The 103,037-nt window shown below is 40.4% G+C and overlaps 1 protein-coding gene and 3 pseudogenes across 1 annotated transcript; 2 read left to right on the forward strand and 2 right to left on the reverse strand.

The window, feature by feature from the left end:
• Positions 1-471: 471 nt before the first annotated feature.
• Positions 472-63,329, reverse strand: LOC138414068 (collagen alpha-4(VI) chain-like). Its single transcript, XM_069540655.1, is given in 20 exon segments — positions 472-710; positions 2,468-3,130; positions 4,467-4,557; positions 21,612-22,105; positions 22,194-22,202; positions 25,182-25,218; positions 26,355-26,390; positions 28,294-28,356; positions 29,667-29,729; positions 29,827-29,862; positions 43,469-43,519; positions 45,925-45,987; positions 47,012-47,074; positions 48,044-48,106; positions 49,881-49,946; positions 53,992-54,027; positions 54,145-54,198; positions 61,372-61,437; positions 61,786-61,848; positions 63,312-63,329. Coding segments are annotated over 20 exon segments (2,136 nt in total). The 3' UTR covers positions 472-609.
• Positions 63,330-67,601: 4,272 nt separating this feature from the next.
• LOC132424325 (serine/threonine-protein kinase PAK 2-like) lies at positions 67,602-69,173 on the forward strand (annotated as a pseudogene).
• Positions 69,174-71,085: 1,912 nt separating this feature from the next.
• LOC132424327 (large ribosomal subunit protein eL15-like) lies at positions 71,086-72,635 on the reverse strand (annotated as a pseudogene).
• A 16,775-nt stretch (positions 72,636-89,410) lies between these two features.
• Positions 89,411-90,590, forward strand: LOC132424471 (F-box only protein 28 pseudogene; annotated as a pseudogene).
• The last annotated feature ends 12,447 nt before the right edge of the window (positions 90,591-103,037 follow it).

Here is a 103,037-nt window from a genome sequence, read left to right on the forward strand (position 1 = left end):
TCGTAGCCACTCTTTTCATAGTTTTTGAGTGCTTCTTGCTGAGTGAAAGATGTCATCGTGGCTTTTCTATTCTCCTCTAGAAAAGAGCCGGTTGCTTCGAGTGTTTCCAAATCATCAGCAAGGACACATTTGCCAAACTGGCACTTGGGCAACCTGCATGGAAACAAAAAACATGAGAATGAGGGGGCGCGTCCCACCTGGTGTCACTGGGCACGGGAGCTTCAGGCTTGGGTATTTCCTGATGACTTCGTTACCACATCACCTAGCTGTTGTCCTAGGTTTGCAGACGTGTTGGGACAGGTATCAGAATAATATGTTTAGCATTATCAACTTTACTGCTGGGATATGGGTTTAGAGGATAGGTAATGCAGTGGAATCGAAAATAGTTACTGTTTGCTCTTATACACTTACGTGATCTTTGAATTTTTTTATTGGCCCTGTATTACTCTTAATATTGAAAAATAAGAAAAGAAAAACAAAACCTTATCAGAGTTGTCGAACACAGGAGCATCTGGGTCCCAATGGTTGGAGTCAAGTCAAGGATTGGCTTGCCTGTGACCTAAGGGAGACAGTTCCCTGCAGGAGACAGAGCCCAGCCCTGCCCTCAGCCTACCTCTTGACAGACAGGATGGGTTGCAGCAAGGTGTCCCCTCGGCTCGGGCCTCCACACTCTTCAATGAGCTCTGGGGGTGGATACTGGTTTGCTCCACCTAAAAATAAAATAAAATATCAAATCAAATCAAATAAAGTGTAAAATAATATGAAACTCAACAGTAAAATGAAGTGAAAAAATGAAGTAAAGCATAAAGACCATTAAGACGTAAAACTTAAGACACAAAATAAAATCAAGTAAAGCATAAAATAAAGTAAAATACACAATAAAACAAAATAAAGAGTAACAAGATAAAATACAAAATCAAAAAGAATCCATTGACATAAAATCAAAAAGATGTAACATCAAACAAAGCATAAAATAAATACAAAAATAAAAGCAAATAAAATACAAGCAAAATAAGAGAATAAAATGCATCCTATTGTATAAGCAATATAAAATAAAATAACATAAAAGACTAGAACAATATGAAATACAACCTAATGTCATAAAACATAAAGTGAAATTAAAACAGACTAAAAAACTAATCCTTTAGCCACCATCTCCCTCAAAGAAGCACTAGGCCGTCAGCCATCTATTACAATTCTCCCCTCCATCTTTTGCAAAGGTAAGGAATCTAAAGTTCAGGGTGGTCCACTGACCTTTCTAGATTCACACAGCTCATTCGTGGCAAAGCTCGGACTAGAACCAATTCATTAACGTCCATACCCCTCAAATTACAGAAGCACAAATGCTATGTCTCTACTTCTAAGATGTCCATCAGACTCCCTTTATTCCTTCACTGACAAATGGACAGATGTTCCTCAAGGATCCCAACAGGGTTGTCACACCCGCTTACAAACTGAGAAACTAATGTCTCCCAGCAAGGAGGGCAAGAAGGCCTCCCACGTCACAAGGAGGCACCCCGCACATGAGTTGCTGTGGACTATGCACAGCTGGACAAAGCCCAAGACAAACTCCTGTAAATATGACCAGGATAATACCCACCCCCAATCCTAACCATCTCCATCATCATGCTAGGGATACAGATTTGGCACCAGTTGCCCATGAACTTGGTTCAACTGGAAGTGAGGCTACTAGAACAGGATGCAGGGAAGAATTTTGGCCAAGCTTCACTGTCACCGTGCCCTTCACTGGTGGCTTCATCTAGCCAACCTGAGGTGGGAGACCCCGGACTTCTGTCCTGTCTCCCTCACTTCCTGGCAAGTCCCTGAAGACCCTTCCTACCCAAGTGTGGTAATCAGCATCAACCAGGAGCCTGTTAAAAATGCAGACTCACCACTTTGCTGCAGCAGAAATTAAACACAACATTGTAAATCAACTGCACTTCAATAAAATTTTTTTAAATGCAGACTCTCAGGCCCCAGCTCAAACCCATTGAGTCAGAATCCAAATTTTAACTAGATCCCCAGGAAATGCATGTGCATGTTAAAATCTGAGAAACACTGTTCTATAGCACTAGATTCTGAATCACTGGATACAGCAATAACAGTAACAATGTCTTATGTGTATACAGCAGTGGTGCTTTCATGCAGGTATTTGAACGTAGGCTTCACAAATAGAGAAGAGACTGTAATCCTCATTCTGGTAAATGAGAAAATCAAAAGGTTCGGTGGAAACCTGAGGCCTCCCAGCCACCAGACAAGAAACCAACGCTAGGCTTGGCACAGTGTCAGGGCAACATAGCTCAGGGTTTTCAGGAAGTGGTGTGCTCCCTGGGGGCTCCCTCAGAGAATTCGGGGCTGCCTACACCTCAGCAAGATTGAAGGTGCAATGGGCACCCATTCACCCATATGCCAGGCTCTGTATGTTCCTCTCCCCACCCAGCATCCCCAGGGCTCCCCAACTGCTCACCTTTTAGGAGGTTCAGGAAGGCCTGCGTGAAGCCCCGAGCATAGGCCACCTCCGCGTCCGAGAGCCCCTCAACGTGCAGCAGGTGCTGTTTGGAGGGGCTGCTGGCCACGCGGGTCCCCACGCCCAGGCCCAAGGCCAGCACAAACAGCGTGATGCCCTTGCACTTGGCCTCCAGGGACAGAGTCCTTAACTTCTCCCGGTCCCAGCTGCTGGTCTCACTGGCCACGATGTTAAAGAGGACCTGCACTTTCCTGGGCAGCAGGGCCACCAGGAGCAGCTTCTCCAGCGTCCACTCCAAGGCGTGGCCCAGGGCCGGGGCTCCCCGCAGGGGGTGGTCCATGGCCTCGCGGACATGCCTCTGCATCTGCATCCGGCGGCCATACGAGGTCAGGTGGAAGCCCTCGCGCACAGGTGGCCGCCCCGTGCCCGGCCAGAAGTGGGGGGTCGTGTGTGTCACCAGGGCTGTGGGGGCCCCACGTGGGGACATGCTCGGCTGCGCAGCCACCTCGAGGTTGTCGAGCATGGTGTCCACCAGAGTCAAGGCTGTGCGGTAGAGGTCGGTGCCCATACCGACGGAGCTGTCCACCACGAAGGCCACGTCCGCGTCCACCGCCAGCGGCCTGGGCACGCCCAGCCCGCACTTCGGGGCCGGGATGCACTGATCTGCAGAGGAGAGGCGGGGAGAGGCGGGGTTACCACGAGTCCCTTCCCTTCCCATGGACACACAATTCCAGGTGCTCAGTAGGGAAAGCTGCTGCTGAGGGCTGCCTGCATGGGGTTGACTCTGCTAGTAGATGGGCACTGTCAATAAATGTGCCTGTTTCCCAGAAGGAAAAGTTGAGAGTATCTGATTCCTTGGTTAATGTTTCTAACCACTAGGCCATACGGCTTCCTAATCACTAGATTCACAGATTCCTGCCTGGTTCAATCAGGCCCGACCTCTTATGGGGGTGTGTGACCTGGGGCAGATTACTCAGCTTTCCCACAGCCTCAGTTTCCTCATGTCAGATGGCGATAATGATAATAATAATAATAGTACCTCCCTTATGAGGTTGTTTGTGATGTGTAACTTTAAAATGAGTTAATATATGTAAGGGCTCAGAACAACTCCTGGTGTGTAGCAAAAGCTCAGGCTCAATAAACACCAGCTAGATTTTTGCTTCTGCAGGAGGGGGTTGGAGGCCCAGAGAAACCACATGTCAAATAAGACGATGGATGGGAAAGCAGTTCATCGGCTGTAATATACTCTACAAATGGCAGTTCCTGTATTTGACCCAACCAAGTTTTCAGAGCCAAATCTCTCCTGGCAGTGTTAGGACTTAGTGTGGATCCGGTAAAGGGAACTATTAAGTCCCCTTTTGCTTTCACCTACAGGACTCACTCTGGCCCCGGGTGACGTGGGTGTGGATGAGAGCTCTTCACACGTGGGCATGTGTGGGTTTCAGCATCATGTTCTTTCTGGCCCAGGCCAGTGTGGGATACAGTGATGGAAGCGGGGACTCTGAGACAGGGAACAACTTGCCAATACCCTGATGATGGCCAAAGGCAGTTCCAGGCCAAAAACCAGGACTCTTGACCTTAGCTCAGTGGTCTTCCCTTTACACTAAGGTGCCACTGAGGAAGGAACACAAGTCCAGCCATCCACAGGAACTTGACAGTACAGGTAAGTTAGCAGAGCAGGCCAGGGCTGAGAAGATAGGGAAGGGGCAGGGAGGGGAGGGTGGGGCACTAGCAGACACCCGCCCCTCCAAAGAGGGCTGGCACCACTCATCTCTGGCTGACTGTGGCCACAAGGGAATGCAGTGTCTGGGATTCTCCAGATTATTCTGACTTCCTAAGAAAAACTAGAAATTCAGACTTAATAGGAAATTCCCCAGTTCTAAAGTTCTTCACATACCAAGCAAATACACATCTGAGCAGCAGAAATGGCCTGTGGTCACCAGTTAATTCATCCTGTTCTGAAGACATCAGTCTGATCAGCAATGCCATCCAGGCTTACCATAGCAGAGAGTGCAGTGGGCCATGTTCTCCACGTCCTGCTGGTTCTCTGTCTCCCAGATATACAGATGAAATTTGTTGGTTCCATCCATCTAGTGCCAACACATACACAAAGTTATTGTTAGCTGAACTAAATCTCAGGCCATGTTTTTCATGCATCTCCCAATTCAGATGAGAAAAATATTAATACGCTATTTTTAAAGAACACATATAATTCTCTATGTCTAAATAATTTGGGACTTCTATTCCAGTTATTATAGTCACTTAGTTCTCTAGTCCTAACCTGGTGGCTGGACTACCACTGGTGTGGGCACAGGAGCTGTGGGTCTTCAGACTCCCAATGTGTGTAAAACTCAACAAACATCAGGTTGTGTTGGAATGAGGGTAAAGGAGTTGAGGCTTCAGTCATTTATAAATTCTGTAAATCTTTAGTGATTGTCCATGGTACGTGATGCCATGTGATGGGAGTTATTAACCATGAACATGCAGACCCTTCAAGAACACAGTCATAGATCTAGGCCCTAAATCATGAGGATGGAGAGAGGCAGAGACCACCAGGGAGGCCTCTCTAGAGTATTCCTGGTGGTCAGAGCTGGGAAGAGTGAGGGGGAATCAGGGAAGGCTTTGTAGGGATGGCAAATCTGTTTATCTCCTTCACCAAACCTTTCCAATTATGATTAATTTAATAACTGATATCAGGTTTAAAAGACAAATAATATTAACAGTAATAAATCCAACAAGATCCATGCGATAACTGGCTAGATAATCAACAAACCCATTCTCTCTTCTTCTGAGGGTCACAACTAGACTACAGTTCCCACCATCCCTTGCAGTTAGTTGGACCATATGACCAGGATCTAGCCAACAGCGTGTAGGTGGAAGTGATGAATGCCATTTCCAGGGCATGCACTAAGCTCCACTGCCTCCTCTGCCAGCCAGATGTAGAGGATCCAGAAAAGGTCTTGAGGCCCTCAGTCATGTTGGGGCCATTGACAGAAGGAGCTCAGGTCCTAAATGCAGCAAAGCACCCCTTTCCTTCACCCACACACCCAAGGACCCACATCGCTGGTGACAGATGCAGAAATAACACTTTCTGGTGTTAAGCCCCTGAGACATGGGCATGAATGGTTTCACAGTCAACCTGCCCTGGCTAATGCAGACTACTTGCAAGGTTTCCACCTCATAATGAAATTAGGAAAGTTTTCAGATGATTTCTCTCAGGAGTTGAGGTGTGGTTTGCAAAGAGCTGGATATCTAAGCTTAGTCATGGCCATCTCGTTGTCCACTCTATCAAAGCATGTAGGACAGCGCCTCCCTGAGGGTCAGCCCCACCTCCTGCATTGCTGTGGCCAGGGCCAAGCCGACCTGGACCCTCCTCTGGTAGCAAGGTGCTCAAGATATGCAGATGTCGTGCCCACCCTTGGAAATAGAGAACGGGCAGGGTCTACTCTGGAAAAGAACATTCTGTAACATACACTCCTTACAGATCACTCATGCTTCCTGTTTAGGATTGCGGCACATCCCAAACATGGTCCCTCACCTGAGCCTCCTTGATGGAAAAACACGTGTGGGGAAAGATATATAAAGAGTGGAACTTTCACTTATGCTAATGTAACACGAAACAAACATGGGAACGTTCCTAATCCTTCCATGCTAAAAGCCATCTAAATTTAGGTTTTTTTCTGACTTAGAAATTCAAATCAAAAAAGACTGATGAAATGACTACTAGGTAAAATTCTTAAGCCATTTGGAGATGCAAAAATGACACAGCCACACCTTCAAAGAGCTTAAAAACCTAAGTGGAAGGATAGACAAATAATGTTCAAGAAAGAAAGAGACCAGTAATATATTTTGGGAACACAGGAAGAGGAGATTCATTTCAAAAGGAATGAATAAAAGCAACCTGATGAAGATAATGGCATCTGGCACTTTTGAGAGAATGAGTAGGATCCTTACCTGGCAAAGAAGCAGGGGAAAGCATTATGGTGTGGAGGAACAGCAAGATAAATGCCCAGAGGTAGGCAGTGGTTATTTATGAATTCTTCTCAACACCCCTACCCGCCAGACACTTGAGAAAACGCATCTGAAACCCTGGAACTCCCTGACAGAGGGAGGAGGCTGACAAGAACGGTGAGTGGAGAGTTGCCAACATCCAACATTCAGATCCACTTCACATGGTCATAGACCAAACAAAATGGACCTAACAAATCGCCGAGGATTAGAGAGAACAATGTTAGCATGGATATGACACATTAAGAGCTTTACTGGAAATCACATGAGGCAATCTGGAAGGCTTCTGAAACCAGGATCCACAGCAGTGCTCCAGGAGACTGGAGAAGACTGGAGTAACACAGGAACATCGACTTAACTCCAAGAGTTGTGGGGAGACGCTAAGCTGGTGTACATTATTTTTAAACCACAGGAAGCATGGCTGAGGTGTGTTATCTAAAGAAGAATTGATGAGAATTTTAAAGGTAATATGAAAGACTTCAAATAAATTCAAACATACCCTCAAGTTTGTACAAAGAATTGGTTCACACGAAAAATTCTATGCAGCACTAATAGACTAGGTGTCGGGAACTCGGGTCCTAGTCCTTGGCCTGCCAGAATTGGCTGTGTGGCCTTGGACAAGCCTCTGGCCTATTTCCTCAACAACAGAGTTTAGGGTAGGAGTCAATGCTGCTGAGCTTTCTTCCTATTTCAACACAGCCTGGTCCCCCATTACTGTCCTCTGTATTTGCCTCATGTTCAGGACACTATGTTGACTTTTCTACTCAGCTCAGCTCTTCAATCTGCTGTTCGGCTGGTTGGAAAACAACCTAATTCAACTGAATTGAAATAGCTACAAAACTGGCATCTACTTTTTAACATCTTTATTGGAGTATAATTGCTTTACATTATTGTGTTAGTTTCTGCTATATAACAAAGTGAATCAGATATACGGATACATATATCCCCATATCTCCTCCCTCTTGTGTCTCCCTCCATTCTCCATATCCCACCCCTCTATGTGGTCACAGAGCACCAAGCTGATCTCCCTGTGTTATGCAGCTGCTTCCCACTGGCTATTATTTTACATTTGGTAATGTATACATGTCCATGCAACTCTCACTTTGCCCCAGCTTACCCTTCCCCCTCCGCATGTCCTCAAGTCCATTCTCTACGTTTGTGTCTTTATTCCTATCCTGTGCCTAGGCTCTTCAGAACCACTATTTCTATTTTTTTGATTATATATATATATATATATATATATATATATTAGCATACGGTATTTGTTTTTCTGACTTACTTCACTCTGTATGACAGTCTCTAGGTCCATCCACCTCACTACAAATAACTCAATTTTGTTTCTTTTTATGCCTGAGTAATATTCCATTGTATATATGTGCCACATCTTCTTTATCCATTCATCTGTCGTTGGACACTTAGGTTGCTTCCATGTCCTGGCTATTGTAAATAGAGCTGCAGTGAACATTGTGGTACATGACTCTTTTTGAATTATGGTTTTCTCAGGGTATATGCCCAGTAGTGGGATTGCTGGGTCATATGGTAGTTCTATTTCCAGTTTTTTAAGGAACTTCCATACTGTTCTACATAGTGGCTGTATCAATTTACATTCCCACCAACAGTGCAAGAGGGTTCCCTTTTCCCCTCACTCTCTCCAGCATTTACTGTTTGTAGATTTTTTGATGATGGCTATTCTGACTGGTGTGAGGTGATACCTCATTGTAGTTTTGACTTGCATTTCTCTAATAATTAGTCATGTTGAGCATCCTTTCATATGTTTGTTGACAATCTGCATATCTTCTTTGGAGAAATGTTTATTTAGGTCTTCTGCCCATTTTTGGATTGTGTTGTTTGTTTATTTGATATTGAGCTGCATGAGCTCCATGTATAAATTGGAGATTAATCCTTTGTCAGTTGCTTCATTTGCAAACATTTTCTCCCATTCTGAGGGTTGTCTTTTTTTGTCTGGTTTATGGTTTCCTTTGTTATGCAAGGCTTTTAAGTTTCATTAGGTCCCATTTGTATATTTTTGTTTTTATTTACATTCCTCTAGAAGGTGGGTACAAAACGACCTTGCTGTGATTTATGTCATAGAGTGTTCTGCCTATGTTTTCCTCTTAGAGTTTGATAGTGTTTGGCCTTATATTTAGGTCTTTAATTCACTTTGAGTTTATTTTTGTGTATGGTGTTAAGGAGTGTTCTACTTTCATTCTTTTACATGCAGCTGTCCAGTTTTCCCAGCACCACTTATGAAGAGGCTGTCTTTTCTCCACTGTATGTTCTTGCCACCTTTATCAAAGATAAGGTGACCATATGTGTGTGGGTTTATCTCTGAGCTTTCTATCCTGTTCCATCGATATATATTTCTGTTTTTATACCAGTACCATACTGTCTTGATTACTGTAGCTTTGTAGTATAGTCTGAAGTCTGAGAGCCTGATTCTTCCACCTCCATTTTTCATTCTCAAGATTGCTTTGGTTATTTGGGGTCTTTTGTGATTCCATACAAATTGTGCAATATTTTGTTCTAGTTCTGTGAAAAATGCCATTGGTAGTTGGATAGGGATTGCACTGAATTTGTAGAGTGCTTTGGGTAGTATAGTCATTTTCACAATGTTGATTTTTCCAGTCCAAGAACATGGTATATCTCTCCCTCTGTTTGTATCATCTTTAATTTCTTTCATTATGGTCTTATAGTTTTCTGCCCACAGGTCTTTTGTCTACTTAGGTAGGTTTATTCCTAGGTATTTTATTCTTTTTGTTGCAATGGTAAATGGGAGTGTTTCCTTAATTTCTCTTTCGGATTGTTCATCATCAGTGTATGGGAATTCAAGAGATTTCTGTGCATTAATTTTGTATCCTGCTACTTTACCAAATACATTGATTACCTCTAGTAGTTTTCTGGTAGCATCTTTAGGAATCTCTATATATAGTATCATGTCATCTGCCAAGAGAAACAGTTTTACTTCTTCTTTTCTGATTTGGATTCCTTTTTCTTCTCTGATTGATGTGGTTAAAACTTCCAAAACTATGTTGAATAATAGTCGTGAGAGTGGGCAAACTTGTCTTCTTCCTCATCTTAGTGGAAATGTTTTTCAGTTTTTCACCACTGAGAATCACATTGGCTTTGGGATTGTCATATATGGCCTTTATTATGTTGAGGTAATTACCTCTATGCCTATTTTCTGGAGAGTTTTTATCATAAAGGGTGTTGAATTTTGTCAAAAGCTTTTTCTGCATTTATTGAGATTATCATATGGTTTTTAACCTTCAATTTGTTAATATGGTGTATCACATTGATTGTTTTGCCTATATTGAAGAATACTTGCATCCCTGCCATAAACCCCACTTGATCGTGGTGCATGATCCTTTTACTGTGCTGTTGGATTCTGTTTGCTAGTATTTTGTTGAGGATTTTTGCATCTATGTTCATCAGTGATATTGACCTGTAGTTTTCTTTTTTTGTGACGTCTTTGTCTGGTTTTGGTATCAGGGTGATGGTGGCCTCATAGAATGAGATTGGGAGTGTTCTTCCCTCTGCTGTATTTTGGGAGAGTTTGAGAAGGATAGGTGTTAGATCTTCTGTAATTGTTTGGTAGAATTCACCTGTGAAGCCATCTGGTCCTGGGCTTTTGTTGGTTGGAAGATTTTTAATCACAATTTCAATTTCAGTGCTTGTGATTGGTCTGTTCATGTTTTCTATTTCTTCCTGGTTCAGTCTTGGAGGGTTGTGCTTTTCTAAGAATTTTTCCATTTCTTCCAGGTTGTCCATTTTATTGGCATATAGTTGCTTGTAGTAATCTCTCATGATCCTTTGTATTTCTACAGTGTCAGTTGTTACTTCTCCTTTTTCATTTCTAATTCTGTTGAATTGAGTCTTCTCCCTTTTTTTCTTGATGAGTCTGGCTAACAGTTTATCAATTTTGTTTATCTTCTCAAAGAACCAGTTTTTAGTTCTATTGATCTTTGCTATCACTTGCTTCATTTCTTTCTTATGTATTTCTGATCTGATCTTTATGATATCTTTACTTCTGCTAACTTTGGGTTTTTTTTATCCTTCTTTCTCTAATTGCTAAAGTTTGGTTGTTTATTTCAGATTTTTCTTGTTTCTTGAGGTAGCATTGTATTGAGATAAACTTCCATCTTAGAACTGCTTTTGCTGCATCCCTAGGTTTTGCGTCATTGTGTTTTCATTGTCCTTAGTCTCTAGGTATTTTTTGATATCCTCTCTGATTTCTTAAGTGATCTCTTGGCTATTTAGTAGCGTATTGTTTAGCCTCCATGTGTTCGTATTTTTTACAGTTTTTTTTTCCTGTAATTGATATCTAGTCTCATAACACGGTAGTCAGAAAAGATACTTGATACAAATTCAATTTTCTTAAATTTACCAAGGCTTGATTTGTGACCCAAGATATGATCTATCCTGGAGAATGTTCCATGAGTACTTGAGAAGAAAGTGTATTTTGTTGTTTTTGGATGGAATGTCCTATAAATATCAATTAAATACATCTTGTTTAATGTATCATTTAAAGCCTGTGTTTCCTGTCTTTTTTTCATTTTGGATGATCTGTCCATTGGTGTAAGTGGGGTGTTAAAGTCCCTTACTATTATTGTGTTACCGTCAATTTCCACTTTTATGGCTACTAGCATTTGCCTTATGTATTGAGGTGCTCCTATGTTGGGTGCATAAATATTTGCAACTGTTAGATCTTCTTCTTGGATTGATCCCTTGATCATTATGTAGTGTTCTTCTTTGTCTCTTGTAATAGTCTTTGTTTTAAAGTGTATTTTGTCTGATATGAGAATTGCTACTCCAGCTTTCTTTTGGTTTCCATTTGCATGGAATATCTTTTTCCATCCTCTCACTTTTCAGTCTGTATGTGTCCCTAGGTCTAAATTGGGTCTCTTGTAGACAGCATATATACAGGTCTTGATTTGGTATCCATTCAATGTCTTTTTTTAAAAGAAAACTTTTTTTTTTAATGATGACTTATTTTTTTTGCGGTACGCAGGCCTCTCACTGTTGTGGCATCTCCCATTGCGGAGCACAGGCTCTGGACGCGCAAGCTCAGCAGCCATGGCTCATGGGTCCAGCCACTCCGCAGCATGTGGGATCTTCCTGGACCAGGGCACGAACCCGTGTCCCCTGCATCGGCAGGTGGACTCTCAACCACTGTGCCACCAGGGAAGCCCAGTCTATGTCTTTTGGTTGGATCATTTAATCCATTTACTTTTAAGGTAGTTATCGATATGTATATTCCTATTACCATTTTCTTAATTGTTTTGGATTTGTTATTGTAGGTCTTTTCCTTCTCTTGTGTTTCCTGCCTAGGAAGTTCCTTTAACATTTGTTGTAAAGCTGGTTTGATGGTGCTGAATTCTCTTAGTTTTGCTTGTATGTAAAGGTTTTAAAATCTGTGTTGAATCTGAATGAGATCCTTCCTGGGTAGAGTAATCTTGGTTGTAGGTTTTTCCCTTTCATCACTTTAAATATGTCCTGCCACTCCCTTCTGCCTTGCAGAGTTTCTACTGAAATATCAGGTTTAACCTTATGGGGATTCCCTTGTATTATGTTATTTGTTGTTTTTCCGTTGATGCTTTTAATATATTTTCTTTGTATTTAATTTTTGATAGTTTGTTTAATATGTGTCTTGGCGTGTTTCTCCTTGGATTTATACTGTTTGGGACTCTCTGTGCTCCTGGATTTTATTGACTATTTCCTTTCCCATATTAGGGAAGTTTTCCACTATAATCTCTTCAAATATTTTCTCAGTCCCTTTCTTTTTCTCTTCTTCTTTTGGGACTCCTATAGTTTCCATGTTGGTGCATTTATTGTTGTTCCAGAGGTCTCTGAGACTGTCCTCAATTCTTTTCATTCTTTTTTCTTTATTCTGTTCTGAGGAAATGTTTTCCACTCTTTTATCTTCCAGGTCACTTATCTGTTCTTCTGGCTCAGTTATTCTGCTATTGATTCCTTCTAGAGAAATTTTAATTTCATTTATTGTGTCATTCATCATTGTCTGTTTGCTCTTTAGTTCTTCTAGGTCGTTGTTAAAAGTTTCTTGTATTTTCTCCATTCTATTTACAAGATTTTGGATCATCTCTACTATCATTACTCTGACCTCTTTTTCAGGCTGACTGCCTATTGCCTCTTCATTTGTTTGGTCTTGTGGGTTTTTACCTTGTTCCTTCATGTTCTGCATATTTCTCTGTCTTCTCATTTTGCTTAACTTACTGTGTTTGGGGTCTCCTTTTCGCAGGCTGCAGGTTCATAATTCCAGTTGTTTTTGGTGATTGCCTCCAGTAGGTAAGGTTGTTGCAGTGGGTTGTGTAGTCTTCCTGGTGGAGGGGACTTGTGCCTGTGTTCTGGTGTATGAGGCTGGATTTTGTCTTTCTGGTGGGCAGGACCATATCTGGTGGTGTGTTTTGGGGTGTCTGTGACCTTATTATTATTTTAGGCAGCCTCTATGCTAATGCGTGGGTTTGTGTTCATGTCTTGCTAGTTGTTTGGCATGGGGTGTCCAACAGTGGAGCCTGGTGGTTGTTGAGTAGAGCTGGGTCTTATTGTTGAGCCACAGATATCTGGGAGAGCTCTCACTAATTTATATTACTTGGGGCTTGGAGGTCTCTGGTGGTCCAATGTTCTGAACTCAGCTCTCCCACCTCAGAGGCTCAGGCCTGACAGCCGGCTGGAGCACCAAGACCCTGTGAGCCACACAGCTCAGAAGAAAAGGGAGAGAAAAAGAAAGAAATAAAGAAAGTAAAATAAAATGAAATAATGTTATAAAAATAAAAATAATTTTTAATTATTAAAAGTAAAAAAATAAAAGAAGAGGAAAAAAAAGGAAGAGAGCAACCAAACCAATAAACAAATCCACCGATGATAACAAGTGCTAAAAATTAAAGTAAGATAAACATAAAAATCAGAACTTGTCAATCACATACAGCAAACCCCAAGTCTATAGTGCTCCCAAAGTCCACTGCTTCAATTTTGGGATGATTAATTGTCTCTTCAGGTACTCCACAGAGGCAGGGTACATCAAGTTGATTGTGGAGATTTAATCCACTGCTCCTGAGGCTGCAGTAGAAATTTCCCTTTCTCTTCTTTGTTTGCACAGCTCCTGGGGTTCAGCTTTGGATTTGACCCCGCCTCTGTGTGTAGGTCATCCTGTGGCATCTGTTCTTTGCCCAGACAGGAGGGAGTTAAAGGAGCAGCTGATTAGGGGGCTCTGGCTCACTGAGGCCGCGGGGAGGGAGGGGTATGGAAGGTGGGGTTAGCCTCTAGCTGCAGAGGCTAGCATGATGTTGCAACTGCCTGAGGTGTACCATGTGTTCTCCTGGGGAAGTTGTCCCTGGATCATGGGACCCTGGCAGTGACGGGCTGCACAGTGTCCCAGCAGGGGAGGTGTGGATAGTGACTTGTGCTCGCACACAGGATTCTTGGTGGAGGCAGCAGCAGCCTTAGCGTTTCATGCCCGTCTCTGGTGTCTGTGCTGGTAGTCGCGGCTCTTACCCATCTCTGGGGCTCATTTAGATGGTGCTTTAAAACCCCTCTCCTCACGCTCCCTGAAACAATGGTCTCTTGCCTCTTCGGCAGCTCCAGACTTTTTCCCGGACTCCCTCTTGGCTAGCTGTGGTGCACTAGCCCCCTTCAGGCTGTGTTCACGCAGCCAACCCCAGTCCTCTCCCTAGGATCTGACCGCTGAAGCCCGAGTCTCAGCTCCCAGCCCCTGCCCGCCCCAGCAGGTGAGCAGACAAGCCTCTCAGGCTGGTGAGTGCTGGTCGGCACCGATCCTCTGTGAGGGAATCTCTCCGCTTTGCCCTCCGCACCCCTGTTGCTGCGCTGTCCTCTGTGGCTCTGAAGCTTCCCCCCTCTGCCACCCGCAGTCTCTGCCCGCGAAGGGGCTTCCTAGTGTGTGGAAACTTTTCCTCCTTCACAGCTCCCTCCCACTGATGCAGGTCCCGTCCCTATTGTTTTGTCTCTGTTTTTTCTTTTTTCTTTTGTCCTACCCAGGTACGTGGGGAGTTTCTTGCCTTTTGGGAAGTCTCAGGTCTTCTGCCAGCATTCAGTAGGTGTTCTGTAGGAGTTGTTCCACATGTAGAAGTATTTTTGATGTAATTGTGGGGAGGAAGGTGATCTCCATGTCTTACTCCACCGCCATCTTGAAAGTCCTCTCTTGCATCTTTTTTTAAACTCTTCTGAGGAAGAATACTTTTATGATAATGCTTAAATTTTTTACCACTCTTGCAAAAATAAAACTGTGAGAACCAGTACACAAAGACACAATGGAAGTCCATGGGGAACTGTGATTCAGTTTAAACTTATCTGTACCGAGCTGTTATTAATTAACATTTCATTACTTTGACTTTGGACTTGCCAGCACAGTCCTAGTCACTGATAAAGTTGCCAAAATGATTCTGGAGAAGGCTTTAGTTGAGAGTTCATGTGGTAAGGGACCCCAGCATGAGAAGAATAAGCTGGCTCTATGATCCCTACTGCACCAGAGAAGGAAATCTCACAGAGTACCTGAAACACAAGCCAAGTGATCTGCTTGAGGCTCAAAGCTTTATTATAGTTTGAATGAGCATTTTTCATGATTCCCTCAACCAACTTTGCTTCTGAATATCCAGTTGTGCTCTGATGAGACTAGTTGGGCACTAAGGACAAGAGTGTATGGGGAAGGGGTGGGAGAGGATACAGCACAGGGATTTGCATGAACATCCTCTTTTGTTTAATAGAAAGGTATGTTCTCAAAGGATACAGACAACACTCAAACCACAGCCCCCAATATTAAAGAACGCCCTGTGGGCCCTGAGCTGAAGAAGCCCACAGGGTTCAAGTCAATGCTTGACTGCTTCTGGGCTGAGCTGCCAGAGGCCAGGGAACAATGCTCATTCCTAGGACTGCACTGAGGAGGCTCTTGGCTCAGGCAAATGGGGGAGAGGGGAAGGAAGCAAGTGCTGAGAAGGAGGATTTGCCTTGGACCGAGGAAGGGCTGACCGGACCCTAAAGAGGGAGAGTTAGATACCATCTGGTGTCCAGTTTCGGCTCCTGCCAGGTGGCATGGCCCCATCAGGAACTCCATGAAGCTGCTGACTCTTCCTGGACTCCCCAGTGAACACTGGGGGTCGACATTGAAGGGACCAGGGAACCAGACACACGGGAGTGCTGATTCAGGACTGTGTCATTTATAACAAGTCACTTCACCTCAGAGCTTCCCTCACTTTCTCTGGGAAATGTATTATTGTTGTTAACTTGTAGGATTAGTATGAGGATCAGCCCCAAATTCCTCAGACTTTAACATTCATGGAAACCTTCTGGGGATCTTATTAAAAATGCAGAGCCTGATAGATTAGATCAGGGAGAAAGCTTCAGATTTGGCATTTCTCACAAACCTGGGTGAGGCTGATATGCTGCTGGTCCCAGGACCACATTTTGAGGAGTGAGAGGTGAAGATGACAAGGCATGAAAAGGACATAGCATGGTGGCAGGAACTTCATAGGTGCTGTAAATAAATGGAAGCTTTCTGATTTAATATACAGTTACTGGGAAAATGCACATTCCTGATGACCTTGAGGAGATGGCAATAATCATGGCCTGCATCGCGTATACACAGAAAGTGTCAGACGTCCCTGTGGACACTACTTCCTACAGCTCTCACAGCAAACCTGTGAGTTTATCCCCATTTTACAGGTGACTAAATTGAGGCACCAGTGCCAAATGACATGTCCAGATTACACAATGGACAAAGCCAGAGTTTGAAGTCTCATTGCCTAATTCCTTCCCTCAGCTACTAATCCTCACTCCAGGGTGGTAACAATCTAATCGAAAACAGCAGCCCACAAGGCCTCAGCAGCGAGGCATCCATGGCCTCTGAAAGGGGTGTCTGGACAACCCAACACTTCCTTCAAAAAAAAAAAATGAATGTCCTCCTGCAACTTTTCTGAATTCTAAAATTATGCCAAATTTTTAAAAATTACTCCTCCCCAAGTCCCTTTGGCCTTCCTCTTAATATTTCATCTGCTAAAGCTAATTGTTTTTTTCTGCATGATAGCCAGTATTCCATTCTTGGGATTTTTTTTTTTTTAAGAGCAGTACACGGAAATAGAAATAGGGCCAGTTCATAAATCTCTCTCATAGTGTTCTTGTATAGATAAAATTAATTAATACGTGGAAAAAACTTAGAACTTCTCAACTATCTTCTTTTCCTGTTTTTGACTTTGAATTAAAATCTCATTGTGAATGGGGATTCCAGACCTTGAGCAAGTTATTTAACTTCTCTGGGTCTCAGTTTCATCATCTGAAAAATGGGCCCATAATAATAGTTATCTGTTTGAGTTGTTGTAAGGATTAAATGAATCAATAATTGGGAAGATCTCAGAATAGCACCTGGATCAATAAATGTGAGCTATTTTCCTAGCTATTGTTTCAAAGGAAAAAGTGCTAGATTTTTTATAAAGAAAAATGAAATTCAAAATGAGGCAAACAAATTGCATTTTCCCTGTAATCCTCCACTTTTTGACTTTAAAAAAGAGGGGCACATTAAGTCTTATGTTTTGAGACATAAGGCAATTAGACAGTTCTTAATGGGATTAGGCAAGAATCGTCCAAATGCTATAATATTGCTTTATTTAGGACTGAGGTTGATTCAATGGATGGTTTAAGAAATCTTTCCAATATGCCCCATAACTTCCAAGCATGTTTAAATGGACGAGAAATTAGGCATCTCTTTATACAATCATTTCAAATTGAACAACCATCATTTTTCTAGAAGTATGGGGGTGTTGTTCTGAAAAATAAAATAACATAGAGGTGAAAGACAAAAGCCCCACAGGTTGTCAAAGGGAGCCCTCAAGCAGATAATTCAGAAAGAAAATTACAGGACATTCCCACTCTCCTAACTGGATTCCACTAAGGATAAAGCACAGAGAAGGGAAGGTTATGAGATGCAGTACGCCCAGTTGTGAAGAAATGAGGATTTGTTGAAAGTCTCTGAGGATGGGGTTGTCATTTTTATGGTTTCTCTCCTTGCCAATGTCACCAGAACTGAGGTCATTCATTACATCTGAGCTGGCAAGTACCATATAACAACTTTCTAAATTGTTAAATTGAAGGAACAGACTCATCCCCCAGCATCCCGGGGCAAGAATATGTATAAGAAATTAAGAGAAGAGCAGACAGAAAGGACAGAACTGAGATGCAAGTACCTTTAAGCTGGCAGTTTCTTCTCACACACTATGTCATTCTTTCACTCGCACCTAAAGCAGCTGAGAGGGCCAGAACATCTTGACAAAGGACCATCCAGATGCTGTCTACCCAGGATCCCCTCTCAGAGAGCAGCACTGATGAACAATGGGGTGGGGTTAATCGTAATTGTACCCTGAGTATCACTCTCCAAATGTTAGGGAAATGCCTTTTAAAAAGTAGATAATTACACCTGGATAGGAGCCTTAAATAACATCAAGTTGCGACACTCTCTCCATTTTAGAGCTGAGCAAAATGAAACTCAGAAAGACAAAGAGACTTTTTCTACAGCACCTTGTTATTGAGGAAAGAGCCAAAGACAAAAGTTCCATCTCTAATTTAAACTGTTATGTATTTGAAACAAAAGCAAAAATAAACAAATGGGACTACATTAAACTAAAAAGGTTTGCACAGTGAAGGAAAGAAACCATCAACAAAAAGAAAAGGCAGCCTACTGAATGGGAGAAGATATTTGCAAACCGTATATCCAGTAACTATAGAAAGAACTCATACAACTCAACATCAAAAAGCAAACAAACAACCCAATTACAAAATGGGCAGAGGAGCTGAATATTTTTCCAAAGACATACAGATGACATTGTATACATGAAAAGATGCTCAACATCACTAACCATCAAGGAAATCAAAACCACAATGAGATATGACCTCATACCTCATATAACCTCATATAACCTTTGATGATAGACATCCTGAGACATACTCAGAATGTCTATCATCAAAAAGAGAACAAATAGATATGGGAACATATGTATATGTATAACCGATTCACTTTGTTATAAAGCAGAAACTAACACACCATTGTAAAGCAATTATACTCCAATAAAGATGTAAAAAAAAAACCCACAACATTGTAAATCAACTACCCTTGAAAATATTTTTTAAATGCAAAACATTTTTTAAATTAATTTCATTGTGTGTGTGTACCACAGGTTCAATATATAAATTATGTCAAATTGTTTTTCAAAATAAAGAATTTTTGATATTTAAAAAAAAAGAGAGAGAACAAATAACAAGTGTTTGTGAGAATGTGGAGAAAAGGGAACCCTCATGCACTGTTGGTGGGAGTGTAAATTGGTGCAGCCACTGTGGAAAACTGTATAGCAGTTCCTCAAAAATTATAGAACTACCATATAATCCAGCAATTTCACTTCTGGGTATTTACCCAAAGAAAGCAAAACACAGATTCAAAAAGATATATGCACACTTATGTTCATGGCAGGATTATTTACAACAGCTACAAAATGGAAGCAACCTAAGTGTCCTTCAATAGATCAATGGATAAAGAAGATTATATATATATATATATATATATATATATATATATATATATACACACACATATAAATATATACATATATAGAGATGTGTATACACACACACACAATGGAATATTACTTAGCCACAAAGAGAATGAAGTCTTGCCATTTGTGACAACATGGGTGGACCTAAAGGGTATTATGCTAAGTGAAATAAGTCAGAATGGAGAAAGAAAACTACCATATGATTTCACTCATGTGTGGAATCTAAGAAACAAAAAAAAATGAACAAACATAAAACAGAAACAGACTCATAGATAAAGAGAACAAACTGGTGGTTGCCAGAGGGAGGAGGGTGGGTGGATGAGAGAAATAGGTGAGGGAGGTTAAGAGGTACAAAATTGCGGACTTCGCTGGTGGTGCAGTGGTTAAGGATCCGCCAGCCAATACAGGGTACACGGGTTCGAGGTGTGGTCCGGGAAGATCCCACATGCTGCAGAGCAACTAAGTTCCTGCGCCACAACTACTGAGCCTGTGCTCTAGAGCCTGCAAGCCACAACTACTGAAGTCCGCAAGCCTAGAGCCCATGCTCCACAACAAGAGAAGCCACTGCAATGAGAAGCCCGTGCACCACAATGAAGAGTAGCCCCCGCTCACCACTACTAGAGAAAGTCCATGCACAACAAAGAAGACCCAATGCAGCCAAAAATAAATAAATAAAATAAATAAATTTATAAAAATAAAAATAGAGGTACAAAATTCCTGTTACAAAATATGAGTCACAGCTATAAAATGTACAGTGTGGGGAATATAGTCAATAACTATGTAATATCTTTGTACAGTGACATAGCATAACTAGACTTATTATGGTGACCATTTTGTATGTATAAAAATATCAAATCACTATGTTGTACACACCTGAAACTAATAAAATATTATAAGTCAATTATACTTCAATAAAAATAAAAAAAAATAAAATGTGACTTGTTTCACCCTGCCTTTACTAATCCACTGAGAGTTGCCACCATCCCCCAACCCGTCCCTGTCCAGACACCCTGGGAGGCAAGAGGGATTAACAGGGAACAAGGGGCTCACCCTCTGCATCTTAACTTTATTTCTGAAAACTCAAGATATTTTGTCCATCCTTCCCAACAGTTCGCAAGCTGTCATGATCTTACCTATTGATCTTAGAAGCATATTCACAGCTGTGTCAACAAAATCTCTCACCTAACACTCGAACTACACACCCAACCTTCAGAGAAAATTAAATGGTCTAACACAGCTGAATTCCTTAGCTCTTAGGTTGAACCATATGACACTTCCGTTTTCGCAGATCAGAAACGGTTGAATATTGGCAATGGAATGTAGCTCAGTCTGATATTCATCAGCATCCTGAAATCACTTAAAAAGGAAATCGCCTTTCATTCTGATAAATCATCCCATATGTTCCATGAGAATGTGTTACATGGGTTTCAGTTAGAAAAGTAAAGTCTAGAGAATAAATCAATAAATACATTGTGATACACATAGAAAACAAACTTATGGTTACCAAAGGGAAAAGGAGAGAGGGATAAATTAGGAGTTTGGGATTAACAGATACATACTGCTATATATAAAATAGGTAACCAACAAAGATCTACTGTATAACACAGGGAACTATATTCAATATCTTGTAATAACCTATAATGGAAAAGAATCTGAAAAAGAGTATATATATATATATATATATATATATGAATCACTGTGCTGTATACCTGAAACTAACACAAAATTGTAAATCAACTATACTTCAATTTTAAAAAATAAAAATAAATTATGGTATATACACACACTAGAATACTTCAGAAAAGCAGTTAAAAAATTTACTCATATAAACAACATGGATGAACAAAAGAACAGACATTGAGTGAAAGAAGCCAGATATAAAGAGTACATTCTGTAGGATTCACATTGCACCAAGGCTCAGAACAGGTGACAGAAGCCGGAAAGGTCGTACTAGAAAACTTATAGAATGCCAAAAGTATTCAATATCTCGAACCATGTCTAGGTCACAGCACTTTAAACATATACAAAAATCCATCTAGCTGTATCCTTAAAATCAGTTCCTCTTACCCACTTTGTATATGGATGTGGATTTTATACCCCAAATAAAAAAGAGGAGAGAAAATTACAGTCTGTGGACCCCCATGATACAGGTTAGCCTAGAGTGGTTAAGCACAGGCTGTGAAGGCAGATAAAATTGGTCTGCCCCCAACAGATATTTGATCTTTGATGATATACTTAACCTCTCTCTAAGCCTCAGTATTCTTATCTCTGAAATGGAGATCACAATGACATTTACCTTATACAGTTTGGGGGATAATTCAATAAGACAGTGTTTAAAAGGCACATGGCACAGAGGCTCAAGGATGGCCAGTAGGTACCAGCAGTAGCACTGGTAGCAGAGTCTGTAATGAGACATCCCCCCAACCCCGCACCTGCCCCCTCCCACGCATATACTTCAGTTTCTGGAGAATTCTTCCCCTGACCAGCTCTCACTCCTCATGTGCTCCTTGGTGGAGGAGCAGGAACCAGGCACTAACCCCCAGAACCCGGCGCAGCCGCGGTCCCCCACTTACCAGTAGGGCGTCTGGGAGGTTGTGGTCCTCTGTGAAGGTGATGACCGCAGAGGTGATGTCCAGCGCACTGAGCTCCGGCGTGGCTGTGCTGATGGAACCTGCATCCTGGATCCAGCCCGCCTGGAAGAACACGGCCACCTTCCTCAGGAGGCGGCCCGCGCGCACGCGCTTGAATACATGTCTCACCACAAACCTCATGGAGTCCCCAAGGTTCCTGCTGCTAAAGGACCCTGCCAGGGCGAGTCCCCTGACCTCCTGCAGGAGCGCGGGCCTCCCCTTATGGTCGGAGAAGCGAACCACGTAATCTGTTTTGCTGTCGTAGGAGACGATGGCCACCCGGGCACCCGTGGGGCAGTTACTCCCACTGATTTCCGTCTTCATCAACAGAGATAGTAAAATGCCTCTCATCCTCTCGAAATCCAACTGGGAGACGTCATTTGACACTTCCAAGGCGAAGACCACCTCGGTCGGTAACACTGGGCATTCGGAAACACCTAGACACGTGGATACACAGATTTAGGATTGCCTGTAATGTCTGTAAACGGATGAAGGTTGGAGTGAATAAGAAGAAATGTTACTTACCTGAACAGGCTAGAAGGGAAACGATTTTGGAGAGAAAAGACGTTGTTAGTTGACATAGGCGAAGCCACGTTTGCCAGCTTCAGTATGAAAACCATCTCCTCTGAGAAATTCAAGCCTCTCCGAGTTCTGCCTGAGTGTGGCAGAGAGACCTCACCTTGCTCCCCAATATCTGCTCTCCCTTTTTTCCATGGTAACAGAAACCCAGTCTCTGGCTGGGTATATGGCTGCCTGGAACAAAGGGTACATTTCTCAGTGGGGTGACATCTTACTAAGCTCTGGATAACAGAATTAGAACCATGGGAGGTACAACCTTGAAAAAGTATCCTCCTTTCCTTTACCTGCTGGCTGAAGCTTGATAGACATCTTGGACCATGAGGTGATTTCGGAAACAGCATCCCCACCCCAGTGGCAGTGCAGGAAAATATAAAGAGGCTGCATCCCTGGGCACCCATCCCTAGGCACCATGGCGCTCCATCATCCCGGGACTGGCTACCTCCAGGCTGATTTGAGGACTATGTTGGTGTTCCTGCGTTTGAGCACTGAGTCACACTGTACTGAACTTAAATCTAATACACTTAGCTACTCAGAGACTATATATACACACACATATGCATACACACATATCTTAAATTCTATATAATAAAATATAGTAATATTAGTAATTATTAATATTAATTATTGTATTGTTGGTTATTAATATATTGTTTATTAATGTTAGTAATAATATTAATTGTATATTGCATATATTATGTATAAGCATGTATACACAAGCAATATATTTTCATGGAAAATACTAGAAAACAATATATTAAAATTACCCTTAATTTATCATATATATGTGTATATATGTATATCTATCACTTGTTTTATTTCATTTTATAAGACTTGGAGCTTAGGCTATGCTCTGTTCTGAATCCTTTTTCACTTTATGGTATTCCTTCCATCAATAAATTTAGAGCAGTATCATCTGGTCTCCTATGATGTCTCATGATTTCTTCTGTCAACATCCCTTTGTGATGAGAATACTTGAACTTGTATCTGTTCATTTCTGTCCAATTACAGCTCCAAATAGGTCTACAATTATGGCTTTTGATATGCATTGTCCAATGGCTCTTCAGAAAAATTGTGCCAATTGACATACCTACATTTCTCAACTCTGGATAGGGATTTTTTTCCTCATCTTAAAAAAATTTCCAATTTGAAACAAAAAAAAATCTTATTTTACTTTGTATTCTTTGACTTCTTGTAAGGTCAAACATTTTTACAGGTTTATTGTATTTTTTTCTTTTCTGAATCCTCCATTCATGTTTTTGGCCCGTTTTCAATCTAAAAGAGTTTTTTACACTTAGGTTTAGCAAATATGAAATATCTGTGTTTGTAGATGAAAATGATTGAGTAGCAGTGATTTTATATATTTCAACATGATAGAGTAAAGAAGTTAGGGCCTTTCCCTGGGTTCACTGCTTATATTGCATATATTTTCCCCATTTTTCTGTTTGTTTTTGACTTTACAGTGCTCCTGAATGTAAAAGAGTTTTAACCTTTAACTCTGAAACTTTTCCTTTGTGGTCAAGGTGATGGTATTATTCTTTATGATTTTTAGGAAAAAAAATTCCAGAATCTCCCTGAACAGCAACTGGATGGGAATGGACAGAATATGGGAGAGTCAGCATAATAGGGGTGGGATGATTGTGGAGAAAACCCAAACTAAGCAATTTGCCAAGTCAATGTTCACTGCCTATTGCCAGTAAGTGGAGAAATGTATATATTATAGGATGCAAATATCCTGGAGTACATTGAAGACAAAGAATTACAATCTGGGAATGTGACAAAGCATTACTTAAGATTTGATGATTCACAGTTCCATTTTTAAAACACAAATGTTAATTTAAAAAGACCCATTTCTTACTGAAGGCTCACTGTTGATCCCTCTTGCTTAAATGGATGAAATAAAAGAACAGAGCTTCTCTTTGCCTGTTTTGTGATAAGAAGCACCAAGATGTGCAGGTGTGCAATTATCATTGCATTGCATGAGGTGCCAATTGTAGAGGAATTTTTCTTCACTGGTGAGATGACATGCCTTTCATCCACTTCATTACTTTTAATTTAATTTTATTTTACTGAAGTACGGTTGATTTATAATATCATATTAGTTTCACGTGTACAGCAAACTGATTAGTTATACACATATATGTATTATATATTCTTTTACAGATTTTTTTCCCTTATAGGTTATTACAAAATATTGAGTATAGTTCCCTGTGCTATACAGTAGTTCCTTGTTGGTTATCTATTTTATGTATAGTAGTGTGTATATGTTAATCCCAAACTCCTAATTTGTTCCTCCCCCCTTTCCCCTTTGGTAACCATAAGTTTGTCTTCTATGTCTGTGGGTCTATTTCTATTTTGTAAATGAGTTCATTTGTAACTTTTTTTAGATTCCACATACAAGTGATATCATATGAGATTTGTCTTTCTCTATCTGACTTACTTAGTATGATAATCTCTAGGTCCATCCATGTTGCTTCAAATGGCATTATTTCATTTTTTTTTAATGGCTGACTAGTATCCTATTGTGTATATGTACCACATCTTTGTCCATTCATCTGTCGATGGACACTTAGTTTGCTTCCAGATCTTGGCTATTGTAAATAGTGCTGCAATGAACATTGTGGTGCATGTATCTTTTTAAATTATGGTTTTCTCCAGATGTATGCCCAGGAGACGGATTGCAGGATTATATGGTAGCTCTGTTTTTAGTTTTTTGAGGAACCTCCATACTGTTCTCCATATCATCCACTTCACTTCTGAGACCACGTTGGGGAAGATTACTTATCCAAGTGGGGACTGAGCCGTATATGTTAAATTATAAGAGCTTCCCATGATGGATCATGGCACCTCCCAACCCCAGGTGACTTATGTTCTCAGTGCATGATCCATTCCCACTTCACACCCCTGGCTCCTTTCTAGCCTTTCCCAACAACTTACGGCAATTTTCGCGACCAAAATTGATGATTTCACAAGGCTGTTAGAAAGATGGAGAAAGAAAGGAAAGAGTACTTAATTTGAAGCATATTCCTCCTCACCGTCATGACTTAGAAATGTCGTATGGATGTTATCCCAGCCTATCTGAAGCTTTTTAATCCGCAACAGAAAACCCCAAAGTTGTTACAACAGATGGAACTTTCCAGAAGTTATATTTCTGGATCCAGTGGATATTTTTAAACTATTTTATATACAATATACTGCCCATACTATTAGAGATAGATAGATAAGGGGAGCCCTTCTTTTTTTAAAAAAATCTGCCTCACAAAGGAATGGAATCAAATCTGATTTTGAAGAAGTTTAATTCCAGGAATGTCAACACAGAAGGAAGAAAAATGCCTAAAATTCTTGGATCTCTACCTTAGCGATTTCTGTAACATTTCTTTAGAATGACAGGCAAGATATTCTACCCTCAACACCTCCCCTAGAATTGTTTCATTCCTTTGATCCCTTCCTCTCTGTTCTGTTCTCCCCTTGACCCCATCACTTCCTGCTCCTCAGTTGCCCCACGTCCTTCCCTCCCCTCCCCTCAATAGTATTTTTGTACTTGGGTGACGAAAAATCATCATAAGACTGAGATCATTTTCAGGTGTGCCATAAGACACAGTGGCCTGTATTATACTATGTTTTGGCTTATGAATACTTTACAAGCAATTTTTGAACATTACAAAAAGCCTTTCCCCCCCACCCCCACTGGGGTAGTAACCTCAAAGTCTTTCCTTTCATGCCAACTGGTATTTCTCAAAAATATCCAGATTTAAAATATTATTCTACTCTTGAAAATATTTAAAATATTGTTTAAATATTTAAAATATTATTCTACTCCTTTTATTTGATTTGGTTACAACCTACCAGAGTAAAGTCTATAAACTTAAAGTACTAAGAGAACTTACAAGAGGAGAAACTAAAGAATCTTTACAGATTTCTATTTTGTGAAAGTGGAAAGTTTTGTGTTTTAAAATTTACAATTAAAATCTTCACACCAGCAGAAACAACAAATTCTGTAACTATTTCAGATATTGGAATAATCAGATAGAAAATATAAAATAACTACATTTTGTATGTCTGAAGAAATAAAAGATATCCTTGAAAATATTAAAAAAAATCTTCACCTACCATCATATCTATCACACCTTTGGGGCCCTTGATGCCCTGGAAAGAATAGAAATGGGTTTCAAATGCAAGATTCTGGAAGTCCAACACATTATTCTGAAGAGTTGGCAAGAGAGTTTGAGAAAGCTCACCACGCTACAGAGACCTCCTTCTGCCTTGCTCCTGGGCCTGAAGTTCTGTCTGACTCCTTAAGGAAGGAGGTCAGAGTGTCTAGGAGATGTATCCCAGACCCCAGAGTCCAGGGTGCCCAGGGAGATGCTACAGAAAGACTCTTAGGAGACCAGGTTATTTTGAGACTAAGCCACAGATATTTTTGGTTTTTTGTTTTTTGGGTTTTTTGGGGTTTTTTTAATTAATTTATTTTTTTATTTTATTTTTGGCTGTATTGGGTCTTCGTTGCTGCACACAGGCTTTCTCTAGTTGCAGCGAGCGGGAGATAATCTTCATTGCACTGCGCAGGCTTCTCATTGCGGTGGCTTCTCTTGTTGCGGAGCACAGACTCTAGGTGCATGGACTTCAGTAGTTGTGGCTTGCAGGCTCTAGAGCGCAAGCTCAGTAGTTGTGGCACATGGGCTTAGTTGCTCTGCGGCATGTGGGATCTTCCTGGACCAGGACTCAAACCAGTGTCCCCTGCATTGGCAGGCGAATTCTTTTTATTTTTTTTATAGTTGTGTGTGAACTTTTTTAAAAAATTTATTTATCTTATTTATTTTTTATTTTTGGCTGCATTGGGTCTTCATTGCTGCACACAGGCTTTCTCTAGTTGCAACGAGAGGGGGCTACTCTTCGCTGTGGTGCCGGGGTTTCTCATTGTGGTGGCTTCTCTTGTTGTGGAGCACAGACTCTAGGTGCACAGGCTTCAGTAGTTGTGGCTCGTGAGCTCTAGAGTGCAGGCTCAGTAGTTGTGGCACACGGGCTTAGTTGCTCCACAGCATGTGAGATCTTCCTGGACCAGGGCTCGAATCCATGTACCCTGAATTGGCAGGCGGATTCTCAACCACTGCGCCACCAGGGAAGCCCCAATCCACAGTTTAGGATCAAATTCAGGAAAAGGCCATTCAAGATCCCAGGACCACTTATAGGCAGTTCTAAAGTGGACCCCTGTCCTCCCCTACCTCTTCTCCTCAGGCCACCCACCACCACCCTATCTATTCCCTAGCATTACACAAGTCTTCCCTGGAGCCCTTCACAACAGATCCGCCTGACTCCAGCCACTCTGGGAGTCTGGAGATCTTTGTGCTTATTTGTACTCTACGAGGTAGTCATTTGTGACTTCCTGCAGCTCACTATAATCTCCTCAGCCTTTGTTTCTTTATCTGTAAAATGGGCATGGTGGTCCTTCTTCTTTTAAGATTCTTGTGCACCTCTCCAGCAAACCCTAAACTGCAGTGAAACTACCTGGTTCAACCCGCAGCCAACTCACTGTACCTTCCTTCACGGATGATGGCCTTGTCTCTTAGGACAGGCATAGGGCAAAACGACAACCACCTCTAGTCTTTCCTTTCATACCAAATGACCTTCCAGGGAATTTTACAAATATCTGTGGGCTTGCAACATTGTCAGTGAGGATAAGATTATATAAATGTCATATTTTGTTAGGATTTCTTTCTGGTTTTTGCATAAATGTTGCCGCTCATCTTGTTTACACTGATAAACGCACTCTCCAGTGAGCTTTGTGTATTGTTTTATGTACTTAGACAGATCCATGAATCTCCAGCCACTCCACATCTTTCCCATGTTCAAGTCAAAATATCTATATTTAATAAATACTATACTGTGTAAGAACTTGAAGCTAATGCCCTCTAAAGTAAATTTGGCACATTCCCTATTTAGCTCATCCTGTGCATTTTAAATGTTTATTTCTTCTTAGAGATGTCTCATCAAATCCTTATTCAATTTTACACAAAGGTTGAAAATAAAAGAAAGGAGAAATCCATGTTACCACTGGTCCTGGAGGGCCTGGGTCACCTGGAGTTCCAACGAATCCAGGAAGTCCAGCATTACCCTAAAAATGACCAAACCAAAGGGATAAGCTTCCCCCTTGAACACGACTTGATTAAAACCAATAGACCCACCTTGAGATTCCAAGTTGTCATTATATCTGAGTCTAATGAGTCTGCTATGGACCAGTTAGTTCATGAACCGTCTTCAGCAGAGTGAGACATGGAGACTGGGTGGTGGGGGGGGATGGGGAGGTCTTTGTGGGAACCATCTAAGTCCCCCCCATACATACCTAACCCCAGCCAACATGTGTAAATTCACACAAACACTTCCAAACAGAGCCTTAAAGTATGTCTCGATATTCAGCTGAGGCTCCAGGTCATATAATTAAATGAATGCAGGAAATGTGTATTGAAGGCCAGGCATCAGGAGAAAGGAAAAGTTCCTATTATCTTCTGGTCTTCAGTGTCTCAGAAAAGGTCTATGCTGACCATGGACTCACTGCTTATCTGACAGGGATTTGAACTGACACAGCATTATCTGCATATAATTGATGCTTTATCTTTTTTAATTTTAAAACAAGAGAGAGAAGTTTAGCTGAGCAGGGTAATATTAGCCAGTAGCAAGCCAAGTTAGGCATAGTTCAAATTTTCCTTTATGTCCTTGCCAGTTTATGAAAATACCAGTTATTGGGTGCCCAGACAATATACATTCTCTTTCTGTTCCTCTCTCCTACGTTGAACACTAGTCCATGTTCTTTTCCCAGAAGGCCTTGCTCTCTAATGTATATTAGCTAAACACTACCAAGTTGTTAGGTATCCACAGGGTTACTCTTTCCAAAAAGAGATGGTAGTGATTGTGGCTCTTCAATACTGAATCTTCCGAACCTGAAGGAATGGCTTTTATTGGTAGACTCTATAAAGCACAGAGAAAAACATGACTCCAAGTCCACCAGGATGGAAGCCACATTCTTGAGAGTTTAGTCTCAGAATAGCTAAGAGAAAGTAAAGGCTTGGAAGAATCTTAAAGAAACAGTAATATTTGCCCTGCAGCTAAACCAATATTTTTTCAAATGATGTCTAGATTTATCAAAGACAGAGGTGTCTCCAAACTTGTTCTTTGAAAGGTTGATACTACATAACTGAAACTCCCAACTTGAATTTTCTGTTGTTATGGTTTGGTGAGTTGCATTTGCATTCAGAAGATAAATGATAATGGGACTAAGTGGGGAGTGACCAGGAAGGTGTAGAATATTCTGACGAGGACATGGGCTTCCTGCTGAGAAGTCCATTAACCCAGTGGAAGTATAGTCCTTTGAGTAGACTGTCATGATATGGGCCTCTATAGATCTGGGGAAATTCCTTTGGTTCTTACCCTCTTCCCTCTGATTCCCTTTGCCCCCTTCTCTCCTTGGTGGCCCAGGTCACCATCTTCTCCCTTAATAGAATCAAAAGTAGAACCATGAGTATAAAGAAAAATAAGTACAAATAAATGACACATGCTGCATACCAGATGTCAGGCCCCAAAATATTACTTGTGTACCAGGGTAGCCAGGAAATCCGGGTTCCCTCTAGTGTCAGAAATGAGATAAGGTCTTGTTTAGTGTCATGTGATTAAGTCTTTCTTTGGCATTCCTTGGAGGAAAAAGAAGATACTATAATTTTGAGAAAACAAACTCAAAACAGGTGCCAGAAAAAACAACTATCGCAAAGGCTGTTATCTTAAGCTACTCCCAAGTGGCCGTATTTTATTTCTATAATTCAATGCAAAGCAACATGCAAGTGATTTTTACAAATTCTTCCTCCTTTCTTGATATATTGTGTAATAAAACTTTCTTCTTGTACATTTTTATTTATCTATCAGTTTAAATAACCAGAGATATGATCCAATTGAAACCAAGGGAAGGGCCACCAAATTGACTGCTGGGAAGCAGATGATCATTGCCAGACCAAAGACATACTACCAAGCAAGTATTCATTCAAGAAGTATTTATTTAGCACCTACTGTGTGCCAGGCATGTCTCTAGGTGTTGGGAATTCCATGGTGAACAGAACAAAGACCCTGCCATCAAGGAACTTACCTGCTAGTGAGAAAGAGACGTAAAACCTGCCAGGGTGAGATCAATGTTATGCCAGAAAAAGGATTAAGAAATAAAGAATGTAAGGGTGAGGGGTTAGCTATTTTATATAAGGGGGTCAGGCAAAACCGTTTTGTAAAGGTAGCATTTGGGTAAAGACCAGCATGAATTCAGGAAGCAAGGCAAGCAGATGTGTGGAAGTAGAGCATCCCAGGCAGAGGAAAGAGTATGTGAAAACCATAAACAAGGGTATGAATGTGTGCTGTGTTTGACCAACAATGAAGCAGAATAATGGGATGGAGAGGGGCAGATTATGTAAAATCTTGTGGGCCACATAACAGTGGGGTTAACTCTGAATGCCATCGGGAGCCATGGCTGGGTTTTGAGTAAAGAAGTGACATGACCTGCCTCTGTATTTACAAGATGGCTCTGGTTCCTTCAAAGAAAGCTAACTAGAAGGACAGAAGCAGGGGGAACAGTTTGGTGGCTCTGACACTAATCCAGGTGCTAAATCATGTTGGCTTGCCCAGAGTGCAGCAGTGGTGGTGGTGAGACAGAATGACATGCTGGATATATTCTGAAGATAGACTCACCCTTAAGTGTTGATGGATTAAATGTACGGGGTGAGAGAAAAAGACTTATTAAAGATGAAACAAGCATCTGTTTTAAGTAACTGGTGGGATGGAGTCTCCGATTCCCAAAATGGGGAAGGCAGGAGGAAGGGCAGGTGAATCAGTTTGGGCTGACTGGATGTTTGATGATATTAAAGGATCATTGCTCATTCTTAGGTGTGATGATGGTATTGTGGTTATATTTTTAAAGAATCTTTTAGAGGGGCTTCCCCGGTGGCGCAGTGGTTGAGAGTCCGTCTGCCAGTGCAGGGGACACGGGTTCGTGCCCCTGTCCGGGAAGATCCCACATGCCGCGGAGCGGCTGGGCCCGTGAGCCATGGCCGCTGAGCCTGTGCGTCCGGAGCCTGCGCTCCACAACGGAAGAGACCACAACAGTGAGCGGCCCGCATACCGCAAAAAAGAAAAAAAAAATCTTTATTTTAAGGGCTTCCCCGGTGGCGCAGTGGTTGAGAGCCCGCCTGCTGATGCATGGGACACGGGTTCGTGCCCCGGTCTGGGAAGATCCTATATGCCGCGGAGCGGCTGGGCCCGTGAGCCATGGCCGCTGCGCCTGCGCGTCCGGAGCCTGTGCTCCGCAGCAGGAGAGGCCGCAACAGTGAGAGGCCCGCGTACCGCCAAAAAAAAAGAATCTTTTAGAGATGCAAGCTGAAATATTTATGCATGAAATATATGATATCTGGCATTTGCTTCAAAATAATTTGTGGAGGGAGTGGGAAAACGTGAGTGGGACTATAAATAAAACAAAACTAAATTGGCCAAGCGTTTTTCATTGTTTGAGCTAGGATATGTACACAGGAGGAGGTATCATATTAGTCTCTCCACTTGTATATATGTTTGAATTTTTCCATAATAAAAGATTAGAAAACAAAAGAAGAAGAAAAAAGTTGCTTGGGGACATGCCAACTTTCAGGTGCCTATGAGATAAGCAAGTAGAAACATATTTGGAGCTTAAGAGATTGGTACAAGCTAGAGAAGTAAACTGAGATCAGAGGACAGATGGCACTTGATGCCATGAGACTGGATAAGGTCACCTGAGGAGTGAGTAATGAGGGAGAGAAATATGAGGATAGAGTCTTGAGTCCTCAACATTTAGAGCTCAAGAACATTCAGAAGATCCAGCCAAGAGCAGCCAGGGAAAACCAGGGAAGTGGTATGTGCTGGAAGTTGAGTGAGCAAAGGTTTAAACAACAAGCCCATTATCATCTCTGTCAAATGCTGCTGAGACACGGAACACAATGAGGGCAGAGAACTGACCACTGGACTTAGCACAATGGGTTTTTCTGTTTTTTGTTTTTTTAAAAAATATTTTGATCTAATTTATTGTATGTTTTTATTTATTTATTTTCAGCTGTGTTGTGTCTTCATTGCTGCACACGGGCTTTCTCTAGTTGCAGTGAGCGGGGGCTACTCTTCGTTGTGGTGCACGGGCTTCCCATTGCGTTGGCTTCTCTTGTTGTGGAGCATGGGCTCTATCTAGGTGCACGGGCTTCAGTAGCTGTGGCACGAGGGCTCAGTAGTTGTGGCTCATGGGCTCTAGAGCGCAGGCTTAGTAGTTGTGGTGCACGGGCTTAGTTGCTATGTGGCATGTGGGGTCTTCCCAGACCAAAGCTCGAACCCCTGTACCCTGCCTTGGCACACAGATTCTTAACCACTGTGCCACCAGGGAAGCCCCTGGGTTTTTTTCTTCTAATTTTTATTTTATATTGGAGCATAGTTGATTAGCAGTGTTGTGTTCGTTTCAGGTGTACAGCAAAGTGATTCATTTATATATATACATGTATGTATTCTTTTTCAAATTATTTGTCCATTTAGGTTATTACAGAATATTGAGCAGAGTTCCCTGTGCTATACAGTAGGTCCTTGTTGGTTACCTATTTTAAATATTGTAGGGTGTACATGTCAATCCCAACTTCCCAATCAATCCCTCCCCCCCCTTTCCCGCCCTCCACACCAGGAAACGTAAGTTTCTTCTCTAAGTCTGAGTATGTTTCTGTTTTGTAAATAAGTTCATTTGTATCTTTTTTTTTTTTTCGGTACGCGGGCCTCTCACTGTTGTGGCCTCTCCCGTTGCGGAGCACAGGCTCCGGACGTGCAGGCTCAGCGGCCATGGCTCACGGGCCCAGCCGCTCCACGGCATGTGGGATCTTCCCAGACCGGGGCACGAACCCATGTCCCCTGCATCGGCAGGCGGACTCTCAACCATTGCGCCACCAGGGAAGCCCTGTATCATTTTTTTGATTCTTCATATAAGCAATAAATGATATTTGTCTTTCTCTGTCTTACTTACTTCACTTAGTATGATAATCTCCAGGTCCATCCATGACATACAGATGGCCAAGAGGCACATGAAAAGATGCTCAACACCACTAATTTTTAGAAAAATACAAATCAAAACTACAATGAGATATCACCTCACACCAGTCAGAATGGCCATCATCAAAAATCTACAAACAATAAATGCTGGAGAGGTTACGGAGAAAAGGGAACCCACCTACACTGTTGGTGGGAATGTAAATCGCTACAGCCACTACGGAGGACAGTATGGAGGTTCCTTAAAAAACTAAAAATAGAGCTACCATATAATCCTGCAATCCTACTGCTGGGCATATATCTGGAGAAAAACATGGTTCGAAAGGATACAGGCACCCTAGTATTCACTGCAGCACTGTTTACAATAGCCGAGACATGGAAGCAACCTAATGTGCATTGACAGATGAATGGATAAGAAGCTGTGGTTCATATATACAATGGAACCTTACTCAGACTTTAAAAATAATGAAACGATGTCATTTGCGGCAACATGGAGCACTTTTACCTCGACTAAAGCAGATATGGTTGAGCAGGGAGGGTCAAAGGGTGAAGGCTCAACAATCATCAGTTACAGAGAACAAGAGGAAAGAAAGTGGTGTTTCTAAACCTTGACATTACTGACATTTTGGACCTCATGGTTCTTTGCTGTGAAGGGCTATCCTGTGTATCACAGGATGAAAACACCTCTGATCTCTACATACTAGATGCCAGTAGCATCTCTTGCCACAGTTCTTTTTTTTTTTTTTACAACTTTATTGGAGTATAATTGCTTTACAATGGTGTGTTAATTTCTCCTTTATAACAAAGTGAATCAGCTACACATATACATATATCCCCATATCTCCTCCCTGTTGCATCTCCCTGCCATCCTCCTCATCCCACCCCTCTAGGTGGTCACAAGCACCGAGCTGATCTCCCTGTGCTATGGGGCTGCTTCCCACTAGCTATCTATTTTACATTTGGCAGTATATATAAGTCCATGTCACTCTCTCACTTCATCTCAGTTTACCTTCCCCCTCCCCCTGTCCTCAAGTCCATGCTCGACATCTGCATCTCTATTCCTGTCCTGCCCCTAGGTTCTTCATAACTTTTTTTTTTTTAGATTCCATATATATATGTTAGCATATGGTATTTGTTTTCCTCTTTCTGACTTACTTCACTCTGTATGACAGACTCTAAGTCCATCCACCACACTACAAATAACTCAATTTCACTTCTTTCTATGGCTGAGTAATATTCCATTCTATATATGTGCCACATGTTCTTTATCCATAATCTGTCGATGGACACTTAGGTTGCTTCCATGTCCTGGCTATTGTAAATAGAGCTGCAATGAACATTGTGGTACATGACTTTTTTTGAATTATGGTTTTCTCAGGATATATGCCCAGGAGTCAGATTGCTGGGTCATATGGTAGTTCTATTTTTAATTTTTTAAGGAACCTCCATAATGTTCTCCATAGCGGCTCTATCAATTTACATTCCCACCAACAGTGCAAGAGCGTTCCATTTTCCCCACACCCTCTTCAGCATTTATGGTTTTTAGATGTTTTATCATGGCCATTCTGACTGGTGTGAGTTGACCTCACCAGTGAGGTCACTGGTGCATTGACCTCAATGCACTTTTGATTTGCATTTCTCTAATGATTAGCGATGTTGAGCATTCTTTCATGTTTGTTGGCAATCTGTATATCTTCTTAGTAGAAATGTCTATTTATGTCTTCTGCCCATTTTTGCACTGGGTGGTCTGTTTTTTTGATATTGAGCTGCATGAGTTGCTTGTAAATTTTGGAAATTAATTCTTTGTCAGTTGCTTCATTTGCAAATATTTTCTACCATTCTGAGGGTTGTCTTTTCATCTTGTTTATGGTTTCCTTTGCTGTGCAAAAGCTTTTAAGTTTCATTAGGTCCCATTTGTTTATTTTTGTTATTATTTCCATTTCTCTAGGAGGTAGGTCAAAAAGGAGCTTTCTGTGATTTATGTCATAGAGTGTTCTGCCTATCATTTCCTCTAAGAGTTTTACAGTGTCCAGCTTTACATTTAGGTCTTTAATCCATTTTGAGTTTGTGTATGGTGTTTGGGAGTGTTCTAATTTTATTCTTTTGTATGTAGCTGTCCAGTTTTCCCAGCACCACTTATTTAAGAGGCTATCTTTTCTCCATTGTATATTCTTACCTCCTTTATCAATAATGTGACCATATGTGCATGGGTTTATCTCTGGGCTTTCTATCCTGCTCCACTGATCTATATTTCTGCTTTTGTGCCAGTACCATACTGTCTTGTTTATGTAGCTTTGCAGTAGAGTCTGAAGATAGGGAGCTTGATTCCTTCAGCTCCATTTTTCTTTCTCAAGGTTGCTTTGGCTATTTGGGGTCTTTTGTGTTTCCGTACAAATTGTGAAATTTTTTGTTCTAATTCTGTGAAAAATGCCATTGGTACTTTGATAGGGATTGCACTGAATCTGTAGATTGCTTTTGGTAGTATAGTCATTTTCACAATGTTGATTCTTCCAATCCAAGAACATGGTATATCTCTCCATCTATTTGTATCATCTTTAATTTCTTTTATCAGTGTCTTATAGTTTTCTGCATACAGGTCTTTTGTCTCCTAGGTAGGTTTATTCCTAGGTATTTTATTCTTTTTGTTGCAATGGTAAATGGGAGTGTTTCCTTAATTTCTCTTTCAGATTTTTCAGCATTAATGTATACGAATGCAAGAGATTTCTGTGCATTAATTTTGTGTCCTGCTACATTACCAAATTCATTGATTGGCTCTAGTACTTTTCTGGTAGAGTCTTGAGGATTTTCTATGTATAGTATGTCATCTGCAAAGAGTAACAGCTTTACTTCTTCTTTTCCGATTTGGATTCCTTTTATTTCCCTTTCTTCTCTGATTGCTGTGGCTAAAACTTCCATAACTACATTGAATAATAGTGGTGAGAGGGCAACCTTGTCTTGTTCCTGATCTTAGAAGAAATGTTTTCACTTTTTCACCATTGAGAACCATGTTGGCTGTGGGTTTGCCATATAAGACCTTTATTATGTTGAGGCAAGTTCCCTCTATGCATAATTTCTAGAGGGTTTTTATCATAAATGTGTTTAAATTTTGAGAAAATCTTTTTCTGCATCTATTGAGATGATCACATGGTTTTTATACTTCAAATTGTTAATATGGTGTATCACATTGATTGATTTGCATATATTGAAGAATCCTTGCATTCCTGGGATAAATCCCACTTGATCATGGTGTATGATCCTTTTAATGTGCTGTTGGATTCTATTTGCTAGTATTTTGTTGAAGGATTTTTGCATCTATGTTCATCAGTGATATTGGCCTGTAGTTTTTTTTCTTTGTGACATCTTTGTGTGGTTTTGTTATTAGGGTGATGGTGGCCTCGTAGAATGAGTTTGGGAGTGTTCCTCCCTCTGCTCTATTTTGGAAGAATTCGAGAAGGATAGGTCTTAGCTCCCTCTAAATATTGATAGAATTTGCCTGTGAAGCCATCTGGTCCTGGGCTGTTGTTTGTTGGAAGATTTTTAATCACAGTTTAAATTTCAGTGCTTGTGATTTGTCTGTTTATATTTTCTATTTCTTCCTGGTTCAGTCTGGGAAGGTTGTGCTTTTCTAAGCATTTGTCCATTTCTTCCAGGGCATCCACTTTATTGGCATAGAGTTGCTTGTAGTAATCTCTCATGATCCTTTGGATTTCTGCAGGTCCGTTGTTACTTCTTTTTTCATTTCTAATTCTATTGATTTGAGTCTTGTCTCTTTGTTTCTTGTTGAGTCTGGCTAACGGTTTGTCAATTTTATTTATCTCTCAAAGAATCAGCTTTTAGCTTTATTGATCTTTGCTATTGTTTCCTTCATTTCTTTTTCATTTATTTCTGCTTTGATCTTTATGATTTCTTTCCTTCTGCTAACTTTGGGGGTTTTTTGTCCTTCTTTCTCTAATTGCTTTAGGTAAGGTTAGGTTGTTTATTTTAGATGTTTCTTGTTTCTTGAGGTAGGATTGTATTGCTATATACTTCCCCTTAGAACTGTTTTTGCTGCATCCCATAGGTTTTGGGTGGTCGTGTTTTCAGTGTCATTTGTTTCTAGGTATTTTTTTATTTCCTCTTTGATTTCTTCAGTGATCTCTTCGTTATTTAGGAGCATATTGTTTAGTCTCCATGTGTTTGTATTTTTTACAGATTTTTTCCTGTAATTGATATCTAGTCTCCTAGCATTGATATCTAGTCTCCTAATCTCCTAGATATGATTTCAATTTTCTTAAATTTATCAGGGTTTGATTTGTGACACAAGATATGATCTGCCCTGGAGAATGTTCCATGAGCACTTGAAAAAAAGGGTATTCTGTTGTTTGGGGATGGAATGTCCTATAAATATCAATTAAGTCCATCTTATTTAACATATCATTTAAAGCTTGTGTTTCTTATTTATTTTCGATTTGGACGATCTGTCCGTTGGTGAAAGTGGGTTGTTAAAGTCCCCTACTATGATTATGTTACTGTCGATTTCCCCTTTTATGGCTGTTAGCATTTGCCTTATGTATTGAGGTGCTCCTATGTTGGGTGCATAAATATTTACAATTGTTAGATCTTCTTCTTGCATTGATCCCTTGATCATTATGTAGTGTCCTTCTTTGTCTCTGGTAATAGTCTTTATTTTAAAGTCTATTTTGTTTGATATGAGAATAGCTACTCCAGCTTTCTTCTGATTTACATTTGTATGGAATATCTTTTTCCATCCGCTCACTTGCAGTGTGTACATGTCTGTAGGTCTGAAGTGGATCTCTTGTAGACAGCATATATATGGGTCTTGTTATGGTGTCCATTCAGCCAGTGTATGTCTTTTGGTTGGAGCATTAATCCATTTATATTTAAGGTAATTATCAATATGTATGTTCCTATTACCATTTTCTTAATTGTTTTGGGTTTGTTATTGTAGGTGTTTTCCTTCTCTTGTGTTTCCTGCCTAGAGAAGTTCCTTTAGCATTTGTTGTAAAGCTGGTTTGATAGTTCTGAATTCTCTTAGCTTTTGCTTTTCTGTTAAGGTTTTAATTTCTCCACCGAATCTGAATGAGCGCCTTGCTGTGTAGAGTAATCTTCATTGTAGGTTTTTCCCTTTCATCACTTTAAATATGTCCTGCCAGTCCCTTCTGGCTTGCAGAGTTTCTGCTGAAAGATCAGCTGTTAACCTTATGGGGATTCCCTTGTATGTTATTTGTTGTTTTTCCCTTGATGGTTTTAATATTTTTTATTTGTATTTAATTTTTGATAGTTTGATGAATATGTGTCTTGGTGTGTGTCTCCTTGGATTTATCCTGTATGGGGCTCTCTGTGCTTCCTGGACTTGATTAACTATTTCCTTTCCCATATTAGGGAAGTTTCCCACTATAATCTCTTAAAATATTTTCTCAGTCCCTTTATTTTTCTCTTCTTCTTTTGGGACTCCTGTAATTCCAATGTTGGTGTGTTTAATGTTGTCCCAGAGGTCTCTAAGACTGTCCTCAATTCTTTTCATTCTTTTTTCTTTATTCTGCTCTGTTATTGTTATTTCCATATTTTATCTTCCAGATCACTTATCCATTCTTCTGACTCAGTTATTCTGCTATTGATTCCTTCTAGAGAATTTTAAATTTCATTTATTTTGTTGTTCATCATTGTTTGTTTGCTCTTTATTTCTTCTAGTTTCTTGTTAAACATATCTTGTATTTTCTCCATTCTAAGAATTTGGATCACCTTTACTATCATTACTCTGAATTGTTTTTCAGGTAGACTGCCTATTTCCTCTTCATTTGCTTGACCTAGTGTGTTTTTACCTTGCTCCTTCATTCGCTGTGTGTTTCCCGGTCTTCTCATTTTGCTTAACTTACTGTGTTTGTGGTCTCCTTTTCTCAGGCTGCAGGTTCATAGTTCCCATTGCTTTTGGTGATTGCCTCCAGTGGGTAAGGTTGTTGCAGTGGGTTGTGTTGTCTTCCTGGTGGAGGGGACTGGTGCCTGTGTTCTGGTGGATGAGGCTGGATCTTGTCTTTCTGGTGGGCAGGACCACATCCTGTGGTGTGTTTTGGGGTGTCTGTGACCTTAGTATGATTTTAGGCATCCTCTCTGCTAATCGTTGTGGTTGTGTTCCTGTCTTCCTCGTTGTTTGGCATAGGGTGTCCAGCACTGTAGCTTGCTGGTTTTTGAGTGGAGCTGGGTCTTAGCATTGAGATGGAGATCTTTGGGAGAACTTTCACTATTTGATATTATGTGGAGCCTGGAGGTCTCTGGTGGACCAATACCCTTTACTCAGCTCTTCCACCTCAGAGGCACAGGCCTGACAGCCAGCTGGAGCCCCAAGACCCTGTGAGCCACACAGCTCAGAAGAAAAGGGAGGAAAAAAGAAAGTCTCAGAAAAATAAAATAAAATAAAATAAAATAAAAAGGGTATTCAAATAAAAAATAATTTTTAAAAATAAAAAACTTAAAAAGTAATAAAAAAGAAAGAAAGAAGAGAGCAACCAAACCAAAATATAAATCCACCAATGATAAGTGCTAAAAAATATACTAAAAAAAAAATGGACAGGCAGAACCCTAGGACAAATGGTAAAAAAAGCTGTACAGACAAAACCACACAAAGAAGCATACACATACACACTCACAAAAAGAGAAAAGGAAAAAATATATTGTTGCTCCCAAAGTCCACCGCCTCAAGTTTGGGATGATTCGTTGTCTCTTCAGGTATTCTACAGATGCAGGGTACATCAAGTTGATTGTGGAGATTTAATCCACTGCTCCTGAGGCTGCTGGGAGAGATTTCTCTTTCTCTTCTTTGTTCCCACAGATCCTGGGGTTCAGCTTTGGATTTGTCTCTGCCTCTTTGTTTAGGTTGCCTGAGGGCATCTGTTCTTCGCTCAGACAGTAAGGGGTTAAAGGAGCAGCTGATTAGGGGGTCTGGCTCTCTCAGGTCAGGGGGAGGGAGGGGTACGGAATGCGGGGGGAGCCTGCAGTGGCAGAGGCCGGCATGACGTTGCAACAGCCTGAGGCACACCATGTGTTCTCTTGGGGAAGTTGTCCCTGGATCTCGGGACCCTGGCAGTGGCGGGCTGCACAGGTTCCTGGGAGAGGAGGTGTGGATAGTGACCTGTGCTTGCACACAGGCTTCTTGACCTTAGCATTTCATGCCCGTCTCTGTGGTCCACGCTGATAGCTGCGGCTCACCCCTGTCTGTGGAGCTTGTTTAGGTGGTTCTCTGAATCCCCTCTCCTCATTCACCCTGAAACAATGGTCTCTTGCCTCTTCAGCAGTTCCAGACTTTTTTCCGGACTCCCTCCCAGCTTGCTGTGGCGCACTAGCCCCCTTCAGGGTGTGTCCGCACAGCCAACCCCAGTCCTCTCCCTCGGTTCTGATCTCTCAAGCCCGAGCCTCAGCTCCCAGCCCCCGCCCGCCCCGACGGGTGAGCAGACAAGCCTCTCCGGTTGGTGAGTGCTGGTCAGAACCGATCCTCTGTGCGGGAATCTCTCTGCTTTGCCCTCTGCACCCCTGTTGCTGTGCTCTCTTCTGTGGCTCCAAAGCTTCCCCTCGCCACCCCCCGTCTCTGCCAGTGAAAGGGCATCTTAGTGTGTGGAAACATTTCCTCCTTCACAGCTCCCTCCCGGAGGTGTAGGTCCCATCCCTATCCTTTTGTCTCTATTTTTTCTTTTTTCTTTTGCCCTACCCAGGTACGTGGGGAGTTTATTGCCTTTTGGGAAGTCTCAGGTCTTCTGCCAGCATTCAGTAGGTGTTCTGTAGGAGTTGTTCCACATGTATATGTATTTCTGTTGTATTTGTGGGGAGGAAGGTGATCTCCACGTCTTACTCTTCTGCCATCTTGAAGGTCTCTCTCCTCTTGCCCCAGTTGTGACAAACAGCACATCTCTAGATACTGCCAAATGTCCCCTGGAGGGTAAAATCATCCCTTATTGAGAACCACTGGTACAGTCTACTCCTTCAAAGAGTTTTATCAGAGAGAAATGGGGTGATGGGAGTATGTAATTAAATGAGGGGTGTTTTGTTTTGTTTTCAGATGGAAGATATTCCCACCTCTTTGTATACTGCTGGGAATGGTCTATGGTGAGGGAAGAAAATTTGATGATACAGAAGAAAAAGGCGACCCTTGCAAGAGCTAGAGCTTTAAGGAAGCAAAAAGAGAATGGAATCCAGTCCACAAGAGGAGAGATGAGGCATACAGACACATAAGGGCACTGACTCTCATCCAGTGCAGTGGAAGGAAGGCAGGACATGTAATCACAGAGGCAAGCAGGTGGCCTCCATTGTGGTGGATGTATGTAGCAGTTTTCTTCTCAATGATTCTATTTAATTAATGAAATAGGAAGCACAGTCGTCTGCTGAAAATGTAGAAGAGAAAGCAAGTCTTGGAGGTTTGAGGGGAGAGGAGAGGGTATAAAATAGTCAACTTGGAGGGAAGAAGAGTGAACTGACTAGGAAAACGTTGTCGGCTAAGCAGCAGTAGGGCCATGAGGGAGACCATGATGTGTTGCCAGGAAAAAAATCATGCAAATGTAGACTGACTCTCTGTGTTCCACAGTGTTAACTCTATCACAGTGAGCACAGACTGCCCTTGTGCTTAGCTCACAGCTGGTATGTGGCTCAAAATGTGCCCGTTTGAATTCTACCCAGAATTCCCTGCCATACAAACTCTCTCCTAAAGAAGAAAGACTTAATTTGCCAGGATGGGGCTCCAGTGGCTAGATTCTACACTCAGCTCTGTCTCTAGCTGTGTGACCATAGGCAGGTTACTTCACTTCTCTGAGTCTCCATGTTCTTATCTGTAAATAGACAAGGCTAAGCTAGATGATCACTGATCTAGATGATCACCCCATTGTCCCATCATTCCACAGATATTTACCAAGAGCTTACTGTGTTTGGGGTCCTTTCCTGCTTGATAAAATGACAGTGGTGCCATCCTGCAGCCATAAGGGAAACAAGAGAATTGAGACAAGTCAGCCCAGAGTCCTGTTCAGTAGCTGAGCATCACTACACATTCCAGTGATCTCCTAGTTTGTGAGGCAATAAATGTAACTTGTAGACTGAAGAATAACTGTAGCTAATGACATTTGATTCATTCAGCAAGCTTCACGTGGCTTCCATGCTTCAGAACCTCTGTCAGTGACCCATGAACTACATGTTAAAATACCAGCTTCTTATAGGAATGGAAATATTCAAATATACTTATTGAACACCTACTCTCTGCCAGGTTTTATTCCAGCAATACAAAAATGAATAAAATGTCTTGAAAAATGATACAAATGAACTTATTTACAGAAATAGACTCACAGACATAGAAAACAAACTTACCAAAAGGGAAAGTTTGGGAGGGATAAATTAGGAGTTTGGGAGTAACCTATGCACACTACTTTATATAAAATAGATAACTAAAAAAGACCTACTGTATAGCACAGTGTACTGTACTCCAAAACTTGTAATAACCTATAATGGAAAAGAATCTGAAAAAGATTTATATATATATCTCATTTTGCTATATACCTGAAACTAACACAATGGCAATTTTTAAAAATAAATTAATTTAAATAAATTAATTAATTAAATACTTAAGAAATATTTAAATGAATAATATGCAAGCCTGCTGTCAAGTTCACAAACTGGAAGTAGACACAGGGATAAATTATAATACAACCTAGATGGGAAAGGCTACTGTAGAAATATGAACAATGGGCTTTAGGAACACAGAGCATAGCACAACAATTTCTGTCTGGGGAAGCCCAATAGGGCATCCACAAGGAGAAGCTGATATTTGACTTGGTTTAAGAAAAGGAGTAAAAATCGTCCAAAAGAGGGAGATGGGGAAGAACATCCCAAATAGAGGCAAGAGCGTTCGCAAAGGCAAGGAGTTGGGACAGGGTCTGGCATGCCTAGAGCTGGGGTGGGGCCATCTGGCACAGGTGGATGATGAGGTAAGGAATTTGGTTTTTCAATAAGGGAGTAACAAACCCAGCTTTTATTTTTTAAAGCTGGAACTCTGGTAGCTACAATATGTCATAAACAACATGTAGAAATCATTCCTGGCATACCACTTGGGTAATAACACTTATTCTAGTGAAATAAAATAAAAACTACAGTCTTTAGTTGAGAAAAATCTGTAAGGTAACCCTCACCTTTGTTCCTTTTCTTCCTGGACGTCCCTATCCATCTGGCCTAGAAAGACCCTAAGAAAATGATACACAATGAATTGTAGAGTCATCCACATCAACACTCGGTCAATAATATTATCCAAACTAGGGCTTGCCTGGTGGCGCAGTGGTTGAGAGTCCGCCTGCCGATTCAGGGGACGCAGGTTCATGCCCCGGTCCGGGAAGATCCCACATGCCGCAGAGCGGCTGGGCCCGTGAGCCATGGCCGCTGAGCCTGTGCGTCCGGAGCCTGTGCTCCACAACGGAAGAGGCCACAACAGTGAGACGCCCGCATACCGCAAAAAAAAAAAAAAAATATATATTATCCGAACTCTTGGACAAATCAGCAGGTGCAAGGAGGTAGAGAAAGCAGAAGGAGCTTGGTGGAGGGTTGCAGGGGTTTGGTGGAGGTTTACCCTACCTTTACAGGATAAACACTAGACTACCTTCATAGGCTAAGGAGCGGATAAGGGTTTAAAATTTTAAAAGACTATGAGATAAAACTTTATAAGACTATGAGATAAGTTTGTGTGTGTGTGTGTGTGTGTGTGTGTGTATGTTAATTTTTAACCCTCTTTTCAGCAAGATTCTGACCTCAGCAAGATGCTACCTTGGTTGTAGGAAGCCAAGTCACTGTACAAAGTTCCCCCTGGGCTAACCTTGCTTTCTTTGTAGGATAAAATAACAATGGAAGAAGTTCCAGAATTGCTAAATCTCTAAGGATAAAGAGAAATCTGGGGGGTGGGGGGAAAGACTGGGATAGAGACAATGTCGTGCATATGATATAAACCCAGACAGACTTGAATTTTTATGCCACTTCCACTGGTTCTATGAGTGACCTTGGCCAAGTTACTCAGCCTCTATAAGATTCAGCCTCCTCATCTTTTAAATGGGGATAATAATATCATCTACAAAGCATGGTTTTTGGAAAGATTAAGTGGAATTGTGCATGGAAAGCACTTAGCATGATGCCAGGCACAGAGAAAATACTTGATAAGTGGCCATTATTCTGCTGCTGGTGGTGGCTGGAGTATTGGTGATGTTGGCAGAGGAGTGTAATGGTGGTGGTGACGGTAGTGGTAGAGGGGTGGTGATTCATGGTAGTAGTGGTCATGGTGATGGTGATGTTGTTGGAGGTGGTGGTGGTGGAATTTGACATGGTGTTGATGATGATGGTCGCTATGAAAATGTGGACGATGCTACTGGGATCTTAGCATCTGTACATGTAGACAGTGAGCATCCTGTAATAAAGAGTGAATTCAGAACCTTTTAGTTGTTCTTTGCTGAATGGACAAAGACTGTGCCTAAATCAAGTAGATCAGCTGAGGAAAAGTTTTTTTTTTTTTTTTAATTTTAAGCCACAAGAATCATGGCTATGACCTAAGGAGGAAAGTTTGAAATATTAGAAAATAAAAAGGAAGGTAAAAAAAAATTGCCAGAAATAAATTACTAAGGGGGAAAAAGGATGCAAATGAGGTTCAATTGCTGTTACACCAGCTTCTCTCTGCTTAAGGACATGCAGGGCCTCCAGCATCTTCAACTCCAGAGGCCCAAACTGTATATTTTGGAGATTCCCCCTCTGATGTGATACCTTCAAGAAAGGCATTGCTCCCCAGCTTTTTCTGTCCCAGAGAGAGGTCAGCAGGCACAAGCTTTGTGTTATTTTAAGTCAAGATATTTTAAAGCTAAACAGTGTTAACTTCATCATCTGATTTGAGTGTAGATGCATTTGATAGTAATCCTATTTTTTTTCCTTTCCACATTTAAGCTTCTTAGTCCTGTTTTTGTTTCCTCTCCTTGCTAATAACTGCAAGTTCAGTGCGGAGTGCAAAACAGCTGCAGGTCCTTCCTGCTGTTGATGAAAGAAATCTCAGAAACATGAGTTGGAAAGACAGCATTACTCTGTATTATAAAGCTAATTCCAGTGAGGTAATGAATTGAAAATAGTCATGAAATAACTAACTTGCTCTCATGTTCAGAGTGATGACTAAGGTAAAAATGCACAGCCCTGCAGATCATCCCTGGTCTCCAAAGATTATTGTTGTGCTCTGAATAATCAAACACAGACCCTTAAATGTTTGCAACTCTGATTGGCTGTCTTACTTGTTTTTTTGGGAAAAAAAAAGTGTCATTGAACATCTCTGTATTCCTAAAGACTCAAATGCTTGTAAAATATCTTTGTCAAACAGAAGAGTCTCTTTGGAACTTCCCTCTTCAACAACATGTCAGAAGGCAAAATAAATCCTGAGACACCTTTGGATTCTTTATTGATATAAGGAGTTTGGGAGTCTTTGAACTATGTAGATTCACAACAGCTCTACTGATGATCATGTCATATTTGTGACCCCAAATATTCATCAAGAATGTTAGAATTTTGTGTGGAACAACAACAAATAACAAGAAATTTGATCAGGAGTCCAAAACAGAGAAACTAGACTTACAAGTTTCCCCCTTGGTCCTTGTAGACCCGGCGGTCCTCTTTCTCCTGCATCACCAAGCTCTCCCTTTTAAAATAAAAAGTAAAAATTAAATTAATTTTCTGCTATGAGTTCATGCAATTTTATGTCATTTTCCTTAGAGGTTTTATACTCCTTTCAAGTCCTCTTGGCATCATCCTACAGTCTAAGGTCAATATCTTCCTCTAGACTTTGTTAAATACAGGTAACTAACAAATATAGTGAAGATTTTGGTACTGAAAATTAACAAACCAGGTATGCAGCACGAGTTAAAGAATTTTATATTACTATGGCTTTTTCTAGGTGTAAGTGTATGAAACTATATTTGTGCTGAGTCTATATGTTTATCTATCTATTGATGTATCTTTGTCTACTAATATATGTGTCCATCTAACCATCCATCTTTCTATATGTCTGTCTAAATATCTTTCCTTCTCTGTATACATCTATCCAGCTACAAGATAATGGACAGTCAATATCACCACCAAGGGACTTCCCTGCTGGCACAGTGGTTAAGAATCCACCTGCCAGTGTGGGGGACACGGGTTGGATCCCTGGTCCTAGAAGGCCCCACATGCCGTGGAACAACTAAGCTCATGTGCCACAACTACCGAGCCTGCACTCTAGAGCTCCCAGCCACGAATACTGAGCCCACGCACCGCAAATACTGAGCCCGCATGCTGCAACTACTGAAGCCCGTGCGCCTACAGCCCGTGCTCCACAACAAGAGAAGCCACTGCAACGAGAAGCCCGCACAGGCTAGAGAAAGCCCGTGGGCAGCAACAAAGACCCAATGCAGCCCCCCCCAAAAAAAAATCCAAAGCCATGTCAAGTCTCTATTATCACAGAGTACTTATAAAAAAAAAATCCAAAGCCATGTCAAGTCTCTATTATCTCAGAGTACTTATAAATATATATATATTTATATACATATTTATATATTTTTTATATATATATATATATCATTACCCAGCACATCAGACACTCATGTTGGAAATGATCATATAAGGAGATATTCATATAAAAGATTCCAAGTTGCAATCTAGGAAGTGTGTTTTTTTCTGACATTTACCTTCATTCCTCTTGGTCCATCTTTTCCTTTTGAACCATTTGGCCCTGGAGGCCCAGGATTCTCCTGTAATAAGACCATGACCCAAATCATCTCTAATGTTTGATACAATTAATTTTATCCTCCAAAGTGCATAATAGACACATTTAACCTCTGAGTTGGGGTTTGAGGTAGGGCAGTAAGGTGTTCTGTGCAAGAGGCCACATCCTCCACATACCAAGAATTGGAGGAATTACCTGTCTACTAGAGGGAAAAATACCATCTGATTAAGACACTGGGAAGACAAAAGCCTGGACTTTTATCCACTCCAAATAGAAAATATGATCGAATGAGAGTGAAAATGATACGGTCAGTTATGGGGCTTGACTTTTCCCAACCAAGAGAGAGATGGCTTAGGCCATTCTGAATCTCCAGATACACTAATCCCTGGCTTAAATTATGCTGCTTGGGTTTTTAAAGCTATCTCAAATGCTCCTTCTGTAGGAAGCCACTCCTGATTGCCTGATCTGACCTGATTGCCTCAGCCTGATCTGACCCTTCTATGAACCACGGGATAGCGAGTGAGGGAGGCACTAAACAGGCACTAGAAAGACCCAAGCCAGTTCAGCCACCTACTATCCAGATGAAAAGTTATTTGATCCCTTTGAGCCTCAGTTTTCTCCTCTACAAAACTGGGATAATTTTAAGCAATGCTTCCTTATATGTTTGTAAGGAATAAATCAGTCATTTATGGCCCTTTGATACTACTATTTTTTTCTTTCACTATAAGTAAGTATGAGCATGTGTTACACACCCCTGTGGCTCAAACCAATCTCATTCATCACTATATTCCAACAATATACTTAGAGAAGAAGGGGTACATAGCTGGTGATCAATGTCTACTGCCTCGAATTAGCTATTTCTAGAAATTCCTGATACCCACAGATTCTAGAACAAACAGTGTAGCTTTACGTTATTTGTCCAGGGACATGCAGGACTATGAACTGACCATTGGTAATGAGCAGCTGTATTGAGCTGTTACTTTGTCAAACCTACCTGAGCACCCAGTAAGCCTTTTTCTCAAGAAATTCCTGGTGGTCCTCGCCTTCCTCTTGGTCTCTGGTCCACAGATGAAATTAAAATTCAACCAATTTTTATAGAGCTATTTATTTTCCACAGAACCACAAAATTATCTTGGATGCTAATGGAAGTACAAATTAAGGTACTCTGGCCCATCACTATCCCATGTATCACACTTGAATCAAGCAGCCTCTGCCCTCCGAAGCACCCCAACTCACTCGCTCCAAACTCCCTCCATCTGAAGCAGGATGTATCTATATTTTTAAGCACCTCTCCAGTTGAAGCTGATGGACACTAAAGTTTGAAACTTGCTTTTATATTTTAATTCACCCAACTAATTTTACATCCTAAAAGGGAAATGAGAGGAGCTGCTGGGATACTGATCTCCTTTGAAAAATCAACCTTTCCCTTATCCACACAAGGACTAAGGACAAGCGTTTGCATTCTGATATTACCAAGAACCCAAACACATCTAAGTGGCCTAATCTCACTGGGTACATTGCTGAGGAGCTGTTCATTTTCTCCCCAATCTATTTGACTTTATCGATTTTTGACACTTTAATTTTTCTCCAGCTTTTCTGAGAAATTCTTTCTATTAGAAGCATTGATCCTGGCTTCTATACTCCTGGGTGAGGTATTGTAATTATCTGTTTAAACAGACCATCATACCCACACCCCAGTGGGAAGGTGAGAATCAAGAGGAGTTTTTATGGATTATCTTACTCATGGTTGCTCCCCTTACATTGAGCTGTATAATAAAGTGAACTTAAAGAAGTTCAGGACATAACAACGGTGAGGGGCAGGGGGGGTGCCCACATTTGAATTAAGCCAGTGATCAAAAGGAAAGCCAAAAATATCTCTCAGTTGTTTCCCCCTAGATTCAGATACTATCTTCTATCATAAAATAAGTACAATTTCTAATAACACTTGATAACCCACTTCATTCTTTAGTACTTTTGTCAAGTAGAAAAAACAGCAGAAACCTTCTCAATGACAATCTGACACTCATAGGAATTTCAAAATTGTGGAGAATGATTCAATGTGTTAGTAAAATCTTTTGTTTTAAAGTTCTCCTTTGAGGATCCTTGGAAACAATTTGGCTTTCAAAATAAAGATGCAGAAATTGTTCCAGAAGGGTTTACAGAATGACATATTTGGGTTATGCTTAGAAGATTACAGAAGAACTGGTTGGAGGTTTAATTTCTGGTTATTATCAATAGCTTGCAATGCCCCACTGGACTGAACTCCTTCAGGGCAAGACCCTTGCCTTAATGGTATGTATGACCCAGGCATATTTGCAAAGTGCCCTCTGTATACCTGACACTCAATAAACACTTTGCTGATTTTTCCTGCCAAATTGAATACAATTTTAATGAATTAAACACTATTTGAGTAATTTGCATACACAGCTTCAGAGGCAGTAGTTAAGAGCATAGATTTTATAACTAGACTGCCTGAGTTTGAATCCCATGTCTATCACCTACAAAGCTATGTGAGCTTGGCCAATTTACCTAACTTCTCCATCCCCACTCCATTTCTCCCCTGTAAAATGGGGATGATAAAACCTCCCCATTGAAGGATTGAATGAGCTAATACAAGTGCTAAGGGTCATACATAGGACATAGTAATTGCTCAAAAAATATTAGCTACCAGGGTTTAACCTGCCCAGAAGAGAGGCTATACAATTTTCTTTGGGATGCCCTGGGAGGGAGGCATCCTAGACCATTCTGATACATGTTAAATCCCTATCAAATAATTTAAGTTAAAAATTCAAACAAGTAGTCTTCAGCACTAAAAATAAGTTCCCTGATACAATCTGTGAGCCTGGATACCCAAGTTCTCCTTTGTAACCCCGTTCACCAGATTCTCCACGCACACCCTGTCAAAACGAATAAAACTTAGTGAGTTCGCTAGGCACCTTCAGTGTCCCTATTGAAGGCAACTTTCCCTGCAAGATGTCACTTGAAAGCCATAAGAGAAAGGCAAAAAAGATCTGCGTGTCTGCGTTCAGTCCCCTTAGGATCAGAGTTGGAAAGGAAATTGCGGGGGTTGGGGTGTGGTTCCCACTTATTTGGTTAGGAAAATGCAAAACCACATTTTTACTGTCTTTCCCAGTCTCCTTCCAATATCTAAGCTAGTGGTGGAAGCAAAAATACTTTGTTTAAACAACCCAAACTCCCATTTTACATAATAACTGGTTCCTAAAAGCGCATCCACTCCTTTTAAGGGACATGGGCTAAATGCTTGCTGGTGTTAAGGATGCTTATTCCATGTGAGGAAACTCAGAATGTTGAGCACAGCGACAACTGTGACATTTTGGAACAAAAGCACAAAAAGCACACAAAGAAATAGCAGAAAGCTGGCTTTAAAACCCTACAGATTCTTACAGCATTAAGCTAGTTTTCTAGGCAAGGGGTGAGCTGTTAAACTGATTCATCCGGTAACTGATTTAATTTCTCCCTCAAATATCTTCATTTCTACAGAGGAGATGTGTTTTCTAAAATTGAGGGTAATACCCACTCTGTGAATGATGCTGCCTTCTTTCTCATGTTGCTCACATGTTGACTAGGTTACTGATTATTCATAGATTTGCAAGGAGAAGAAATCCTAAACTAAGTATTAGTCAATTTGTGGATCAAATACTAGTGCTTCTTAAGTTTTTTAGACCATTCAGATAAATAAGAAGCACTTCTATTAATCATTATGGTTAAATCATTCTGTTCTTCAAGAGTTGATATCTAGATTTATAAATGTGAATCAAGTCTTAAAATGCATGTAGCTAGAAATTTTGAAACAGGTTGTGAAATGTTGTTTAATGTGCACATCACATTAGTGACATTCATGGTGCAACACTTCGGAAAACAATATGGCTCTATACAGCAAAGGTCAGACTCTTTTATTGTAACTCCATGCCTATATTTTTTTTAACTTTTTAAAAATTGAAGTATAGTTAATTTACAATCTTGTGTTAGTTTCAGGTGTATATACATTTATATTTATATATATATATACACACACACATATTTATATTCTTTTTCATGTTCTTTTCCTTTATAGGTTATTACAAGATATCAAATATAGTTCTCTGTGCTATACAGTAGGTCCTTGTTGGTTATCTATTTTGTATATAGTAGTGTGTATATGTTAATCCCAAACTCCTAATTTATCCATGCCTGTACTTTTATATTAAGGAAATTGTCAGCGAAGCAAAAGCAAGAACAAAACAAAAACCTTGTAATACAGCTTTTCTTTACATCACTGACCATGACATCTAAAAAAATAGAAATACCTAAATGTTCAACATAAAAGTAGTTTAGTAAGTCATTTTTCTTCAGCAGAGTAAGATATAATGTTTTAAAGTGATAATAGGAAGATTTGGAAACACAGAAAATCAGATATAAAATACTGTATTCATTATAATAACCCCTTATTATCTATGCAAGTAAAGGAAACACACAAACATAAAAATAATTGCAGGACAGTGGTGAGTTAGTGGACATTTTAAAAGGTAATGATATTCTTAACTTTATCATAATTAACAAATTAAAATTTTCCCTTATTGACAAAACAATCTATGCATTGATTTATTTGCCATAGTACAATCTTTTCCATAAATAAAATATTAGTTAGAATTTCATTTTATTATGCATCTTGCAAAAGCCAACATATCTAATTTTATAGACAATAACAAGCCATATTTTCCCAAGGTCAAAGGAATGTTGTAGTTTGGAGTTCAGCACCTCTGTAAGCTATATTCTTCCAACAGTATTGGCTGCTCTTTAGCAAGTTATAGCCTCAAAACATAAATCAGTCTATATGATCACTGCTCCAACACTGGGTTAACTAGCAAACCATTGGCTTGTTATATAAACCCAGTTCACCCTGGAGTCTGCAAATAGTTATGAATTTTATCTCTTACTAAAAAATCAAAGCTTGAATAGATAAAAGAGTAAAGAACTATAGGGATTGTTGAAAAAGAGCCAAAACTATAGGGATTCATCAAGATGACAAGGTATTAATGGGAGAGGTTTTCTATTAAAGATGGCAGTGTGCACACACTTTGCTCCCAAAATGAGAGGTTGCTGTTCCCAAAGCTGTCCCCAGAAGACAACAGTGCAGAGGCCCAAAGAGACATCAGCCTGGATGAGAGGAGGAGGACAGATGGCCCAGGAAGGAGGAATCTAAGAAAAATAAACCTCACATGTTTGAGTATATTGGGAGGTTATCAGTTGTGTCAAAGAGCTTTATGATTAACTAGTAATAGGCACACAGAACACAAAACAAATGGGGAGAGAGGGTGACTCAAGGAATATCACAGTTAGATAGCTGTAACTGCTATTTATCAGTCAACATCTGAATAATGAATTGATTTGAACAAAAGTGGAGAAAATAAGAGTTGGGGGGAAGCATATGGAGGAGATGGACAGGTTAAGAAAAATCTTTATCTCCCACTGGAAGAAATCAATAGAAAAACATCTAAAACTGAAAACCAAGAAATAGCCAAGTAAGTATGTTCTTTAGAAAAATGGCAATAATACCAGAAGGAACAGCCCCAAGAGATGAAAATAAGTGCGCCTGAAGACCTGGGAAAAAATGGGCAGGGAAACGTTTTTCATTATACGCTTGCAAGTGCAATTTGACTTTAAATTTACCACAGGTTCAGCTCTGGTTTCAATTAAATAAAAAGGAAAAACACAGGAGATGGAGTTCAGTTTAGGGAACCAAAAGTAACCAAGACCCAGGTGAGCAGAGGACCCACTGTCAATGGCTATTTAGATAAACTGCACATAGCATTGCAAAAGTATTAAATAATTTAAAAGTAGGAAATTCCTTCCACTGCGTAGAGTCACTGAATTTCCCTAAAACTTAGCCTAGTCAACTCGTAGACTATTTCTTTCTGCCTTTTGGGGGGCTAAAAACAATAGGCTAAAATGATAGTTCAAGACATTATTTATGTCACAAGTGCTATAAAACTGAATTCAAAGCACAAGAAATGGTCTATTTAAGAATTTATTTCAATCTTAACATTTTATGAGACAGATTAAGATTTTACTTGGTGTCAACAGAATTTGTTTGGATTTGTGAGACTTGGGATTTCTCAATAGCTATGCTTTCCAACATGTTTGGTTTGAAGCCACATACACACGCACTCATTCCCAGGCTCAGAAATGACATAAATCAGTCTCTGACTTTTCCTCCATCTCTAAATCATGAGAATGCTAGAAAAAAATACCAGCAGAGCACGACCAGAATATGTTAGAAAGGAATCTACATAACAAATTTAACTCTCATTTTGTACAAAAATTTTGAAGAGTTTCCTAATCTTTGGATTTGAATCCAAAGCTATGTAGCCTCTAACAACTAACTTCACTTTGCTAAACCTCTATTTCCTCTCTTAGCCCTAAAAATTAACTAATGATGCTCATAACTCCTGGGGTTGCAGAAAGGTTTACATGAGGTCATATAAATAAAGGTCTAGTGCAGTGACTGGTGCTAGGTAAATGCTCAGTAAAATATGATTCCCCCACAGAGATATCCCATTCTACCCTGAAATCACACCATTCCTTCTTTGGAAATAGTAAAAGTTCAATTTTTTACCTTTATTTAGTGACTATGAGATCCCGTTATGCATCCACAGGAAGTCCCACTTCTTTAAATGGAAAAATCATTATTTCAGAGGTAAAAGCAATTCTTTAAGATGTTAGCTTATTTTCCATCTAAATGAAATATTATAGCAGGTTGGAGAGGGAGCAGAGAAGAACCATACAGACTTCTCCTTCTTCATGGAAAAGGTCTCCATAGAAATTTCCCAGGGATCATGCAGCCTCCAACAACCCAACCAACACTCCCCTTTATATGAGAGAACTTATATAAAGTAGCCATATATGTGGAACAAGAAGCCACTCTTCTCAGAAAGCACTGACCTTTAGCCCTGGCAGACCTCATCTTCCTCTTGAACCCTAAGGAGAGAAGGGAAGCAGAGACCTTACAGAAGGAAACAAGCCAGTTTTCACCCCATCATACCTCTATCCTCCACAAAAGCAGATGAAATACATCCCACAAATGGCTATACCTACCTGAGGGCCAACATTTCCCGTTTCTCCCTGAGGTCCATCGATACTAGAAATTCCCTGGAAAGAAAGAGGTAAGGGAAAGACCAGTTTAGATGTCTACACACTTCTGAGTTGACTCTCTAGTCATGGGCTGCCCCATACAAAAGCCACTAACTAACCCCATGTGACTACTATGTTTAAATTAATCTAAAGTAAATTAAATTTAAAATTTTAGTTTCCTCAGTTACAGTAGGTACATTTCAAGTGTTCAATAACCACATGTGGCTTGTGGCTACCATATTGGGCAGCACGGATATAGAAAATTTCCATGATCTCAGAAACTTCTATTGGTCAGCACTCCTCTAGAAGCAAATGGATTTAATTCTGGTGTTTTAAAATATCCATGTCATAAGCATTCTTTACCCAAAGATTGTTTGACAACACCTCAGGGTTCCCCATGCTGGGACAGTAGTCATAGGTGTTCTCCAACAAGCCATGCTTAATGCTTGAACAATGCTGGCACTTCCCTCTCTATCTGCTTCATGTAGGGTACAGCTGGAAAATGGAAACAGGAGGCAAAAGAGTGTGTCTCTGCACACATGGAGTAATGGGTACACAGGGGATGCTATACACCGTCAGATGAGGGAACTCTCTAGAGCTCTCACTTACTTAGGGTCAGAAAACGAGTGGTGTCCAGAGAAAAAATGAGTCCAAGTTTCAGGAGAAATGGAAAACCCCCTTGGATGACAAGTAGGAATATTTTAGATAACTATTCAGTGAAGTCACATGTTAACTCAATAAGAATACATAAATTGGGAAAGAATATGAAATACAGAAACAAAAAAATTTTGGACAAAGCTGTTCTTCCAACTGTTATTTATAATAGATAAAATTCTGAAGCAATTTGAATATTCCACAATACTAGGGAAGTGTTATTTAATTATGGTAGAAACACTTATTGAAATTATTTTTACCAAAACTTTATATGGTAGAAAAAAAATTGTGTTATCATGTCTTTCTTTTCAAGTATGCTAGATTTTGTGAAAAAATAAGTTATCCCAAACAAGGAGAAAAACAAAATGATGATTCCTCACATTTCTATATTGTTTTTTGTATTGTTTTCTATATTGGACATTTTTTAATAAGCTCATGAGATCCTCATCTGACTTTCTCAGGGAGAAGAACTTTGACATCAACAAGTTAGAAGCAGAGATTGGTTCAAGATGGCTGAGTAGAAGGATGTGTTCTCACTCCCTCTTGTGAGAGCACCAGAATCACAATTAACTGCTGAACAATCATTGACAGGAACACACTGGAACTCACCAAAAAACAGACCCCACATCAAAAGACAAAGGAGAGGTCACAATGAGATGGTAAGACGGGCACAATCACAATAAAATCAAATCCCATAACTGCTGGGTGGATGAATCACAAACTGAAGAACACTTATACCACAGATGTCCACCCACTGCAGTGAAGGTTCTGAGCATCACATCAGGCTTCCCAACCAGGGGGTCCGGCAACGGGAGGAGGAATTTCTAGAGAATCACACTTTGAAGGCTAGCAGAATTTGATTGCAGGACTTCAACAGGACTGTGGGAAACACAGACTCCACTCTTGGAGGGCACACACAAAGGAGTGTGCACATCAGGACCTAGGAGAAGGAGCAGTGACCCCTTGGGGACTGAACCATACTGACCTGCTAGTGTTGGAGGGTCTCCTGCAGAGACATGGGGTGGCTGTGTCTCACCCTGAGGACAAGGACACTGACAGCAAAAGTCCTGGGAAGTACTCCTTGGCATGAGCCCTCCCAGAATCAGCCATTAGCCCCACTAAAGAGCCCAGGTAGGCTCCAGTGTTGGGTCACCTCAGGCCAAACAGCCAAAACGGAGGGAACCCAGCCCCACCCAGCAGCAGGCAAGCGGGTTAAAGTTTTACTGAGCTCTCCCCACCAGAGAAACAACCAGCTCTACCCACCACCAGTCCCTCCCATCAGGAAACTTGCACAAGCATCTTAGATAGACTCATCCACCAGAGGGCAGACAGCAGAAGCAAGAAGAACTAAAATCCTGCAGCCTGTGGAACAAAAAAAACACATTCACAAAAAGGTAGACAAGATGAAAAGGCAGAAGGCTATGTACCAGATAAAGGAACAAGATAAAACCCCAAAAAACAAATAAATGAAGTGGAGATAGGCAACCTTCCAGAAAAAGAATTGAGAATAATGATAGTAAAGATGATCCAGGACCTCAGAAAAAGAATGGAGGCAAAGATTGAGAAGAAGCAAGACATGTTTAACAAAGACCTAGAAGAATTAAAGAACAAACAGAGATGAACAATACAATAAGGAATTATTGTAGGAGGAATCAATAGCAGAATAACTGAGGCAGAAGAAAAAATAAGTGACCTGGAAGACAGAATGGTGGAATTCACTGGTGTGGAACAGAATAAACAAAAAAGAATGAAAAGAAATGAAGACAGACTAAGAGACCTCTGGGACAACATTAAACGCAACAACATTCGCATTATAGGAATCCCAGAAGGAGAAGAGAGAGGGAAAGGACCCAAGAAAATATTTGAAGAGATTATAGTTCAAAACTTCCCTAAAATGGGAAAGGAAATAGCCACCTAAGTCCAGGAAGCACAGAGAGTCCCAAACAGGATAAACCCAAGGAGAAACACACTGAGACACAGAGTAATCAAACGGGCAAAAATTAAAGACAAACAAAAATTATTGAAAGCAACAAGGGAAAAACGACACATAACATTCAAGGGAACTTCCATAAGGTTAACAGCTGATTTCTTAGCAGAAACTCTACAAGCCAGAAGGGAGTGGCATGACATATTTAAAGGGATGAAAGGGGAAAACCTACAACCAAGATTACTCTACCCAGCAAGGATCTCATTCACATTCGATGGAGAAATTAAAAACTTTACAGACAAGCAAAAGCTACGAGAGTACAGAACCACCAAACCAGCTCTGCAACAAATGCTAAAGGAACTTCTCTAGGCAGGAAACACAAAAGAAGTAAAAGACCTACCAAAAAAAAAGAAAACAATTAAGAAAATGGTAAATGGAACATACATATCAATAACTATCTTAAATATAAATGGATTAAATGATCCAACCAAAAGACACATGCTCGCTACATGGATACAAAAACAAGACTCGTATATATGCTGTCTACCAGAGACCCTTCTCAGATCTAGGGAAACATACAGACTGAAAGTGAGGGGATGGAAAAAGATATTCCATGCAAATGGAAATCAAAAGAAAGCTGGAGTAGCAATTCTCATATCAGACAAAATAGACTTTAAAATAAAGAATGTTACAAGAGACAAGGAAGGACACTACATAATGATCAAGGGATCAACCAAGAAAGATATAACAATTGTAAATATTTATGCACCCAACACAGGAGCAACTCAATACATAAGGCAAATGCTAATAGCCATAAAAGGGGAAATCAACAGTAACACAATCATAGTAGGGGACTTTAACACCCCACTTTCACCAACGGACAGATCATCAAATATGAAAATAAATAAGGAAACACAAGCTTTAAATGACACATTAAATGAGATGGATTTAATTGATATTTATAGGACATTCCATCCCCAAACAACAGAATACACTTTCTTCTCAAGTGCTCATGGAACTTTCTCCAGGATAGATCATATGTTCGGTCACAAATCAAGCCCTGGTAAATTTAAGAAAATTGAAATCATATCAAGTATCTTTTCCGACCACAATGCTAGGAGACTAGATATCAATTACAGGAAAATATCTGTAAAAAATACAAACACATGGAGGCTAAACAATACGCTACTAAATAACAAAGAGATCACTGAAGAAATTAAAGAGGAAATCAAAAAACACCTAGAAACAAATGACAATGAGAACACGAGGAATCCAAACCTATGGGATGCAGCAAAAGCAGTTCTAAGAGTGAAGTTTATAGCAATACAATCCTACCTCAAGAAACAAGAAACATCTCAAATAAGCAACCTAACATTACATCTAAAGCAATTAGATGAAGAAGACCAAAAAACCCCAAAGTTAAAAGAAGGAAAGAAATCATAAAGATCAGATAAGGAATAAATGAAAAAGAAATGAAGGAAACAATAGCAAAGATCAATAAAACTAAAAGCTGGTTCTTTGAGAAGATAAACAAAATTGATAAACCATTAGTCAGACTCATCAAGAAAAAAAGGGAGAAGATGAAAATCAATAGAATTAGAAATGAAAAGGGAAAAGTAACAACTGACACTGCAGAAATCCAAAGGATCATGAGAGAATCCTACAAGCAACTGTATGCCACTAAAATGGACAACCTGGAAGAAATGGACAAATTCGTAGAAAAGCTCAACCTTCCCACACTGAACCAGGAAGAAATAGAAAATATAAACAGACCAATCACAAGCACTGAAATTGAGATGGTGATTAAAAATCTTCCAGCAAAAAAAAGCCCAGGACCAGATGGCTTCACAGGCAATTCTATCAAACATTTAGAGAAGAGACAACACTTATCCTGCTCAAACTCTTCCAAAATATACAAGAGGGAAGAACACTCCCAAACTCATTCTATGATGCCACCATCACTCTGATACCAGAACCAGACAAAGATGTCACAAAAAAGAAAACTACAGGTCAATATCACTGATGAACAGAGATGCAAAAATCCTCAACAATATACTAGCAAACAGAGTCCAACAGCACATTAAAAGGATCATACACCACGATCAAGTGGGTTTTGACCCAGGAATGCAAGGATTCTTCAATATATGCGAATCAATCAATGTGATACACCATATTAACAAACAGAAGGAGAAAAACCATATGATCATCTCCGTAGATGCAGAAAAAGTTTTTGACAAAATTCAACACCCATGTATGATAAAAACCCTCCAGAAAGTAGGCATGGAGGGAAGTTGTCTCAACATAATAAAGGCCATATATGACAAACCCACAGCCAACATCATTCTCAATGGTGAAAACCTGAAACCACTTCCCTTAAGATCAGGAACAAGACAAGGTTGTCCACTCTCATGACTATTATTCAACATACTTTTGGAAGTCTTAGCCACAGCAATCACAGAAGATAAAGATATCCAAATTGGAAAAGAAGGAGTAAAACTATTACTCTTTGCAGATGACATGATACTATATAGAGAATCCTAAAGATGTCACCAGAAAACTACTAGAACTAATCAATGAATTTGGTAAAGTAGCAGGATACAAAGTTAATGCACAGAAATCTCTTGCATTCGTGTACACTAATGCTGAAAAATCTAAAAGAGAAATTAAGGAAACACTTGCATTTACCACTGCAACAAAAAGAATAAAATACCTAGGAATAAACCTACCTAGGAGACAAAAGACCTGTATGCAGAAAACTATAAGACACTGATGAAAGAAATTGAAGATGATACAGACAGATGGAGAGATTTACCATGTTCTTGGATTGGAAGAATCAACATTGTGAAAATGACTATACTACCAAAGACACTCTACAAATTCAATGCAATCCCTATCAAAGTACCAATGGCATTTTTCACAGAACTAAAACAAAAATTTTCACAATTTGTATGGAATCACAAATGACCCTGAACAGCCAAAGCAATCTTGAGAAAGAAAAACGGAGCTGGAGAAATCAGGCTCCCTGTCTTCTAACTATATTACAAAGCTACAGTAATCAAGACAGTATGGTACTGGCACAAAAACAGAAATATAGATCAATGGAACAGGATAGGAAACTAGGATAGTATAAAGCAATCCCACTACTGGGCATATAAACCCATGCACACATGGTCACCTTATTTTTGATAAAGGAGGCAGAACATACAATGGAGAAAAGACAGCCTCTTCAATAAGTGGTGCTGGAAAAACTGGACAGCTACATGTAAAAGAATGAAATTAGAACATTCCCTAACACCATACACAAAAATAAACTCAAAATGGATTAAAGACCTAAATGTATGGCCTATAAAACTTTTAGAGGAAAACATAGGCAGAAAACTCTATGACATAAATTACAGCAAGATCGTTTTGACCCACTGCCTAGAGAAATGGAAATAAAAACAGACAAACAACAACAAAAAAAACAAATGGGACCTAATGAAACTTCAAAGCTTTTGCACAGCAAAGGAAAACATAAACAAGTCGCAAAGACAACCCTCAGAATGGGAGAAAATATTTGCAAACGAAGCAACTGACAAATGATTAATCTCCAAAATACACAAGCAGCTCATGCAGCTCAGTACCAAAAACACAAACAACCGAATTCCAAAATGGACAGAAGAACTAAAGAGACATTTCTCCAAAGAAGATATACAGGTTGCCAACAAACACATGAAAGGATGCTCAACATCACTAATCATTAGAGAAAAAGAAACAAAATTGAGTTACTTGTAGTGAGTGGACCCAGATGGACCTAGAGTCTGTTATACAGAGTGAAGTAAGTCAGAAAGAGAAAAACAAATACCGTATGCTAACACATATATATGGAATCTAAAAAATAAGAAGGTTCTGAAGAACCTAGGGGCAGGACAGGAATAAAGATGCAGACGTAGAGAATGAACCTGAGGACATGGGAAGGGGAAGGGTAAGCTGGGAAGAAGTGAGAGAGTGGCATGGACATATATATACTACCAAATGTAAAATAGATAGCTAGTGAGAAGCAGCCACATAGCACAGGAAGGTCAGCTCTGTGCTTTGTGACCACCTAGAGGGGTGGGATAGGGAAGGTGGGAGGGAGAGAGATGCAAGAGGGAAGAGATATGGGGATATATGTATATGTATAGCTGATTCACTTTGTTATAAAGCAGAAACTAACACACAATTGTAAAGCAATTATACTTCAATAAAGTTGTTAAAAATAAATAAAATAAAATAAAAGTGGAGACTTTTAATACTGGAAAGATCTTAGGCATCATTGAGTCTGAAAATTTCATTCTGGAGGTGAAGAAACCAAGGACAAACAAGGTAAAGTAACTTATATTACTAATGTTGTGGGAAATAAGATTTGTACAAAAAAAAAAACAAAAAGAAATACTAAGAGACATGGATGCTAGGCAAGGATACAAGTGGGGATTAGCATTCAGAGTTCCTGTTTCCATAGATATCGGAGTCCCACAGGTTTGCTTTCTGTTTTTCTATGTTGATCCAACTGGAATACCCAAGTCTCCTCCACCAGCTAGCATCTGCTCCCGTGGGTACCAGTATCCCCAAGCAAACAGAGACCATCTTACCTGGTGTCCATGCCTTCCTTTTTCTCCCTTAGGGCCTTGGATGAAAGTATCAATTCCAGGATCCCCCTGAGAAAGTAAAAGTTTTCTTAGCTCAAATGGACAGGAAAGACAGGAAAAGAAAATATAGGAAGTCAGATTTTTTTAAAAAAGAAAGGTATCAAAGTCGTGACTTTTCATTTTCTGGATCTGCTCAGTAATCCCAGATAACCAATGCAATTAAAATTCCAAACTCTTTGAGAGCCCAATTGTTCTATAAGATGGGTTTCCTCTCAAATCTCTTATTTGTAGCAATACTTAGATAGGCTGAACAGATGACTCATTAATGAATAATTCGTTGTTCTCTGCCATTGTGCCCATGCAAACAGTTCACAATCCTTGTATTAAAGCAGCAGAAATCCCTCAACCGCCACTCACAGAATCTCCCCTCAGCCCCGGCTCTCCATGCTCTCCAGGTTTTCTGGATGGTCCCGTCAGGCCCTTAAATCACATTAAAAAAAAAAAGTGTCACTTTTTAAAATCACCTATTGCCTAAAGGGAGAGGGGAAGTGAGACTCAAATTAAAAGAGCAATTTAGTACTTGAACTTTAAAGCATTCGCTGTCAAAGAGGTGAGAATGAGACACGGAAAAATACATACTTTTATTGGAAATCTGTGATATGCTTGGCTCTAGATGTGCCTTACCTCATTTAACACTCACAACTCAAGAATTAACCCATTTGTGTATGAGGAAGTTGGACCTCGTCTCCCTACCTCCAAACCCCTGGATCTTTCCACAACTTCCTGATGCTCCCACACAAAAACACATGTAAGAAAATGAAGAAGGCTTTCTTCATCACAGATGTGCACAGCATTAGCAGAGCAAGATCTCATGAAAAAAGAGAAGAAAAAAGAGAAAAATACTTGCAGGGCTCCTGACTGCTGTAGACAGGGAACCAGAGAGGTGGAACAACTTGCCATGAGACTATGACATGATAAGCAAATGGTTGCTTCTCTCACAATCTGCTGTTAATTGTACCATCTTTGTGTCCTAGATCCTACAGAGCCACAGAGTTGGAGAGAGCCCCCCACCAGAGGAACCTTCCTCAGAGGATGTTATGTACATGGTTCTGGTGGTTACACAGCATACTCTGAAAACAGTGAAGTAGGGACCACCTCTGAGATCTGGGTCTCAGACACACAGGGAATGGGAAAATCTCTGGACTCCACAAGAAGCCACTTCCAAATGTTACTGAAGACCCCTCCTCACCTCTTCCCTGGCCTGATATAGTGGTAAGAGGAAGTTCATTAATTCCAAATTCCCATCCTGCTGCTTAATTTACCAGCAAGGCAAATTTATTTGACTTCTTTAAGACAATTTTCTCATTTGTGAAACTGATATATTTATCTTATAGGGCTGTCATAGGGAGTCAATGGAATAATAAATTAAAATGCTGAGTACAAAGCCTGGCATATGGTTCTTATTATGTTTTGTTCAACATCTAGTCCCTCCTTTTTCTGATCCAGACACTGGCTTCCACAGTAATCTTCCAAACCTGTAGCTTTAACATGTTCTTCCTTGCCTAGAAACTTTCAGTAGTTTCTAGGCAAACTGATTACTCAGTAGGAAAAAACAAGACCCTTAAACTTGGCATTAAGTTGGCTCCAACTTGCCCATCCAGACTTTACTCCCATTCTTTATACTTTTTATCTCTCCCTCCACTCCTGTTAAATTGGAATCCTTGTTTGTCCAAACCAGCTCTGAGTTCTTCTAACTCTAAGCCTTTCCTTTTTCTTAACCTGGAATACCTTGTGTGTGCCTCTCACAGAGGTCTGCGTAGAGAATGTCTTGATTTCCTGCGTGCCCTGGAATGCCCAAGTCCTGTCCACCCTCGGCACATTCTAGAATACCCACAGGACCTCAGTAGAGAAGGCTGGTCTCTTCCTGCTTCGACCTCCCTCACAATCTGGTTGTTACTCATGCTTTATTTCATCCCATCTTTACTCCCTCAATGAAGCCTTCTTGACTGCACAGTCTGGATCAGAATGCGCTACGATTTACCACACCTTCATGAACTTATCTCAGCAGTAATCTTATATCTATTTCCATGATTACTTCATTCATGTCTGTCTCTCCCCATAGAGGCCAGTTCTGAGACACAAAACTCATGCCTGTTCTGTTCCAGTCACGCCTGTATTAAAACAGATGCTCAGGGCTTCCCTGGTGGCTCAGTGGTTGAGAGTCCGCCTGCCAATGCAGGGGACATGGGTTCGTGCCCCAGTCCGGGAAGATCCCACATGCCGCAGAGCGGCTGGGCCCGTGAGCCATGGCCGCTGAGCCTGCGTGTCCAGAGCCTGTGCTCTGCAACGGGAGAGGCCACAACAGTGAGAGGCCCAAGTACCACAAAAACAAAAACAAAAACAAAAACAAAAACAAAAACAAAAAGACTACACAGTGCAATACTGCAGCCACTAGGCTGTTTAGCACTTGAACTGTAGCTAGTGTGACTGAGAGAAATGAAATTTTAAGTTTTGCTGAATTTTAATGTATTTTAATTTAAATAGTCACACATGTCTAGTGCCCACTGTATTGAACAGTGCAAGTATACAATGAGTTCGATTCACCTATCTCACAGATAAGGAAAATAAGACCTAGAAAGGCAAAGTAACATGTGTAAATCTGTTCGAAGAGCCAGCATTAGAAACCAGGTCCCTTGACATCTAGCCCATACCCTGGACTGCCATAAAGAAGATTAAATTGAAAGCCCATGTTACAGAAAGGCAAAAACCACATGAGAGTTTAGGTGGAAAAGGGCTGGAGAAGGTTGTTGTACTTCAGGGACAGTAAATCCTGAAGGGACAGTCACTTCTAGATTCCTAAATCCCACTTCTGGGAAGTTTGCCTAATCTCAATTATAAAGCCAAGTGAAGTCAGGATTATTGAAAAGGATGATAATCAATGAGCTTGAGGCCCTTTAAGCTTCCCTTCCCTTTGGCCCTCCAAATGCAATCCTCTTGAGAGGAGAGGGTCCAGTGAGTGCTCCAGGGATGGCCACCTGCTTTGTCCCCTTGAAAGCTCTTTCAGAAGAGATCAAACACAGACCAGGAAGTGTTTCCCTGTTCTTTCCAATCAGGAGAAACCTCACAGCTATTGAATGTATTTCAGGCAAAGATATGGTTTCATCACATGCAACTTGAGAGATATATTACATTTTCATACATTGTTACTTTCTGAACGACTAGATTTTTGTCATTTTAGAAGGTGTTTGAAGCAGGAGAAGATTCACTGTCACAGCTTCTGTTCACATGAGAGGAGTCAGAGCCGAAGGGAAATTTAGAGACTTCATGTTTTTTCCCAACAAATAACAGCCTGTGTAAACATTTCTGAACATTTAAAACTCAATATTGTCTCAATGGGAGCTTCAGGCTACTCATACAATCTTCTTTTGATGATTTCATCTTGAAAAGCCCCCAAAGTTAAAATGACTGCAAAAAAAATTGCAGAAGTGTCCTTAGCACTCGGGGAAACTACTCACCTTGCAATGACAATTGCCCTGTGGAAGAGCACAGCCAAAGAAGACAAAGCAAAATGCAGAGTCAATAGAATAGGCCCACATTTACAAAAGCATTTGAGAGCTTGGTAACACATTCAGAAGGATAGCATCTTTTAATATCTATTTTTCATCATTTGAGGTTAAGCTTTGAAAAATATCAAGGGTCCACTATTAACTAAAAGCTTTCAGATTCTAAATTCTCCTTCAAAGAATCATTTCCCATTTGTTAAGTATGAAACTCCTGTAATATTTTCTTTTAATATTGTCACTACCACTCTATTCCTGGCAAGGTCATCATTTTTGGCTTAAAGAACCCAACGCGTTACCAATTCTCTGTGACTTGATGAAGCCAAAACCAGCTGCAAGGAAGATGATCCCCCAAAATGTCTTCTATGTCTCCATTTTAGATATGTACCTAGAGAGAGAAAGATACCTCATAATTAAAATTATGTCTTCATACAGTTAAAATGAGTGCATCATATTGTATATTCATTATACCTGAATACAGTTGATTTAAAAAAACACACACACACAGAATTATGTCCTTCCCCAGACCAATTATAAAACTAAAGAAGGACATGTTGCTATATTTTTTTCAATTGTGCAAGGACTATGGTCTTGCTGACCCAACTCAGGAAAAATTTTGTAAATGCCCTAAGTATATACCTCAGACTTCATCTGTTTAAAGTTGTCCAGATATGGCTATAAAAGGAAAAATCTTATAGGGCATGGGGTAGAACCACCGTTTCACACACTGAATTCATTTGGTGGAACATAAACATTTCTGGATGATTTTGCTTGTATTTTTATACAAGCATTGGTTGACCTGATAAACACTGTGGGATGAGGAAATATTCAAGTGTCTCAGAAGTACATCTGCCTGATAAAATCAGGCCAGCCTGAGAATATTTTACAAGTTCCCAGAAGAAGCAGAACACCAGACTTCCCTCTCCTAGACTTGGATTTCGTTCCAAAGGCCTCCGTGGAAAGCATCCACTCCCAATTCTATTTCTAATTTTTGACTCTAAGAAACCCCATATATTTAAAAATAAGAACAACATGACAATCACATTGAATGAGATGTTCCAACTGGAACAGGGAACACCTCATCTTTATCTTCTAACTGACCTCACAGCCATCCTCAGCAGAGTGCGGTGGGGTTAAAAGCAAGGATTCTTGGAGACAGACAGCCTAGGTTTGAATCTCAGATCAGGTACTTGGGCAAGTTGCTTCTCTTCTCAGTTTCCCCATTTGTAAAATGGGAGCAATAATAGCATCTACCTCATAGTCTTGTGATAAGGATCAAATGAGTCCATTATTGTAAAAGAGTTTACCCATGCCTGGCACTTAAAAGCACTCTTTAAGTGCTTGTTAAATAAGTCTTCTTAGAAATTCACTATGTAAAAGTGAAAACATATTCCCCCTAATTTGAAACTCAGAATCTGTGGAGATAGAGGAACACTAATACTTTGCACTGTGTATTAATAAAGCAGTTATTTTGTTGTGTATATTGTACTTTATATTTTTTATTTGATTGGTTCAGTTTTCAGTTGATTGCTACTTTGTAAGTAACTGTGCTAATCTCCATGTTCCTCACCTCAAATCTAGGAAAAGCCAGCTAAGCAGGCCTTACTCTGTTCATTTTGTTGATGGAAATGAAAAGGTCGGGTCCCAGAATGCTTTAAGCAGCGTCCCAGGTCTACACAGTCATGCAGTCAAGTTCTGTCCCAGGTAACCTGATTCCAGGTCCATCACATGGCTGTACCTCAAACATGTGCTTCAAACCTTTCAATGAAAATCTCCAAGGCCAGACTGTCACTCAGCTCCCCAGAGTCTGCTTCGTGTAAAATGAAGACCTGTGAGCAATTTGCCTTGGGGTAAAAATGTGAGTTCAAGCCCTCTTTAAACTCATCAAAGAGCTTAAGCAAGAATCTCACAGTGTCTAAATCACTTCGCGGTCTCAGGCACTTTAAGCAGAATATTGTGTAGAAATGATATCACAATGCCCAGAAATAGCAGCCACCCAACAGCTGAGTCCTCTCTGCAGAAGGTGTAAGTGTAGCCACCTTGCTTCCCTAAGACATGTTTCTACTGTGCATGCTTCATTTTCTCCTTGGCAGTGACTCAGGGTGTGAGATAACCACATCTGTTATATTATTTTACAGCAACAGGAAATACTGGGAGAAGTCTTGACTCCAAAGGAAGCCTTGATTCTGGTTTCACCTTGACTTTTGGCTCCATGTACTTGAGCAAGCCAGTTCAACTCTCAAGGTTGATGTGATGATAGGGAGCTTGGCACTGATTTGGGACACCTACGATATTGCCCACTATATTACAAACTTTCCCCAGGGCATTAATCCAGCGACTTTCCAATAAATGATGCGATATAATTGGATTGTCTGTTCCTCAGTTTCTACATCAACCTCCCATTAATGTCTCCTTAAGGAGGCTTGCAAGTAATTTGAAAGAAGATACTTTAAGAATAAGTTTTCCATTCCCCAACAAACTTTCATCTAATGGCAAATAAATGAAAGTGTGAATCTTAAAGAATACATGGTTCTAATGGATTAAGGACAGTGTGAGGGTAAAGAGAGTGAGAATTTGGGGGAGGCTCCTGAGCCCGCAGGGAGCTCGGCCGGAGGCTCCTCGCTGGGGCACAGGGACCTTTCCTCGCCTGGGGCCATATCATAATTCTGAATCATGTCTGATAACAGAGAACTGGAAGACAAGTCTCCAGGACCCCCCACCCCGTGCAAATGAGCAGTACCATTTTTAGCACTGGAGGCAAAGACCCTGTGTCAGCCAATCACAGTTTGAAACCTTTGACCTCTGTTCCAGAGGGAAAAAAACCCCAGGAATAAAATCGTCTCTATATTCTCAAGCACAAAGAAATGAAGTAAGAAGAAAGAGAAGGAAAGGCCAGAAATTCCTCCTCCATATGATTTTGAGCACACCATCCATGTTGGTTTTGATGCTGTTACTGGAGAATTCACTGGCATGCCAGAACAGTGGGCTCGATAGACCTCCAATATCACAAAACTAGAGCAAAAGAAGAATCCTCGGGCTGTGCTGGATGTCTTAAAGTTCTATGACTCCAACACAGTGAAGCAGAAATATCTGAGCTTTACTCCTCTTGAGAAAGATGGCTTCCCGTCTGGAACACCAGCACTGAATACCAAGCGTTCAGAAACAGCAGTAGTAATAGAAGATGATGATGATGATGAAGAGACTCCTCCTCCTGTTATTGCCCCATGACCAGATCATACAAAGTCAATTTATACACGCTCTGTAACTGATCCTATTCCTGCGCGAGTTGGTGATTCTAATGTTGACAGTGGTGCCAAGACTTCAGACGAACAGACAAAGAAGGCCAAAATGACAGATGAAGAGATTATGGAGCAATTAAGAACTATTGTAAGCATAGGTGACCCTAAGAAAAAGTATACAAGATATGAAAAAATTGGGCAAGGGGTTTCTGGCACAATTTTCACTGCTACTGATGTGGCATTGGGACAAGTGGTTGCTATTAAGCAGATTAATTTACAGAAACAGCCAAAGAAGGAATTGATCATTAATGAGATTCTGGTGATGAAAGAATTAAACAATCTCAACATAGTTAACTTCTTCGACAGTTACCTGGTGGGCGATGAATTGTTTGTGGTAACGGAGTACCTCGCTGGGGGATCACTTACTGATGTTGTAACAGAGACCTGCATGAATGCAGCACAGATTGCTGCTGTATGCAGAGAGTGTTCACAGGCATTGGAGTTTTTACATGCTAATCAAGTGATCCATAGAGACATCAAAAGTGACAATGTGCCTTTGGACATGGAAGGATCTGTTCAACTTACTGACTTTGGCTTCTGTGCCCAGATCACTCCTGAGTAGAGCAAGCGAAGTACTATGGTTGGAACGCCATACTGTATGGCACCAGAGGTGGTTACACGGAAAGCTTATGGCCCTAAAGTAGACATCTGGTCTCTGGGTATTATGGTCATTGAGATGGTAGAAGGAGAGCCTCCATACCTCAGTGAAAATCCTTTGAGGGCCTTGTACCTGATAGTAACAAATGGAACCCCAGAACTTCAAAACCCAGAGAAACTTTCCCCAATATTTCGGGAGTTCTTAAATCAATGTTTGGAGATGGATGTGGAGAAAAGGAGTTCAGCCAGAGAATTGTTACAACATCCCTTCCTGAAACTGGCCAAACCATTACCCAGCTTGACACCACTGATCATGGCAGCTAAAGAAGCATTGAAGAGTAACCATTAACATCATTGCTGTGGCCTCATATTCCTTTTTCCATTTTCTAAAAGAAGTCTTTTACTATATGACAATTATTATTCTTTTGGGGTTTAAAGAAATGGTCTGCATAACATGGAGGGAAGAAACAAGCTACTGTTTCCTGAAGACAAGCAAGAAAAAATTGCAAAACAGAGTGACAACTTTCTATTGAATCCCTTCTTTAGGGTCCAAAAGGAATTGTGGACTGAATCATAGCCTCATGCCCTTCAGCAGAAAGCCCATCAGGGCCATTTATCATGCTTGAGATTTGCATTTTATTTTGCTGACTTTATTATAACAGATTCCATTCATTGTCCCTTTTGGGGTATTTTCAGTACTTGAATGGCAGATCTGAGTTTTTCAGAGTATGTGTTTTATCTGCTAGTCTTCTCTTCTCTCTTCTTCATAACTTTCTTTCCCCTGACTTGCTCCTTTTGAGTTGCTTTGAGAAATGTTTCTTATGCCTAAATTGGAGGCAAGTGTGACAGAAATGACATAGCTCCTTATATTGGCAAAGGAGTTCAATATGGTTTAACTTTGTATAGAAGTTAGAACCAGCTATTGTTACATGTAACATTTCAGTTCAGAATTTGAACTGAAGGAAGGGAAGAAAAGTATGTGATTTTTACCCTTTCTAACAAATGTGAAAGAGTCAATTTTTATAATTTCATAATAGTGAGTTTTTTGGCATTTGTTACATGTATAGAGAGAAGACTAATAACCTATATTTATAACTAAATCATTGAAACAGTAAAAGAGTCCCATTGACTATATTTTCTAACAGTTTCGTTTTTCTTTCTATGTCCTCTTCAGATTTGGCTTCAGGACTTTGTGCCGCTACTTTCCCCTTCCCTCCTTTTTCCCCTTCATTTTGGAAGTAAGTTTCTGTATATGTTGTAATTTTAGCTAGTTTGTTTGTTTTGTAATTAACCCTTTCTCACCCTACTCCTCACCCCCTTCCCATGGTAAATAATATAATAACCATTGAATTTTCAGAATTTAAAAGTTAACTTTTTTTTTCCATTTAAAGGTAAAAAATATTTGAAACTAGCAGAGACAAAGTGAGAGGCTTGAATCTTGGTGAGCTCTAAAATAATTAGATAAAATTACATTCATGAAAGAGAAATGTCAGTTCCTTAGAGATGCAGCTTCTGACCAGTAAACTGTAAAGATTTGTTATAAACATTGTTCCCAACCCATTAGCAACATTTTTTTTTAGTTTAATAGACATTTAGTCTATCATTATATATAGTTGAACCACCTCTACACACAAAGTAATATGGTTTAAGATTTTCTGAGTGGGAAGGAATTTGGGTCCCAAAAGGTTTTTTGAGCCTGCTACATGTTTTCCAGAAATCATTTAAGTGGGCCTTTTAAAAGACCCTTGAAGAAAATACAAGGAAAATTGGTTTGCCAGAAATCCAGCAATTAGATTTCAAAATTAAACTACCTATTAAGATAGCAAACCAAGAACTGGGGCAACTCCTCTTCCATATTTCCTATGCACTCAACTCCACCCTGGGAAACAGAAGCTTAGTCTAGGGGAAGTCATGATGCCAGCAGAATGTGGTGGTATGCCCGACCACAACCAGTGGGTGGCCTGGCACGTTTGTGGAATGCTGAGGCTCTTGGGGGTAGTTTGAGCAGGGATGAGAAAAATAACTGTAGACCACACATAAAATCGGAAACCAATTGAACTTGTATTGACACCAACTACACGACTCTTCTTAGTAGCCTTATGGGAATGGATAAAATGATGAGCCAAGATAACACTGATTAGACTTAGCAATGTTACTTTTAAATAAAACCAACCCTATTTTCCCCAAGGTGGCTTAGATTTCATAATGGGTCACAAACTAATACTACAAATAAAACATTTAAATTTTTGATCCAAGCCCCTTGTATCCTCCCACACTTGAAAGGGACCTGATGAACACCAATTTCCCAATCGTAGCATCACTAGCTTACAAGCCTTAGGGTTAAAAACTCCCTTCTCATTTACCTAATGTTCAATTTCCATCAGTTTCAATATACACTAGTGTAAATACCATGACTATTTTGCATGAAGTTAAGTATTCTACAGATCAGAGCCACGGGATTGAACCAGGAGCTCCCACCTTTTATGTGAACTTCAGTGGTACCATGGAGGCCAAGGCAATTTAATTTAGGCTAACCAGGATTTGTTTCAATTTGTAAGAGAAACAGCTTGCAACAGGTTTATTCAATTATCTTAAAAAATCGTGGCATTCCTTTACTTTCCGCCTTTTGGAAGCAGCAGTTACGTATATGGAATAGCAGATTAAGTTTAAAAACATGGGCCCTAGTCAACTTTATTTTTCGGCATAATGACCATGATAAACGATCATGACATCCTTCACATTCCCAAGGAAAACCCAATTTAAAGTTTGTCCTTGCCAAACTCCATAAAACAGCCACTTTAGAGTAAACCAGCAGAGCATTGCCTCACCCCAATAAAGCTGTAGGTTTCATCACATGCACCAACAAATCTACACGGCTAGTTTCTGCGCTCCTCTTTTACAGAATTTTACACCTGTTGTTACCAGACAGCACTTTACACACGGACATATCAACTGCCTAATAAAGCAAAAACAAAGGCATTTCCCTTATTAGAAACAAGACACACCATCACTTAAAATCTTCAAACATTATTGCACTTTAACGTTCAGAATTTGACAATGCATTCAGTGAAGCAACCTGCAGACAACTAGTTTTAACAGACAGATTAAAAAACACTTTTAAGCAGACGTGGATGTCCTAAACTGTTTATTAGGTAAGAATTTTACAAACATTACTTATATTAGCGGTAGCGGTGGAGCTGGAGAGTATTGCGCCTTCTCCAGGCTGCGCGGCGAGAACCACCGATCGTGTGGTGGAACTTGTGGCCCTTGCCGAGGCCGCGGTTCTCCCTGCCTGCAGACGTCAGCCCTCGCATCTCCCTGTGCTTGTGGACTCGTTTGGTGATCCACTGGGTGTCAGGGTTTCTTCTGATAGCCTTATGGAAGGGATCAATGAGGATAACCTCAAAAAATTTGTACGTACAATCTTCACCCACCCAGTAAGAATTCAGGACCCTCAGGGCCCCACAGTGGCGTCCCGCTCGTTCCTCGGCAACAGACTGAAGGCTCCGGGCAAGTTTGAGCTGGTTGACGCCATGGTGGACAGGCTCGCAGTAGGTGGCGCCCTTCGGGACCGGGCGTTTGCGGCCACCGCGGCGCACGCGAACCCGATATATCACATAACCTTGCTTGGCCTTGTAGCCCAGCCTGCGCGCCTTGTCGGGCCGGGTGGGGCGCGGAGCCCCGGTGCAGCGCCGAGAGCTGGCGGTACTGCCAGCAGCGCACCCTGAGCAGAAAGCGCATCACGTCCGACAGCTTCTTCCTCCACAGCTCCTGGATGTACTTGTAAGCGCCCATCTTGGCTCACCTGATGGCTGCCGCCAAACGGAAAGGAAGGACCCTTTCTCCTCCGTTACCAACATTTTTACTGTCTGTGAGAACTTAAGTGACAAAGTACTTCTTGGTAAATTCATGGGTCATTTGAGATGTTACTTTAGATTTTTTTCAAATAAGTAAATAATATGTAAAAAACTGGAGAAAGAAAGAATAATGCAACGTGCTTGTTGATAGCAATACATTTTACATTTTAAAGATTTTAAAAAGGTCTGTGACCTGTAGGATTAATTATTAGGGTGCCCTCTTTTCTCCCTTCCCCTCCTCTCCTCTTCTCTCATCATTTTAATTGTTTGGATTTTGGAGGCAGTACTGCCCCTTCTGACATGCCAAGAGCCACATGAAAGAGAAAACTCTGTGCTTTGGTTCTGGCTTTTTATTCCCACCATTGGCTCCTAATTGACTTGCCATCCTGCAATAGTACAAATCATGAATAAAAATAATTTGGATGTTTTGGAGTACATTAGGAGAACTCAATAGAGTTTTATTTCCTATCATTCCCATCATATCTGTGTTAAGATACAGGTATAAGAACAGAAATGGCTGGTGGGTTTTTTGGTTTTTTAAAATTGGTAAGGCAGGAAGGTTTTCACAAAAATAAGATAATTAGTGAAACTTGTATCTAGAGCACTTAATGGTCTCTGTTTTCAATTTGATTCTTGATTTCATTTTTCTCTGGATTATATTGGCCTTCTACAGCTAGTACTAAATTACTTTACAGAAATAAGCTGGTTTGTTCCTGGTGGAAAGCTACAGTGTCTCTTGAGTTCCATATTTGAACATTCTTTGTAAATAGTTGTCTGAATGGATTATGATAAAGAAGATGCTACCAATGAAATAGAAAACCAACTACATGATATAAGACTGTGATCCTCATGACCACTCTAGAAGGTACTTCCATACATAAGTCATAAAGGCCATATTCACTGAATGCAGTGCCAATGCCCCATTTTTATGCCTGTGACTCAACAAAGGTCTTTTCAGTTTATAGAAGCGGTTTGGGATTTGTATTTACAACTTCTTTGACGGTTACCTGCATGTCCATTGCTGGCAACGGACTTTGTCATTAAAACCTGACTCCTAGGTTAAGGAGCTACAGTGTGGTTTATTCTTTACCTACTTGGATAAACTAAATTATAATAGAAATGTACTTTGGTTAATCCTGAAATGTGTCATTTTTGAATAATCTTAATCTTAAAAGCAATACAGAATTGTGATTTATTAATTTTAAATTAAAATATTCACATCTTGTTGCAAGAAAAATTATATCTGAAAAAAAAGAGAGTTTGAAAGAGCCAGAAATAATGATCAAAATAAATTCATGCATAATGATTACAATTGCTATTATTACAATGATACCATACTTCAATTTTTTAAACTCTTAGGTAATAAAGTTAGATGAAATATAAAACCTTCAAGTAGTATATCTACATTTTCATATTCCATTATGTCCTAATTATTAGTATTAATGCAATTAGTCATAAGAAATGAGAAGTCGCAGACCTACTACAGAATAGACTTGAGGACATGGGGAGGTGGAAGGGTATGCTGGGACGAAGTGAGAGAGTAGCATAGACTTATATATACTACCAAATGTAAAATAGATAGCTAGTGGGAAGTAGCCGCATAGCACAGGGAGATCAGCTCAGTGCTTTGTGACCACCTAGAGGGGTGGCATAGGGAGGGTGGGAGGGAGGGAGATGCAAGAGGGAAGAGATATGGGAACATATGTATATGTATAGCTGATTCACTTTGTTATAAATCAGAAACTAACACACCATTGTAAAGCAATTATACTCCAATAAAGATGTTAAAACAAAAAGAAAGAAATGAGAAGTATTTTTAATTAGTTGTAAATAAAGCACTAGAGCTGCTTATGGAAATCTAGTGGGAAAGTCAAAAGTTTATAAACATTTTACAGCTGTGCATATGTGTGCTATATCAATGAAGAGAAAAAGGTCTATAGATTGACTTAGTATCTACATTACATATACTATTTCATAAGGATGTTTAAATCTAATTTAAGCTGTAGAAGGGGGGTTGACTTTAAACATGTATAGGGCTCATTGTGGAGGGAAAAAAATGAAGTTATTAAATGAATTGTAAAATAGGTAGGGATTACATTGGATACTGATTTTTTTTTAATTAAAAAAAATTGTTTTGGCCACACTACACAGCATTCAGGATCTTAGTTCCCTGACCAGGGATTGAAACCATGGCCCCTGCAGTGGAAGCCCAGAGTCTTAACCACTGGACCACCAGAGAAGTCCCAGGATACCGATTCTTTACTATCTACTATTAGAAATAATTCTAGTGGGTTTGGGGTAGAGAGAGGCTTCTCTCAAACTATGTTGCTCAAATAGTTATCTGAAAGATCTTTTTTTTTTTAAGATTAATTCGTTCAGTTAAATTAGCTTGCAGCCACCATAGTAACAATTGATTCAGGGAAGAATCACCAAGAGATTTTAACACCATTGGGTAAAAGTGTGTTGGGAAACATGGTTTTAACACAGTTTAAAAGTATATCCTCAAAAATTACTTATAAATTACAAAAGGCAAGAAAAGTACAATGGAGAAATGATGGACACAGCTTAATCAAGTGATCAAAATTAATATCAACAATAATAGGATAAACTAACACCGTATACCTCCTGATGTTATGCATGAGAAAACTCAACATCACTTATATGGTAGTCCTCCCCAAAATCCATGACCTAAATCTAATAATGAGGAAACAATCATATAAACCAAAACTTGGGGACAGTCTAAAAAACAACAGGCCTGTGCTCCTCAAAAATATGAATTTCATGAAAAACAAAGAAAAACTGAAGAACTGAGACAAACACTCTAACAAGACATGACAGCTCAAGGCAGTGCATGATCTTGGCTTGGAAAAAAATGTTATAAAAGACATTAAGACAATAGGTAAAATTTTAATATGGGCTGAATATTATATAATTATTCTGTATCAATGTTAAATTTCCTGATTTCAATCATTGTATTATAGTCACGTAAGAGAATGTCATTGTTATTAATAAATACACACAATACATTATGGGCCAGAGGGTCTTGAGGTCAGCAACTTGCAAATATTCAGCAGAATTATAATAATTCAGAGAGAGAGAGAAGGGAGGAATAAAACATTGCAATACTCTTGCAACTTTTTATTGGATGTCTACTGCTTGCCAGACAATATGTCAGGCACTAGAAATAACAGATTAATGAAATATTTCTTTTCCTCAGAGGACTTGGAGCTCTCGTGGAGAGAAAGACATAGATATGCTGCATAATCATGGGGTGAGCAAAATAATATTGAAATCTACACAAGGTCCTGAGGAGCACAATGGGGAGCACCTCTCTGCACTTGGTTGAAGGCTTCACAGAGCAGATGACGTTGGAGTTGGGACTCAAAGGATGAGGAGAAATTTGTAAGTGAGCAAGAGGAGAAAGGGGGTTCCAGGCAGAATGACAGCATGTGCAAGGGCACAGGAGAGGTATTAGGCACCCCAAATAGAATCCATCCAAGGCCTCAAGAGCCTATATTTGGCATGCAGAGGACTTGGTTAAGCCTGCTTTGGTGCTCACAAGGCAAGCTGTATGAGCTCTTAAGGTATGATGAGTCTAATGGTGACCTTGCTTTTCTGAAATGCCTGAACTAAGAGGGAGGGATAGAAAAGGGGACCTGGGCAGAGTTTCTCCATCTTCAACCATAAACCTCTTTAACTCCATTTAATTTGACCAACATTGCTTTGTATACCAGTGTCCAAGGTTTCTGTTCTTCCTCTGTGGACCATTCAACAAGAAAATGGAAAGATGCCATCACTAATGTTCTATGCCGGGGCTCTCAGACTTGAGCATTGCATCAGAATCACCCAGAAGACCTGTCAAAACCCAGCTTCTGAAGCCCACCTCCAGAGGTTATGATTCAGTATGTCTGGGGTGGGACCTGAGAATTTACCTGCTGAGCCGATCCAAGGAACCACATTTTAAAAAACATTCTTTGGGGCTTCCCTGGTGGCGCAGTGGTTGAGAATCTGCCTGCCAATGCAGGGGACACGAGTTCGAGCCCTGGTCTGGGAAGATCCCACATGCCGCGGAGCAACTGGGCCTGTGAACCACAATTACTGAGCCTGTGCGTCTGGAGCCTGTGCTCCACAGAGAACAAAAGAGGCAGCGATAGTGAGAGGCCCACACATGGCGATGAGGAGTGGACCCCGCTTGCCACAACTAGAGAAAGCCCTCGCACAGAAACGAAGACCCAACACAGCCATAAATTAATTAATTAATTTAAAAAATTTAAAAAAAAAACATTCTTTGGAGAGACCTTCAAGATGACGGAGGAGTAAGACGTGAAGATCACATTCCTCCCCACAAATACATCAGAAATACATCTACATGTAGAACAACTCCTGCAGAACACCTACTGAATGCTGGCAGAAGACCTCAGACCTCCCAAAAGGCAAGAAACTCCCCACGTACCTAGGTAGGGCAAAAGAATAAACAGAGACAAAAGGATAGGGACGGGACCTGCACCTCTGGGAGGGAGCTGTGAAGGAGGAAAGGTTTCCACACACTAGGAAGCCCCTTCACTGTCAGAGATGGAGGGTGGCGGTGGGGAAGCTTCTGAGCCACGGAGCAGAGCGCAGCAACAGGGGTGTGGAGGGCAAAGCGGAGAGATTCCCGCACAGAGGATTGGTGCCGACCAGCACTCACCAGCCCGAGAGGCTTGTCTGCTCACCCGCCAGGGCGGACAGGGGCTGGGAGCTGAGGCTCGGGCTTCGAAGGTCGGATCCCAGGGAGAGGACTGGAGTTGGCTGCGTGAACACAGCCTGAAGGGGGCTAGTGCACCACAGCTAACCGAGAGGGAGTCTGGGGAAAAGTCTGGACCTGCCAGAGAGGCAAGAGACCAGTGTTTCGGAGTGCGCGAGGAGAGGGGATTCAGAGCACCACCTAAACGAGCTCCAGAGACAGGCATGAGCCGCGGCTATCACTGCATACACCAGAGATGGGCATGAGACACTAAGGCTGCTGCTGAAGCCACCAAGAAGCCTGTGTGCAAGCACAGGTCACTGTCCCCTCTCAGGAGCCTGTGCAGCCCGTCACCTCCCCTCCCGGGAGCCTGTGCAGCCTGCCACAGCCAGGGTCCCGTGATTCAGGGACAACTTCCTCGAGAGAACACAATGCCCGCCTCAAGCTGGTGCAACGTCATACTGGCCTCTGCTGCCACAGCCTCGCCCTACACTCCATACCCTTCCCTTCCCCTGGCCTGAGTGAGCCAAAGCCCCCTAATCAGCTGCTACTTTAACTCCGTCCTGTCTGGGTGAAGAACAGACACCCTCAGGAGACCTACACTCAGAGGCAGGGCCAAATCCAAAGCTGAACCCCAGGAGCTGTGCAAACAAAGAAGAGAAAGGGAAATTTCTCCCAGCAGCCACAGAAGCAGAGGATTCAATCTCCACAATCAACGAGATGTACCCGGCATCTCTGGAATACCTGAATAGACAACGAATCATCCCAAACTTGAAGCAGTGAACTTTGGGAGCAACTATAGACTTGGGGTTTGCTTTCTGCAACCAATTTTTTTCTGGCTTTATGTTTACCTTACTTTACTATTTAGAATTTATTGCCATTGGTAGATTTGTTTATTGATTTGGTTGCTCTCTCTCGTTTTTTTTATATAGATTTTTTTTCCTTTTTCTCTTTTGGTGAGTGTGCATGTGTATGCTTCTTTGTGTGATTTTGTCTATATAGCTTTGCTTTTACTATTTGTCCTAGGGTTCTGTCTGTTCCTTTTTTGTTTTCTTTTGTTTTGTTTTTTACAATAGTTTTTAATGCTTCTTAGCATTGGTGGATCTGTTTTTTGGTTTCATTGCTCTCTTCTTTCTTTCTTTTTTTCCCCCTTTTTTATTGCTTTTTAATTTTTTTATTTTAATAACTTTATTTAATTAATTTATTGATTTTTCTTTCTTTTTTCTCCCCTTTCTTCCGAGCCACGTGGCAGACAGGGTCTTGGTGCTCCAGCCAGGTGTCAGGTCTGTGCCTCTGAGGTGGGAGAGCCGAGTTCAGCACATTGGTCCACCAGAGACCTCCCAGCTCCACATAATATCAAACAGCGAAAATCTCCCAGATATCTCCATCTCAATGCTAAGACCCAGCTCCACTCAACGAGCAGCAAGCTACAGTGCTAGACACCGTATGCCAAACAACTAGCAAGATAGGAATAAAACCCAACCCATTAGTACAGAGACTGCCTAAAATCAAAATAAGGTCACAGACACCCCAAAACACACCACCAGACATGGTCCTGTCTACTGGAAAGAGAAGATCCAGCCTCATCAGCCAGAACACAGGCACCAGTCCCCTCCACCAGGAAGCCTACACAACCGACTGAATGAACTTTACCCACTGGAGGCAATCACCAAAAACAATGGGAACTACGAACCTGCAGCCTGTGAAAAGGAGACCCCAAACAGAGTAAGTAAAGCAAAATGAGAAGACAGAGAAACACACAGCAGATGAAGGAGCAAGGTAAAAACCCAACAGAACAAACAAATAAAGAGGAAATAGGCAGTCTACCTGGAAAAGAATTCAGAGTACTGATAATGAACAAGATCCAAAACCTTGGAAATAGAATGCAGAAAATAAAAGCAACATTGAACAAGGACCTAGAAGAACTAAAGAGCAAACAAACAACGATGAACAACACAATAATGAAATTAAAAATTCTCTAGAAGGAATCAATAGCAGAATAACTGAGGCAGAAGAACACATAAGTGACCTGGAAGATAAAATAGTGGAAATAACTACTGCAGAGCAGAAAAAAGAATAAGGAATGTAAAAGATTGAGGACAGCTTCAGAGACCTCTGAAACAACAGTAATATACCAACATTCGAATTATAGGGGTCCAAGAAGGAAGAAGAAGAGAAAAAGAAAGGGACTGAGAAAATATTTGAAGAGACTATAATTGAAAACTTCCCTAATATGGGAAAGGAAATAGTCAATCAAGTCCACGAAGTGTAGAGAGTTCCATACAGGATAAATCCATGGAGAAACATGCCAAGACACATATTAATCAAACTATCAAAAATTAAATACAAAGAAAAAATATTAAAAGCAGCAAGTGAAAAACAACCAATAGCATAAAAGGGAATCCCCATAAGGTTAACAGCTGACCTTTCAGCAGAAACTCTGCAAACCAGAAGGGAGTAGCAGGACATATTTAAAGTGATGAAAGGGAAAAAACTACAGTTAAGTTAGTCTACACAGCAAGGCTCTCATTCAGATTTGACAGAGAAATTAAAACATTTACAGACAAGCAAAAGCTAGGAGAATTCGACACCACCAAACCAGCTTTACAACAACTGCTAAAGGAACTGCTCTAGGCAGGAAACACAAAAGAAGGAAAAGACCTACAATAACAAACTCAAAACAATTAAGAAAATGGTAATAGGAATATACATATTGATAACTACCTTAAATGTAAATGGGTTAGATGATCCAATCAAAAGACGTAGACTGGCTGAATGAATACAAAAACAAGACCGCTATATATGCTGTCTACAAGAGACCCACTTCAGACTTAGGGACACATACAGACAGAAATTGAGGGGATGGAAAAAGATATTCCATGCAAATGGAAATCAAAAGAAAGCTAGAGTAGCAATTCTCATATCAGACAAAATACACTTTAAAATAAAGACTATTACAAGAGACAAAGAAGGACACTACATAATGATCAAGGGATCAATCCAAGAAGAAGATATAACAATTGTGAATATTTATGCACCCAACATAGGAGCACATCAATACATAAGGCAAATGCTAGCAGCCATAAAAGGGGAAATTGACAGTAACACAATTATAGTAGAGGACTTTAACACCCCCTTGCACCAATGGACAGATAATCCAAAATGAAAATAAATAAGGAAACACAAGCTTTAAATGATACATTAAACGAGATGGACTCAATTGATATTTATAAGACATTCCAGCTGAAAACAACAGAATACACTTCTCATGTGCTCACGGAACATTGGCCAAGATAGATCATATCTTGGGTCACAAATCAAGCCTTGGTAAATGTAAGAAAATTGAAATTGTATCAAGTATCTTTTCTGACCACAATGCTATGAGACTAGATATCAGTTAAAGGAAAAGTCTGTAAAAATACAAACACATGGAAGCTAAACAATACAATACTAAATAACCAAGAGATCACTGAAGAAATCAAAGAGGAAATCAAAAAATACATAGAAATAAATGACAATGAAAACAGGACAACTCAAAACCTATGGGATGCAGCAAAAGCAGTTCTAAGAGGGAAGTTCATAGCAGTACAATCCAACCTCAAGAAACAAGAAACATCTCAAATAAACAACCTAACCTTACACCTAAAGCAATTAGAGAAAGAAGAACAAAAAAAACCCAAAGTTATCAGAAGGAAAGAAATCGTAAAGATCAGATCAGAAATAAATGAAAAAGAAATGAAAGAAACAATAGCAAAGATAAATAAAACCAAAAGTTGCTTCTTTGAGAAGGTAAACAAAATTGATACACCATTAGCCAGACTCATCAAGAAAAAAAGGGAGAAGACTCAAATCAATAGAATTAGAAAGAAAAAGGAGAAGTAACAGCTGACAATGCAGAAATAAAAAGGATCATAAGAGATTACTACAGACAACTATATGCCAATAAAACGGACAATCTGGAAGAAATCGACAAATTCTTAGAAAAGCACAACCTTCCGAGACTGAAGCAGGAAGAAACAGAAAATATAAACAGACCAATCACAGGCACTGAAATTGAGACGGTGATTAAAAATCTTCCAAAAAACAAAAGCCCAGTGCCAGATTGCTTCATAGGCGAATTCTATCAAACATTTACAAAAGAGCTAACACCTATCCTTCTCAAACTCTTCCAAAATATAACAGAGGGAGGAACACTCCCAAACTCATTCTACGAGGTCACGATCACCCTGATAACAAAAGCAGACAAAGATATCACAAAGAAAGTATACTACAGGCCAATATCACTGAGAAATATACATGCAAAAATCCTCAACAAAATACTAGCAAACAGAATACAACAGCACATTAAAACATCATACACCATGATCACATGGGGTTTATCCCAGGAATGCCAAGATTCTTCAATATATGCAAATGAATCAATGTGATACACCTTTTTACCAAATTGAAGGAGAAAAACAATATGATAATCTCAATAGATGCAGAAAAAGCTATTGACAAAATTCAACACCCATTTATGGTAAAAATAAAAACCCTTCAGAAAGTAGGCATAGAGGGAACTTACCTCAACATAATAAAGACCATATATGGCACACCCACAGCCAACATCATTCTCAATGGTGAAAAACTGAAACCATTTCCTCTAAGATCAGGAACAAGACAAGCTTGTGCACTCTCACCATTATTATTAAACATAGTCTTCGAAGTTTTAGCCACAGCAATCAGAAAAGGAAAAGAAATAAAAGAAATCCAAATTGGAAAAGAAGTAAAACCACTACTGTTTGCAGATGACATGGTACTATACATAGAGAATCCTAAAGATGCTACCAGAACACTACTAGATCTAATCAATGAATTTGGTAAAGTAGCAAGATACAAATTAATGCACAGAAATCTCATTTATTCCTATACACTAATGATGAAAAATCTGAAAGAGAAATTAAGGAAACACTCCCATTTACCATTGTAACAAAAAGGATAAAATAACTAGCAATAAACCTACCTAAGGAGACAAAAGACCTGTATGAAGAAAACTATGACACTGATAAAAGAAATTAAGAATGATACAAACAGAGGGAGAGATAAACCATGTTCTTGGATTGGAAGAATCAACATTTTGAAAATGACTATACTACCCAAAGCAATCTACAGATTCAATGCAATCCCTATCAAACTACCAATGGCATTTTTCACAGACTACAACAAAAAATTTCACAATTTGTATGGAAACACAAAAGCAATCTTGAGAAAGAAAACTGGAGTGGGAGCAATCAGGCTCCTGGACTTCAGACTATACTACAAATCTACAGTAATCAAGACAGTATGGTACTGGCACAAAAACAGAAATATAGATCAATGGAACCTGATAGAAAGTCCAGAGATAAACCCATGCACATACGGTCACTTTATTTTTGATAAAGGAGGCAAGAATATACAATGGAGAAAAGACAGCCTCTTCAGTAAGTGGTGCTGGTAAAACTGGACAGCTATATGTAAAAGAATGAAATTAGAACACTCCCTAACATCATACACAAAAATAAACTCAAAATGGATTAAAGACCTAAATGTAAGGCCAGGCACTATAAAACTCTTTGAGGAAAACATAGGCAGAACACTCCATGACATAAATCACAGCAAGATCCTTTTTGACCCACCTCTTAGAGAAATGGAAACAAAAACAAAAATAAACAAATGGGACCTAATGAAACTTAAAAGCTTTTGCACAGCAAAGGAAACCATAAACAAGACGAAAAGACAACCCTCAGAATGGGAGAAAACATTTCAAATGAAGCAACTGACAAAGGATTAATTTCCAAAATTTACAAGCAGCTCGTGCAGTTCAATATCAAAAAAAACAAACAACCCAGGCTTCCCTGGTGGCGCAGTCGTTGAGAGTCTGCCTGCCGATGCAAGGGACACGGGTTCGTGCCCCGGTCCGGGAAGATCCCTCATGCCCCACAGCGGCTAGGCCGGTGAGCCATGGCCACTGAGCCTACACGACCGGAGCCTGTGCTCTGCAACGGGAGAGGCCACAACAGTGAGAGGCCTGCATACCGCCAAAAACAACCAACAACAACAACAAACCACCCAATCCAAACATGGACAGAAGACTGAAATAGACATTTCTCCAGAGAAGATACACAGATTGCCAACAAACACATTAAAGAATGCTCAACATCACTAATCATTACAGAAATGCAAATCAAAACTGCAATGAGGTATCACCTCACACCAGTCAAAATGGTCATCATCAAAAAATCTACAAACAATAAATGCTGGAGAGAGTGTGGAGAAAAGGGAGCCCTCTAGCACTGTTGGTGGAAATGTAAATTGTTACAGCCACTATGGAGAACAGTATGGAGGTTCCTTAAAAAACTAAACATAGAACTACCATATGACCCAGCAATCCCACTACTGGGCATATACCCTGAGAAAACCATAACTCAAAAAGAGTCATGTACCACAATGTTCATTGCAGCTCTATTTACAATAGCCAGGATGTGGAAGCAACCTAAGTGTCCATTGACAGATGAATGGATAAAGAAGATGTGGCACACATATACAATGGAATATTACTCAGCCATAAAAAGAAACGAAATTGAGTTATTTGTAGCGAGGTTGATGGACCTAGAGTCTGTCATACAGAGTGAAGTCAGAAAGGGAAAAATAAATACCATACGCTAACACATATATATGGAATCTAAAAATAAAACAGGTTCTGAAGAACCTAGGGTCAGGAGAGGAATAGAGACGCAGACGTAGAGAATGGACTTAAGGACATGGGGAGGGGAAAGGGTATGCTGGGACAAAGTGAGAGAGTGGCATGGACATATATACACTACGAAATGTAAAATAGATAGCTAGTGGGAAGCAGCCGCATAGCACAGGGAGATCAGCTCAGTGCTTTGTGACCACCTAGAGGGGTGGGATAGGGAGGGGTGGGAGGGAGACGCAAGAGGGAAGAAATATGGTGGTATATGTATATGTATAGCTGATACACTTTGTTATAAAGCAGAAACTAACACACCATTGTAAAGCTATTATACTGCAATAAAGATGTTAAAAAAATAAAAATAAAACCCATCCTCTATACATTCAGCATGCAATGGTTCCCACTCAGGTAGACATCTGCTCCATTTACCTTCAACAGCATTTCTAGCTCCAGGTGGAGAAAATCAAGTGTCTACTAACAACTACGTAGGGAAAGGGAAGAGAAGACCAATTAAAGAATGTTTTGTTTGTATATACATGACTGAGAGGTAAGCAAAAGCTTCAAAATATTTGGATGAAAGACCCAATGCTAATGTGCAAGGTTAAGTTAACGCATTTTTTTTCAGTTTGATTTCTAATATACTTTATCCTCTGAAGTCCAGAGATATGTTCCCTTTTAATTTTTTTTCCAGTCACTTAAGCACGGTTATTTCAAGCACTGTTTTTTTTGGCTTTCTCACAAGACAGTCCTGCAGTGTATCACATCTGGGCAACAGGGAGCTCCAGAAGACAAACAACTGGGGGACATGAACAGATTCTTCTGTACACATCACAGTAGAATCCACACAGCCTGTTTGACAGTTGAAATAAAAACTAAAGGTTAGCCTTTAACCTGTTGTATAAACATTAACATTTGCTTCCCATATCCATTCACAAGTCTTATGAGAGCTTGGATATACATATAAAACTTCGTTGTAGACTATTTGAGGGAGGATGTGCCAAACACTTCAATGGCAATTAATGTGTCATCAGGGTTGGAAAAAAAATAATAAGATGCAGAATCACGCAGCATTCCTCCAGGGAGGGTTAAGGATTACAATACCGGAGTTCAGCAGAGCTCTGTACAATGCAATAAATGGGGCTGTTGGCCGTGATACTCCCATCACGGCCTAATTAGAAGACTAGCACACAATTAATTTGGAAGGTGTTTAAAATTTTGGAACTGAACAAAATCTCAGTTGTTGGGAAGTTTTCAAGTAGTTTCCCATAAAGCCTGGTTCATACCTCAACTATGCCATTAACCATGTTGCTTGTCATCCGCTTGATTGTTTATTTCCCTCACCGGGCTCTGAACACACAGAAGGTGGAGCTTCTGTCTGGGAAATGTTTGTAGTGTTGGGTACATTGAAGCCAACTAATAGATCTTTTCCTTTTTTGATCATTATATAAAAGATTGAACAAACTTCTAAATGATTCAATTCATGTGGGATCCCCCCAGACCGGGGCACGAACCCGTGTCCCCTGCATCGGCAGGCGGACTCCCAACTACTGCGCCACCAGGGAAGCCCCCCTGCTACATTCTTGTCTCATGGCTTCCTGTAGTCTTTTGAACTCTCTAAGGCTCAGTTCTTCTCAACATAAAATAGAGACCACTTGCCATCACCACTTGGCAGAGCTACGGTGAGGTCGGCGTAAGCTAATGGGAAAGGAAGAACTTTGTAAAAAGCCATAATATTTAAGAGGTTACCATCACCATTGTCAAGCAATAATGTATGGAACAAAATCCCCTAAATTTAGTCCTTTCTCATTGACAGAACCAAACCTCAGCATTTTTTTTATTCCAGGAGAGGTGCTTTGCTTGAATCAAGGGGCTGTGACTGCATATTTGTTTCATTAAGCCTAGGAAATAACTATGCTATGACGAAAGTGAGATTTTGGATTATAGCAGACTTTTACAGCAATGAGAGAAGACTCCCTAAATCAAAGGAGTGGGGCACCAGGTGTGACAGCAAGCTTGTGGCAGTGTGGCATCTAGCTTTTCTAGATGAGAAAAGCTCTTTTAAACTAGCTATCTATGCTCTTTGAGCTAAATGTTTTCCTTTTGCCCCCAGGACTTCAGCTTAAAATCACTAAGTGCCATTAAACTGTTCTTTGTATCTTTTCTAAATATCTTAAATAGTTTATAATAAATTTTTTTAAGACAAATTGAAAAAAACCCACTAAATGCAGCAACACTAACCTATCCAGCCCTCAGAAAAATAAAGCTATTTCTTTACGGATTGTGGGATGCATTGGCTAGGCTACAGAACTTTCTAAAGATTACTTAATTACAATCTGCAGATTCAGAATATTCACTTACTCCTTCCCTCTTCCTAGAAATCTGCACACCATTCCTCAGCTCCAATACACGTGCACACGTGCACACACATGCACGCAAACACACACACCTGGCAGTCTCTTATTCATCTTTCAAAACCCAGCTCAAATGTCACCTCCCTGACTCCAGCCTGCTGACAAATCGCTCCCTTTTCTGTGCTCCCTCTCTGAACTTTGTCCATTTATTTCAATAAGTAACTGGGATTTGTTAAGACTGTGTCTTCATCACTTATATACACTCAGCACCTAGAACAGTTCCCATCTTGCCTCTTTCCTTTTTTTCTCCCTTCCTTTCCTGTTCCTCCCTTCCTTCATTTCTCCCAGTTCATGCACCTGTAGCCTGGGAACATAGCCCCAAACCATGGAGTCCTCATTAACTCCTCCCCCATATGCCCACCCCAAATCCAAACTGTCAGGAAATCCTCTCAGCTCTGCCTCTAAAGCTGCATATTCAGAAACTGATCCTCTCTCCAGCCCTACTGCAAACAGCCTGGGTTGAGCCTCTGTCATCTTTCTTTCTTGATTACTGCAACCGTCACAGGTGTCCCTTTTAACCTCTCTCCCTGAAGTCAAATCTCAACATATATCCAGGGAAATCCTTTGAAAACCTAAGTCACCTCTGCTCAAATCCTTCCAATGGCTCCCTGGTTCACTCAGAGAGAATGTTCTATACACAGATTCAGAGGCACTCTTGGGTAGATTGGTGCCCCCTAGGCTTTTTGTGTGTGTGTGTGTGTGTGTGTGTGTGTGGTACACGGGCCTCTCACTGCTGTGGCCTCTCCTGTTGCGGAGCACAGGCTCCGGACGCGCAGGCTCAGCGGCCATGGCTCACAGGCCCAGCCACTCCGCGGCATGTGGGATCTTCCCGGACCGGGGCACGAACCCGTGTCCCCTGCATCGGCAGGCAGACTCTCAACCACTGCACCACCAGGGAAGCCCAAGGCCATTATTTTTTGATACATGGAGGACCAAGCCACCTGGGTTCACTTTTACATTTTAGTGACAATTATATTTTTTACTCATTTGTATTAAAAATATAATCAGAACAAACAGCATAAAAGTAAACATTTGGCAAATTTTGTAGAATGAGTAAAACCAGATCATGGGCACAGTATTTGAAGGGGTCTTGGTGTAAGACCTCTGAGAACTCGTGACTGAACTGATCTGGGAATGCAACCCATGACCAAGGTGGGGACAGAGGTGGTGGGAACGGTGAATCTTTCAAAATGCACAGCCACAAAGACTCATTTAGATCGTGAATTGCTCAAACATAAGGAACAAGTTTAGGTTGGAGTATTTGGACAAAACATGATCTTTTTTAAGGAGTCATTGTGTCTTCAGGCTCAGGATATTTTAGGCCAACGTATCAGGTAGACCATATTCATCATTTCACTTCCTAATGACTCTGTAATATGCCATACCTGCTGTTTCTGCAAAACATGTACACAGGGCCTCATCACTCTTGGCCAGTGGCAGAATAAACACATCCATAGACCTTTCAGTATCCATTATTTCTTTTTTTAATATATATTTATTTATTTACTTATTTATTTGGTTGCACCAGTTCTCAGTTGCGGCATGTGGGATCTTCGTTGCGGCAAAGCAAGCTCTTAGTTGCAGCACGTGGGATCTAGTTCTCTCACCAGGGATCGAACCCGTGCCCCCTGCATTGGGAGCATGGAGAGTCTTAGTCCCTGGACCACCAGGTAAGTCCCCTCAGTGTCCATTCTTATGAGTCAGAAACTACCAGACAGAGTTCTCTGATGGCCTGGGGGCTACACACTCAGGGGCCAAAACAAAAAAAGAATCCTTCTCTATTTTGTATGCCCCGGGCTTGTTTCTTAGCCTCTGAAGATCCATATAGAAGAGAATAAAAATGTGATCGATTTTTCCCCTGTAGATCTTGTGGAATAATTCTCAGCCAATATTTAATTTTTTCACCCCACACCTAGTAGTCTTCACCATCCCTATGTTTATTCAGCGAATTTAAATGTAGACATAGCCCCAGTTATCTAAAAATTGCACACAAAATCTAATCCCGATCAATTTAATAACTGTTCTTGAAGTGCTTTATAAAAATAAACATTTTCTTGAACTCTATTAAATTATATGCATACTGAAGTATTTAGGGAATAGTGTACTGATGTCTATAATTTACTTTAAAATGAATTTTAAAAAGATGGGTTAGAGCTTCCCTGGTGGCTCAGTGGTTGAGAGTCCGCCTGCCGATGCAGTGGACACGGCTTCGTGCCCCGGTCCGGGAAGATCCCACATGCCGCGGAGCGGCTGGGCCCTTGAGCCATGGCCCCTGAGCCTGCACGTCCAGAGCCTGTGCTCCGCAACGGGAGAGGCCACAACAGTGAGAGGCCCGCATACCGCAAAAATAATAATAAAAATAATAAATAAATAAAAAGATAGATTAATGGGTGGGTAGAGGGATGGATATGTGGTTAAATAACTATATTAAAATGTTAATGGTGAATCTCGGTGATAAGTATATATGTATTCTCTGCACCAGAGGCCTGTTAGTAATTTACATATTGCATGACATTTTCTATTTGAGTTTGACATGTAGAATCATTTTTAATTTCGTGGTAACTGACAGTCCTAATAGCCCAGCTAATTTGTAACTAACAATATTGCTGTGTAATAGGAAAAAATGGTGTTTGCGTTTGAATTTTTTAAATTTTGCTATATGTTTGAAATTTTTCATAAAAACTCTAAATAATCACCATAAAAAAGAATGAAACAACACCATTTGCGGCAACATGGATGGACCTAGAGATGATCATACTAAGTGAAGTAAGTCAGACACAGAAAGACAAATATCATATGATATCACTTATATGTGGAATCTTAAAAAAAAAAGATACAAATGAACTTATTTAAAAACAGAGAGGAAGGAATCAAACCCCCAAGATGGCGGCGGCATCGGAGGAGCGGTTGGCTGAGGAAGGAGGCAGTGGCCCCGGCGACTGCGGCTCCCCTTCCGCCATCGGCTCTACCCAGCGACTGCCCTCACCGACCCCGCCCGCCCCAGTCCCTGCAGCCGGGGTCCCAGGCGCCCCCAGCCTCGGCGCTGGCTCCGGACCAGCTGCCTCAAAACAACATGCTCATGGCGCTGTCCATCGTAGCCATCGAAAACATCCCCAGCTTTATGTCCCAGGATGAAATTAGCCAGCTCCACCTGGTTTGTAAAAGAATGGACTTGGTCTGCCAGAGAATGTTGAATCAGGGATTTCTAAAGGTGGAGAGGTACCATAATCCATGTCAGAAACAAGTTAAAGCCCAACTCCCAAGGAGAGAGTCAGAAAGGAGAAACCGTTCATTAGCTCCTCATGCAGACATCCTCGCTGCGGTTGAAACAAAGCTGTCTCTCTTAAATGTGACTTTCATGAAGCTTGTGGACTCCAATCTCTGTTGCTTCATCCCAGGAAAGGTGATTGATGAGATTTATCATGTGTTGAGATATGTCCATTCTACCAGAGCCCCTCAGCGAGCTCATGAAGTACTTCAAGAGTTAAGGGATATTTCCTCCATGGCAACAGAATACTTTGATGAAAAGATTGTTCCAGTTCTAAAGAGGAAATTACCAGGATCAGATGTATCTGGAAGGCTCATGGGCTCTCCTCCAGTTCCAGGACCTTCTGTAGCCCTGACAACAATGCAACTCTTCTCCAAGCAAAACCCTTCAAGACAAGAGGTTACCAAACTCCAGCAGCAGGTTAAGACAAATGGTGCTGAGGTGACTGTTCTCAGGCGTGAAATTTCTGAGCTTCGCACCAAAGAGCAGGAACAGCAGAAACAGCTTCAAGACCAGGACCAGAAACTGCTAGAGCAGACCCAGATTGTAGGTGAACAGTAGAGCAGACCCAGATCATAGGTGAACAGAACACACGGTTGGCAGAGCTGGAAAGCAAACTGTGAGAAGTAATGGAAAGTGCAGTAGGAGACTCCTCAGGGTCTGGGCAGAATGAAGAGTCTCCTTGGAAATGAAAAAAGGCCACAGAAGCCATAGACTCTTCTTAGGAAATCTAAACATCTCCGAAATAGAAACCAGGATGTGCTTCTAGCTCCAGAGGAAGCCCTGACTTCGTAGCTTGAGCAGTTCTGCATATCAGGACACTGTGAGCAACATGGTGTCCCTTAGCTCTAGGCTTTCAGAACACAACGTAAACTTGAACTCTCATGGTTGGGACAGTCTTTTCCTGCTTCTCCTGGTTGAACTGATGCACAGAATCCTTTTATTTTGCAATAGATTTGTACTAACCAGACCTATCCTATCAGGTTTTGAGAAGTTAATTTTATTTCCGTGCAGATAATGTTTAAAGCAAGTTTATTTGTTTCTGCATATATGCACATTACATAAGGATCTTAAACCAGTCTTGACAGACTAGAAGTTAAGTTTAATACATAAAATGTCCTGTTCACTTGAAAGAAAAGACCTACTTTTTAAATGGACAATATCTTGTTTTTTAAAAAAAAGTTGACTTTTTGTTATAAGTGACCTTTGTCTGGAATGTCTGAAAAGTAGTAAATGCTTTTTGGTATTGAAGTAATGGGTAACTAAAATGGACTTCCATAGTATTGGCTGTAGAAGGAACCTCTACAGTATTTACTATATATTTTTATAAACTACTGGCAAGGGACTTACCCAGTTGTTATACACATGTTTTCAGTTCTCTTTTGGGGCCATGTCCTACATTTGCATGGATGGATGCATGCACTGCCTAGTCAACTCACTTAAAAAGCTCTTGCACTGGTATTGATCTTGAACCTCTACACCTCTGCACTTTTTAGAGCAGCATCTTAGTTCATTTAAGTGCTTAACATCTTCCACCACAACAGCTTGCCTCTGGGGGCAGGGTGGTATTTGTATGTCCATTTGTCCTCCAGTTTTACAAGAATAAGAGAGTATTAAAGCCCATTGCTTTATCTATTCTCTGCAGGGTTCAGGTACACTGGCTAAGGCAGAACTCCAAATTCTTTACATTGATGTTAGACTTCTGGCAACTAGTATTCTTCCTTACTCACCACTGTGTATGCTCATTGATCAAATGTGGTCATGACAAGTGGTGTGAGTAGGAAACCCAACCTGTGGGATGCAGTTTTGCCATTGAAAGAAAGTTCACTGAAGAAAATTATACTATGAAAAAGCATTTTGATCACTTCATTTCCGGGGGATGACCCGAGGGAAGCATTTTATTATTAATTTCAAGCTTTCCTTATCCTGCAACTTTAAACAAAAGCTTTAATTTCGTTTGCACTCCTGTTTTGAGCTTGTAACTGGAGAAGCATGTCTTGCGCTGTTCAACCTTCTAAGTGGTCACTTTAACAACCTCCAAACTGTGTACAGTGGTTATTTTCCCCAGTTGTATATTTTTGAATATACAAAATATACAACTATTACTGTCCTAGTTTTATTTTAATGTACTAAATTATGTAGTCATTATTTGCCTGTTAGTTCTTTTAAACAACTGTTGCCTCGGGCTTCAGTTATTTAAGGTAAAATTAGGTGTAGTATAGAAAACTATCCCTTTCCAGGTGGGAGTTTGACACCTGTATAAAACCTAAGGTGTTGGTAAGTACCTTAGTTGAGTAAAAGTACAAGGTCACTACTTTTTTTTATCTGTCCAACATGACATGGTTATGCATCCTTTAGATTAACCTCACCAAATGAAACTTTTTCTTATCCATTTTTAACATTGTCCTTACATAATATTGTCCTTAGATTTTGATCAATTCTTTCTCTAACTTTGAAACTCCATTTACAGTGTAGTATGTTTTCAATGAAAAGCCATAAAATAACATCCAAGTGTTTCATGGTTTTTTGGGAAGGTAATTTTAAAATAAACAAGCTCCAAAAAAAAATTTAAAAAAATAAAAACAAAAAGAGACTCACAGACAAAGAAAACAAACTTATGGTTACTGAAGGGAAAGGGGGAGGGAGGGATAAATTAGGACGTTGGGATTAACATATACACACTACTCTATGTAAAATAGATAAACAACAGGACCTACTGTTAGCACAATATTTTGTAATAACCTACAAGGGAACAGAATCTGAAAAAGAATATTTATTTATTTCTTTATCCACCCTGTGATCTTTTTTAAAGGAGTCATTTTGTCTTCAGGCTGTGCTGTATACCTGAAACTAACATGACATTGTAAATCAACTATACTTCAATTTTTAAAAAAATCTAAATAATCATTTATTTATCAAAATTGTGTATAGTAGTCAAATGTAAAGGGAAAATGGTAGTCAAATTACATGAATCCTGGCAAGCTAGACAGAAGAAAACAACTCCTGTTTCTAATTCAAAATTCCCCTATTGCCCCTGGGAATGCTCTGGGTGGGAGTCATTTTTTACCTGAGTTTTCTATCTCTCCTAAACTTGTTTGTTCATTAACTCTTTAAGTGTTTTCTTCTCTTTTTGGCCTTACCATTCTAACGCTAAGCTTCATTTTAAAAGTCTCTCAAAGATTTGCACCGGTGAAATAATTCATGGAACTCACGTGAGTCCCGATAAATCACTTTCCCTGTCCACAGAGATGGTAAATTCCAGGTGCAATCTCAAAATATTTCACATCTTCCTACCCAATAAAAGTTCAGAGAGTTACAGACCCCTTTATAACATAGTTTTCATTTTAGAGGTTACTCTTTCTCTGTATATCTAATAGATATTATTTGGGTTTTTTTCTCTGTGTCTTTATCCCCATGTCTATTTCTCTCCATCTCTTCGCTATCTGAGGTCTCCCAGTCTCTATCTGTTTCTCCTCTGTCTGTCTATGTATCTCTGTCTCTCTCTGCCTGGAAATGAAAGAAAAGCAGTGCATTTGCAAAAATAGATGGAAACCAGCTAGCGTTCCCACTTATATAAAACTATCCGTGGGAACGGGAATTTCATCCTACCTGGCCAAAACTTTCGGTCTGGTCTTTTCAATTTCTCCTTCTTCCCTTCATTCCTTAAGAAGCTGCTTAAGCCTCATGAATTCCCTAGAGTGCAGGAAGGCCCAAGGCCACAATGACACTTCAGCCTTTCCAGTGTTTAATACTCTTCTTGGGGAAATGAAGGGGGCTGAGGGGAGGAGCAAACACTGTGTTTATGGGGACTGACACACCCCTTATGTTTTCTTGCCATTAGATAAAAATGGTCCTTCATTCTGTCAACACTGGTCTCAAAAATGAATACAAAAACTAGCCAGGGAGAGCATTCTCAAAAAATAGTAATAATAATAATAAAGTAATATAAATGAAACTAGCCTTTTTAATTTTAATTGGAATTTTCTAGAAGAAAAATTTATCATAATTATTCCTATTTCATTGATTTACTCTCCACCTAAAGTCTCTAAACTATAAGCTCATTGAGAGCAAGGTGTGCTTACCATTCATCTTTGTGTCATTCATATCCCCTAGCAAAGAGTCATACATATTAGGTCTCAAAGCAGCATGTGAAATGATTGGATGGATGTGAAATGAATGTGAAATGAAAGCAGCATGTGAAATGAATGAATTAATGAACTGAACAATGACAAACACTCCCTACAATGATAATCTTTACTCAGTCAGGGTAAAACTCAAGTGTCTGTAATCATCTTGGAAGCTCTAAACTAGCCCACACCAACCAGATTAGAGACCAGGATGGAGTCAGAGGAAATATAGAAGTATTTATAGAAGTGTATGCATGATAGAGCATAAGAATCAAGCTGCCATAGCATGAGACCTAACAATAATATGAGTTTAAGAACAAAGATGGTCATTTCCCTCTGAGATAGTTCAGTCCAAGGTGGGCATTCCAGGTCAGTAAGCAGCTTTCCTCCACACAGTCATTCAGGGACCCAGGCTAATGCAGACACGCTGTATTCAACATGTGGCATCTGAGGCTTCTGTAAGTAGCACCAGGGTAGCAAGCAGGAAGCGTGAACAAGCTAAACCCAGAGACTTTCTCCTAAACGAAGTGAAGCAGAAGTTGTTCACATGCCTTCCACCCACATTCTGCTGGGCAGAGCTGAGTCTCACAGCCACACCCTGTAGCAGGGAGGGCTTGAGATTTGATTTTCAACTAGGCAGCCGTGTGCCCAGCTCAACTCCATTACAGTGGAAGGAGGAGAAGGATGGATGGGGGAGGAGTGTCAGCTAACATTCACATCACATTTGTAAACATGTTCATCACTGTTATCTAAATCTGAAGACGCAACTTGGAATCGAATGTTGTTTAGTTTTTGGCATAAGTATTTGAGGAAATGGAGTCAAATGAGGTTTTCTGAAGGAAAAAAAAAATTGTCAGAGGACAGTCTATCATTAACAGAGTTGAATTCAAGCTTCTGTATTTTTCCAGGATTGTTAAATGTGACATAAAACCTAGAGAGCCTTCTACACAGGGGATAACCTCCAAAGTAATAGGCTAGTTCACGCTTCACCAACTGTCCCTTAATCATTCATGATGTGCGGACAACAGGGGCAAAGTCACCTTCGACTTGGAAGTAGGGTCACCTCGCAAGTAGCTAAGAGGCAGCAGGTGCTGACTAAATGTTCTGATTCCCTCAGGAAGATAATCACGCTCTCATATGTAAAATTCTTCAGCAAAAACGATGACACTTGCATATTGAATGCCAACCCGTGCTTTCAGTCTCCCGTTCCCTCTTCTGTTCAGAAGCCATCCACACATTCTCCCCTCTGACTCACCTTCCCAACAGCATTCCCTTTCTGTAAGCTCCCCTCCACTCCGAAGGGCAGCAGCTTAGACCCCAAGATGACTTGAGGCTCAATGTCTTGAACTCCCTCCAGCACTGACCCTGGTTAGGTAGTAAGATCCTTATTTCTTCTGCTACTTCAGAGTACTTCCCACTCTGCTTGGCTCTGGATCCTCTCCTTGACTTTCAAGCCATCTTCCCACTTCTCCCGCAGGGAGAAAGCTTTCCATCTTAGTTCCCTGAGACGAGGACTTGGGTGTAGGCAATTTATTTGGAAAGTGACCCAAGGAAACAGTGTGGGGATATGGAAGGTAAGACCTGAGGAATAAAGCCAAAAGTGTGCCTTCATGAAGGCTACCTCTGCAGGCAACTGGGGTTAAGTCCTTCTGGAGACCCTCTGAGAAACTGAGAATAACCCTCAGAACAGCTCCAGGGAGAGGCCTTAGTCACCAAATGTCGCCCTTCAGTGGGTGAGGACTGCCCCTGGTGGCAGGATGAGGAAGCCCCCCCTAGTGAGGGAGAAAGCCCTCTGGCGGAATGGGAGGCTGTGGGCATGCTCAGGAACTGTCCACCTGCCACAGGTGAGCTCATAGGTGCACGGAGGGGACTGGGGCACGGCATCAACGGCGTCTTCCCAGATTCTTCAAAGAAAAATCTCCTCACTTAAAACCTCAGACTCCCCCTCCCACTGACTGTTCTCACCATAAGTGGAACCAAATTCCTCAAATCAAAGTTCACAACACTTCCCTTTTGCTCTTGCAAACATTTATGCCAAAATCCACTACTGAGCTCATCGTGTACCTCATTCTTGCCTGAAGGATCTAAGTTCTTTTAATACAGAAAAATAGCCTCAGTTTTCAACCCAGGTGCAGAGCTTCAGATAATGGTTTTGCACACAACATTCCACATTTATCTTAACTTGGTCATTCCCAAGGAAACAGGACCCTGGATTGTCATCTCAGGCCAGGCCTGGTGTCAGCCTCTTTATACATGGCCCTGCCTTGCTTTGAGCCAGTACAGCACTGCCTTGTTGAAATTTTACCTGAATCCCACCCCTCCCCCTAATACTATAACCAGCCTGTGTCTTCCTTTGTCCGGTGAGGCACTCCAGCATTCCTCAACCCCCCCCTTGCTCAGCAAGTTAACCTAACTTTGTATCCTGTGTCCTTGGTGGTCTTTATCAAGTGGACTTTATCACCTGTGCCAATTTGTTTGTAGCATAGATTTTTTAAATTGAAAACTAGTTGATTTACAATATTGTGTTAGTTTCAGACGCATAGAAAAGTGATTCAGTTACACACATATTTTTTTCAGATTCTTTTCCATTAGAGGTCATTACAAGATATTGAATATAGTTCCCTGTGCTATATAGTAGGTCCTTGTTGGCTATCTATTTTGTGTATAGTGATGTGTATCTGTTAATCCCAAACTCCTAATTTATCCCTCCCCCTGCTCTCCCATTTGATAACCATAAGATTGTTTTCTATATATGTGAGCCTGTTTCTGTTTTGTAAATAAATTCATTTGTATCACTTTTTAGAGTCAACATATAAGTGATATAATATTTATCTTTCTCTGTCTGACTTATTTCAGTCAGTATGATAATCTCTAAGTCCATCCGTGTTGCTGCAAATGGCATTATTTCATTCTTTTATATGACTGAGTAATATTTCATTGTATATATATCACATCTTCTTCATCTATTCACCTGTCAATGGACACTTAGGTTGCTTCCATGTCTTGGCTATTGTAAAAAGTGCTGCTATGAACGTTGGGGTGCATGTAACTTTTTGAATTCGAGTTTTTATATTTCCCTTATACATACCCAGGAGTCGGGTTGCTAGATCATATGTTAGTTTTATTTTTAGTTTTTTGAGGAACTTTCATACTGTTCTCCACAGTGGCTGCACCAATTTACATTCCCACTAACAGTGTAAGAGAGTCCCTTTTCCTCCACACTCTCTCCCACATTTGTTGTTTGTAGACTTTTTCATGATGGCCATTCTGACTGGGATGAGGTGATACCTCATTGTAGTTTTGATTTGCATTTCTCCAATGATTAGTGATGTTGAGCATCTTTTCATGTGCCTGTTGGCCATCTGTATGTCTTCTTTGGAGAAATGTCTATTTAGGTCTTCTGCCCATTTTTTTATTGGGTTGTTTGTTTGTTTGTTTGTTTGTTTGCTGGTATTGAGTTGTATGAGATGTTGGTATATTTGGGAAATTAAGCCCTTGTTGGTAAGATCATTTGAAAATATTTTCTCCCAGCTTGTAGGTTGTCTTTTCATTTTGTTTATGGTTTCCTTTGCTGTACAAAAACTTTAAGTTTGATTAGGTCCCATTTGTTTATTTTTGATTTTATTTCTTTTGCTTTGGGAGACTGTTCTAAGAAAATATTGCTACAATCTGTGTCAGAGAATGTTTTGCCTGTGTTCTCTTCTAGGAGTTTTATGGTGTCATGTCTTATATTTAGGTCTTTAAACCATTTTGAGTTTATTTTTGTGTATGGTGTGAGGGAGTGTTCTAACTTCATTGATTTACATGTGGCTGTCCAGCTTTCACAACACCACTTGTAGCACAGATTAACTTATCAAGGTTGCTGTTCTGTACCATGAAAAGTACCTAGGGTTCAACACAGAGAAGACTGGGCAGGTAAATTTCAGTCAGGAGCTCAGTCACAATTTTTTTAAATTAATTAATTAATTTGTTTGTTTGTTTATTTTTGGCTGTGTTGTGTGTTCGTTGCTGTGTGCGGGCTTTCTCGAGTTGTGGCAAGCAGGGGCTACTCTTCGTTGACGTGCACGGTTTCTCATGGTGGTGGCTTCTCTTGTTGTGCAGCACAGGCTCTAGGCATGTGGACTTAGTAGTTGTGGCTCGGGGGCTCTAGAGGGCAGGCTCAGTAGTTGTGGCGCACGGGCTTAGTTGCTCCGTGGCATGTGGGATCTTCTTGGACTAGGGCTCGAACCCGTGTCCCCTGCATTGGTGGTGGATTCTTAACCACTGTATCACCAGGGGATCCCTCAGTCACAATTTTTTAAAAGGCCTACAGGCTTCAAGGGTATAGTGGTCTTTTAAGAAGGGTAAGTTTGTAGTGGACCTAACCTAGAGGAGAAGGGGAAACAGAGCAACCATGACAACATGAAACAGCTGCCTACCTGGAATGGTGACCACTCTCTTTACAGGAAACTTCCATCTACCCTCAGCTCCAGTGAGAGCTGTACCACCGAACACAGTCCTCATGCAATGATTGGCCAGGGAATCAGCATGTGACCCAAGCCTAGCCAATCAAAATCCTCCCTTGGGTATTTTTCCTAACATCTCTGGTTATGAAGCTTTAAAGATATAATGCTGAAGTTGCCTGTTGCCATGGCTTCTGTTTTGAGAGACAGTCAGCTCCCAAAACACAGAGGAAAGCAAAAATGAAATCCTGAGGACGTTCAAGGACCTGCCCTTTCCACTTTCTCTTCTCTCCTTCCTTCCTTCTTCTTTCTTTCTTTCTTTCTTTTCTTTCTTTCTTTCTTTCTTTCTTTCTTTCTTTCTTTCTTTCTTTCTTTCTTTCTTTCTTTCTTTCAAGTCAGTACATTACCTACCTCTCTTAAGCTAGCTCAATTATGAATTTTGATCATTTTTAACTCAGAATAATCCCTATGACTTTCACCTAGACCCCATGTAAAACTTTTTCCAGGATCCTATGTTATACTTTCTTACTTGAGCTTTATTCCATCTCTGCAGATGCAAGCCTGCACCTTTTTTTCAGACAACGAACACCATATCATTCAACATCTATTCCTATTTTCTTCTGCTACCAGGAATCCAAAACCAAATACAACATCCAGCTGCAGAAAATGTTTGTACATTCACAGAATTTAGCCCTGGAAAGGATCTTGTGCATCATCTAGTCAAACCTTATTATTTTGCAAAGAAAACTTGAGGTCCAAAAAGGTGATGTAATTTGCCCAAGGGACATAAGCAATTAATAGCCATTTTCCTGGGTAACTGATCACATCTCCCACCCTACTCTCACTATATTCTCCCTGACCTTTTATTTGAAAACTGCATCAGTAAGAGTGTCTCCATTTTCATCTTCACTGATGGGAGGGCAGATGGCAGAAAATGAGGGATGATCCCAGGAAAATAGGGAGGGAAAGGGGCAGAGATAATGGGATTTAACCAAGGAATTAATACTATTCAGACACTACAAAAGCCTGGAAGTTTACTTAAGAGACAGAGTTCACAATGATTTCAGGAAGGGAAGGGATTATGAAGGAGCCAGGGAGAAGGACTTGTACATTGGCAAGAGAAGATTTTGACTTGTCCTATGCTCAGGAGTTCCTAAAACATTTCAGTGCTCTAAAAACTTAAAAACATTTACTCATGCTTAATAGAATGAAGGAAGCAATGCTAGTCACAAATGTGTAGCTTGGTGTATTCAATCAGAACTGTGTAAAAATCAGGCTGTAGAAGAATCTCAGATGTAAGCCACCCTTCACACACCCTTCGTGGGTGAGAAATGATGAGAAGGAAAATTATGCAATAAATGTAATCTGTGATTCAGAATATCTTTGTGGGATCTTTGGGAGATAAGATGCTAGCAGCAATGAAGAAGAGGGGTCACTGTCAACTCCATGAGCCAATATGAGACTCCATCAGAAGAGCATGTGCTTATTAGTGGACAAACTAGCTTCCATTGGTAACATCAGACTCATCTCCCTCTCAAACACCTCTTGATCTGGAAGCTGGAGGAGATACTTAGGACCACAGTCTTGCTCTTTACTTCCCAGCCCCTGTAAACAGAGACATAAAGGCCTCTCATTTGGGGCCAGACAGGAAGGCATCAGGGTTTGAAAACTATCTCCCTCCATCCTCACCCGCAAACTGGATCCCTGCAGAGATGAAGAGCCCCAGTCATCACCACCAAATGCTGGCTGAGTATCCACAGTAGGAACAGCATTCCCCTGGCCTCTTGGAATCCAAGACTAATCCCAAAATCTACGTTCCTTGGAAAGACAAGATTGATGTACCCATGATAAAGAGCAGACAAGAAGGGATTGAGAAACCAAACATAAACCAACAACAACAATAAAAAATAACTCACTTTTGTACAGCCAAAGCTGGGGCTTTTTGGTCATTTGTATGATATCATTTTCACATCTATACTTAGAATGTTCAGTAATTCTGTTACACAACTTTATCAAGTTTCGGGGAAACAGGTCCAAACCCATTGTGGAAGAGAGAATTGGCTTTGTGTCTTCACCTGGAAAATCACATGTTTAACATTTAATTGGATAGAATTTGTAGAAGGAAAAATAGCATTCCTTGCTCCAAAAAAAATTGCTCAATTTTCATGTAATGACTAGTTGATTACAAGATCAAGAGGTCATAGTCAGGGCATCAATGATCCCAAGGTTGGCCATAAATTCATCCTCTTGTGACAAACATAGTTTACAGTTTTAAGTGATAAACACTGCTCTCTGTAATAAATATTCTAACAAATGTAGTTCCTTATAACACAAACTAATGGTCTCAAAGTTACTAGTCTTTCTAAGGTTTATATTAAGTAAACTTTTGACTATTACAGGAAACTCTGCCTTTGTAGAAAACTGACTTAGCCCGAAAATCAACTTTCTGACAAGATACACATTAAAAATAAGTTTAACCCCTGACATTCTTTGACAGTTTGGGGTATACATAACCAAGCTGTGTGTATGTATGTAAAAGAAAGAGACAGCCAGCTGGAATAAATGTGATGAAATTGCCCCTGCTCCAAAAATAAAAATATAAAATAATAAATAAGTTTAACCCCAATTTTTTTGCAAATGGCATATAAGTATTTTCTAATCTTCCTAATCTATGTAGAGCAGTGTTTTGCCTTCTCAAAAGCACTTGCATTGATGACTTACTATTCTTTCAAATTTACTGCTATGGAAATTATTAAACTTAATTTTAATCAAGGCTGATTAATTCCTACACCAGTCAGATAGAGCACAGTGAGATTTCCCATATCCTGGATGTGATGTGGTTGGTAAATTCTTTAAAACACTTTCCCACAGTATAGCATGTGGATTGTAATTTTCAACTGCACCCTAGGAGCAGTGGATTGCCCTAATGTGATGGTCAAGTAGAATTTAATCAAAAGGTTACACACTAGAGATGGCTACAGCCAGTGCTTCAGCTGTCTCTATCTTCAACCAACAGCAGGTATTTTGTTAATTAGCATAAGTACCACTGGAAATGGAATTTCTCTGGTGAAATCCATGATGTTCTAGATGGGTGGATTTGCCAGAAACACTTTTAGAAACACTCCCATTACTGTACAAACAGGGTATAAGAATTTAACAAGCCTAGTGTACTTTGGGAATATTCCACTGAGTCTTGCTTCTCAAAGATTCTGTGTTCAAGCCCTGATTTGGAAGGATTCTTGATACCCTCACTCACCTAAGTAGTGAGCCAAAGCCTGACCCTAGAACACTGTCACATTGGCCTCTGGAGAGTCATTCTTTCATGCAAAGAATGTCTTGTTTCTATGAGACAAATAACTAGCCCTTTCTTCCTCTTGCCAAGCAGGAGGCAAGATATGTAGCTCTAGCTTTTAATGATTGGACATTACAGATATTAACCAAAAACTAAAATAAAATAAAAACAAAGAGCCTAATAATTGTGAACAACCACATCAGCATAGGTCAGGGTGTGGTACTGAGGCATTGACCTTTTTTCTGTGGATTGATTTTTCTGTGCTTAGTTATAATAGGAATTTAAACAGCTTATAATAAGAAGGTACCTTAAATAATAAACACAGAACAAAAAGAGACAGACCAAGTGACAAAAAAGCAAGAAAGGAGGAAAATACATCAAAAACCACTGGCTGAGTAAAGGAATAGCAGTTAAGCATAGAACTTGGCTCTGAGCTTCCAAACAGGGAAGCACTGTGTGGCTGGTCTAGAATGGTGTCTTAAAACAATCCTGGTCCACCCCAGTGGGGATGTACCCAAACAGAATTACACTTGGCAGCCTTGTTGTGTTATGGCCTTTATCCTGAACTGCTCACCTCAACGTTTCTCTTATGCCTTTGACTAGTTTCCCGTTTACTGCCTCAGCTTCCCCCTCAGACCTAACAATGCCCGATATGCTTTGCCAAAAGCAAATTTGAAGGTTATCATAATTCTCCTGTGAATAGCTAGTAAGCACATTCAAAGTTTTATTCAATTCATTAATGCAGAAACGAGCAGGAAGACAAAGCCAGTCCTAAGAGGCTTTGAGAAACTTGGTTTGTACAGTCCGTGGAATAAAGGCAAGCTGAAATAGGAGTGCTAAATCAGATACAAGGCTGATTAACATCCTACGAGACAATAAAACCTTAATCTTTGGGATTATCTTCTCCACTGGACAAGAAAAAAAAAGTCCTTTCTCAGTTTAATACAACTTAATCTCTGACTTTTCAGAGCTGTAAAACAAATGGGATCTAATTAAATTTCAAATACCAAGTCAAAGTTCTATTCCCTGGGATTCAGATGACCCTGAGGCACCCTTATTAGAAAATGCCCTAGCGTGGCATTAAAATGTCAGGTAATCCTCTTTTTACTTTATTCCCAACTTTTAGATAATTTTCCTGAAAAGTTTTTTTTAAACTTTAATCTACAGGTAACCTGCTTTCTCTCTGACTGCTCAGCTGTGAACAGAAACAACTCCCCCTGACACACACATACACACCATTGCCACCCCTTGCAACTGGGGCATATTCAGGAGGTTTGCACTGGCCATCCTGGCTGCCCTTATATATTACTTAACTTTCTTTGGTCAACAGTAGGATGCCAGTTCATGGGTGAAGCAAAAATTATCCAGACACAGCAAGGAT

Source organism: Delphinus delphis, chromosome 4, assembly GCF_949987515.2.
Source record: "Delphinus delphis chromosome 4, mDelDel1.2, whole genome shotgun sequence".
NCBI lineage: Eukaryota > Metazoa > Chordata > Mammalia > Artiodactyla > Delphinidae > Delphinus > Delphinus delphis.